The 121,896-nt window shown below is 44.8% G+C and overlaps 1 protein-coding gene across 1 annotated transcript; it reads right to left on the bottom strand.

Annotated features, from left to right (window-relative positions):
* Positions 1-498: 498 nt before the first annotated feature.
* On the bottom strand, positions 499-61,236 carry R3HDML (R3H domain containing like). The gene is made up of 6 exons (XM_083147010.1): positions 60,734-61,236; positions 59,588-59,909; positions 51,217-51,335; positions 34,002-34,134; positions 12,371-12,486; positions 499-3,227 (listed from the first exon to the last, which is right to left on the bottom strand). Exons 2-6 carry the CDS (start codon positions 59,846-59,848, stop codon positions 3,095-3,097), a joined length of 762 nt encoding a protein of 253 aa, XP_083003136.1. The 5' UTR covers positions 59,849-59,909; positions 60,734-61,236; the 3' UTR covers positions 499-3,094.
* Positions 61,237-121,896: the final 60,660 nt, after the last annotated feature.

Here is a 121,896-nt window from a genome sequence, read left to right as displayed (position 1 = left end):
CCGCCGCAATGCCAATAAAATAGTGTGCCGAGCGTAGCAAGGCACCGGGGCCGCTGCGTGGTGAGCACAGCAAGCCCGCAAGGGGGGACGATCCACGGCCCCCCCTTGTCGGGATTCCGGCATCGGGATTTAGACCGCCAGGATTTCGTACTGAATCCGGTTGCCCATGCCTGCAAACCAATCTTTTGGGAGTCTGAAGATTGCTATTACAGATGGCTGGCTTCATCTTTGCAGGACTGGCGCATGAGACGCTTGTGCGCCCCCTGGTAATGGATCCTGCCTCCGGTCGTTACAGGTACCCCTCGCTGCCCGGAGCATCCCCGCTCGTCCCAGTTCAGTGTAGCCCCTGCCGCCGGTGCTCGCCAGCGGGGAGCCAAGGATGGCAGGGGCTCCATCTGTATTTCAGGAAATCTCCTGCACAATGGTGTATGTAATTAAGCTCACACATGGTTTGTATTGTAATCTTTTTCAATAAAAATTTATTGAGAGTTAAAAAAAAAATTAAACAGCAGAAAAAGAAACATCATCATGTCATTAGTTATTATCAATTGACGGATATACAGTATATACAACACACTGGGTAAATATCTGTACATGGTGAATTTACTGAACATGATCACATTTGTTATTTAAGTCACCTTAGATCTGTTTTACTGTTAAAAGGAACACACGGTATGCGTCTTCACTTTGAGTCACTATTCATTTTAGTATCGCTGACGTATAATTTACAAATATAAGTGCTTTCAACAAAGACTTTGAGCGGTATTCAATGAGCCAGAATCGCCAAGTTTTATGGCGATTCTGTGTTTTTTTCATGTGTGCCGGCGATTTTATGAGCTGTATAAGCGAATCACCCTATTCAATGACCTATAATCGCCGTTGAGGACCGGTGAATGAAGCACCAATCGCCAAATGTAATTCTCTAAAAATCGCCGTTTTTAGTCTATAGGATTTTGCATGGGGAATCGACGGTAGTCGAGGGAAATCGCCAAAAGTGTATTCAATGTGAAGTTGGCGATTCCTTTTTCTTGTTACATATCGCCGTTCCTCACCGAGTGTCCCTCGTCATTTTTTTCTGGTGAACTTTGATAGGAACATGTCAAATAATTGGTTTTAAGTGTTCTATTTAACTGTGCAAGTGTAATGTATTATTATTTGCTGCCCTTGTGTGATGTGATGGTCGTAGAAGTGCTATACAAATATATATTTAATTTTTTGAGGTATTTTTTTTTTCTCCCACAAAGCACTGTTCTTACCCATGGTGCACCTCACTTACCCATGATTCTCCTCCCCACCTCACTCCTTCGTTTGCCCTTTGTGCAGATTACCCCGATTTTGCCGTCTGCAGTATTGGAAGCGTTTATTCAGGGTAATTTGCATTTCTCTTGCATTTCACTGCATTTTTTTAAACACTGACGACATTACTGACGCTGTTTTGGGAAACGCAGGGTTGGCTGAGAATCGCCGTTAGGGCCGGCGATTCTCAGCCACGTTGAATAGGGTGACTCGGCGACTCCACACGAATCCCCATGCATGGCGATTGGCAGCAAAAAAACGGCGATTGGCTGGCGAATGAAAAAACTGAATCGCTGTGACCAACGATTCAGCTCATTGAATACCGCCCAGTGAGAGAATGTACATACATACAGTAAAAGTTGGCTAACAAAGTCAAAATCAGGAATTCACAGCTTACTGAAAGGTTCTACACAGTGCCAAATCTGGTTGGAGTTCAGACTTTAAAGGTTTTTCACACACAATTCACAGGATAACAAAACGGCTGCAAGAAGTATTAACAAAATGGCTGCGTTATTTGTCCCTTCACTGTAGACCTCAGTAATGAAGAACACTGGATGGGAAATTTACTAAGAATCATTTTTGGGTGGGATTAGAATTTTCCCTTACTTGTATGTTATTGCCCCTAATGATCAGGCGTGTGTGTCTTATGTTAATTTATCAGCTATCGCATGAATGCTAAGCATGAATCAATCTGCACTGAAAGTCACACCTTAGATCCCACCACAAGTCACACCATAATACTCACCACAAGTCGCTGTAAAGCAACTAATAAGAGCAACCCTTTCCGATTGGTCAGAAAATGCACATGCTATAGTGTTATTACAGTGTTGTTATAAATAAACCACTGGTAACACGTGCATTGGTGGTGGCGTGTGGTTGAGGAGGTTGCACAGTTGTTGGGGAAGAGAGTTCTAGAGAAATTTTGCATTCGTTGCCTGGGATTGTAAATTTTTTGAGATGGTGACCTTTTATTAGCATTCTGATTGATCTAGTGTTAACTATAATGGTTTTGACGTGTTGGTTTTTTGAAGTGGTGAATAGAGGTGCGTTCCCACTGATACCACTGTTATTTGGGAAACTTCCATGCAAATTAATCCTTAGTAAATATGTGACTTGCTAAATCGCGGCTTTTCGCACCCTACCTCCTTTAGAAAATTACTCCCCTGGATGTGCGCTGTAAATTGCCTTCACTTAGACTATCCACAAAGGACTTTAATGGCCGAGCCTACTCACTGTTCTCCACTCTACATTCTGTTTTTTTTTTTTTTTATTTTCCTAAAACATTGCTTCATTTAAGCCCTTGGGGGGTAACCCATTAGCCCCAATGCATTTTTGGCTGGTAAAAATAATATGATATTGCGAGTTATGAGTTATGACCAATGGTAATTATCTTGATATTAGAGGCCGTTTTTATCAGCCCCAAAAAATGGGCCAGCAATCGCATGATAATACGTGTCCGCTTATTGGAAATTATTGGATGCAAAGCATACTAACTTATATGTGTCAGCATCAGGGGATAATGCTGCTGGCATTGGGGCTAATAGGTTAGCCCCCAGTGAACCTATTAGCAGCGGTAAAGTATCAAAGCTAATTGGATATCCCCCTTAAAATGTAAAGACAACATGTGGACCCCATAATTTCTATTGTACAGTGGCAGGCATTTATCTATGGAATTATAATAAAAAGTGGCCTGTCTGTACTGCAGCTCCAACCTACTTACCTTGCACACAACACAAATGAGACATTCATTTGTTAGCTTTTACAAAATGACTGATCTTAACATTCTTATATCATTTATCTAAAACCAATTAAGTTTATTGGATTTAACGCCAGAGAAACACATGTTATTGCTGCACACGCCTCCATAACTGGGTGGACATGCCGAGCATGGTTTTCCCAACTTGTACGGAGCTTCTCCTATCCAATTGCCCCTATAAAAAGGAAAACATGGATATTAGTCTTACATTAAAACTTTGACCATTGTGTTAACTATGGGTGCTATTGTCTGCTGCTTACTCTCTGGCAAGAGGGCGGATTCTCCAGCTCTCCCTCACAGGACTGGAGACCCCACCCTCATACTACAGGTCCCAAGGGTCACTGAACGCTGCCAATAACACTGTAGTGGCCATAACATTGGTTATGTCCTGTTGTCATTTTGATGTCCCCTTCTCGTGCACTATTTTCTCAGGTTTTAGCACAGCCTCTAGCAAATTTCAACCTATCGGCACAAGCTGCAGTGCACACACCCATCATTACCTTCCCATCTGCTTAATCCTTATTTCCATCAACCTAATACAATACAGCACAGGCAGGGTAGGGTTCAGGACACTGTACATACTTAGGAATGCCCCGAGCGATGAAGAAGCCAGGGCGTCATCCCCATCTCCTCCTTTCCTCCACTCTTTTCTGAGTATCCTGAATTATCTTTCTCTGTGGAGACTCATAAGTGCCTTGGCCTCAATGGGCAGTGTCACTGCAGAGGTAGCAGGTGAAGTGACAGTCATTTCCAGTATCAGTGTGTATATCACATGCACTGCACCAGCTCCTTATCTAGCATTAGTACTACTTCATCAGGCTCCCATAGTAGGCTACACAATATATTGCAGCTCTTAGAGAGGCATTTTAAGGGAACACATAGAAGCGCTATAGTTATGCAAGTTTCTCCTTCTCTTAGGCAGCCGAATGGTGGTAGTGATCTGGTGCATTGTGCCAATTTGGCAATCACTAGGGGATTATGTAGGGGAGTTAAAGAAGGGATAGCAAAAGATCCCTCTGTCAACATGTTTAAACTCCCAAATGAGGGCTAAGGCATCCAGGGGCATTGGTGAGGAAAGACTTATAGATTTTATAATAACTGGCTAAATTTTAAATATACATGCACTTAATCCATGGCAGGAATGTAAAATAAAAAGGGTCAATTTTGCTCTTACAATGAATAGTTTTGTAAGAAACAAGATGGACATACTATTATGTTATAAGGGTTTAAAGCTGTAGAAGTGTGGTTAGAGATGACCCAGCATATGAAATCTGGGCCAAAGTAGCTTCAACCAGAAGTCCAGTAGTGGTGGCTAGAGTGCAACAAAGCACATTACAAAAAGGAAAGTGTTTTGTGTTCAACAGCTCCCATTATAACAGATTGGCAAATTGATGTTTTCCCCACCTTTGTGCCATGTGTGACTGGCATTCACCAAAGGATTGCCAAAGAGGGTCAGCATCTTCAGCTCCCTCGAGAGCTGAGCTTCAACAATGAATCAGTGAAAGCCCATTCGTCTAAGTGCAAATGCTTCTATCAGTAAGTTCACAGCTTAGGAGGTTTAGTGGTGTGGCACTCAGATATATGTTATGATGATCCTGAATCAGTCAGGGAAGACAAGTGCATTTAAGCCACAAAGGGATGGTCAATTTTTAAAGGAGATATTTAAAAATGTAAGATTTGTAAGGTCATTGGGTGGTAGGTTGTTATCTTTCAAAACGCATTTGGAGTCAGCTCAGCTTACCACCAGCCAATAGGTGGCATGGTAGCTGTGGAACACCTTCATTTTCACACGGCAAGCGGTCTCTGCCCAAAGAAAGGACTTGAGCGTCTACATTATGGTTGGGCCATAGGTAGTGCTAGGCTAATAGAGAGGGGAGTGTAATGGGGTGTACACACAGTACAATCCAGCATACAATTTTGACAATATAGTCAAAATCGCATCGGGATCGCATGCAGATCACACAGGTTTTTTACCTTGCGATCCCAATGCGTTATCCCGGGACAGCACAAATCGAAACCCAGATAGACACAGCAGCAATGACTGTATAGTGCAGATCTGCACTATATAGTCAAAATCGCATGCATGTCGGGTGGCTTGCCATGCGATTCGATCCCGATGCGATCTGATCACATCGGGACTGAATAGCAAGCCTAATCGACCATGTGTACACACCATTAGGGATATATTTTTAAGCTTGCAAGCAGGGCCCTCATACCTCTATGTCAGTCTGTTATTACCCAGTTTTATCACTGTTGTTTCCAATTGTAATGCGCAAAGGAATATGCTGTGCTATATAAGAAATTGTAAATAAATAATGTAAATAAATTAATATATTTGATAGAGGTCCATTTTTATTGATTTAAAATGAATAAAAAAATGAATAAACATTGACCTTTAGTAAATCACAGCTAAAGCTTCATAGATCACTTTGCTGTACATGCCTCTATTGTCAGTGAATTATATCATCGCTAGATATGTGTTTTGCAATGCTTTCTTAAGGTCCCCATACACTATGTGATTTTGGCCTGATTTTGGCCCGGTTCTGATGGATCTGGCTGAGAAATCGGGTGAAATCGACCAAAATCGCATGTGTATGAAATCCAACCCAATCTGATGCGTATTGGATCTGAGTCGGAGGTCGGACCTGCTGCCCGTCTGACCTCCAACTTGACTGCCCCCTCCCGGCAACAGGGAATGGGGTCGTATGCGATACATGTGAAAGGACCAAATGAGATGTGACCTTCCTGGGCGACTAAGGGGGATCGGATGGCCATACACTTCTGTGAGACATCAAAGTAGTGGTGTATGGGCACCTTTAGAACACATTTAATCATATAACCCAACAGTGGCTTAACTATGGTGTGGCAGCCCCAGCTGTGGCTTGGGGAGCCAGCATCTTGGGATGCACTGAAAAATACCTGCTGTCCTGTATGAAAACACAGTTTGCTGTCACTCAGTAGTAGCAGGCGGCGGTGGCTGTGTACTAAAGCTGCGTACTGTAGGTGACAGCTCACACCCCGCTCCCCAGTCTCCTCGTCACCTCTGCGCCTGAGGGCAGCCAGTGTCATTGCCCGCACACACTTACGCTAGTATCCCCTGGTGACGGAAGGCTACAGTATGTCAGCACCATGGACGGGATGTCCTCCCTGTTATGCCGCATGGGTGCACGTCACTCCTGGGAAGCTGCAGCACTATACATGGTGGCGCACGGTGGCCGAGGTAACCAGTCTACCATTGTCATGTTTTACTGAAGAAGGGGGGGGGGGGGGACGAGGGACAAGGAGGGAGGAGCTACTGGGGGGGGGAGGAAGGACTGGGGGGGCGCCACAAATTTTTTGGCAGGGGGGAGCTAAATTTATAGTTAAGCCACTGCAACCCAAATTCAATTAAAAGCAGTGACCTCATTAAAATTTCATAAACTAAGTCTGCTGTCATTATTTCTAGTTATTCGTTTGATTAATTATTATATCCGGTTAACTATCCTATGAACAGCCTAAGTATTTATTAAAACATAATAATTAAGTAAATTGTAGTTTTAAATGCAAATATTGCATCAGTAGTCAAGGTTTGTGACATAAAGTGAAACTACTGTGATAATTTCAGACTTAAGGAATCCCTAGCGCGTAGTCACAATCTTGACTGTTTTTTTTTTATTCTCTCAGAAAATGGTGAATAAACAAGTGAAAACAAACTGGCACATTCTAGACTGTATTCCCGAATACTATGTCATTTGCCCATGCTAGAATACAGTAGTCACTGCAGGAGAATAAGAGTTTGTGATTGGTTGCACTGTTTAAACTTACCTTTGTCCTTGGTAAAATAGACACATGGTCCAGTTTGAACAAGCTTTGTTTTTATAGTGGTTTTATAGCCTATTCATAACATTTATTGTGTGAAATTCCTTCCCCAAGTGACTAAAAATAAATCAACAATTACTTGAATAGTGGTCTACCAATAAGCGAGTTTATGTGTTCTACAAAAGTTTTTATTTGTTGCAGGTGTGGTCAGAAGCCAATAATATATGCCATGTATTCGGGGGTTAAATTGGCTACTTGTCCTATATGCAAGTATTATTGAAATGCAGTGTCCTTTATAATACCAGACTAACTTTCCACCAGGCTTATACGCATAAGAATCTATGAATTCCATTATATTTTATGTTCTTCATAATGCCACCCTTGTTGATGGCATAGAGGGTACTGTTGAAATTATGTGTTCTGACCATTGGAGTTTGTCATTAAAGGTTCCTTGTCACTAATGATAACCAGACATTTAGATGTCTCATCAGTGTTGCCTGCCTTTCCAAGCTCACCAAAATCCCCTGGTCTATTCTCCATTTCTATGGCACTCCTCAGCTGTTTCTTGTCTCTTGTGCTTTTTCCTTTTCTAGCCTTCTTGTCCACCATGTTTGTTTTCTTCTGTATGTCCAATTCTATTACAGCTTTCCCTTCATTACAGCAGTGAGGTCCTAGTAGACCTTGTATAGTTTCTAGACCTAAACTGTGGCTAACGGCACAGCATTCCTGATTCAAGAAATCTCCTTTAACTGCTGAACAAGCCAATGTGAGAAAATAAGCTTTAAGCCCTTTAGCATAGAGAGGTCTAACCATTAGTACTAAGCTGCATTTGCTATTAATATTTTTGGCTTTGAATGGTTTAACCCCTTGAGTGGTGGGTTTTGCTGGGACAGCACAAACCTACCAGAACAGGTTTTTCCTGCGCCAGCAAAACCCACCACAGAAAGTAGGAAGGCCCCCCTCTCACCTCCGCTCCAGTGTTTGTATGCCAGAGCTCCCCTGCCGCCGCTGCACCAGCCACCAGTCACAGTCAGCATTGACCACAGGTGGCAGGCTCGGAGATGTTCGTGGTGGCTCGGGAGGATTCCGGTGCCTGAACTGCAGAGCGAACCTGAGTCCCCCCGAGCTGCCCCAAACATCCCCAAGCCTGCTGCCGTCGTCACTGTGACTGTTGTGAATGGGAAGCGACAGGGGAGCTCTGGTGTACAATCGTCACAGCGGAGGGGGTGGGGGGCTGACAGGAGGCAGAGGGGTGATGGAGGGGGGGGTCCTAGAGGTGGTGCGCCAGTGGTGCACCGCTGGAAGCACCATTGGAGCGCATCTACTGCATAGTGGTATGCCCGATAACTTTCCGGTACATCCTGCTGCGGCCGCACAGCTGAGCGCGGAAAATTTCACTCAAGTGGTTAATGATCATTTATTGTCATTACTTATTACTCATTAAAAAAATGTAGGGCCTTATTCAGACCAGATTGCTCATCTGCAAAATAGCAGATGACTGCGAGTAGTTAGTTGCCATCAAAACAGAAAGAAAACCTGCCCCATGCAATCTGCAAGTGAATTGCAAAAAATATCACTATGCCGTATCCTGTCACACATCCATATGCAGTTCATGACCTAGTGAATGATTTTTCCAGTCTGTGCAAATGGAAGTCAGACCCTTCCACAACTCTGGAGATGGCATCACACACCCTTAAAATGCCTGCGTTTTTTTTTTTCTGACACTACCAGATAACGGTAGGATACCACCTGATACCGCAACTTCCTGTCAGTCAAATTGCAAGGGGCTGGCAAACAGATATTTTTGCTATTTTGGCCGCTATTTTGGCTCACAAATGGCACTACGTACTATGATTCATACGCATGCACAGTCGTTTGATAATTAACCGAATTGCAAACTCATACAACAGCGACATCTCTGAATAAGGCACTTAGCTCAAATGAATGTGTAACTTGTGAGATAAACATGCCATCATCATTATATATGGCACTACTCCTGATTTATGCAACCCCCTGTGTTGCTGGTACAAAATCTAAGCTGTTTCCCCTCATATTTTATACTATAGGTTGAGTCACCCAAAATCAAAATAATGAAAATTTTAATTTTTACGCCTGAGATATTGACACCTCTGCTCTCTGGTGGTTCAATGTACACAAACATTTTTTCATGTACTAATGCAATGGTCAGGGAACAGGGGTAAATTACCCCAAATGGGGTAAGAATGAAATTCCTGGTGGTAATGGGTGGTTGCGCTGCCGAGACACAGCTGGGTATGCATATGAATCTATACTCATGCCCAACTGTGTCTTGGCAGCGTGACCATCCATCACCCCATGGAATTTTATTTAATTGCATATAGAATCTATATATATAGATTCTATATGCATGCCCAGCTTTGTGTGTTACAGTACTGTAGTGTACAAGAACCTGAAGCAGTGCAGTGCGTCAGGCCCTTGTGTAACACACTTCCCTGTGTGACGCCCCGGGCCCCATCTCCAAGTCCGCCCACTTCTTCAGTAGAGCTAGTTGCTGTGTCATCTCGGCAGCAGTCTGTACTGCCGCTGTGGTGCTGAGTTCTTTGCCTGGTTATAAGTTCCTGTCAAAGTATACCCATCTCTAGCCTAAGGAAAAAAAATTGCAGAATGTCACTATAACATCATGAAATACTGACACTGATAGTTGCCTGGATGTCACATTATCAATGGCTATGCCACACACAGCCTGGGAGCCATTCAGTGGCATAACTATTATTTAAGCTCCCCCCACCGCACATTTTGGCAGCACCCCCCCTTTACCCCCTCCCCCCAACTTACCCCCCCTTACCCCTCCGCCCCCTGTTTATACCTCTGCCGGTACCTGCCGCTGTGCCGCATCAGTCTGCAGTCCCGGCCGGTTCTCCCTGCTCTCCCGGCTCCTGCTAATGAAAATTGACACTTAGAAAAGGCGCAGGCCTCCTCTAGCATCCTCAAAAACGGTCTGCAGTACGGGGGCAGCCATTTTCTAAGTGTCAGTTTTCATTAGCAGGAGCCGGGAGAGCAGGGAGAGCCGGAACCGCAGACTGACAGGTACCGGCGGCGGCATTAAGTGGAGGCAGTGGTTAATGATAGCCCCACAGCCCCCCCTGGCGCCCTCACTTACTAAGCGCCTCCCCGCCACCGTGGGGGCTGCGGGGCTCTAGTTACGCCACTGGAGCCATTGTTGTTGATAATGATGATGATGTTTACCACGTATGGCTGTGTGTGGTACAAATTTTGTACCACACACAACCATACATGGTAATCATCATCATCATTAATGGCTGCTTGGCTGTGTACCGTACTAGCAGGATATATCATCAATTTCTGGGGGTACAGTGTGTACTACAATTACATGATTTCCTTCCTGCTGCTGGATAATACAAGGAGCTTCCGGTAGTGCGGAAGGTCGGGGGAGATACAGAGCTGCCTGGAGTGTGTGTGTGTGTGTGTGGGGGGAGACACATAGCTTCTGGGAGATAAGAGAGGACCCCCCCCCCCCCCACAGTGCTCATAACTACATCTTCCTGTCACCCTCTGCCTCTCCTTGTCACCCTCTACTTGGCATCACCCACTGCATCTCCTTGTCATCCTTTATGTCATCCACTACCTCTCTGTCACCCATTACCATTGCAAGGCTGCTCCCAGTTTTCCGGCACATGCAAAATAACTCCTCGCACTTTTCCCCTTTCACAGTGCCCCCCTCCCCCTTCCCTGTCATTTTTTTGCCCCTGGATCCGGCCCTGCTACGCACTGCGTAACCCTTGTGGTGCCATATAAATATATGATAATTATAATCATAATAATTATTATAGTATGCAAATATTACAATATACAGAAAAATCTAAAATACCTCTGGTTCCAAGCATTTTGGATATGGAAGACTTGAACTTATATAACCAATCGACAGCCCAAGTTGGTGCTTTCTGGTTCACAAGACGTAGACTCAAGGCTAGTCCTGATATCAATCAGAATATAAGTACCATTTGTTCTTCCAGGGTAGGTTGCAATCCCACCCCACTGGCTGCCTTCAGAACTGCTTCATTTTAAGATGGCGGCAGGAGGACAAAAATGATTGGTTTTACTTTTCCTGTGTTCTTTTTAAGACCTTATCCACAAACAAATGGATATTTTGACAAATTGGTTCTAGCCACCTTATTATTCATCAATATTAATATTTGATAACATTTGACTTTTCTAAAGTAATTTTGGTACTTGTTTCCTAGCACGGCTACAATCGCGGGCATCATGTGCCTTAACTTTAAGGCACACGATGCCCGCGATTTCCCCATACGCTTCAATGTTAAAATATTTTAACATTGAAGCCTATGCGCGTCCGACGCGATGCCCCCGATTTCTCCATAGGCTTCAATGTTAAAATATTTTAACATTGTAGCCTATGCGCGTCCGACGCGATGCCCCCGATTTCTCCATAGGCTTCAATGTTAAAATATTTTAACATTGAAGCCTATGCGATGGACCCGATTTGTCCATAGGCTTCAATGTTAAAATATTTTAGCATTGAAAATGAGTGCATTTAACATAGGAAAAAATGGGAAATGGCCCAATATGGGCCATTTCTCATTGGGTATGGCCCCGGCATATGTGTGTAAAAAATAATGGCCCCCCATTGTGACCGCCACCCCCACGATTGACGCGAACCCGAAGCGTGGCGAGCGCAGCGAGCCCGCGAGGGGCGGCGGTGCACGTCCTCCGACTTTTTCATTCCCCTACTATCCATGTCGGCGTGGAGTTGAGAATATAAAGTATGGCGAGCGTAGCGCGCCACCGAGCCCGAAGCGTGGCGAGCGGACGCGGATACCTGTCAAGCCCACGAGGGGCTTCCCCTCGCGGGCTTGACAGGTATCCGCGTCCCCTCGCGGGGCTCGCTGCGCTCGCCACGCTTCGGGCTCGGTGGCTCGCTATGCTCGCCACACTATATATTCTCAATTCCACGCCGACGTGGATAGTAGGGGAATGAAAAGGTCGGAGGACGCGCACCGCCGCCCTACGCGGGCTCGCTGCGCTCGCCACGCTTCGGGTTCGCGTCAATCGTGGGGGTGGCGGCCACAATGGGGGGCCATTGTTTTTTACACACATGCCGAGGCCATAGCCAATGAGAAATGGCCCATATTGGGCCATTTACCTTTTTTTTTCTATGTTAAATGTACTCTGTTTCAATGTTAAAATAATTTAACATTGAAGCCTATGGAGACCCGATTTCTCCATAGGCTTCAATGTTAAATTATTTTAACATTGAAGCCTATGGAGAAATCGGGTACATCGCGTCGGTCGCGTCATGTGCGTTTTGGTATGCACCCGACGCGACCGACGCAATTTTTTCGACACGACCACCACGATATAAATCGTGGTGGCCGTGCTAGGAAACAAGTACCGTAATTTTACCCTAATTGTCTTATGGCTGTTATAAACAACAAAGAAAACATTTAATTGGTTGCCCCCACAAACATTGATTTCTTCCCAATTACAGTAAAAGAGACTTACTTTATGGAATAATTGCACACCAAAAGGACAGCTTGCCTCCATGTACTTCCCCACACATTGATGTTATTGCAGGTGTTGATGGCGCAGCCTATTTTATTTGATGATGCCCACACCATCTGGAAAGGAGAAAGCTCAGCTTGTAGTTTTAATAAAATATTATTTTTTTTCTGGTTAATTTATTTAAATAAGTGTTCAGCAGAAATTGACAGAAGAATCCATGAACCAACTTATTAACATAAATTAGCAAAACAAAATCATTCAAATATCTACTTAACTGACGTGATTAGAGAAGCTCCTTTGTCTGAAACAGCTGATTACAGTAAGCAATATGATGGAATACCAGTTACATTAAGTTACATTTATCTCATGTTTAATTCTTAAACAAATGAAATAAATAATGAAAACCATATATTAAAAATTATCGTTATTGAAAAAAAAAAACAGCTATCAGCAGATCATGGTATGAAATTATATATTACACTAGGAAAAATACCAACAAAGCATAATTTTGATACAGTATTATTATTTACAATATAATATATTCAGTAGCAAAGCAGGTAATGTCTGTGGGGGGAATGCACTAATGCAAAAATGCAGTAAAAAACCTGTTACCGCATTGTGTTTTTACCGCATTGTAGGATGCATTAAAGCCCCACCACCGTCTTACCGCGACGGGGGGCATAGCCAGCAAAAGCACCGCAACCCACCCATACCCCAAACTGAGCCCCACCGCCCTGCACGGACCCCTGCTGAATCCCCCTCACCTGTGTCCAGGCAGCACAGCGCTGTGCGGCCCGGACCAGTGACCTCCTCCTCCCTGCAATGTAAATCCTCTTCCGATGCAGGGAGGAGGAAGAGAGCCTGTCTGCAGCAGCAGGCAGCCAGCAGCCAGGTAAGGGAGGGAGGGGGGAGCCGACGGGACCCGCTGCACATCACCAGCCAGAACGCAAAGGACAGCTCTTAATGCAGGAGCTGTCCTTTGCCATAATGCATATGCAATAAATACGTCTACGGTAGCCGGCAATGTGCGGCCGTGGATCTTAGAGAATCCCGCCATATGTATGGCATAGGAAAATTACCCTCATACAAATCCCAGATTCACTTTGTAAATAGCCTTTCTACATTGGTGTTTTTATTCTCATCTCTTCTCTGTTTTTTAAATGGAAAGTTAAGTAGAGACAGAAAGCAGCCAAGAGATTACAGCTCACTGTGGACAGAGATCCCTGTTCTGCCATTTGTCTCTCTAAGGGCCTTATTCTAGTTCACTCTTTCTGACAAAATCCTTCTTAGATGGACAAAACCATTTGCACTGCAGGTGGGGCAGATGTTACTTGTGCAGAGAGAATTAGATTTGGGTGGGGTTTTACTTCAAAGTGAGATCTATATTGCAGTGTACAAATAAATCAGCCAGTATTTACCCTGCACAGAAACAAAATAACTCACCCAAATCTAATTCTATCTGCACATGTTACATCTGCCCCCCTGCAGTGCACATGGTTTTGTCCATCTAAGAAGGATTTTGTCAGAAAGAGTGAACTAGAATAAGTCCCTAAGTACTGTGCATGGGTACTCTTAGGTGACCAGCGATTCCTATAAGTAATGGTCTCATCCATTGTCAAAATAAAATAATCACCACAGAGGAGAGATCAAGAAGAAAAGACCCATGTGCACATAGCTTTACATGCAATGCATATCTTCTCTAATTAGCAGCCCTTCCCCCCAACTTTACTTTGAGCAAGCCCCTTCTCTTCTGCCATCTTCCAAGTTATATTCAGAAAGATGGCGCATGCTCGCAGGATAATAAAGGCTGTCCTTGTATTCACAGTGTTGCGCCATTTTCCTGAAGATGTCACTGGGAAGATGGTGACACAGAGGAGGAGGAACCCACTTGCAGACACAAGATAAGTTTACTGTATATGCTGAATTCCGGGCCTGTGTGCACTGCACACCGTGCACCCATTATCAATACAGAAAAAAAACACTGTTTAGTTCCGCACAGGATTTGTACCCCAAATAATCACTTATTTTGAGTTTTTTGGGGGTTCAGATTCTAGTTTGAAACCAACTTCACATAAGTAGAATAAGTGGGTGTCATCCGACCCGCCAGACCCGCAATCCACATGAGGTGCAGCCTCTACAGCCCTGACAGCACATCTATGGCAGCCGCATCCACTTGCCCAGCAAAACCTGCCACACTCCCAGCATTCCAGAACCCCAGTACAGACAGTTACGCAAACCAGCCTTGTTCCCTGGAGACCTGTCTGAGGGACGACTGTTGCTGCCCATAGTGACAGTACAGCTGCATCACCTGAGAACCAGCTAGCTCCTACCTTCAGGCACTATCCCATAGCAACTACCCTGACACCAGGGAATACACAGGAACGCTGCCAGCGCCCACTTCCACCGCAGGCTGTCACAGTAACATAGCTGAGAGTGTGTTCCAACAGCCACTATCACCCGGCCAACCTGCCCCTTACCCCTTCCCCAGTGCATCAGACTTGCTGCAACATCACACAGTGTGGAGGTATTGGAGTAAATACTGCTACTACCCACAACACCACAGTAGCCGCAGTCTGTCCATTCTCCGGTGCTGTCCCACAGCAACTTCATCCTTAAGCTGTGTACACACGGTGCAATATCGCTGGCAATATGGTCACTGAGCAACCATAATCGCTGCGTGCATGCTCCCATGTTTAATCTCCTAATGGTCGCTGGTCACAGGAGCTTGCTCCTGCGATCAGCTGTTTCCCTCTGCAGCACCTCCGTCAGTCTCCTGTTCATCAGCGACCATTTCTGGTCGCTGATGAACAGGATACACTGAGCAATATATTGCACCGTGTGTACACAGCTTAAGAGGACATTATCATACAGGTACCAGGGGAGCTATACAAGTTTTGCCCACACCTAACAGCAGATCGCTGCACTCTCATGCATTGGTAATCGTTCTGTCAATCAGTGCAAACATGACCACAGCAGATTGCTGGACCCACACATACATGTGGAATTGCTCTGTTATTTAATACAGATATGATCACAGCCCCAGGGGCAAACGCAGGATTTTCAGAAGGGGGTTTCCGGAGATGGACACTTAGGTGACCCAGTATATGCCGGGTCAGTTAAAGTATTATATGTAAATGTATACATAATAATAATAATATATAAATATATATATATATATATATATATACATTTACATATACATACACATACAGGGGCAGCAACAACAGTGTAGAACCCTGGGCATAGCAATGTATTGGGTCCCCTACCGATCCTCCAGCGGTAGGGGTGGGGGAAGCTTTGATGTCCCACGGGTGGTTGGGGGTATTATATCAATCGCTCAGCATGTAGGGCCTGGATCAGTAATTTCCACTAATTACCCCTTTACTGCACAGATGGTGGGAGATGGGGTGGGAGAAGGGGGCATTGGGCTGAATGAAGGGGCCCTGATACATAACTTCCAGGGTGGTAGAGGATGTTTAATATGCAGAGGAGGGGTGTATAGTTGAGTGGGCTTATTATTCATAATTTTCTGGTGGGAGGACAGCTTGCTTGACTGCAGATATCTCCAGTTCCCGGAAAAAGATTTCTTAGATTTTAATTGGAATTAAAAAGTAGAGAATCCCACCTACCAAATAGTATTGGGGACTCGGGGATCACAGTTCAGGAGGCAGAGCAATCCGCCAATGAGTATATAAAACTACATACCAGGTGTGTGAAGCTGGAGCAGTAACCAGCTGCTGGAAGGCTGATATCTCTGGTTCTGGGAACAGTAGAGACAAGCTACTAGTGTCCATCAAAGGGGAAGAGTTCCAGCTTTTTGGAATATACCCTCAGAAAAACTCGAAGTCAGACAGAACCTGAAATATCTGACTGGGAAGAGCAATTAACAGGCTTGGATGGGGACCACTGCTTTGAAGTCTCCGGTTCCCAAGGGCTGATTTTAAAAATTCTTGTACCCATGGAAAGAGGGGACCCTCAGCTTTCAGCCTAGGGTCCTTAGACTCCTGGGGGGGTGGGGTTTCTGGGTACTCAGAAACCCCCCCTGCGTGCGCTACTGAGCCCACATACGGTAACTGTTCTGACTTTATAGAACTTTGTTTGAATTTGGGCATCTACCACGTATTGTTCTATTGTCTGTTCTATGAACTTAAATGTGTCTGTTACTGTTGCTGTGATGAGTATTTGAAACATTTGTTACTCATATTGCTGATGTTGCATTCTTTATCCTCAGTGGCTGTGAATATAGATTCATGCAAAATAGAATCATGCAATTAATATAATTAAGGTCAACATGATATTGTTACTCTCTTGAAATGAATCTTATTGCATCGCTATGTTTGAGCATATGAAATGTGTACTCATGAATTAAGTAATTGATATAAATGATACGCCAGAATCTTATGTGATATCAACAGCTTAATTATAATTGAATAAGTGGGGATAGTACTGTCAATTGATCGCTGTCAAAGGGCCAGATGCCCTAAGCTTGAAAAGTGATAAAATGGAGAGTGATAAACAACCAGCCAATCAGCTCCTACCTGCCATGTCACAGACTGTGTTTGAAAAATGTCAGGTAGAAGGTGATTGGTTGGTTGTTTATCACTCTCCATTTCATCACTTTAGAAGCTTAGTGCATCTGGGCCAAAAGGCATGATCAACAATTAAGTACAATTAAGGCCCCCATACATTAGGCCGACTTGTCCTTAGGACAAGTCGGACCCAATTCTCCTGTGAGCCGCCCGGGAGCTCCCCGGGAGGCTCACACACAATTTGGCACTTGATGAGCCAAATTTGACATGTGATAAATCGCTTGCGATTTATCACATGTCGGGGCGCAGGGGGGCGGGCGGTGAGGGTCAGGGGGCGGCGGTGCTCTTATCAGGGGGAGCAGTGGAGCGGGCAGCGGGTCCCTGAGTGCTAAGCTGGCGGCGCCGGGGAGTGCTGACCTGGTCGGGCAGTGATGATCATAGTAGAGATCAGCACAGCAGCGGGACGGGACGCGCAGTGGCGGGTATTAGATTTTAAAATACCTGTCAAATGACTGACCATTCTCTGATTGGCTGGCTGAGAGCTCAGCTAATCAGAGAACGGCTAGTCATTTGACAGGAATTTTAAAATCTAATACCCGCCACTCCCGTGCGCATCGGACCAGATCAGGGAGGTCCGACGGTCAGTACATACGATCACGTCCGACCTCCCTGTATGCATATGCCTGCCCACCTGACAGGCATATGCATGCAGACACCGGGGGAGCAGTGGGGCGGGCAGCGGGTCCCTGAGTGCTAAGCTTGTGGGGCCGGGGAGTGCTGACCTGGCCGGGCGGTGATGATCATAGTAGATATCAGCACAGCAGCGCTGCGGGACGGGACGCGCAGTGGCGGGTATTAGATTTTAAAATTCTTGTCAAATGACTAGCCGTTCTCTGATTGGCTGCGTTCTCATGCTAATGATGCGATGACGTGGGTGCAGGGGGCAGGCAGCTGACATCACCAGATGTCAGCTGCCCGCCCATTTCCTCCCCAGCATGCACGCATATGTAAGGTTGCTCAGATGTACTGCGAATTTGCAGAGTTGCAAATCAATCAGAATACCCCCTATGAGTGCCCCAAAAAGAGTCTCCTGTCCCCTTAAAATACATCTATGTTATGGGGCTAACTTATCATTATATTATAACTGATTTTATTGCAGTTATTATGCAGAGAAGTTATGGTTTACTTAACCAAATCACCAACAGATTGAAGCACAACATCGCTGAATTTACTATGCAGCCATTTTGGTGGGGCTTTATAAACCACTGTCAACATCTATTTTGGGTACTTGTTTCCTAGCACGGCCACATATCTTGGCCATCGGGGGTAATTTGAGTGGCCTGCGACGCGACCGACGCGATGCCCTCGATATTTCCATTGAAATGCATTGAAAACAGTGAAAAATCGGGTCGGTCGCGTCGTGTGCACCTAAAAATGCTTAAATGGTCCAGACGCGATGCCCCCGATTTCCCCATAGGGAACAATGTTAAATGCCTCAATTTACCCGCGATGACCACGATTTCCCATAGGAAACAATGTTAAATGGATCAATTTACCCAAATCAGCATAGGAACAATAGTAAATGGGCCAAAAACACCCCTGAACATTGAAATGTCCCCCCAAAAGTAGTTGACGCCACCCCGCCATCAACGTGAACCCGAAGCGTGGCGAGCGCAGCGAGCCCGCGAGGGGCGGCGGTACGCGTCCTCCGACCTTTTCATGCCCTACTATCCACTAGGGCGTGGAGTGAGAATAGAATAGTGTGGCGAGCGCAGCGAGCCACCGAGCCCAAAGCGTGGCGAGCGCAGCGAGCCCCGCGAGGGGACGCGGATACCTTCACAGGTAAACGCGTCCCTTTGCGGGCTTCCCAGGTGTCCGCGTCGCCATGGACACCTGGGAAGCCCGCGAGGGGACGCCTATAACTGTGAAGGTATCCGCGTCCCCTCGCGGGGCTCGCTGCGCTCGCCACGCTTCGAGCTCGGTGGCTCGCTGCGCTCGCCACACTATTCTATTCTCACTCCACGCCCTAGTGGATAGTAGGGCATGAAAAGGTCGGAGGACGCGTACCGCCGCCCCTCGCGGGCTCGCTGCGCTCGCCACGCTTCGGGTTCACGTTGATGGCGGGGTGGCGTCAATAACTTTTGGGGGGACATTTCAATGTTCAGGGGTGTTTTTGGGCCATTTACCATTGTTCCCTATGATAATTTGGCTAAATTGAGCCATTTCACATTGTTTCCTATGGGAAACCGTGGTCATCGCGGGTAAATTGAGGCATTTAACATTGTTCTCTATGGGGAAATCGCGGGCATTGCGTCTGGCCATCGCACCCGACTTTTTTAGCGGCCGCGATGCCCCCGATTTTACCCCCGATGACCGCGATTCTGATCGGTGTGGCCGTGCTAGGAAACAAGTACCCTATTTTGTTTACTGTGGTTTGTGGTGTTTTCTGCCTTGAGTTTTGACCAAAACATCACAAAACCATCATAAAAAGTCCTATACTGTATATCATCATAACGAGAGAAACCACAATACATGTCAAATTAGAGCAATCGTTATGTATTAAATATGGAGGCAAATAATATTTGGGGGAACCATTTCGTTTTTTTTTAAGAATGCAATAACATTTATTAATTACATTAAAGGGGAAATATTATTTGTTAATTGATGAGCAAAAATTATGGGGACGATATTGCTATTTTGAAGTATAGGGACCATAAATAAAAAAAAGGCTTAATACCAGCGAAAAAAGTTTTTATCCTTTGATAAATTAGCACAATAATACAGGCTTTTGAAGATGTTTTTGTACATGTTTATACTGCTGTACTATGTGACTTGTTTCCTAAGTAAAACCCAAGTTAAATAAAATCTGATCTACACTGACGTTAGTCAATTAGACCACAGAGGCCAATGCAGTTTTGACACCGTTGAGCACGAGTTCTGTTTGAGCTGTGGAACACTTAGCATGAGGCTCAGATCAGAACTGGGGGTATTAATAACTAATCGAGAGACAGAACATCCAGCGGTTGGAAAGAGCACATACGGTAGGCCAGGCCAATACAAACAATGGAAGAGATATGTCTAAATTAGACTCTTAATAGAATCCTTGCCCAAAATGCATGCGTCAGTTACAGTAACGGATGATTTCATATCCCCCCCCCCCCCCCCTGTTTGCCAAAGAAGATGCGGTAATAGATTACTTTCAACCTGATGTTACAAGATCAGTGCCTTGGGAAGGAAGAAAAAAACAGCACAGTCATTTCAAAAATTATACTTGTCTTTTCTTTTTCCTAAAAGATGATTTAGCTCCAACAGACAATGTAAATGTTATTTTTCCCTTCTTTTTTTGGTTTATATAGATGACTGCTGAAAAAATCAGCTGTCTGTAAAATTGATAGGTTTGGCTATAATTTGATGAGAAAAGCTGCTGAAAAAATATCACTTAACGGGCCAGATGTATCAAGCTTCAAAAAGTGATATAATAGAGAGTGATAAACAGTCAGCCAATGAGCTCCTACCTGTCATGTTACAGGCTGGGTTTGATAAATGACAAGTAGGATCTGATTGGCAGGTTGTTGATTTCTTTCCACTGTATCATTTTTTGAAACTTGATACATCTGGACCAACACGTTCTATGAAACACTGTTTACAAGAGAAATTTACCCCAAAAACAAAATAATAGATTCCCAAAATTGGGTGGCACTCCTGGCACTCAGGATGGTGGGCAAGTGTTCCTGAGCCAGCCTACACACACACATACACACTTTCCTTTCGCCCCCCCCCCCCCCCCACACACAGACACACAGATGAAAAGTGGGTAGGAAGATGATGCATGAATCATGCCGTTGTAGCCCCACCCACGCTTTACACTGCCAATAATACAGGCTTTTGTATAGCAGGGGTGGGGCAGCAATGACACAAGCACACCTCCACGCTCTCAGACCACTGCTCTACCCTGTTATATAGTATTAACAGTTGTGACAAATTAATATTTTATGCTAAAGGTCCATACACACACTGGGCGATTATGGACAGCAATGATCGCTATCATTACTGGGGGGAAATCCGGTCAGTGCTTACACACTGAGCTTCTTTCCCCTTGCCTGGCGCCATCAGCGGGGGGGGAGGACGGCTTTGTATAGAGCAGCACTATGCAAAGCCGTCCTCAAAGCCGCTCAGCTGCTGGTATTACCAGCAGCTGAGCGGCTTTCCCGGCTATGATGTGGGAGCATGCAGCAGCGCTCACCGCTCATCGCCGGGCCATAGACACTGGGCGGCTTTGAGCTGAAGGCTGCTCAAACCTGCTGTTTTGAGCGGCTTTCAGCTCAGTCACCCAGTGTGTATATGGGCCTTTAGACTCCTAATGGTCCTGCATAATTGATTTTGATGGTGGCACTGAGCTGTATGCACTAATTGCAAGTAAATACATTATGTTGACGGTTATATTCATCCCTAATTGCAATAGACAGGTAAAGAAGATATCTACAGGATGGCAATTGATTTTATTTATACAAATTAATAACTAGAGGTAGTACAGTGGGGAAAGGCTACCACTTGGCTGTGTAGTCTGGGCTGAAAACCTTGCGGATATTCTCTGCATCCCTGGTGGTGGTGGCTGCATTGTTAATGTGTACATGCAACCAGTGCAATATTGTTATTCACAGGGGAACTACATGTACCAGCAAGCTTTCCCACAAGTTCCAAAACCAGTACCCACTGGCTCCTAGTCTCGCAATATTGAGTACCACTATCTGTTTAAAATAGACAAAAGTTTCTTTGGTAAATTTGTGATTTTAAGTTTCTAAACTGTGATGTCCAGCAATTGGGTTTAAAAGTAAAATACAATTCTTAATAAATATGCCCCTATATATGTAAACCAGCAGCTTCCTATTGTACCACAAAGCCACACTACCATACTGTAGGTTGCAAATTCAAGAGGGATTTTTGTGGCTGCATTACTGGCCCAGATTCCTCTCAGCTGCCATGTGATATGGCCACTTTTAAGTCATGTAAAGAATATACATAAATCAGATTCTTCTGATCTTTATAGGAAATCCTCTTCTCAATAATCTCATGCATTTGACAATGCTATACCTTATTAATGACTGACATTAATGTGCATCATCAGCAGTAAAGAAACAAGTGTGTTTTTCACATCTTCTTTCCACATACAGTTCTACCATCTGTAAATTTCTTCACCAGGAGCACAGAATGCACTGAGACCTAGTGCTAACCATGAAAAAAAAACATCTGCTATTCTGTGTTCCACATTTTATAAGCAATATGAATTGCCAGCTGTCACTTAACACTTGTCCGCTGAAGGTAAAAATGAAATGTGAGAGGAAGCCTTTCTTCCTTAGAAAATAAATATGTGGCCGTAAGATTGGATGCAGGAAAACCGTTCATGGAAAAATATTTAACTGCCTGCAGATGTACGGTAAGGTGCCAGAGAAAGGGGGAGTGTTAGTGTTAACACGAGAACACAGAAAGAAATGTACTAGATCTCATATACAGTATGAAATGTACACAGATATTAAGGCAAAAAAGTAACTTAAGGCAAAAAGTTCCTCAGTAGAGAAAAGTAGACAAAAGTAAGTAATAGATTTTCTAGAAATCAATATTTTTACTTTTAGAAAAGCTCATTAGTTAGTTATTCAACACATATGTATCTATATAGATGCATTCATTAACCACTAACTAACCAACTGCAATAAAATTATTTGTGGTTGGCAGCTCTATAAAAATATTTCTTTGTTACCACAACACCAAATTTCATTAGTGCCATACAGGGAAAATTACAATACAATAACAGATTATTCCGTATTTCGGAATATTTTAATATTTCAATGATGTATCTTGAGGTATCTTGCATTTATGTTGTGCATATACATCAAACACATGAAATACACACAAATATATTTTATTTGTGCATAAAACATGAAACAAAGTTTGTGTACAATCTCAGGCACAGCAATCATTGTATTTCACATATATAATGGCAGTTGCATATCATTCCCTCAGTACTGCTGTTACAGATGTCCCCAGTAAGTTTTTAGAAAAAAAAAAAAAAATTGTTCACTTTCTGGAATGTATGATTTTCGGAATAATTCGGATCACGGATATTCGGATACGGGATACTCAACCTGTATGAGCAAAAAAAACATCATAGTATTTTGCCCCATGAACTGTCAGTAAGACCTTCTGATGGTGGAGTGAGGACGGGTGCAGCAGAGGAGAGGTTGCACGAGGGCGTGTGATTGTGTTATTATCGGGATCCAGTCAATTGATCGACAACCAGGGCTATTTTTAAGCAGGCTCCAGCAGGAACTGAGGCCCTTATTCTAGTTCACTCTTTCTGACAAAATATTCCTTAGATGGACAAAACCATTTGCACTGCAGGTGTGCAGGTGTTACTTGTGCAGAGATAATTAGATTTGGGTGGGGTTTTACACCTGCCTCACCCGCAGTGCACATGGTTTTGTCCATCTAAGAAATATTTTGTCAGAAAGAGTGAACTAGAATAAGGGCCTCAGTTCCTGCTGGAGCCTGCTGAAAAGTAGTCTTGTCGACAACCAATAGGTCGACACGTGAAAAAGGTCAACATTGGCAAAATCTCAACACAAGCAAAATGTCGACATGGCACAGGAAACAGTTGCCGCAGATATTTTATGATTTGTTTTTAAAACTGACTTGATCTTATCACAGTGGTCATAGAGAGAGAGTATTTAATAGTGTGCTGAGTGCAGCGGGGCACTGTAACTGAAGCATGGCGAGTACAGCGAACCATGCCAGGGGATGCGGTACATTAATGCTGTGTCCATATATCAACATTTACACTAAGAACCGCAAAAACTTGTGTCATCCTTTTTCTGTAGCCACAGCAGTAGAAGCCGGATATCCTCTCTTCTGGGGATGTCCCTTTAGAATGTAAGCTCTCACGGGCAGGGCCCTCTCTCCTCATGTGCCTTTCTTAGAATATATAAACCACTGCCACCCTGATAATTGCTTCAGTGTCCTGTCCCCTGGTGCAACTATCTGTATTAACCATGTACTTGTCCTAAACTGTCTTGTAATGTAATTTTGTTTTGTGTTTGCTCATAACTATGCTCTGTAAAGCGCTGCGGAATTTGTATGCGCTATATAAGAAACTGTTAATAAATAAAATAATAAATGTCAGGGAGGCAGCAGCCTGCAGTGCCTGCGTGTATGAGGAGATTGTGTGCGCACAGTGCCTTCCATGCATCCATGCACGTTGCTGGTTTGTGCTGCTGTAGTGTGCTGATGTCCGCTCAGTGCCCAGGACGCTTCCAGGATGCCCTGCATCCACATCATTCCGAGCTACAGCTGCATTCTGGAATGCAGGGAATAAGAACTGCAGCATGGGCATTTCAACTGCTGGTGCCACAGCATGGGGGGGGGGGGGGGGTGGCTGCATTATGGGAGTCTTTTGACATCAGGAAAACATTTTTTTCTGTCTACATCACAGCAGTGGGCCTATTTTGATGGGAGGCCTGGAACTGCAGTTCCATCTGCCCCATTGTTAGTCCCATAGTCCAGCAGTGCCTCCAGTCTGTTTCTTTAGCAGACTAGTGAAAGCATTACTCTAACGCAGATGCAAAATACTCTCCAATATTTAGGTCTTTGCAAATGGCGGCTGCATTGCTATTTGTTTCTTTTTTTCCCAATTTTTTTTCTACACAAAGCAAAGGAGCACAAAGGAAATAAAAAGTAATCTGTACTAAGCATACAGTACAAATATATCTTAATGACATTACAGCAGGAAACATCACAGAAGCACATTATTGCAATTGAGCTTACACTTATACTAGAGCTATACTTTCACCTGCATTTCTTCAAATCTACTGCTTTGTTTCTCTAATACAGGGCCAAATGTAATAGCCTCCAAGTTTGGCGGCAGTGTGAGATGCCGGTTGAACTCAAACAGTTTTTTTTAAAGGTGCAATCGTTCACAACGCATGGTTTTGCCTGGATGGCCCCCATCCTACATTCCTATTTACAGGTTCCCTCCCTCTATTTACCTCATCCATACTATAGATTTTTCATTAAGTACCCCATCAATTAATGTCTACCTAATTCTGTATTTTACCCCTGTTCCTTCCCGTTAGTCTCTTATACTTTGTCCTGTCCACTCCTCTGCTTCCCATACTTTCTTGCCAACCACTTTAATTCACATATCAACATTTATGGTTCTATTACCACACCACTAAGCCCTGTTCCTTCTCTCCCTGTCACCCCACCTCCGTCTGCATCACACTGAAATTCCCTCCCTGCCCACCTACTCAAGTTTCCATTCCTAGCTCAGGAGCCTGTACCATCACTGCACTCCTCCAAATTAATCTCAACACAACACTACAGTAACACTAAAATCCCAGCCTTGAGGTAACATGGTGGTGATGTTGGGCCCTTTCTATAATTCAGACACTCCTACCAACTCACACCGTCAGAAATGTCTGTTCCATTCTCTATATTGGTGGTGCATGCTATAGGCCTCTTATAACCTTTCCGCCTTTAAGTAGCTGTCATTTACCAGCTCCCTTGCACTCCCTACAAATTTTTCGGGTGCTGGACAGTTTCCCTACAGTCTAGATCCTGACAGTCATTACCCAGACGTCGGCATCCCAACAGTCAAAACACTGACACTCAGGGTCCAACGGCTTTTCTACCTCGTGGGGGTCCACGACCTCCATAGAGGGAGAATAGAATAGATGGCGAGCGTAGCAAGCCACCGTGCCTGCAGCATGGCGAGCGCAGCGAGCCCGCAAGGGGCTTTGTTGCGCTCGCCATGCTGTCTGAGTCCGTCCAGTCAGGATCCCGACGTCGATATTCTTTGAAAGAACCAATGTAAAATGGGCGCTGGATCCCTTGTTTTATCTCCCTATATATGAGACCAATGTATGTCTCATATGTATTGGGTATAAGAGATGAAAAGAAGACATATATTAGTGTAATGTCTTGGTGTCAAAAATATATACGAAGGGGGATGGGATGGTGAATTCCTGGGTATATAGGAGATCCCGTACCCTCACTCACTCGAAGTGTTTGTTATGCAGTCACATCAAGGTATCTTTAGATTTTTCTGGGACACCACTGTGCTCAAACAAAGAAGGAGTCGGTGCGTACCGTACTCACATGTACGAATATAGTGCCTCTCCTATCAAGGTATCTTTTGGTCCACTGGCTATCTTTGAGTCCCCTTTCAAATGGCGCTCAAGCGTTCCCAGTGGTCCCAAAGAAAGGAGGAGAGTACAGATGGACTCAATAACAAAGTTTTATTTAGGTGACAAAAAAATGGGTGCATCAAAACAAACTGCCCCCAAGCTGGTAGGTTGAAGGATTACCTGAAGAGACGGTGCGTGGCCACCCACCGCTAACCAGGCAATTCCAGGGGTACAGATGTAGTCAGCACAGGTCCTCTCCACCAACGCGTTTCGACAGACAAGCTGTCTTTGTCAAGGTTGGAGGTTAACTGTGCTAGGTGGTGGTATTTATACCTGTGGCATGGATCAGCAATGATGACTGGAAGTCCACCTCTAAAAGGGGAGAGGGGATTTCCGGAAGTGTACACAGTCAGATTAAACTGCATGTTCCGAGAGATATATATATAAACTGTAATAATGCAGGTCTATATTAGGATTCCAAACGCCTACACTGAGGTGTTGGAATATATAGTATATACGGAAAATGCCTTTTAAGCGTCTTCTCCGTATCCGGAAGTAGCGGGTGACGCGCATTTGGAACGCAAACGTCACTTCCGCATACCTCCGTTTGTGTCCTGTAGGTCTATCCGGAAGAGGCGGCGGGTGACACGCATCCAGAGCGCATAGACGTCACTTCCGCCGCCTCCCATACTATGGCAAAGTGTGTTGGTCCCGGAAGCTGCGGAGGACACGCAGATGGACCGCATGTGTCACTTCCGCCTTCCTATATGTGCCCGGGCTCATTTGAAAGGAAAATATGTATTATGTGCAGTTTAATGCAGCATAATAAAAATAAATAGCGCTTTTTAGTATATGATGCAAGCTAATGTGCAAAATAAGCATGTGCAAAAAATAGTGCAAAAATCGCTGATATAAAATCTGTACAAAAATCGCTGATAATAAATAATTTACAGTATAGGATCAGCCACATATAAATACCACACCTTTACAAAAACAATATAAGAATAATTTCATAACAGATAAAAAGGCAATAAAATTCAGTTTAAAAATTCATTAAAAAACATCATCTTATAAAAACCATTTTAATTCAAAATCAGAATTTAGGCCATTAGGTACCAAGGTGTTCAAATTATAGATCCACCTCATTTCTTTCTGGGCTAATTGTTATGCCTCCAGTTGTCTCTAACAAGTTCGAGACCCCAGAAACCTGCAATGCCATTAGTCGAACTCTGGTGACATGATTTAAAGTGCATCGAGAAGGGATGATCCATATGACCTTTTTTAATATTACGGATGTGCTCAGACCATCGCACTTTCAGTGCCCTGGTCGTCTTCCCTATATATAATTTATTACACGTGCACATGATGGCATAAATAGCATACTTTGAATTACAGGTAAGGAATTGTTTGATTTTAAAATTCTGATTATTAAAAGACAAGTCAATGGTTTTTCTATCAGTAGTGCTGCAAGATTTACACATAGCGCAGTCACCACATCTGTGAAAGCCTTGGCTTCTAATTACACCACCAATAGGCTTGCTAATAAATGCACTGGATACAATCCTATCTCTTACTGTGGGAGCTCTCCGATAAATAAATCTTGGTTTATCGAGTAAGATGGTGTTTAAGATAGGATCTTTTAAAAGCAGGTTCCAGTTTTTATAAAAAATATGTTCAATGTGTTTGTGATGACTTGAGTATTGCAGAATGATGGGTATTTCTGACTTCATTTTATCCCGTTCCATGGGTACTCTAGGTGCCAATAACTCATGTCTAGGGAGTTTTTCTACTTCCTCTATGGCATCCTCTAGTAATTTATTCTTATAACCCTTATTGAGGAATTTCCTTTTCATTACCATACTGCTTTCATTAAAAGACTCCTCTTTTGAGCAGTTTCGTTTAAGCCGAATGAATTGACTCTTAGGAACGTTGGTAAGCCACCATTTAAGATGGTTACTGTTTGGGTCAATGAAGGTGTTGGAGTCTGAGGGTTTTATGAAGACTGAGGTCTCTATCATATTATCCTCAACATATATGGTTAAATCTAAAAAGTTTACCATCATTTTGCTAATATTAAGGGGGAAATTTACTAAAGGAAATTTGTAAAAAATAGGCGTATTTGTATCCAGAAATACACTTATTTTTGACATTTACTATCCCGAAAATACGACAATTCGTATTCGTATTGATAGCACATCAATACGACTACGAATTGCCGTATTTTCGGGATAGTAAATGTCAAAAATAAGTGTATTTCTGGATACAAATACACCTATTTTTTCTACAAATTTCCTTTAGTAAATTTCCCCCTAAAAGTCAATTTTATATTAAGAGTGTTTGAGTTTAAAAATGTACAAAAAGTATCTAAAACAGATTCCTCGCCGTCCCAGATAAAAAATATATCATCGATATATCTCCACCATTTGACCAGGTTCGTCCCCCATTCATGGCCATGCCAAACCATCTTATCTTCCCAGCGTTCCATGAATGTGTTGGCGTAACTGGGGGCGAACCTGGTCCCCATAGCAGTACCGGTAAGAGATAGGATTGTATCCAGTGCATTTATTAGCAAGCCTATTGGTGGTGTAATTAGAAGCCAAGGCTTTCACAGATGTGGTGACTGCGCTATGTGTAAATCTTGCAGCTCTACTGATAGAAAAACCATTGACTTGTCTTTTAATAATCAGAATTTTAAAATCAAACAATTCCTTACCTGTAATTCAAAGTATGCTATTTATGCCATCATGTGCACGTGTAATAAATTATATATAGGGAAGACGACCAGGGCACTGAAAGTGCGATGGTCTGAGCACATCCGTAATATAAAAAAAGGTCATATGGATCATCCCTTCTCAATGCACTTTAAATCATGTCACCAGAGTTCGACTAATGGCATTGCAGGTTTCTGGGGTCTCGAACTTGTTAGAGACAACTGGAGGCATAACACTAAGGATCGCCAATTAGCCCAGAAAGAAATGAGGTGGATCTATAATTTGAACACCTTGGTACCTAATGGCCTAAATTCTGATTTTGAATTAAAATGGTTTTTATAAGATGATGTTTTTTAATGAATTTTTAAACTGAATTTTATTGCCTTTTTATCTGTTATGAAATTATTCTTATATTGTTTTTGTAAAGGTGTGGTATTTATATGTGGCTGATCCTATACTGTAAATTATTTATTATCAGCGATTTTTGTACAGATTTTATATCAGCGATTTTTGCACTATTTTTTGCACATGCTTATTTTGCACATTAGCTTGCATCATATACTAAAAAGCGCTATTTATTTTTATTATGCTGCATTAAACTGCACATAATACATATTTTCCATTCAAATGAGCCCGGGCACATTCCGCATTAGGAAGGCGGAAGTGACATATGCGGTCCATCTGCGTGTCATCCGCAGCTTCCGGGACCAACACACTTTGCCATAGTATGGGAGGCGGCGGAAGTGACGTCTATGCGCTCTGGATGCGTGTCACCCGCCGCCTCTTCTGGATAGACCTACAGGACACAAACGGAGGTATGCGGAAGTGACGTTTGCGTTCCAAATGCGCGTCACCCGCTACTTCCGGATCCGGAGAAGACGCTTAAAAGGCATTTTCCGTATATACTATATATTCCAACAACTCAGTGTAGGCGTTTGGAATCCTAATATAGACCTGCATTATTACAGTTTATATATATATATCTCGGAACATGCAGTTTAATCTGACTGTGTACACTTCCGGAAATCCCCCCTCCCCTTTTAGAGGTGGACTTCCAGTCATCATTGCTGATCCATGCCACAGGTATAAATACCACCACCTAGCACAGTTAACCTCCAACCTTGACAAAGACAGCTTGTCTGTCGAAACGCGTTGGTAAAGAGGACCTGTGCTGACTACATCTGTACCCCTGGAATTGCCTGGTTAGCGGTGGGTGGCCACGCACCGTCTCTTCAGGTAATCCTTCAACCTACCAGCTTGGGGGCAGTTTGTTTTGATGCACCCATTTTTTTGTCACCTAAATAAAACTTTGTTATTGAGTCCATCTGTACTCTCCTCCTTTCTTTGGGACCACTGGGAACGCTTGAGCGCCATTTGAAAGGGGACTCAAAGATAGCCAGTGGACCAAAAGATACCTTGATAGGAGAGGCACTATATTCGTACATGTGAGTACGGTACGCACCGACTCCTTCTTTGTTTGAGCACAGTGGTGTCCCAGAAAAATCTAAAGATACCTTGATGTGACTGCATAACAAACACTTCGAGTGAGTGAGGGTACGGGATCTCCTATATACCCAGGAATTCACCTTCGTATATATTTTTGTCACCAAGACATTACACTAATATATGTCTTCTTTTCATCTCTTATACCCAATACATATGAGACATACATTGGTCTCATATATAGGGAGATAAAACAAGGGATCCAGCGCCCATTTTACATTGGTTCTTTCCAAAGAATATCGACTACCAGAGGATTCCGGTGTTCCTCACCTTCCACTGTACGGCAGCAGGATCCTGGATTTGCGCCTTGGGACTATACCATTGTTTCCTTTTTTCCAGGATCCCGACTTCGGGCTAATGACTGTCGGGATCCCACCTGTCGGGACTATATACCACACCTAATTTTTCAACCACTTGCTACCTGTCTATCTCACTTAGGTGATTTCAACATCCCAATGGACATCCCCACAGAATCCTCTGCTTCTAAACTCCTGAACCTCCCATCATCACTTGGTATCTCCCGGTAGACCTTCTCTCCCTCCCATGTGAGTGGGCACTCACTTGATCTGATCTTCACTCACATTGCAATATTTGTGACTACTCAAACTCCACATTCCTCTTCTCTGATCATCACCTTCTCTCTTTTATCTTCTACCTCTATGTTTATCCATCTCTACCTCCTAAGGCTACCATCACTAAACATAACATTGATGCTACTGGCTGTTTCCATATCTTCCTGCTCAATTCACTTCTCTCTTCTACTCTGTCTATCCTGCCCTGAACCAACATCATCCCTATACAATTCCTCCCTTCTGCTTTTTACTCTGCTGCTCCAGACACTACTATTAACATTCAGAGATCATCATCTCAACTTTGGCATACCAAATTCACAAGATACCTGCAAACATGTTAACATGACACTGGGCAACAGTGGAGGAAATAATGCCCTAAGGCACACTTCCTCCATATTTACATGTATGCTCTCATCCTACAGTGCTGTGTAATCCCTCTCTAAATAGTCATATTTGAAGAACCTCATATCCTCCTAACCCCTTGCAAACCCTCTTGCCACTGTAAACTCCCTCCTCTGCCCACACCACCTCAATTCTCCTATTCCCTCTCTGACCCCAACTTTGCTACCTATATCACATCCCAAATTGACTCCATACATCAGGCCCTCACATCCCACCAGACCCTCAGCAACCTGACACTTAATTTCCTTGATCAACCCTGCATTATACCAACCCTGACTTATTTTTCCCCTGTACCTGGAGATGAAGTCATGGCTGTCATCCTGTCCTCCCACCTCCCCACTAAACCCTATCCTTTCCCACATCTTCTGCTATCTTTCTCCTTCTGCCTGTTCCATCTTGCCCACTTCTTCAATCTCTCTATATTATCAGGCACTTTTTCCTTTGACTTCAAGCATCCCCTTCTCTCCTCTATTCTTTAAAAACCTATCCTTGATCTTAACACTCTTTCCTAGTACCAATACTTCTCTTAACTCCATTTTGCCTTCAAACTCCTTGGAGTTTATCTACGAAGATGGGAGTTCTGTTGAAGATGGGATGTTGCTATGCAAATCAATCAGATTCTATCTATTATCTTGTAGAATGTGCTAAATAAATAAGTAGATTTTGATTGGTTGCCCATAGCAACATCCCATCTTCAATAGAACTTCGATCTTAGTAAATAAACCCCCTTGAGTATTGTCTCCAACCACCTAACTGTCTGGCTTCTGTCCTCTGCATTTAATAGAATCGACCTTCATGAAAGTCTATGATGACCTCTATGCTGCCAGATCCAAGTGCCACTACTTTCTGCTTATTGTCCTTGGACTCTGCAGTTTTTGGCACTGTGGACCACACTCTCCTCCAGCAAATCCTTAATTCTATTGGTCTGTGCGTCACTTCCCTCTCCTGGCTAATCTCCTACCTCTCTGCCTGCTTCTTCTTTGTATTTATGACTCCACCTCCCCCACACTTTCTCTTACAGTAGATTTCTGTCCTTGGACCTCTCCTTTTCTCTTTCTATATGTGCTCTTTATCACTTGCTGATACTGTCTTTCCCAATTGCAACAATACATGCATACAATCTGTGTAACATATGTGCCATAAGGGTTTTCTGATTTTTTTATGCATGCACAGTTGCAGGTGCTTTACATTGTGTGCATCTCAATCAGGCCCTTTATCTCTTACAGCTCTTCCTGGTGGCAATTCCTGCTAAAACATTAAGGGCCTTATTCTGCAGAGACTATGCACCGGAATAAACTATCCAGCTTCAGTGGTAGCATGCGGGGGGGCTGCGCAGCACAGAGCAAGGCCGATCCACTTGTCAGGTCATGCCCTGTGATGCAATCGCCTATACAGCATAGTGCTTGAATAATACCGGTAGCCCCCTGCCTGTGAAGCCAGATGCAGGACTGCCATCATTTGGGATGCATTGGCTGAGTGTGACATCATGCAGCTGCTGCCACCCCCAAAACGCTGAGTCAACGCTCCATCACTGCCCCCACGCTGGACTTTAGACTTTCTCAATGTGACCACAGTTTCAGGAATCAGGCATGGCATAGTTAAAAATCAGTGATTAGTGTCCCAACCTGAATTAGGCCCCATGTAACAATGCAAGTGGTGCAAACATCTTATTTTTGCATGCAGGGTAAATACTGGGGTACTTGTTTCCTAGCACCCCACAATTTTCAATCGTATGGCATTTTATGCATTGTATCGCATCGCATGCCATATAGCCGCATGCGATGCAAATTTGCCCCCCCTATACGATTTGTAATTGTATAAGCACCCTAATGGTTGATGAAAATGTTAAATGCACCCCAATGCCACCCCCACTATGAACGCCAACCCGAAGCGTGGCAAGCGCAGCGAGTCTACGCGGGGCGGTGGTACGCGTCCTCCGACCTTTTCATACCCCCACTATCCACGCCAGCATGGAGTTTACTTTAGATAGTGTGGCAAGTGCAGCGAGCCACAGAGCCTGGAGCATGGCGAGCGCACGTGTATTACTTTATATGTATTCCGCGTCCCCACGCGGGGCTCGCCACGCTTCGGGCTCAGTGGCTAAAATCAACTCCACGCCGACATGAATAGTGGGGGTATGAAAAGGTTGGCGGACGTGTACCGCCGCCCCTCATGGGCTCGCTGCGCTCGCCACGCTTTGGGTTGGCGTTGATACTGGGGGTGGCGTGGGGGTGTTTTTAACATTGTAAGCACCCATTACAGTGCTTATAGAATTAATAATCTTATAGGGGGGCCATTTAACGTTAAAAACACCCATTAGGGTGCTTATACAATTTTAAATCGCATACCATTGTATATGGCATACGGTATAACATTGGGTGCCATCGCACAACATCGCATCACATTGCATACCATTGTAAGGCTTATGGTATACGATGCGATGGGCGCCGTGCTTGGAAATAAGTACCAATACTGGTGATTATTAATTGGTGTGCTGGGCAACAGGGGGTGTCACATGGGAGATATATCATACATTTGCATTAAAAATCAAAAACTAGTAAGACGTGTCTCTCCAGATTTTGTGGATCTACAAGTCGCAGCCTGTATTGATGGGTACAGCCTACCTTGCCAGCCATTGGTAGAACCTCTACAACAACTGAAGAACCACAAGTTGAAAAAACCTGATCTACTGTAGAAGAGCAGTAATAGATGATCAATGAAAGATATTGGTGTTATACCTGTGTATAGTGACTGCACACTGAGCCGCTGCATTTGCTTGGACAGTTGGGATTACACTCGCGTGGGTAAGGAAATGAATAATGCTGTTTCTCATCATGCCAAGCTTTTACCAGCTCTATAATAGATCTATACCTGAAAAACACAAGCATTTAAAATAGTAAAGCATCATCAAAATGAATTCAAATGATTTAGTGTCACCTATATTAATTTACTTATTTATTAATGTGAACTAAATACAGTATCATATAGATCTAAGACTACTACTTTCACATCATCCCCCCCCCCCCCCCCCCACAATTTGTATCCAAACTGTACTTGGGGGTTATTCAGACCTGATTGCAGCCCTGCGATTTTGCAAGGTAGATGGGTACTTGTGTAGTTTCACGGCGCCAGTATGACAGAAAGTTGCTGTTTGGTGGTGGACGTTTTCTGGGAGCGCTAGGTGAAACGGAAGCATGCCCAGTCATTTTCAGAGAGGGCGTGTGACATCAGCTTGGTTCTATGACACAGTCAGAGTAAGTCCTGGACTATGCATAGATTTCACACACTGGAGAAATCATTTGATGGTGAGTGAGTTGCATATGGATTCAAGGGCGTAACTACCATAGGTGCAAGGGGTGCAACTGCTATGGGGCCCGGAGCTGCAGGGGGCCCATCTTTACTGTCTAAGTAATATGTTTTACATACATTTATCACCATCAGTTGCTAAATAGGGGGCCCTTACAAACTTTTGCTATGGGGCCTACAAATATCTAGTTACGCCACTGTATGGATTTGTAGCTATTTGCGGATGATTCTCCATAAGACATTCGCTGCCTTGCACTGGGCAGGGTTTCACTCAGTGGAGTGGCGGCTATCTGATTGCAGGGCTCTGCTAAACCTCCCAGCAGCGATCAGGTCTGAATAACCCCTTTGCTCCAGCTGTTTTCAAAACCAATCTGATTGTAACAAAGTTGGGATCAGATGGAATATGTATGTATGTACTGTATGTATGCAGGGCCGTCTTAAGACTATAATGGGCCCCTGGGCAAAATAATTTGAGGGCCCCCTCTCCTCCCCTCACCTATGTGCAGCAGTGGCGGGGATCCGTGCAGGAAGCGGCGACTCAGACCTTGATGCAGTGCTGTTTGCTGCCGGGCGGGAAGCGCTGCAGATTTTGGAAAGACTGGCTGGGCGCTGATTGGCTAAGCGTCCTGCCAATCAGCATCTGGCCCAGGGCCGGTGCAAGGCACCGGAGCGCCCCAGGCGAGGGGGGGTGGGGCGCCCCGGAGCCTACGGGGGGGGGGTACCTGCGGCGCTGTGTGATCTGGTGGCGAGGTCCCTGCAGTGATGCGCGCTATCCGGCAGCCAGGGGGCGGCGCGAGAAGCACTGATGGGTTTGAAAACTCGCCGCACGCTGATTGGCTGAATCTCAGCCAATCAGCATGCGGAATGTTTTCAAACCCAGCAGCGCTTCCTGCGCCGCCGCCTGGCTGCCGGATAGCGCGCATCACTGCAGGGACCCCGCCGCCAGATCACACAGTGCCGCGGGTACCCGGCACGGACACCCCTGCAGCCTCAATGCGAGAGGCGTGGGGCGAAGTAACGCCCTCCAGTGGCTGGCGCCCTAGGCAAATGCCTAGATTTGCCTAGTGGTGGCGCCGGCCCTGATCTGGCCAGTCTTTTCAAAATCAGCACAGCAGTGCTTCCCGCCCGGCGGCAGACAGCACTACATCAAGGTCTCCGCTTCCCGGACGGACCCCGCCACATGCCGCTGCCCGGATCCCCTCCACACGCCGCTGCCCGGTCCCCTGCACACGCCGACCGCTGCCCGGGACCCTGCACACGCCGCCTGCTGCCCGGGTCCCCTGTACACGCCGCTGCCCTGGTCCTCTCCACCTGCCGCTGCCCGGGTCCCCTCCACCCGCCGCTGCCCAGGTCCCGACCACACGCCGCCTTTCCCTAGGACAGTGCCGTCTTCCCCATTGTGATGGGCCCCTACTATCCTTGGGCCCCTGGGCAACTGCCCATTAAGCCCAATGGGAAAGACGGCCCTGTATGTATGTATGTGTATGTATTTATGTAATTTAACATTTATTTTGCCCAACTGGTAATAAGATTGTTTTTGCCAAGTTTTACATTGATCTTTTTTGCTACTTTAGCTGTTTCTAACATATTTACTTGTGAGCTTGAAACATTAGTATACATGTTAATTCAGTTTGAAAAGATACATGGTTTATTTTAATTACCAACTATAACAGGTAAGTAAATGACCAGTATTGTTACATTAACCACTGAAAACTAAGTCCTGGCTCTAAATAACAGATAATCTTCAAATGAAATCCACACACTGTACTGAATCTAAAATACAATGATGCTGCTTTCCCACTGCTGAAACGGGTCATTACCCGTTTTTTTTAAACGTGTTTTTAAACGGCAAGAGCCATAAAGACCCTTTCCCACTGCAGCTTTTAAACGGTAAATTACCGTTTAAAAGCCGTTTTTGGCACATTCACACTGCTGTTTAAAAACCTGTTTAACCCATAAAAAATATGAGGGGGGGGGGTTAAAAAAAAAACAGCGTGGCGTCCCCCCCACAGCTGTAACCAGCACCAGGCTGAAAAAGCCGGGGCCGGTAATTAAAAATCAGGGAACCCGACAAATAGGGGTTCCCCAATTTTTAACAACCAGCCCCAGGCTCCAGGTCCGGGGCTGGTTCCAAAAATATGGGGGACAAAATTAGTAGGGGTCCCCCGTATTTTAAGAACCAACCCCAGGCACAACCAGCCAGCAGGGTAATGCCACAGCCGGGGGGAGACTTTTTATACAAGTCCCCCCGGCCAAAGCATTCATCCCTACCGACCAGTCAGCCTGGCCAGGGGCCCTGGGGGAGTGGGGACCCCCCCAATAAAGGGGTCCCCCCCTCCAGGACTTACCTGACCAGGCTGAAGCCTGGTACTGTCCCCGGTGGCCCTGTGCGGTGGCCACCGGTCTGATCATTGTGTAAAAAAAAAGATGAAAAACCTATTGTTTTAAACTGTGGAACTATGATTCCAAGCAAGTCTCCCCCGCAAGCTGGGACTTGGAGAACCACAAGTCCCAGCCTGCGGGGCATTAAAGGGCCCGTTGGGTCTTGTAGTTCCACAGTAAAAAAATAGATAAATAAATACACACTGACACATTATAAAAATAAAAGTTTAAAACATACATTACACAAACACACTGATACTTACCTATCTTGATCCCGTAGGGTCCCAGGGTCCGGTCCGGTGGCTTGGTTCCGGGCCTTGGTTCCGGGGCTGGTCCGGGTCCAGGGGCTCCAGGGCTGAAGAGTCCGGGGTCCTGGATCCGTAGTAATCCAAAGGGGTACCTGGGGAAGGAAATCCTACTCACCTGCTCCTGTGGCGACCACCCCGGCATCTGCTGTTGAAGTCGCGCTGCTCCCGGCTGCAGTGGTACCGCTGTACACTAGAGACACAGAGATCCTTCTTCCTCTGCGTCTCTACTCAGAATGGCTGCTAGGTGGCCAATAGAATTCAATCAGGAGCCGAGAAAGTCGGCTCCTGATTGGCCAGAAATCATTCTGAGTAGAGACGCAGAGGAAGAAGGATCTCTGCGTCTCTAGTGTACAGCGGAGCGGGTACCACTGCAGCCGGGAGCAGCGCGACTTCAACAGCAGATGCCGGGGTGGTCGCCACAGGAGCAGGTGAGTAGGATTTCCTTCCCCAGGTACCCCTTTGGATTACTACGGATCCAGGACCCTGGACTCTTCAGCCCTGGAGCCCTGGACCCGGACCAGCCCCGGAACCAAGGCCCCGGAACCAAGCCACCGGACCGTACCCTGGGACCTACCTACGGGATCAAGATAGGTAAGTATCAGTGTGTTTGTGTAATGTATGTATTAAACTTTTATTTTTATAATGTGTCAGTGTGTATTTATTTATCTATTTTTTATACTGTGGAACTACAAGACCCAGCGGGCCCTTTAATGCTCCGCAGGCTGGGACTTGTGGTTCTCCAAGTCCCAGCTTGCGGGGGAGGCTTGCTGGGACTCATAGTTCCACAGTTTAAAACAATAGGTTTTTCATCTATTTTTTTACACAATGATCAGCCCGGTGGCCACCGCACAGGGCCACCGGGGACAGCACCAGGCTTCAGCCTGGTCAGGTAAGTCCTGGAGGGGGGGACCCCTTTATTGGGGGGTCCCCACTCCCCAAGGACCCCTGGCCAGGCTGACTGGTCGGTAGGGTTAATGCTTTGGCCGCGGGACCTTATATAATAAAAATTAATTGAATTATAAGAAAGAAAATTAATTGGCTTAATATACACACTAAAATTATTCTAATTCAAAAGAGAGCGCCACACACCTGAACATATATCATAGAAAATTCATATAAAATTTATTTATAAAAAAGAGAAAAAAACATACATTAAGAACACAAATACAATCACAATATCACGAATATAATTACCCCAATTGGGAATGTTATAAAAATAACCACTTAATCATAGGTTACTAATAAACCCAGCTCTTGAACAAATCCCTGCATATGAAAGATAAAATATCCATCAGTTGCAATTTCCAAGGAAATGTACATATAAGTGGAATCAATTAGGAGGTGATCCTTTACAGTCTTGGAAAACTTTTCCTTTGTTTAAGGAAGATGTGCACATCTAAAAAGTTTTAATAGACCATTCTTTATTGCCAAAAGGCTTCTCAGGAAAAAGAGTTGCGCTTAAATGTGTATACTTTGAGACCAGTACCTCTCTGATGTTACGGGTACTCACATACAGTCCCTGCGGTAGCCTTCTGTGTCGGGGTGCTACAACCCGCCGGGCTCCAGCTGTAATCAGCGAGCCGATGATGTGTTTGGCGTGGCGGGGAGCACCTTCACTGACCTTAGATTTTATATTATAAGTGTCCCCCGGCTGTGGCATTACCCTGCTGGCTGGTTGTGCCTGGGGCTGGTTCTTAAAATACGGGGGACCCCTACTTATTTTGTCCCCCGTATTTTGGGAACCAGCCCCGGCCCTTGAGCCTGGGGCTGGTTTTAAAAAATCAGCGAAGCCCTATTTGTCGGGTTTCCTGATTTTTTAATGCCAGCCCCGGCTCTTCAGCCTGGTGCTGGTTACGGCAGTGGGGGGGACCCCACGCCGATTTTTTTTTAAACTAAATACCGTTTCAGAGGTATTCCCACTGCCTCAAAAATGGTATTTAACCGTGTAGGACTCTGCTTTTAAAACGGGTTGAAATACCGGTTATCTTTAACCGGTATTTCAACTCTGGCACTTTCCCACTGCAGCCTTAAACGGTAAATTGCGCTGAAAAATCGGCAAATTACCGTTTTAGACCTGCAGTGGGAAAGGGGCATGACTATATTACTAAAACTAGAGCATTGTTTATTGTAATAGAAAATACAAGGTGAGGGATCACAACTCATAATATAACAAACACCATGTAGTAAAAAATTACTAAGATGGGCCTCTATTGAAGATGACAACCAATAGCATATACTTCTTTTTTATTTAGCACCTTCTAGAATATAATAGATAGAATCTGATTGGTTGCACATAGAAACACCCCATCTTAGAACTCCCGGTACTTGTGTATTAGCATGGCGCCCGATTTTACTACATACGCAAACGTAGTGAAATCGCATCGCATGCCGTTATGGTATGGCATGCGATGCGATTTTGACGCTTATAATGGCATTTAATGACATATAATGTAATTAATTAAGGCCCCCCCCCCAGTATCGACGTGATCCCGAAGAGAGCGCAGAGAGCCTGCAAGGGGTGGCGGTACGCGTCTGACCCAGAGGCGTAGGGAGGGCGGAGCCACCGGAGCTCACGCTCCGGGCGCTGATTGGACGACTGGCGCCGCCGGCCCGCCCCCCCTCCGCAAATGAGTAAGATGAACACACACAGTACTAACTAAATAGGACTAACGGCGCGGCGGGCAGCAGGCAGCATGCGCCGACGGCTGCCCTGCCTGGTTCCTGCCACCAACGGTGAGGCAGAGCGGCTGACTCTCTCTAGTGCTGCTGCTGCTGCTCGGTCCGGCTTTCGGGCAGCGCAGCAGCACTCAAGGCTCCGTCCTCTCTCTCCCGCGTGACGTTACGGGGATCTGCGCCCATTCTGTCTGTCATACTGTTATATGCACTGACAGCCGGACAGACAGAGAGCCGAGGGCTGTCCGGCCTTATTCGCTATGCTGCACGCGAGGCTCCCGACTCCCTTAGTCCCGGCTATTTGAAATCTCGCGCTGCCGCAGTGGCGCGAGATTTGAAATAGCCGGGAGTCCGGGACGTGCAGCACTGTGAATACAGCCGGGCAGCCCTCGGCTCTCTCTCTGCTCGGCTGTCAGTGCATATCACAGACCGGGCGCAGATCCCCGTGACGTCACGCGGGAGAGAGACCCGCTCCGGAGACCCCCGGCCCTGCAGCCTTCCACCGCACTCACGCTGGGGCTCCCGGCGCAATAACCACCCAGCCTCCGTATCCCCCCCCTCCGTGGGTCCAAGCAGGGTGATACGACGGAGCTGGATAGCTCCTATTAACCCTGAATTAACCCCTGAGAACCGCGGCCTACCTTAGACTCCAGGCCAGGGACCCCCGGGTTTGACACCCGCTCAGGCGCTCCAGAGAACCTCTCTGGCTTCTGCCCTGCTGTGCTGTATATATCTTTATCTGTCTATATATTTATTTATTTACAGCGTCTTGTATAGCACAGTAGATTCCGTTACAGCGTCTTATATAGCGCAGCAGATTCCGTTACAGCATCTTATAGAGCGCAGCAGATTCCGTTACAGCGTCTTATGGAGCGCAGCAGATTCCGTTACAGTGTCTCATATAGCGCAGCAGATTCCGTTACAGTGTCTTATATAGCGCAGCACATTCCGTTACAGCGTCTTATATAGCGCAGCAGATGTCGTTACAGTGTCTTATATAGTGCAGCAGATTCCGTTACATCGTCTTATATAGCGCAGCAGATTCCGTTACAGTGTCTTATATAGCGCAGCAGATTCCGTTACAGTGTCTTATATAGCGCAGCAGATTCCGTTACAGCGTCTTATATAGCGCAGCAGAGTCCGTTACAGTGTCTTATATAGCGCAGCATATTCCGTTACTGTGTTTTTTAAGTTTTTTCTTTTCAAATGTGACATGCCAACACATGTTAGCCACGCCCCCAATTCATTACCGGGAGGGGGGGCGCGCGAAATATGCCATTGCTCCGGGCACCATGGTGCCTAGCTACACCGCTGGTCTGACCGACCTTTTCATACCCCCACTATGTACGTCGGTGTGGAGTTGATCTTATATAGTGTGGCGAGCGCAGCGAGCCACCGAGCCCGAAGTGTGGCTAGTGCAGCGAGCCCCTCGAGGGGACGTGTATTATGTTACATGTATTACGTGTCCCCTCGCCACGCTTCGGGCTCAGTGGCTCGCTGCGCTCACCACACTATATAAAATCAACTCCACGCCGACGTGGATAGTGGGGGTATGAATAGGTCATTCGGACGCGTACCGCCGCCGCTCGCCATGCTTCGGGATCACGTGGATAGTGGGGGGCGGGGGGGGGGGATTGGTGGGGGCCAAAATAGAAGACATTATATGTCATTTTACCATTATCCTAGGTTCCATCAGAACCGATATCTCATCGCATCGCATGCCATACAATAATGGCATGCGATGCGATTTTTTAGCGCATCCTATGTTTTTAATGGTTTCACTGACACAGACCAGTGAATACATTAGATAGGAAAATCGCATCGCATGCCATACAATATGGCATGCAATGCGATGCAATGCAATTTCACTACTGTGAATAGCCCTCTACGCAAATGGAGTAGTGGGCGCCGTGATAAGGGATGCGGTCGGCAGGTCGACAATAAATAGGTAGACTACTATTGGCTGACAGGCCACAGGTCGACACATGAAATGTTCAACATACCTTAAGTTGACATGGTCAACGCATAAAATAGGTCGACATCGGAAAGGTCAACACAAGTTTTTCACTTTTTTTCCCATAACAGTGGACATAGAGGGAGAATTTAAAACACATGGACAACAAAAAAGTGAACAACTTATCTACCTTGTTGTGTAAACTTTTTCATGTGTCGACCTATGGCTTGTCGACCAATAGTGGTCAACCCTAATATAGTCGACCCTATGAGCCATATTCTACTGTAGAAAGAAATATACTAACTGCTACTTGCAACATAGTGATCAGGTGCACATAGCTGCTCCCCATTATGAGGAAAAATGAAATGCTATATTTATTTCTTCGGGAAAACAAACTCTGGTAGCACTGTAATTATATCTAGTAAGCTTTTATAACTCTGCTTTTTTAGTAAATAATTATTTCTACAATATACACACGTAAATGTTTTATTTACCCTGCACATACCTGTACAAGTGGGGTATGTAGATAAATTACTCTTTTTGTCAATCATACTTGAGCACAGTGGCTTAGCTTGTGGGTTGTGGGCCCAGGTGCAAAAATATTATTTAGGCCCCCCTCTTCCACCCCTAGTCCACAATATGCAACACGGCAGTGGGTGACAGGGAGAGGAAGAGGATGATAGTGTAAGCACAGGGAAGTAGAGTGCAGTGACGGACTGGCCCACAGGGGTATAGAGGAAACTCCCAGTAAGCCTAACTGCCTGGGGGCCCCACCTCCAGTTATAGGGGCCTTATTCTGGTTGGAGCGGCCGGGCCGTACAAGGACGTCCCGGGATTTTTTATGATCTGCGCATGCGTACATTCGCTAATGCGCAGGCGCGACCACTCCACAACGCTTACGGACGGGTCTCTACGTGCGAAAAAACCTGTAGGCGAGTGTACGGGTATTGGGGGCGGCATAGGGGCGTGAAGAGGGGTGCGGCCGAAATAATGAGGGAAAATGGGCGTAAATATGGGCGTACACGGGGGTGTGCACCAAAAATGAGCGGTGCTACTACCGCACGATCGACTAAAGCACCGTTCATTTCGGACACAAAACAGGCGGCCGCCAACCGCCAGCTCAAACCACCCCTACAGATACCGCATGCCAGCGTGCGCCTGGGTTAGCTAATTTACGCGGATTACTACTCAAACACATACACCTGAATGTAATAAGCAATGCTGCAGTCTATTAAGTCAAAACCATGAATTCACTACCTGCAAGCCACACACAGCACTCTAACACATTGGAAGGTTATCTTTCTATACTTCTCTACATTTAAAGGTTTGTTTAATTTAAGGTAAGAATCTTTGTAAGACCTGCTTATATATGCTAAGGTAGGTATTTGTTAAACAGGTCGACACATTCACTACGTGCTTTCATAGACAGTAGCACACTCAATCTACACAAGTCGACATGTGTCAACGTGTTCACTCTAATACAAACATATGTTTTGTATTTATGATACAATAACATAAACCACATCTAACACCTACAAAGGATGTTTCAGCAATGTTTTAAGCCCATGGCCACTATTTTGCACATTAATTAATTCAATCAATTAATTAATTTTCATAATTATAGTTGAAAGGCAACATTTGCAGGTCCATATATATGAAGGGTATGTCAGCGTACACGGACGTACGCTCACTCTCACGAGCGGTGACATAAGCTGACTTTTCTATTGAAAACAATAGGGACCCGTCCGTGCAAGCTGGCGTACGCTCAGATAGCCGCAAGAAGTCGGTGGCAAGACGGCCGAGAGACATCCGTAAACGGTGGTGTACGCTCAATTGTAAGCCAGTTGTCGGAGTGTAAGGGCTGGTCCGTCCGCGTACGTTGCCGTACGCTCATTTGTACGCCACTCCCCTTCTACGTTGTTTCTGCCCGTACGTATGCGGCTGAGTTGTGGGTGGACTTAACCCCAACGGCCGCGTGCGGCTAGCGTACGTTAATAGCGAACGTACGCACGTTTGGCCGCTACGATCAGAATAAGGCCCCTAGGTTTCAGACTGTTCACATGAATTATACATTATACATATGTTACATTATACCGTACCTCCCAACATTACCCTCTCCAGGAGGGACACATTGCTCTGCTCCTGCACAGTGCTGCAGGTGGTACCGCCATAACAAAGTCCCCCGAATCGTACTGCGCATGCGCGCATCCGTAAGCGGCGGGGGGGTGGCCTGTACAGGTCCGCCACCCCCTGCCGCAGCATATTCCCTATGGAGGGGAAGGGCGGGGAGCACATTGCGCGTCTCTCCTTCCTCTCCCTCCCCTCCCTCAGCAGCAGTAGAGCTGGCACTGTGGGGGGCATGCCTGGCACTGTGGGGGGAGTACCTGGCACTGTGGGGGCATGTGTGGCACTGGGGGGCATATGGCTGGCACTAAGGGCATATGTATGGCACTGTGTGTGCATATCTGGCACTGGGGGCATATCTGGTTCTGTGTGTGCATGTGTGGCACTGGGGGCATATGTCTGGCACTGTGGGGGCATATCTGGTACTGTCTGGCACTGTGGGGGCATATGGCTGGCACTGTGGGGGCATATCTGGCACAATGGGGGCATACCTGGCACTGGCGGCATATCTGGTTCTGTGTGGGAATGTGTGGCACTGTGGGGGCATATCTGGTACTGTCTGGCACTGTGGGGGCATATGGCTGGCACTGTGGGGGCATATCTGGCACAATCGACCTGGGTTATCCTCTTACACTGCCCCTGGAACCGGGAGCATCCCAAGTCCAACCCAGCAAATTATCTGGGTTGGATTGCTGGGTCAGTCAACCCAGGATTTGAGTTTCTACTAACAGAAAAAAAGGGTTGATGCGCGTCCCCACGCAAAATCCTGGATTATTTTTGCTAGTTGAAAAGGGGTATAATGTAAGGAAGGACAGCTGAGAGGAATGCCGGACCCCGGTAAAATTTTGGGGGCATGGCCTAAGTGCGGGAGGTGTGGGCACCTCCCGCACTTAGGCCACGCCACGCCCCCAAAATGTTTAGAGGAGGGTGAAGGAAAACTCTAAAAAACTGTAATCTCAGCAGCAGCACACACCTACAGCATGTGCTGTGCTGACAGCAGACTCAGCATGACCTCACACACTGTCAGTGAGACACTCATGCTGAGCCTGCTGTCAGCGCAGCACATGCTGTAGAAGTGTGTGCTGCTGTTGCTACCCGGGAGGGACGGAGGGGGAAGGGAGGGGTCGGACCCTGCGGGGCCCCTCCAGCAAGCCTGGGCCCGGGTAATTAGTACCCGCTCCCCCCCTCTTGGCTGCACTGTGTAAGGGCCAGTTCCCAACCCTGCTCCCTGCACTGGACTATTCATTCAGTGTTGCTGAAAATGGTGGCTAGAGCAGCCCCTTAGTCCTCAGTGTAACTGCCCTTATCCTTATATGTATGTATAATGTAGGACGAAGTGGAGATGCATGGTGTAAAATAAGCAATGTTTCAGTATAATGCTCCCTGCCCCATCTTAAGATGATAGGCTGGGCTGTCTAAGAATGTCATGTGTGCTCAGGTGTGTCCCTAGGAAATAGGCTCAGTAACCTCCAGTGTGTGTTCCTGTGTGACTCTGGGGTCAGTGAGGGAGGTAGAGGTAGTGACGGAAGGAGTGACCAGCACAATAAGGCTGACAGCCTATGTAATCTGTCAGCTCTGTACTCAGAACTCTAGAGATAGCAACAGAATTCAGGCCTCACATCTGCCAGTCAGCCCATGTCACTGTTTGCATTGCACTGTTTACTTGTGAAGGGAGAGGAGGCTGGTCACAGCTGGAATACCAATAACTTTGTGTTACATGTGTTATCTATGAGACGGCTGAGTGATTTTAGTGGCAATTAAGAGATCAACAGTAGGAACATTCCCGGAGACACTATAAACTCTGTTAAGTAAGGGCCTTTAGGGGCATGTTACTACCTCTGGAGGGAATGTAAAAAAAATGATTAGATATAGACTATGCAAATGAGGTAAGATTCCAACTTAAATCCCAACCCCTGTGCATTATTTGAGGTAGAAATGTGCAGGTTCGGATTTATTAGGTTCTTATCGCCAAATTATTGCAGTTTTGGGTGCACCATCGCTTGCCCCATTGCCCGTGCTTCTGGCTTGCAGGGTGCATGGAACGGCATCCTGTAGCCAGTAGTGAGACCCCTATCATTTCTGGGTGCCGGTGACCCCACGCAAGGAACGCTCGTTACAGTGAAGGTCCAGTCCCTTCGCGTATTACACTGCCCAGACAGATGTGCTTTGATGCACACTTGCTTACCCTCCGTGAAGAGTAAGGGGCACTCCTGTATTCTGCCCACTTCCTACTGAAGTGGGCAGAATGGTTTGACAGTCACTTGACTGCAGGAAGACAGTTCTGTCAGGCCAGGTAAGATTAAGTGGCATTGCCAATGGTAGGAGGCAGGGCCACGCTATTGTAAAAAAACTTAGCAGAGGCACCGATGGCAGGCTGTTGGGATTGCTCAGGCAGAGAGAAGACATGCTGCTGTTTATAGTGTTGGGCTGTGGAGAAAGACTGCTGCAGTGACAGTTCTCTTTCTTCCCGTGTATAGCTCTCTGCAACAGGAGAGGAAGGTAAAAGCCACAGGTCCCTCTATCTGAACCATAATCCTCATTGCGATAATTTAATACATTGCATGGATGTACCAATTACGGCAGGCATGTCCAAAGTCAGGTCCGGGGGCCAATTGCGGCCCAGGCTGTCATTTCAAGTGGCCCGCAGCCTCCAGCTGGAAGCGGGCAGAGCATCAGATGTGGGAAGCACAGCACAGGACACTAAAGGTGGGACCCCGGTTAGGAACCCTCCTCCGCAATCACAGTGACAGCAGTGTTTGGGGAGGGGGGCAGCAAGGGGGAAGCTTGCTCCCGTAACATGCAGAGTGGAGGAGGGTGGCAGCGGGAGCCCAAGCATCTCCTGTCCTTGCAGTGCATGCTTTGCCTCTCCTTCCTCTGGCTCACGCAAGGGGTGGGGAAACATACAGAGAAGGGAGGGGGCAGAGTGGGGGACATACAGTGAAGGAGGGTCAGGCTGGAGGACATACAGTGAATGGAGGCAGTGATGGCCATTCACAGAATGGGGAGCAGGGGCAGGTTGGGGGATATATAGTGAATGGGGGCAGAGTGGGGTACATAGTGAATGGGGGTCATACAGTGAATGGGAGTCATACAGTGAATGAGGGTCAGGCTTGGGGACATACAATGAATGGAGGCACTGATGGACATTAAGAGAAGGGGGGCAGGCTGGGGGACAGAGTGAATAGGTGCAGAGTGGGGAGCATACAGTGAATGGGGGACATACAGTAAAGGAGGAGCAGGCTGGGGGACATAAAGTGAATGGGGGCAGGCTTGGGGAAATACAATGAAGGGGCAGGCTGGGGGAAATAGAGTGAATGGGGGCAGAGTGGGGGACCATTCTGATGTGATTAATGATTCAAAGAATGTCAGGCTGAATGGTCGGCCCCCACACATTTACACTTCACCAAATCTGGTCCTCGTCGCAAAAAGTTTGGACACCCCTGAATTACGGCATGCATGCAGGGACAAAGCTTTATGAGAAAAACTCATTATGTACTGCAGCTCCAATAAACTGCTCTAAAAGCCCTTTAATACATCTAAATTATACTAAAACAATGGGCGGGATTCTCTAACCTGTAACGCAGCGGTCAGCCATCTTTAACGGCGCCGCTGTCTCTTCTCCATATGTTCTGTCCCCCGGCGGTGTAGTGCGCTTCTCTGCACTTCCGCATTCCTGGTCTTTACGTCACGGCCGCAGCTCCCCATTGGACTGCATGGGCTTCCTGCCAATTCGCATGCTCTAACATCCGCGCCGTATGAAACCTGGCTGTACGTTTTCGCCACCTCAAGCTTGCGATAAGCTAGCTGAGGTGTGTGTAAATTAAGGCAGTATGGGTTTTTATAATGCAGGGAGGTGTGATGCACTATTTTGATGTTGGGCGATGTACTTGGGAGGTGTGAGACACTTGTTGTGTCTCCGCACAGGGAGGCTGGGATGCGTGACCAGCGATGTACAGAAGAAGCAAGTGCACATGACCGCTCGGCACACAGCGGGTGCATGCGCAGTAGAAAAAAACACAAAAGCCAGGGATCGCGGATGGGTGAGTTACCGCAGACAGATTGCGGTAGCTGAATTGTTACAGCATATGGTGAAGTGTGCATCAATAATGGCGCGCAAATGAGCCGTTAAACCAGCGAAATTTACACAGATTCTCCGCAAATGTTAGAGAATCTCCCCCAGTGTGAGAGAGTGTGAAAACACACTTTTCACATTATTTCAGTAAATATAATGTTAATTAACAACGCTTTAACCCCTAAATTGTCTTAGAAGCATACATATGTGTTCCTCTATGTCCTTGCTGCGATGTGTATGCTTTGCAGCAACTACAATGCGGCATAACGGTGTGCATGCAATCACACTTTCCCGCTATGCATTTAATTCAATGGGAATAAATAAGCATAGCACAATGCATTTAAATTGCAATCCTGCTAAAAACAGCAAGGCTGTGTAGCAGGGGACATGTATGTGTTTGGTTTTAACATTCATTTATTTCTGCCTACCCTATTGAAGATGTTTAACTTATGTATTGCATAGTGTCCATGGCATTTTGAATGATGCACCAAGCGTGAGCCAATCAGGGCTCGTCTGGTCGTAAGTCTAGCCCCTCCCAGCGTCTTATAATAGACGCTGCAGAGCGGCAGAGCTCAGTTTGTCGGCAGAGAGGGAGCATAGAAGAGATCCTGAAATGGAGCAGTGGCGGAAGAGCTGGCAGCGGCGCCAGAAATGGCAAAAGAGGCAGAAGAGTCCCCATTAGTTTCAGAAGACCCAAAAGTGGTGGCAGCAGCAACAGAAGAGCCAGCAGCAGTACCCGAACACCAGGGGTGGATTGGGACTTGAATCCAGCTCGGGAAGAGTCGTACAGCAGCCCGGGGGGGGGGGGGGGGTGTGGCGGTGGTGGCGGTGTATGTAATGCGGGGGGCGTAGGGGCTCATCTGCTGGCTCCAGTCTAGATGACGAGCGAAGGTGGAACAGGTGCTGGGAGCCTCAGGAACCTCTCCTCTGCAGTGAAGGAGCTGGCAGGGCAGCAGTAGAAGCTCTCCCGGATCCTCTGACAGCACCGCATGTAGCCCACTGCCTACCCCCGTGTGTTCCCAGCAGCAGAAGGCCCATGGGAGGTGCTGCGCTCTGTCAGGCATGTGCAGCAGCCCTCCCGCATCCATTTTGGTTTTGGCCAAAGTGCCCAGCCAGCCCAGGGGGGAGCGCCAGACCCGGTTTTGATGAGTTTTGGGCCGGCCCACCCAAAAATGGCACGGTTTCCCGGTGGCCCAATCCACCCCTGCCGAAGACCCAGAAGAAAGAGCAGAGGACTGGAGAGTGCTTCAGTGCAAGGGAAGTAAAAGAGCTAATGAAGCTCCCCGCTGTAGCCTCTCCCAGCAAAAGTGGGTAAATGGCTCTGGGCCACAAACACCTACCTCTAATCCTCCTAGACCACCAGGGATCAGCCATTAGGTCTGTGGGATTAGTCAGGCCTTCTTGACCCATACTGCCAAAGTGAGGCCCCTTGGTCCGTGTCACAATTCAGGTCCCTTGACCCGTGACCCCACCACTTGGGCAAAGTTGAGCATGGCTACATCTGTAATACTGATTTATATTCCTTATCATGCTCTGAAATAGGAAGCAGGGACTATTGATCATAACTAGAATTTTATGTAAAATATTTGATAAAATACTTAAAAATGCCTAGGCAACTTCTCCATTATATATACATTGTGAGCAAGGTATTGTAGGAGTGATTGTCATGTGCTCTACATACAGATTGCTTATCAAGGCACTTCCTCTTTCATGATTTTATGGCAAGGTCACTGCAAAATAGCTTTATGGGGGAAGTTAGCAGTAATCAGTTCTCTTGGAAACTGTAATCAATAATTGGTTTTAAGTGTTTTTTTTTTTTATCTCCTGAAGCTTATGTGGCTTAATTCAGACCTGATCACAGGATTAATTTTACTCTCAAAGTGAGCAAAGCCAGGTGCGCTGCAAGTGGGACAAATGAAACATGCAGAGAGTTAGATTTGGGTGGGGTGTGTTGAAACTGAAATCTAGATTGCAGTGTAACAATAAAGCAGCCAGTATTTACCTTGCACAGAAAAAAAACCTCACCCAAATCCAGCAGTGGTCCCTGCCGCATGTGCAGTAGCTTCTTTGGTACTACTCTTGCAATGGACAACTCTTCCGATAAGAGCTGTCCTTCACGATGCGGCTCCGGCGCTGGACTTCCACAGAGCACCAGGGCTGACCATGGGGCATGCTGGGAGGTATAAGTTACAGATCCCTGACACATCGCAGCGGTAAGATGCCCATAGGCAAAAGCTGGCAATTCCCTCCAGCGGAGAGGGCTTTAGAGCATATGGAAATGCGGTTAAAAACCCTGATAAATGGGTTTTTACTGCATTTCTGTTTTAGAGCATCCCACCCTCGGTATATTACATTTTCCCCACCTACAGTGCACATGGTTTTGCTTATTTTGAGAACAAATTTACACGGAGCATTTTTCGGATGCGTTGCACAGAAAATCTGTGTAGCCTGTACGTTTTGCACTAGATCGCATCGTATCTGGTAGAAAAACCACGCTGCTGTAGCACATTGCATTTTGTACTAGATACAATGCAATCTAGAACAAAAAGTAAAGACTCCATCGCTCCTTGTATGGGCACCTTCAGATCTGAAATAGGCCCTTTGTTAGTGTGGTTTTAGATGGGCACTCTGCTTGCTATCACTTTTTTCTCTACTTGCGTTCTTAGCACTCATATTACTCCAGCGCTGACCTTCGGGAGGTGAAAGCCAGGTTGGCATTACTGGTAGCGTGGGTGGGCAAAGAAGTGAAGGGGTAGACCGGGAGCATGCCCCAAAAATTGCAACATAGTGGCCCCAACCCAGATTGCTGTCATGGTCGGTCATGGCCATGGTGATGCAATTAATCACTCTCGGGGTTGGGGGGTGGTGTTGGGGGGTGAGAGTGTCTGGGAGAGCCACACGATTTTCAAGAGGCTACCTGCCAGTCTGGGAGAATTAGTCATTCCCTGACAACCCTAGAAACAGCATTTCCTTAACCTAGTCTCTCCTGTGTGACTGGGTGTGAGCTTTACTTCCTAGGAAAAATGGTAGCAATGAACTAAAAATAATAGCAATCATAATAATAATAATAATAATAATAATAAATATAGAATTTTTCAAACTTTGTTTTGTTTGTGACAACAGGAATTAATTACCTTCCAGAATGGATGGAGAGATTTTGACCCACATGGCGCAGAAGCTTGTTAGGTCCATGGTCCCATTTGCACTGTTTGGCCCAGGACTCTGCAGATCTGGCTAATCGTTCATCCCATACCTTCATGAAACAGAGAATTAGAATTGCTATTGATTAAATACAGGCACTGTATATGTATACATTATTACTAAACTTCTCAACCGTAGCACTTGTGCAACCATAATAGTAAACCACCGTCTGTTGAAGTAATAACATTGATTATGCCAGTGGTTCCCAAACTGTGTGCCGTGGCTCCCTGGGGTGCCTTGGGACACTTGCAGGGGTGCCACAGGTTGGTGGTCAAGTACCAATTCAAATTATTTATGGTTATTTATTTATGGGCAAGACCAGTGCTGGTGGCTGCCAATCATAAAATGTGTACAAACAGAAGCAAATCCTGCCCTTTACCTCATAACTGACCCTAAGAATCGGATATAAATCCAATCGGCCGTACTTAATGTTATATTTATTCTGTGTGGTTTTTTTTGGGCCTAGTTGTGCCGTGAATAAAATTCTGATACTCTAGGGTGCCATAATTCAAAAAAGATTGGGAACCCCTGGATTATGCCATTATAGTGGCTCCTGTCATGTGGTGGGAAATATTAAGTTAACAAGTTGACGTGTTAACCGCAGGAAAAATGCTCCTCATAAGGATCTGAGTGACTTTGACAAGGGGCAAATCATGAAGGCTGGAAGACAAAGGGCCTGATTCAGACTCGATTGCAAGGCTGCGAAATCGCAGCATGGACGATTATGGAATGATGGTGCATGGTGCACCACGGTATGGCTAACCATCGCTGGCTGCTTGCAGGGTGATTGACACCCCGCAGGCATTTGGGGGCGGTAACCGTGCCTTTTCTGGGAAAGTCCCAGAAACTCAGGCATTCCCTGGCTGCTGGGAGTGAGGGTCGCCTACGTCATCAGTGGAACCCTTCTCTCCATGGCCATGGCAGGGCCAAGAAAGTCTTGGCTTACTCAGCGCTGCATCCAGAGAGGATAACCATTTGATGGTGCGTTTTATTTTAGGGGATTGCCCCTCATGCGCAAGGTTGCAATTGCTTTTGCAGTCTTGCATATGGGCAGGTGCCGGATGACTGCCCGAAAGTTTAAATGCCCGACAGGGGCTATTCTCCCTTGTCGAGGTCCACGACCCCCACAGCGGGAGAATAGAACCTGTGTCGAGCGAAGCGAGCCACCAAGCCCGCAAGGGGCTTCTTTGTGCTCGCCGCCCTGTCAAATCACTGGCAGTCGGGATTCTGATGTTGGGATACTGACCATTAGTATCCCCATTGTCGGACTGCCATACCACACCCAATATGTGCAGGGGGGGCGGTGTCAGTGGGGCAGTGTTTACCTGATCACTGGGCACTGAAAACATGCAGCCCAGCAATCAGGTCTGAATTGGGCCCAAAGTACCTACATACACACAGTGGTTCAAATAAAGACAACTAGAGAACTAGCAACATGGTTATCGGCACCCAAGTGACTTTATATGGTTTATTAACTGAACTGACACCTTGGATTTTTTCGCAATTTCTCTAAGGGAAAGACCTCTTTAAGGGTTGTAATGGTCTGTCTATCTTCCTTTGTTAATTGGCTTTTACGTGCCATTATAATAGCATTATACTACTTCTTGTAGTACAGGTCACTCTGTTCCAACACTAATTTTATTGCTTGAAAGTTGGTTCAATCAATTATGCAGGCGTCCAAATTCTTATTCTTACAAACGCCTTATCATGTAGTAATTGATTGCATCACTTTTCAAGGCTTCATTTATTTCTATTACTGCAAGAACAGGTTTTTTTTTTTTGCAGGGGGAGTAGCTGCATGATTCGGAACATCATGAACCAAACGGTATCCGATCTCTGGGTTGACAATGTCTAGGTGGATAGTCACTAGTTGGTTGACAGTGACTAGGTCGACACCTAAGAATGAATGACATACCCTATGTTGAAAATGGCAAAAGGTTGACACTGGGTCGACATGTACATGGCTGACACAGTTGACACAATGGGGCAGATGTATTAACCAGCGTTAAGTGCATTTCTGGTTCAAAGTACTGTTTGCATGAAATCTTTTGTCCAGGACTGATGGGGAGTTCAAGGGAAAGCTTAAGATAAATCTTTACCCAACATTATGCAGCTGTTACAATTTTGTGAAAAAAAAATTCTGAGATACATACATTTAAATGGGGTCATCAGCAGCATTTCCCTGCACTGGTTATAAAGCACAATGGGGAAGATGTATGAAAGATTGTTATGGGGGGAGAAGGGGTATCAGCGCACGTTATGTGCACTGATACTGTTTCTCCCCCATGTATGAAGGAGCCAGCGTGCGGTAAATGCCAGCGTGCGCTATGCCACATACCTCCCAACCTGTAGACTTTGCGATGCGGGACACTGGCGCGTGCCTAAAGCGCCCCCGTTTTGCCGCTGTGGGGGCAGGGCCCAGAGGCTCTGTAAGCCTCTAGCCATGTCCCCAGCCCCTCTGGCTGTGGGAATAGACGCTGTGCGCATGCGCACAGTGTCTATTACAGCTGGCCAGCAACTGACAGGGGGGACTCTCAACTGTCCCCTTCCGCTGCGGGACACTTCCAGCCGTGGGAGGGATGCGGGAATGTCCCCAAAAACCGGAATGTTCCCACGGTAATTGGGACGGTTGGGAGGTATGCTGTCCATATCGGCGCTGCTATCTAAATGAAAACAGGCCGAATGTGCGCACTAAGTGCCACTATAATACATCTGCCCCATTTATCTCTATGGCTACATGCTCGTTAACTAAGGTCTCACATGGCTTACTTATATGTAAAACACATTACATGAACAAGCCCTGACACGTATCAGTGTCTTTTCTTCAACGAGTACAGTAGATCTTACTAACTGCTTTGGGGCTCATCTTCATCTGGATGTACGACATTTTATGACACAAGTCTCAGATGTAGCAGTACATGTCCGTACTTCTAGATGTCAACCTAATAATCCACACCTACAGTAGTATATCTGAGTCCTTCAGTGTTCCTTGGATTTTGCTCACAATAACCACTAGATGTCTCCACGTCATCACAAACGAAACAAGACCTCATTGCAACAGATTGTAGTGAAAACCGTAGTTACAAGGATTGGCTTCTTAGGAACACAGATGGCTTCTAACTATGGGGTAGATGTATGAAGCAGTGATAAGGGAGGAGAAGTGATAAAGTGCCTGGTACTTTATCACCAGCCAATCAGCTCCTAACTGTCCCTTTTTAAATCCAGCCTGTAACTTAACAGTCAGGAGCTGATTGGCCAGTGATAAAGTACCAGGCAATTAATCACTTCTTCTCTTATCACTGCTTCATACATCTACCCCTATGTATGTGTTTACAAATATAAGCAAGCTAAAGGTCCCTATGTGACATCACAGTGCTTTTTGTTACTTCCATTTATGGTACAGTTTCAAGTTAATGTGATGCTTTGGTCATATGGGGTTGATGTCTCAAACTGAGAAAAGAGTGGAGCCGAGGACAAGTAAAGGAGTTTCCCTTGCAAACAATCGGCTTTGTGGTAGTTTTATCAGGTACATACTTTCAAATGTTAGGTAAAATCTGATTGGTTGCTATAAGCAACTTCTCCACTGGTCCACTTCTTCACTCTTTTCACTGCTTGATTAATCTAAAGGAACAGTAAGCCCTAATGGTGTGTGTGTGTGTGTCTCTCTCTCTGTCTCACCCCACCATCTCTAGCACTGCTTCCCACCTAAATTTGACATATAGTAAATGTACTTATTCTTATGAAATGAGATGAGATGAAATAGTATGTTCCTCTCCAGGCAGTGATCTGCTCAACTCCCTACCTGAACCCTCTGGTACATTATCTTCTTTTGATCCCACAAATTAAGATGTAGGGCCAAATGTAATAGGGTGTGAGAATCAGAAAGCGAGAGATTTTGGGAGAGTTTGTCCTTTTTTTTTTAAGTGGCAATCATGGCGATCGAATTGATTGCCACTATAAAAAAATGAGAAAACTCTACAAAAATCTCTCACTTTCTGATCTCACCCGAATTATCCAAACTTTTCTATTCCTCCTACTCTACTACCTATAGTCTTGATCCTATACCCTCACAAATAAGTAACGCTCTCGCTCATGTGCTCCTCCACATCTTAACTAAAATATGTAATCTCTCTCCTTCTCTCTACTGGTATTTTTCCTTCACTGTTAAACATGCAGTGATTAATCCAATTCCAAAAAAAACACAATTCTGACCCAAACTATCTATCTACTGTCCCATTTCTCAGCTCCCATGCCTCTCCAAGTAACTTGAGAGACTTATCTACACTCGCCTCACACACTTTCTTAATTCGCACAATTTATTGGACTCACTTCAGTCAGGCTTTTGCTCCGAACACTTCACAGAGACAGCACCAGAAGGTGATTTTCCACAAGCAACCTAGGCACCTGCCTAGGGTATAGCTGGTCCCAAGTGGCCCCATTAAGATATCCTAGCCATCCAAAAGGATTCCAGCGGAGCATTACTTGAATATAACATACATTCCAAATGTCCCTATGATGTTCTGTGATAAGAGCTTGATTCAGATTTGTATTTAATGCTGCTTTTCACGCAGCTGTGTGTATTTCAGTAGACTGTGCACATGCCATGGTACTATGTGGATGCCGTCTGCAATCAGCAGCAAAAATATAGTGCTACAGTATGTATTATTGGAGGAAGGAGGGCCCAAACCAGTATCTTGCCTAGGGCTCCATGAGGTCTAACTCATCTTCTATACAGAACTGACTAAAGTTGTGATCTGGTCACTGCTAAGTCTAAAGGCCAGTATTCTACTTGATCCATTTGAGAAGGAATTTGCCTTTGCGAGTAGTCCAGAATAAGAGCCATTATGCAATACAGAATGACCTATTCTTGTGTATCAATACCCTTTCCCTATAGATTGTAAGCTTGATATCATGGCCCTCCTAACATTTGACTGTCTATAACTACCCAGTTTGTTTTATCCCTATTTTTTATTGTAAAGTGCAACAGAACCTGCTGCGCTGTATAAGAAACTGTTAATAAATAAAGTAAACCCAGCCTGTAACTTGGCAGTTAGGAGCTGATTAGCTGGTTGTTTATTACTCTCCACTATATATGTGAAACCAGCAGCCAGCAGCAGTCCTACTAATATCACAGAGGTTTATTTACTAAGATGTAGTCTTATTGAAGATGGGATGTTGCCTTTACCAACCAATCAGAATCTACTTCTTATTTTTTTTAAACTTCTAGAAGATAAAATATATAATCCAATTGGTTGCCCATAGCAACATACCATCTTCAATAGAACTCCCATATTAGTAAATAAACCCCACAGATTGATTATTTTACTAACCCAACATACATGGCTAACATATAAGGGACGCATTGTTCAATTTAAAAATGCAACTATATGAGAGTACAAGGCATTTCACAGGCTAATGGTGCCCATACATGGAGCAATGTGTTACGTACTTTTTGTATTAGATTGCATTGCATCTACTACAAAAGCATTCGATGTGTTGCAGCAGTGTGTGTTTTGTACTAGATGCGATGCGATACAATATAATACAAAAAGGTACGGGCTGCACAGACTTTTTGTGCTGTGCGATGCGATGCACTGAACATATCGACATGTTCATGATGTTGACATGGACCATACCAGTGCCTATGTTATGTTGACATTGTCAAAATGCTGACATACTGATTTTCTTCTTATTCTGTCCCTAATCCTAAACGCATTACTATAAGATTCTTGGAAATATCTGAATACTGTCAATGTTGACATTGCTCCAAGATGTTTGACAGTAGACAAGTATTGACCTGTAGTATGTCCCATGTAGTTTATGCTATTGTGTGCCCATGTGGGATATACTACATTGGGCAAACAACCCACACATTCAGGGAAAGAATGGCGGCGCACCGATCAGCCATTAATCTCTGAGATATGGACCAACCGTTGGCCCGGCATTTAAAAAGTTGTGGTCATCCCATTTCTGTTCTAAAATATTTCATGATCGATAATGTAGCGGAATCATTACGTGGAGGTGATAGGGCCAAGAAACTATTGATCAAGGAATCCGAATGGATCTCTCATTTGGGGACCATTCATCCGAAGGGCCTCAACGAGAAGATCAATTGGAATAGCCTTACTTAAAGTTATTGCCTCATTCTCTATTGTTTGGTATTTCCTATTGATTGATTGTCTATTTTCTAGTCTGCTGCTAAACATATGTGTACGTCTCACAATCACTGCTGTTGTTTCACTGTGATGTTTTATGTTTCAGTCTTCATCCGGCACTAATCAAAAAGCCCAACAGAATGCATCGTGGTGGCATTAATATATGTCACTTGATTCCTGTCTCATTGGTGTTCCATCCAGAGGTGACCCCCATCAGGTGTTCAACCTGGAGGTGACCTGACCAGGTTCCAGTGTCATGTACCTGGCCGTTTATGATGCAGCAGCTGGAGCTGGATTTGGTGCGGTATGACACCTTTTTCATTCATTTATTAGATGTGTTATACCAGCCCCTGGCACCAGTACTGCACCTAAGCAGATTGGTCCGCCGCCTGTGATCAGTGGAACGCAGCACTTTCTGTGTATTGGAGCGCACGCCGGTGGCTGCTTGGCAACCAGCTGGTGACGCCGCATACAGGAAGTAGCAGGCTGACTGCTTCCGATGGCTGGACGCACGCTGCCGGCGGGTCCGTGAGATGCCAGGGTCTGGTAAGTATAAATTTTATTTTTGCAGTATATTCCTGTGCTGTAGGTTGGTGCTGAGGATGGGGTTTAACTCCCCGAAACGTTCCACCTGCGACCTCAATACAAGTTTATATTCTATATTTATTCTCCTGAGTGCCATTTGTTTCCCCCGTAGTGGTCTATATCTATACCATAGTGCTCTCTCTCTCTCTCTCTCTCTATATATATATATATATATATATATATATATAAATATATATATACATAAGATAGTGCTCTACAGTATATCTAAACCAAAGTGCTCCATATCTATATAGTAGTGCTCTATATCTATACTATAGTGCTCTATATCTACAGTATACCACAGTGCACTATATCTACACCTTAGTGCTCTATATCTATACCGTAGTACCCTATATCTATACCACAGTTCTCTATATCTATATCGTAGTGCTCTATAGCTATACTGTAGTGCTCTATCGCTATACCGTAGTGCTCTATAGCTATACCGTAGTGTTCTATAGCTATACAGTAGTGCTCTATATCTGTACCATAGTGCTCTATATCTATACTGTACTGCTCTGTGTCTACAGTATACCACAGTGCTCTATATCTACACCACAGTGCTCTATATCTATACTGTAGTGCTCTATATCTATATTGTAGTGCTCTACATCTACACCACAATGTTCTATATCTATATGGTAGTGCTCTACATCTATACCGTGGTGCTCTATATCTATACGATAGTGCTCTGCGTCTATACCATAGTGCTCTATGTCTATACAGTAGTGCTCTATATCTATACCACAGTCATGGAGAGAGATAAAGATGGAGATAAAGTACCAGCCAATCAGCTTCTAACAGCCCTGTTACAAGCTGTATTTGAAAAATGACAGGAGTTGATTGGCTGGTACTTTAGCTTTGTCTACTTTATCTCTCTCTGAGGCTTAGTACATAATATACATAATATCCTATAGTATGTCTGTAAAGCGAGTACGAGAACTGAATAATGTGTTTTGGCAACAGTGAACTACAGGCCTTGGGAAGTATTATGAGTGCTTTCATAGCACATACAGTATGCATGAAAATGATAACACCATTATTAACTTGTGTATGAAGTGCTATAGTGAGGGAAGCAGAAGATTTTAGAGGGAGAATGGCAATTAATGGGGAAATAGTGACAGATTTCTGATAACAGGCGATACTTTTAGACACCTGTCAAAGGCTAGACCACATGGGATACTGATGATGCACACAAATATTCTGTATAGGAATGCTGGAGTACACTGTTTAATAAACATCTGGATTGAATGGAAGGGTTCTGTACCTGCACACTTGGTGACATAGGTGATGACGCTGTAGTTTCTTTGCTATAGGAGTTTTGCAATGCACACATACAGTACATTCCATAAAACAATGGTAAGCTCATCTGTGTGTATTTTGTACCAGACTGATATGCAAGTGACTGCAAAGTGTATGCGAGTACAGTGGTGGCGGAATTATGGAAGGAAACCACAATTTGAAAGCACATCACAGACGGTATATATTTTTAAGTAAGTGGAATGAATTTACACTACTGTACAGTACATCTGCAGTATCCCAGCCTGCACCCTGCTGTACTCACCATGTATTCCATATTAGCAGCTGGAGGCAACACTTTGGACCGCACCTGGTTGTGATAGTCCAACAAGGCACTCATGTCTCTAGAAGATATGTAGCGTTTCCTCCTGTTTCTAGAAGTCCCAATGCCAAGCATGAGATCACTTTCAGTACTGTTGGAAGGATGCAGCAATTCAGTAGCGCTGGCCAGCACAACAAAACTAGACAGCTGTATAATCCACAGGAGCAAGCCAGGGAGGTACGGACTGGTGTGTAGCAATGTCATATCTTTACTGTGGAATGTCTCAGAGCTACCGATTGTTCCTTCTTCTTTCAAAAATCCTTGTCTAAAAATATATTATCCATTGAATTAAATGTTGGTTACTTTTAAGGCCATACATTACTATTCTGCAACCATAAGTTATATAACATTTCATTATTCGTTATATACAGTATTTGATTGCTAAACATGCTGTTTACACATTTCAATATAATTAATAGTCCATTTAAACAACAGCATTAAACATTAGATAAAATTGTTCATTTTAAAGATAGATAGAAAAATACATAGATATATCTATCTGTCTGTCTGTCTGTCTGTCTGTCTGTCTGTCTGTCTGTCTATCTATCTATCTATCTATCTATCTACACACATCTTCTACTTCTAGTATTAAGTATATGAAGTATAGACACTCCAAATATTTGTTATACAGTATGTGAACTATAATATAATAATATAATAGTATAAATAACACACAATGGGGGAAATTTACTAAAATGTGTATTCTACTTCACATGTGATGTTGCTATGGGCAACCAATAAGATTCTGTCTACTATCTTCTAGATAGTACTAGATAAATAAGAAGTAGCTTCTGATTGGTTGCCAATAGCAAGATCACATGTGAAGTTGAATACACATCTTAGTAAATTCCCCCCAATGAATCAATACAATGTCAGTATACAAAATATAATTGCAGGAACTATAAATACTAGATTACCACTAGAATAAAATTTGCTGAGCAAGAAAATAATTATATTCAGAATATTTCCAAGATGCAGCAGCAGGTTACTATAAATACATAAGCAGTACACTACATACCTGGTCTTAGCTGAATATATTTTCATAACTTCCTAAGTAGATAGTGGAGTGATCTGCAGTACATACTGTACCTGAGCCAGTGAGTAAGGAACAGCTGAGAAATGCTTGCAGTAGACTGAAGGAGTGACCTTTGCAAGCAACCTGCTCATCCACAAGAAGCAGAGAACTTTAACTAGGACAAATCCTACATGTCTTTGATGGCATCTGAAACTGAATCTGCATCTTAACTCTTCCCCCGGGGAATGTCTTGAAGTTGGAAAGACGATGTGATAGGTGATTTAGTGCCTGTTCAATGTTAACACACACACACACACAGCAATATTCTGTTACATTAGTAATCAGTGTGTAGTAGAGGACTGAGATTCATTTGAAATGCAGTAATATTCCACCAGAATAAAGTGAAATCCTTTGTTGTACTCTCTTCAGGTTTTTTTTTGTATGACTGTCGTACTTCCCCTTAAATGACCCTAATATCTTTTTAAGCCTATTTTGATACAGCATGTCCAAATATCCTCCAAATGGAGACAAAAGGATTTGTAAATATCTACGTACAAGAAAGCCTTGGCAGGCTGAATCGTCCCCGTTTGCATTTTTACAGATTATTTAGCAGAACGTACATTGATACATATTTGGGGGTTTTTCAAGGCGATACAGATATTTCCTACGTTTTATGACGTGTTCTAATATTTACAGACTTACAGTATTAATCAAAACTACAGAAAGCTACACATTCCATGTATCTATACACTGATTATATGTTAAAGTCTGAATAAAAAGCCTACTTCACAGAGTATTACCAAGTCAAATAAGGTCCCTCAAACTACACGTGATCATACAGTTCTGCTAAACCTACACAAATTATGAAGCCTGCTAACGGAAACTGGAACTAAATTGTTGGTAAGTTTTACTTATGTCTTTTTATTTGTTCCCCATGCCATGGGGAATAACAAAGGCCACTTTTACAAGGTTGGGCAATGATTACCCCTGCTGACTACCATTCAACTGGATTAAATTGTTGACTTTGTCTTATTATATTTTGTGCGTGAGATAGACACACTGATGAGTTGTGTGCTATAGTAGTAGTGGTTATAATACTTATTTCAGACTTGATTGCAGGACAAATGTGTTCTCAAAATGGACAAACCCAAGCTGCACTACAGGTGGGGCAAATGTAACATGTGCAGAGAGAGTTAGATTTTGGTGGGGTGTGTTCAAACCAAAATCTAAATTTCTAAGTAAAATTAAAGCAGCCAGTATTTACCCTGCACAGAAACAAAATAACTCACACAAATCTAACTGTCTCTCTCTCTCTCTCTCTCTCTCTCTCTCTCTCTCACATAATACATTTGCCTCACCTGCAGTGCATATGGTTTTGCCTAGTTTGAGAAAAAAAAATTGTCATGTGATAAGGTCTGAATTAGGCCTGTAGTTCCTAATATCACTAAACCATACCTCCCAACATGACCCGCTCCAGGAGGGATACAATGCTCTGTTTCTGGACTTTCCTCCTAATGTATGATTAGGTGATGGCAATCATAAATGAAGAGGAAAGTTCAGAAACAGAGCATTGTGTCCCTCCTGGAGAGGGTGATGTTGGGATGTATGCTAAAAATTACAGCAGCATACCTCTCAACTGTCCCGATTTTCACAGGACCATCCCATTTTTGTTGGGATGGTCCCACGTCCCAACCCGGGTCTGGCAGTGTCCTATGGTGGTGGGGGGCAGTCGGGAGTCCCCACTGCTACCCGTTGCTCTGCATTGCACAGCAGCTAGGAATAGATGCTCACAGTGTCTATTCACTGTAGAGAGGGGATTTGGACATGGCCAGCAGCTCTGACAGCACTGACCATGCCCCCAAAAGTGGGTAAAATGGGGGTGTGGCCTCACAGGAGTATTAGACACCACACCTCTTTTCTGGGTCACATTACCCTTTATCGCCAATCTCTACTTATATTAAATCTGCATTACTTTAAATTCCTACAGTTACTACGGCCGGGACCCAAGGACCTCTGTCGAACACAGAAAATTCCAGTTCCATGACATAGACAAACTTGGGTGAAGATCTCTGTGATCATGAAGGCATCATTCAGTTGAAAGGTTTGTGATCTGTACATTGAGGCACTGTTTGGGGTCTTGCCATCATTTTTAACTTCTATTTGCTGTTTTGAACTAAAGGATCATGTCAGGACTCAGGTCTCTAGTGTTCCTGGCTGTGGCAGCAATGGACCAGTGGCGGACGCTGGGAACTGGGGGTTAGAGGCAAGGACAGTTCATATGAGGATCACTGGCATTGCGGGCACAGTTAGGTGAGGGGAGTTGATGAGACTCTGGTCAGAGGCACGGAGTCTAACACCACCAATGGTTTTCACCAGTTACACCCGCAAGGAGGTTTTGACTCTGCTGCGTTCACTTGCTGAGTTCCCCACAGCTAACTGGCTAACTTGGAACTTGGTCTGCATTGGCCTGGGAGGCTGGAGAGATGACAGTGGCTTGGGAGCCGATGAGTAGTTGACAGCCTGGGAGCCAGAGGAGTGTTGATGACCTGGGAGTCGACACGGAATGTAGATGGCCTGGGAGCCGGAAGGGTGTTGATGACCTGGGAGTCAACACAGACTGTAGACGGCCTGGGAGCCAGGGGGAAGTCAATGGCCTGGGAGCCGCTGGAGAGTTCATCTGGCCTAGGAGCCAGGAGGGTACGTTGGCCTGGGAGCCAATGGGGAGTCTGTCTGGCCTAGGAGCCAGGAGGGTACGTTGGCCTTGGAGCCAATGGTAGGCACTGTCAGTCAGGGAACCAATAGTGTATTCTTCAGCCTGGGAGCTGGTGATGGTTGCAGAATCAGCCTGGAAGTTGGTGATGGCATCGTCGACCGGGAGGTTGATGATGGCAGAGTAGACCTGGGATTCGATGATGGCAGGTGGAATTAACCAGGCAAGGTGGTAGTATCAACAGCAGCAACAGGATGAAGTTCACTGTAGAAGGTACTCAGGAGCCTTGGAGTCAGTCTCTGGGAAACTCTCAGGAGAATGACGAGTGAGGTTTAGAGTTGATGCCTGTGTCGAGTAGGGAGTCGAAGACAGTGATGGCCCTTTAAGACCAATAGCAAACTCTGTTGGGAGATGCTGGAATGCTCTATCCTCTTCCGTTGGGAGCTGGAGATGGTAACAGCAAGGAAAGTAACCTGGCAGGCAGAGAGAGCCGGGTGGCTTTGGTAACAGCAGGAAGCAGCAGCAGATTGCTCAGAAACCACAGGGACTCTGGACAGGAACCTGGAGCCTTGGAACGCTGAGGACTGGATACACACAGGAATCTGACAAGTTGTTCAAGGCCCTGAGTGGTTCTCAAGTGAATCCTTATATCACCCTAGGTAGCTGGGGATTGGCTACTGGCAGGAAGTCAGATTACTTGAATATACCTGGATCATATGACCAGTGCTGAAGTCAGGGAGCATACTTGCCTACTTTCACTTTCACCTCTCCGGGAGAAGCCCGGAGAGGCAACACGTCAGGGGGGGAAGGAGCAAGGCTGACATCACTTGACCCGCCCCCCCATGCCGGAAAACTCTGTGATTCGCGGGCCGCGGAGAGGGGGCGGGGCTTAAATTACGTGAAATGCAGCAATCACGTCATTTTAGCCCTGCCCCCTCTCCGCGGACTCGCGATTTCAGGTAATTAAACCAGCGGGCAAGGGGGGAGCGGGGGTCAATTACCAGAATGCGGGAGACTTTCCCACCTTCCTGGGGGGGGGCGGACCCAATTTCCGGGAGGCTCCCGGCCATTCCGGGAGGGTAGGCAAGCCTGTCAGGGAGCCTCGTAGGAGCTTAATCAAGGAGGAATGCAGAGCAGCTGCAGCAACAGCATGGACACAGACAAGCCTGAAAACATTGGAAATCAGAAAACAAATATAAACCAAATCAGGTTTGTGACAGATCATAATCAATGGTATTTAGATGTTCTGTTTTCAATTAAAGTTCAATTCAATTAAAGCCACACAAAGGGCCAAATGTAAGAGTGATCAGAACGTTGAGAATTGGGAGAGTTTCCCCATGTTTGTAAAGCGGCAATCAATGACATGGCAAAACAGATTGATATTGCCATGTAAATGATTGGCACTTAAAAAAAATGGGAAAAGTCTCCCCAAATCTTACACTTTCTGATTTTGACACCCAACTACACTTGGCCCCAAGCGTCTGCTTCTGTCAGTTATGGTTAAAAAACAAAACTAATGGTTGGAAAATGTATTCAGTAGTTCCTATTCCATCTTGTTTTTATAATTCTTGTAAACCAATTGGAAACAAACATACAGATGGGGCCGGGCTCATCTTTGCAGGGAATGGCGATGGCGACGCCATTCGCCATTCCCTGCTCCCGCGCCATCTGTGTGTCGGAAGGGGACGCGCGCGCACGAGGTGCGCGCGCGTCCCCTTCCGACGGTGCTGCCGTCCCCTTCCGACGGTCGCCCGGTGCCCACACCGGGCGCCCGCACCCCCCCACAGCCTCCTCTGGTCCCCCCAGCCCCCCTCGAGCGGGAGGCGGACAGTATTGCGTCCGCCTAGCCCGCCGGCCGCCCGGATACTGAGACGCACGTGCGTGGGGGACGCACGCGCGTCTCAGTCAGATGGCGCGCCGTGTTGCTGGCGGATCGCCAGCAGCATGCTGCTGGCGATTCGCCAGCAAGCATAAGGCCTGCCCTATCTGTAGATACAAAAAGACCACAAAAGTCCAATACAGACCATTGTTTTTTTTAAATATACCAGCAAGAAACAGGAAAACTAAAAAATGACAGGTGGATAATGGAAGGTGGTGGGAATTATGGAGGGTAGGGGAAGAAAAGGGAGGGATGAGGACCAAAAAAATAGTACGTTAAAGATATGCATACAATAAGCATCCAATATTATCAAATAAAAGGCAGCCGCATGTAGGATGAATCAAAGAAATATAGAGAGATCATCAGTTGACATTCATGAGTCCAAACATGAAAGGTAACACTCAGGAAAAAGGGGACAAGGGTCTACACTTGACAAGCAACCAGGGCACCCATACCTGGATAAAAACATGTCCCCGATAATGGGAAAAATTTGTTAAGATCGCTGATTATGGCCGATCCACGATACAAACTACAACGACCGGGATCGTCCGTATTCAGCCGAAAATACGAATGGAGGATATGGCAATTTACTAAGCTGCCTGATTCATATTTTCCGATGGTGTAGCCAATCCTATTTGCCTGCCATATTTAATGGCAGCCAAATACATATAATGTGGCATCATCGTATGGATCAGTCAAATGTGTGCGTAGTTGTCCTGTGTAAAAGATAGAATACATAAATAAATAATTTAAATAAACAGCTTGCGGTCTCCCTCACCCATTAATTACCAGCCTTGGGGTCATTAAACCTGGTCCTGGTTGCAGAAATACATGGTGAAAGCTGGGGGACACTTTTTGTACAAGGTCCCCCGGCCAAAGCATTGCAGGGACTTGAAGAACCAAAAGACCCATCATGTGGGGCATTAATAGTTCCACTGGATCTTGTAGTTCTATAATAAAACCAATGTCCAAATAAATGTTATTTATTCTACTACACATGGAAGCCTGCACGGATCTGATTGATCCGTGCAGGCTTCAGGCAAATATGCCTGGAAAATGAGGCATATTTTCTAGGCGTATTTTCTACAGAATTACCATCCATATTTACCATACAGCCTGATAGTAAATTTGGATTCACCATTCAAGTGAAATCCATTCGTATTCTTTTGATGGTGTATTCATTCGGGAAATACGAATGAATATACTGCTCGTAAAAGAAAGCGCTCGTAAAAGAATACAAACACCCATATACTGACCGTAGTAAATTCTAAAGATACAAATTTATGGCTGTATATCACATCATAAAGCTATGAATATGGGCATTCGTAGCCATTCAATCTTAGTTAACTATCCCCAATAACTTATTTCTTCCATTGGTGCAACATGCCAAATTTGGGTCTTAAGTGCAGAGAGAATAGGAAGAGAGCTAGGCTTCCAGTTTAAAGCAATCAGAGTTTTTGCTTCCACCAAAATTTGTGCAGCAATTTTTTTGGAGATATTACTTAGGGCCAGGAGATAGCACAGCAAGAATATCCAGGGATCTTTCAGTACCATGTCCATAGTAAATAATTCAGTATCCCATGAACCATGGGTCGATATATGGATCAAACCCATACAGCCACAGCCCCAACAACAGTCGGATGAAGAGTATGGGAACATTTTAATACTGTAAGTCTCTTGTCTCTTAGGAGTATAATACCAATGATAATACATTTTGTATGAAGTCTCATTAATTTTGGTTACAGGTTAGAGGTCTTGGCTATGCCCAGTCTCATGTAGCTCCCAAATTTATTATATGGAGGAGGTCACAGATGTGGCTTCCAAGCAACATCATGGGAGTCTCAAGAGGAGGTGGCTGTCATTGAGAAGGAGGGCGTAAATCTAGGCGATCAAACCCTTAGATATAGGACCTGCTTTACATAAACTCTCCAAAGGGTTAAGGGCTTGGAGGAAGGTAGGCAGTATACAAAATAATGAATTTGAAGAAATTCAAAATGGCTGAGTATCTGGGATAGTGATTTCTGTTGTAGTGTAGACAGATATAGCCATAGACCCTGATTAGATCAGCCGGAATTCAAGACCAACCTTAATTCAATTACCAAACCTTGTGATTGAAGATTCAGGAGGGAACAGCTTATTATGCAAAATAGGAGTCAAGGGAGATGTTGGGAGCTATGTGTAATCCTAAAAGAGTAGTATTCTTAGTTTGGTGTTAAATTTGATAGTAGGGAGCATTTATTTTAGACACAGGAAGTCGGGGAGTAAAAAGCAAGCCCCATAGAGGAGTCAAATAAGGGAGATTAACGGAGGCCGATTCAATGTCAAGCCAGGAAGTAGAGCCTTTGGGGAGAGTAAGAAGCAACACACACACCCTTTTTAGTCTTTTACTAATAGAGTAAAACTACTGTAGTTGCTATTACTTGTTAGCATTTATAAATGCTAAAAATGGCTTAATGAGTTCTTACATTTTCCTGTACTTTTACCAAAGGACATTTAGCACCATATAACCTCACACAAATTGAAGAAAATTGGATAAAAGGATGTAGTTACTGTACCCATCATTTATCTTTAGACTGACTTACTACCTATTATAAAATTGTAGTAATATATACCACCCTTTGGAGGGGAGTTACTGAAGCTCTATTTCAAATAGCCATTGATTCGCTATACTTAAAGAGATCCTGAATTTGTCCTGATACATTGCCCTGTTGGGATATCTGCACTCCCCAATAAATGCAATAAAAGAATGATTTACATTAATGTAATTTTGTAAGAAAACCAGCTAATTATGGTACCAAGTATGATAATTGACAGACGTGAGGAGATGGCTCTTTCCAAGAGGTGTGTGTGCCAAACCGGGTGTTACACTCTGAGGAGTGATACCAAAAGGCCAGCGCCTGCTCAGTGCCAGTATCTGGGTGCAGCACTGTAATATTACATTCTGCATATGGCTCCTGTCACAGGAGCCAGTACTACACAGGAGCCATGGATCAGCAGTAATTAAACTTTATTTGCTTTACTAAGCTCTTAGTAAAAATGTCCTCCGACTTTGCAAAGATTCTCTGTCTTCCGCTCTTACCACTGGATAAAGAGATCATCCACGGGATTGCTGTGCCATATGGAGGGGGCAGGGCTAAATGGCACAAATTCACATGATTTAACCCATCACCTCCTGCAGACCCACACATCACAGCATTTTGGGGTCAGGGCCTAGAAATATGCAGTCTGGACTACCCCACGCACTGACAAGATATTTGAAAAAATAGACAAGTATGGTGTAAATTTTAGTCACTATAGTTCTGCCAATGTAAAATCAATTCCGTTAAAAAATGCAGAAAAGCTTTTCATAAAATACAGAGAGCATGGAGATCCTAAAAGGATATAAATAAAATGTTTAACGAAAACAAGAAAGTCTTCGGTCTGTTCTTGAAGGATTCTAGAGTGCGGGCATCTTAAACTGTGCGGAGAAGCAAGTTCCGTAGAATTGGAGCCACGAGGCTTAAAGCACAACCCGAGATGAATTCCAGGAGATTCTAGGTACTGATAAAAGTCCTTTACCTACAGATTGCATAACTGAGTGGGACAGTGTGCAATCAGAGACTGCTTCATGTATATTTGGTAAAGTTATGTAGGGCTTTGAAAGTCAGGAATCTAATTTCGAAAACAATTGTCCATTTTTCAGGAAGCCAGTAGAGGGAGTAGAGAATAGGCATTATGTGACTAGAATGGGGCTGTATGTTAAAGACCAAAGGACAGTTTTTATTTCATCAGCAGTATATAGGGAACAATTCATTTTGGGCTCTTTTATTTTAATTGTGCCAAATTTTTATTCTGCATTGTTTTGTATTGAGTGCTTTAAGGATTATTGATGTCATCATGCTGGGGTTTGGTTTATTGACCTTTGGATTTGTGATGTCTTGGTGTGGAAAGCCCTTTAAAGCAAGATGGATTCTAAATCTCTATCCTCAAGAAGAGCCCGGGTGCCAAGCATTAGAGTGAATTTCCCGCTCAGGCATTCCCTTCACTTATTATAGCATTAATGGAAGCACATACTGTACATTTTTACAGCCAAAACAGTAAGTGTTCCTTTGACATCTGCTGTCACCAATACCCTTCAAATGAAGCCAAAAGAGCGTAGAACAAAATCCAAGCTCTGCTTTTGTAGGGCACGTGGCATTGAGATGGAGATCCTTCAGACAAAGGTCGCCTTCAATCCAGACTGTCCGCAAACTGGCGTATATCACATGATATATCAGCATAATTAACATATCTCTGTTCAGAGCCACTCCTACTTTTATATCAAAGCTAAACCATGAGGCAGCAGCAGCAATTTATTGCCATCTCTTGAATGTGATGTCATAATGTGATGTTATAGTTTTGAAACAGGCCCAATATTGTACAGTGTGTTTTATAACTGCTGACAGAACTGAAACTATCTTTCAAATAGATATCCAGTTTTAGTTGATATAACTGATGCATTTCACGTGCTTGAGGCTACTTTTCAAGTCATATATAGGTTCTCATTTTTGTAACTTCACTTTTTTTCATTTTAAATGAAATACAAGATTTTTGAGTCTTATTGCTTTGGCAGTGACGGTGTTAATGTACATCCAGATGTTTTGCTTTTCAGAGAGCTGGGGATTTTGACTTCAACGTAAGATGTCCATGGCGTTCAGTTTCAGTACATTGTTATTTGGTGCATGCTGAAAATCTACCTAATCAGCCCTCGCCTAGTTAAATTCTAAATTCCAAGAACTGGTAGAGTCTTGTGTGCCTGCCAGGTGTAATATCCTGCAGTGTAGCAGTCCAGACTAGACTGGCTGCCAAAGCACACAGCATCTGTAGAAAGCAAGAACCGCTAACAGCCAGAAAGTGACTGCAATAAAATATGTTTCGAGGAGAAATACAATGAATCTAAAACACTGAAAACAAACATATACTGTAAACCTTAAACAGACAAATGAAAATATTTCGAGAGCAGTGAATATATGTTAAAAAATGATTACTGTAATATTACTTAATCTGATCACATGGTGGGTTCTACAATTTAATAACCCATATTTAGTTTCATGGAAAGCAGTGGACTGTAGTCCAAATCTTAAGAGGTCTGTTTAGAAAGTGATGATAACAAGTTAGAATAAAATGTGCAGGGCTCCAGATGGAGCAGAGCTGGGGTTTATCCCTGCATAGCAGAGTGGGGCCCTTGTATTAAAAGGATTTGGATTTTTTTGTGCTTGGGTATCAAAAACTGAAATCAATGGTTCAATAGGTAAAGGTATTATGTAGAGATGAGGATCTGAATTCCTTTGAATTTCGCACACATAGGGGTTTCACTGCTCTTAGAACATTTTCCTCTATTATTTTCTTTTAACAGAATGCATGAGAGAGAGAGAGAGGGAGGGAGAGAGAGAGAGGGAGAGAAAGGGGGAGAGAGGGAGAGAGAGAGAGGGAGAGAAAGGGGGAGAGAGAGAGAGAGAGAGAGAGAAAGAGAGGGGGAGAGGGATAGAGAGAATGAGGGGGAGAGGGAGAAAGAGAAAGAATTAACATCACTGTAATTCATTTTGTGTAGAGTGCAAATTATATTAAATATAATCAATCTGTTTTCTAAAATAATGTTCTAGATGTAATGCAGTGTGAATTTGGGGGCCATGTAGAATGCATCTCCCTGCACACCCTTTCCGCTGCCCCAAATACCATGTATTTTGCGGGTCCGCTGCGAGGGGGCTGGGTTAAAATTACAGGGATCACTGCATTTCATGTCATTTTAGCCCATCCTCCAATCTTGGTGATGTCAACCTAGTTCCGCCCTAAAATACAAAATTGATTTGAAATATACAGTGAAGGTCCACAAAGTACCAATTGGCTTGTTCCTGGTTAGTCTCTAGATATAAAATGCATAAAAGCACAATGATTTCCTCATGGACAATCAAATATTGCAGTGTGAATTACCAATGACCTCGACTGACGGAGGAAGAGACGGATACCAGGAACTCCTGTAGACTGTTCCTCATGATAGCACGGTGGTTCTTAGATGGAAAAGGCAGTCTGTGTTGAAAGAATGTTCTGTGGAGATGAAGTTGTCCAACAGATCCAGGATAAACATCCAGTGTGGTCCAAGCTAAGTGGAATTTTGGTAGTGTGTGAAACAAGCTAACACATTTTGATGCTATGTGTAGACTTTTCACAACCTTTTGAAAAAGCTGCACATACTGTAGCAGCAAAATGCGTTTGACCTCTTTTGTATTTCACCTACCGATTTAATTAAATGTGTATTGTTGTCTAGACAATCCCACTTTTATGGTTATTTGTATTCCACAGAGCAGCTAAACCTAATTTTATTATTTCTTATTGGGACTGACTATTGGTAAAGAAAACCCAGCAAATCACTCACAGAGGGTATACAGAGATCCTGAGCTGTGACTTTAACCGCACAGGAATTAGTTTTAAACATGTAAAAAGTTCCAGATGAAGCACAACAGAACTTGTCATAGGAAAAAGCTGTGGTTAGCTTGCTGAGATTTTGAGTTCAGCTCTGCATGTGCAATTGTATGCTCTCCCCATTCTGCATGTACAGTATTTCCTTCAAGTACTCTGTTTTCCTCCTATAAACATAATCGTAGATTAATTGGCTTCGGAAAATAAAACAATAACATAAGTGTGTATGTGTGTCCATGTAGTAGACACTATAGAATGCAAGCTCCTCTGTGCAGTGACCATTGTGAATGATTAAATACCTCTGTAAACACCCACATACACTACTGTGATTTGGAACGATTTTACCCGATTCCGATGGATCTGGCCTATGAATCAGACCAAATCGCACATGGTGACATCCCATCTGACACAATGCGTGGTCCCTATGGGGGAAATTTACTAAGAATACAAATACGAAAACTCGTATTCGTTTTCTTAATGGGAATGAATATGAATACATATGGCTGTTATAGCCTATGCAAATTCGTATTCCGGAGGGAATGTATTTACCGATGGCGTATAGATTTGTATTAGCTGCCATATATACTGCTGCTAATATGAATTCGTATAGGCAGCCTTCACGTATTAGTGGCCGTATATACGGCCGCTAATACAAATTCGTATAGGCAGCCTGCACGGATCAGTCAGATCCATGCAGGCTGCAGTGTAAAAAAAAAAAGAAAAATAAATAAATAATTAAAAAAACGGCGTGGGGTCCCCCCCACAGCTATAACCAGCACCAGGAGTCGGTCCTGGTTGCAAAAAAATCAGGAAAAAATTGCGTAGGGTTCCCCCTATTTTTTACAACCAGCAACAGGCCCAAGGGCCAGTCCTGGTTCCCAAAATATGGGGGACAAAATGACTAGGGGTCCCCATATTTTAAGAACCAGCACCAGGCCCAACCAGCCAGCAGGGTAATGCCACAAGCGGGGGCAGACTTTTTATACAAGGTCCCCCGAATAGAGCATTTATCTGTGGCTGGTCAGCCCGGGCCAGAATGCTTGGGGAGTGGGTCTGGGAAGCCTGGGGAAGTGGGGTACCCCCCCACGAGGGGGTCCACCCCTCCAGAATTTCCCTATTTTGGTTGAAGCCTGGGGCTGTCCCTAGCAGCTCCTCCTCCCGAATGCCGCTATTGGCTACCAAGTGGCGAATAGCAGCCAATAGCGGCATTCAGGAGGAGGAGCCGCCGGAGATAAACAAACATCCACCGATGTCTCCGCCATAATCCAGCTTGGTTCAGGTTTCAGTGGTTTGTTTGTTTTCTTCTCCCCATGATGCTACTGGAACCAAGAGGACCGCTCTAAGCTGGAGGAGCCCCATGGGTATAATTTGCTTCCACAGGTACCCCTATGTTTTTTTTCAGGACCGGACCACCGGACCGATGGACAGAGGGCTACCTACGATCTCAAGGTAGGTAAGTATCTGCATGAGTGGGCTCCGTGTGAAATAAAGTTTTATTATTCTGGTGTAAGTCTGTTTACTATTTGTATTGCTGTGGAACTACAAGTTCCAGTGGGAGATTTAATGCCCGCATGCAGGGACTTGTGGTTCTCCAAGTCCCTGCATGCGGGGGAGGCTTACTGGGACTCATAGTTTAGAACATAGGTTCTTAAAATATGAGGGACCCCTCCCAATCCATGTGGGAGAGTGACCTGGGTAGATCCCTTAGCGAGGAGGACTGGGAGAATATCTTTAGATCTTGTTTCAAAGTCTCTCGGTGTATAAATCATTCTGAGATGTTTTTCAAGCTTGTTCACAGGGCCTACTTCACCCTGGAGAGGTTGCACAGAATTTGGCCATCGTCCTCTAACTCTTGTTAGGGGAAATGTGGTAACATCTGGGACATTTTCCATATATTTTGGGAATGCCCATGCCTGCGGCCTCTCTGGGGGGGAAGTGTTTCAGATGATGAGTTTGATTTTAAACCAACCCATTCTCCCTGACCCAGCTCTTGTGCTGCTCCATGTTTTCCCAATACAATTTTCAGCAGCAGACAGATACTTTGCGGGACATGTCCTTATAGCTACCAAGGCTGTTATTGCTAAAATGTGGAAATCTGATATACTGCTATCCATAGAGACTATCCGAAGTAAGGTACGCAACCACTTTGTATACGAGACTACCGATGCCAAGTATTCTTCTTCTCCAAACTCGATAGTTATGAAATGGCTTGGCTGGTCTATGTATAACGAAAAGATGGGCCACTCGCCTAATTACAGCAACCCTCCTGATCTAGCTTTACTATGTTCGCAGTAGAGGAGTGTTACTCTGGTATACAATGACTTAGTGCTTTGTGTGGATGCAGACTGTCGTTTTAATGTAATTTTCTGATTTGATGTGACTCGTGAGACAATTATTGCTTTATCATTTATGACTTTCTCTTGTCCCCCCTCCCCTCTTTTCCTTCTGTACCCCCATTTTATTTCTATGAAAAATTCACAAAAAGATGTAATGTTTAAAAAAAAAATATGAAGTACCCCTAGTCATTTTGTCCCCAGTATTTTGCGAACCAGGACTGGCCCTTGGGTCTGGTGCTGGTTGTAAAAAATAAGGGGAAATGACGCAAATTTTTCCCTGATTTTTTTACAACAAGAACCGGCTCTGTGAGCCTGGGGCTGGTTATTTTTTTACACTGAAGCCTGCACTGCCCCGTGCAGGCTTCTGCCAAATACGCCAGGAAAATTAAGTGTATTTTAACGTCCGGATCCCACTAATTGCCGGTAATTAGCGTCCGTATATTACATTCGTCCGCTAAGTAAATTAGGAATCACCATTCTTTTGAATGGTGATTCCTATTCGTATTCTATCAATGGCGTATACATTCGTATTTGTAAATACAAATATGATAGGGCCATGAATACGAATACATGTATTTTCAGGATAGTAAATCATGTAAATACATATACGCCTAAAAAATTTGTATTTTACTATACAAATACAAATTTTTTAGACTTATTTATCTTAGTAAATTTCCCCCTATATATTTAACCTGCTGCACTAAAGATTTATTGGTACAGGTAGTGGGGCAGGCAGCAGAGGTCCGGATGGCTGGGTGGGCAGCAGAATTAAAAAAAAAAAGTCAAAAGACTGTCCGGCCCCTCTCTCAGTCAATCAGTCTTTTAAATTCTCTTTCCCCCCTGCTGCTACTGCTGCTGCTGCAGCTCCCCAGGAGTCTTTACATGCGATAAATGGTAATTGTAATAAAAAATGTAGGCATCACTTCTACATATAAAAGCAAAAATTCATAAGGCTATTTATAATTAATTGCTAATAATAGTCTATGTGGACATGCCATGATTACAATATTATTATATTACTGAAAAGTTTCAAAGTGATCATTATTACCAGCTATCTTGATTATCTCTTAGTAGATATCTAGGATGAAACATAATAGGGTAAGAGAACATTGTACATTCTTTTGTAAACATCTAAAAATCATTGATTTGATACACATTGTAATCTATTCATTCTACTCCATAGACACCAGGGGAGAAATGTAATAGGATCAGACAGGGCCGGTGCTATGGGGTTCGGCGCCCTCCTGTAAACTAAAAATTTGTGCCCACCCAAACTTTACAAAGGGAGGGGCATGGCCACACAATAGTACTCCCACTCCAAATTACACCACACAGTAGCACAATCTTATTTACCTAACCCAGCACCAGTGACGTAACTAGCCATTTTGGTGCCATGTGTTAAAAAACAGGTAAGGTGCATGTAGAATTGGTGTGGTCACATAAAAGTACCATAATCCCCCATAACACATTATGCTTCACACCTCAAAGCCCATTACACCACACACAGTAATGCACTTTATTCGTTATGCCACACATCATGATGCCCCTTACACAATATGCAGCACACCACAATACCCATTACACATTAAGCCGCACACCATAATTCCCCTTACACAATATGCCATGCACCATAATGCCCATATGACATTGACACACATTATGCTACACATAATGCCCCGAGTACTCCTGCATTTACCCACATTTGTAGTGTTGCGTATTCATAATGCCCAAACCAGTTGCGAAAAGTAGTTGCTCTGCTTATATGTAGTGCCCACACCAGTGGCTGACAGTAGTAGCGCTGCCTATATGTAAAATCCACACCAGTTGCTGACATTAGTAGTGCTGTGTAACCATATGCACACACCAGTTTCTGAAAGTAGTAGCGCTGCCTATACACGTGCCTACTCCAGTTGCCAAAAGTAGTACCTCTACTTATACATACAGTAATGCCTACACCAGTTGCCAAAAGTAGTTGCTCTGCTTATAAGTAGTGCACACACCAGTTGCCGACAGTAGTAGCACTGCTAAACCATATCTTCACTCCAATTGCCAACATTAGTAGTGTTGCCCATACATGTGCCCACACCAGTTGCCAACATTAGTAGCACTGCCTATATACATGCCCACACCAGTTGCCAACACAAGTAGCACTGCTAAACCATATGCCCACAGCAGTTGCTGACATTAGTAGTGTTACCTATACACGTGCTCACACCAGTTGCCGACATTAGTAGCACTGTGTAACCATATGCCCACACAAGTTGCCGACATTAGCAGCGTTGCCTATACATGTGCCCACACCAGTTACTGACATTAGTAGCACTGCCTATACACGTGCCCACACCAGTTGCTGACATTAGTAGCGCTGCGTATACACGTGCCCACACCAGTTGCTGACATTAGTAGCGCTGCCTATATATGTGCCCACACCAGTTGCTGACATTAGTAGCGCTGCCTATACATGTGCCCACACTAGTTGCCGACATTAGTAGCGCTGCCTATACATGCGCCCACATCAGTTGCCGACATTAGTACCGCTGCCTATACATATGCCCACATCAGTTGCCGACATTAATACACTCACACTTTACACTCGTGGCAGCTCATCCTCCCTTGTTTCCTTGTGTCTTCAATCAGTCTTGCTCCCTTTTAGCTCTGCTCCTTCTGGTCCATTTAGCCACGCCCCTCCGGCTATGTAGCCATGACCCCTTTTGGTCCCTTTCGATGACCAGGTGATAAGGAGCCAGGAAGGAGCTCTGTGCCTCCGGCGCTGCTGCCTGTCATGAAGTGTGACAGGGGCAGCAGCAACCGGCAGCCACGGAGGACAGCAGAGGATGTAAAGCAAGGAGCGCGCCTCTCCTGCCCGGTGCCTCCCTGCTTTGCATCCTCTGCTGAGTGGGTAGCGCCAGCCCTGGGATCAGAGAATCAGAAAGTGAGAGATTTGGTAAGAAATCACCAGTTCTTTTAAAGCGGCAATCATTTACACTGCAAAAACATTTTGATTTTGCAGTGAAAATGAATGCTACTTTAAATAACTGGACCACAGTCCAAAACATCCTGGCAGTGACCCAGTCTACACTTCCACTAAGAAGAGGAAGCCATCTCACCTTCCACCTGCTAAAGTAACAGGGTGGGGCAGTGACACCAATTCCAAAAAGACCAGCAGCCTAGTACCAGCACCAATATTACATTTACAGTAATAACTTTATATATATATATATATATATATATATATATATATATATATATATATATGTCAGGGTTGCCGACTTTCTTATTCTCCTCTCCGGGAGAAGCCCGGAGAGGAGAGATTCAGTAGCCGCTCAGGGGGCGGGGCTTAATCGTGACATCACTAAGCCCCACCCCCATGTTGTTAAACCAGCGAATCCAGGGATCTCCGTGGAGGGGGCGGGGCTAAAATGACGCGATTGTGTCATTTTAGCTCCGCCCCCTCCTCTGAGACCCGAGGATTGCGGCATTTTAATGCCGCAATCCGGGGGACAGTGGGGATCCCCCCTGAATCCGGGAGGATTGCCCAGCCTTCCGGGGGGCAGGGAGGGGGCCCCGATTTTCGTGAGACTCCTGGAAATTCCGGGAGGATCGGCAACCCTGATATATGTATATATATGTGACACTGCAATATAGATCTCACTTTGAAGTAAAACCCCACCCAAATCTAACTCTCTCTGCACATGTTACATCTGCCCCCCTGCAGTGCACATGGTTTTGTCCATCTAAGAAGGATTTTGTCAGAAAGAGTGAACTAGAATATGGCCCAATGTGTAAGTGGCATATACTGTAGTGTAAGTGGCGTAACGTTGGGTGGTGTAATAGGCATTATGGTGTGTGGCATAATGTATAAGGGGATTGTAGGGGGGGGCAGAAACTATTATGGCAGGGGGGGGGGGGGGGGGCAAAATATGCAGCTACGCCACTGCTCAATACTTTAATATTAATTAAAGTACACAAAATGATACTCTTAATAAAGATCTACACACAAATATTGTAAAAATAAAATAAACTTCCATGCACCATGCATAATAATAATAATAATAATAATAATAATAATAATTACGCTTTAATCTTAGAGCGCCTCAGTTCAGTTCATATTACTAGGGGTACATTTACTAAAGTGCAATTTTTTTTAGAAGTGAGACATTTTGCCCATAGCAACCAATCAGATTATAACTATTATCACGTAAAAGGTGCTATATAAATGATAAGTACAATCTGATTGGTTGCTATAGGCAACATCTCTCACTCCTAAAAATTTACACTCAGTTTACCTTACGGGTATGACAAGTTGAAAATGATTTTGCTGGGATCCAAAGACAAGTGAAATCCACATAAAGGTTTTGTCTGTCATCTATTTAAGTACTCCATAGGTCTCACTGGTGCTTGTAAATATTTGAAGAGTATAATCCTAGGGCAGGGAACTTCATTCCAGAGGGGAACTTTGAAGTCAACTTCAAAAACACAACACCTATGAGTGGAACGATGGAACAATCTGACACTCCAATGCAATATTGTTTTTCTTTTTTTTCTTTTTTATATTGATGAAACTGAAAAGTTTCTCATCTGTATATGTCAAGTTACATTGTACTGCAATGTTTTATAGTGTCCCAGACACCTTTTATCTACTAATGTACCCCTGATTCTGTGACATGGAGGGCGAAATGTAATAGGGTGTGAATTTTTAGACATGTGCGATTTTTGGTCAAAAACGACCAAATTTGCACGCTTTCCAAAAATCACACATGTAATAGGATGTGAATTGCTGTAAAAAAAATCACACTTTTTGCTGCAAAATTTGCATATTTTGAACTGTCAATTTATTGACACACTTCAATTCGCATCCAGATGTTTTACCATTGTAAAGCATACAACTTGCAAATGTAATAGGGTGCGATTTTAGGTAAACGTTACATAAAACATGCATGGTGTCCAAAAAAATGTGTTAACGTGAAAAAAACAACGCATGGGGTTCCCCCTCCTGAGCATAACAAGCCCGGGCTCATTGAACCGGTCCTGGTTTATAAAATACAGTGGATAAAATGTGTAGGGGTCCCCTGTATTTCAGAAACCAGCACCACGTTCTTGAACTGCTCCTGGTTCCAAAATATGGGGGGTAAAAAAACTGGCTGTGCCATGCGCACTGTGGCTGGTCAGCCCTGGCTGTATGCGTCTCCATGGAGATGTGTGGCACCCCAGCAGGGACAATGTACGCTGGGTTGCTAGGCAACCACAGCGCAGTGAGAGCCCCGTCCAGAACTAAAGGGGTTAACCCATGAAGGCGCCGCTGGGCGCGAAAACCTGTCCCCAGGCTGATTGACAGGCCCCGCGGGGACGAATAGGGAGAGGGAGGATGTGAGCAGGAGGAAGTCCTGGAGGAGGGGCTAGGAGACAGCAGCGTGGGGTGATCTGCAGGGAGAGGGACGGAGCAGCGGCGCGGTGAGGACCGCGTGACCCCCGCCGACCCGGAGACACACGCCGCAGGAGAGGCAGCGCGCGAGGCGCGTGACCCCCGCTGACCCCGCGAGAACGCCGGGGAGAAGAGAGAACGGCGTGGAGAAGCGGAGGCCAGAGAGAGACGCTGCCGCGCTGAGGACGACCCCAGAGCAGGAGCGGCGCATCTGAGTGTGGCAACGCCGCAATAGCAGCGCCCACACTAGAGTGCCCCTGCACCAGAGAGGAAGCCAGCCCCAGCCTGACAGACGGCCGGAGGACCAGTCGAGACGGGCAGGAGCCTGCACCTTGATCCAGCAACAGGTACCTTTCTCTGCAAGGGCCCCCAGGCTGGATCCCCAGGCTACACTCCCTGCCACCACCGTGACTTTGGGCTAACCCATAGGAGCCCACTACTCACTCCCTGCCACCAACGTGACTTTGGGCTAACCCATAGGAGCCCACTACTCACTCCCTGCCACCAACGTGACTGTGTGTCAAATATTAGGAGTCCATTCTCCACTCCCTGTCGCCAACGTGATTCAATGCTGGAGCCTCAGGGACTCCCAGGAGGACCCATTAGATCCTTTTGTCCGATTCACTTTCTTCCACCTACCGCTCCATGAGAACGGATACGAGACCCGTTTAACTTTAATTCAGTGACACCCAGGGAAGTCAGGAAAGCCCCACAGGTGTAAGTTCTCACTGTTCCTGCACATTACTGTTAGCTTTGGAGACACTGCCATCTGGTGGTGAAAACCGACAAGTACTGGATTACCCGTACTCATTCAGGGAACATTGGCTGATATTCACCCCGTGTCACATCAAATGTGTCGGGTTGGAGGACATGTGATATGTTATAATTTGTCTGTCACCGGTAACGTTAAACACCAAGTAATTGTATGTATTGGTTTCTAGAACCTATTGACAGTATTGGAGTATTAATCCGCTAGGCGGCTATGAAGTGTTATTAACTGAATGAGCTGTTACAGTATTGTGCCAACTTAGTATACGCTAAACTTGGATGTTATATTTACATTAAATAAAATGCAAACAGTTGTACTTGCTGAACGCCTTGCTTGAGTTCTTAGGCAGCGCGGTCCCTGCAGCCGACAAGAAGAAGAATCAGTGCGGAACCACGAGTATCCAGCAACTCAAGGTAAACTATACACCCCTGCCGTTGGCGTATCACACTTGGCGTCAGACCGAACAGGATACGAGTCGGCTGAGAGAACAGTCAAGCAAGGAAGATGGAGCAGCAAGCCGCACAACCGGCGGTACAAGCACCGGCGCAACCAGCGGCGCCAGCACAAGGCGGAGGGATACCAGCACACGGAGGTGAACAACAAGGACAAGCCGTTGCTGCACCAACCACCCCAATCACACTTCCGTACTATTTCGGGGCGTCATGGTTACCCAGCTACAGTGGAGACAAAAGGAAGGTGCCGGGAACCACATTCGAGGAATTCAAGAGGGGGATGGAGTCAACAAGCTTATTGTACACCCTACAAGAACAACAGAAGGTTCAGATTCTGATAGGACAACTAACGGGATCAGCTCTTCGGGAGGTCAGATCATGGGCACCCGAACACAGAATGACAGTAGCACAGATACTGAAGAAGCTATCCACCACCTTTGAGACGCGAAGTATCCCAGAATTAAAATTGAAGTTGTACGGAAGGAAGCAACGAGCAGGCGAGACGCTACGGGATTATGCTCTCAGCCTAATAGAGTTGAGTAAGGCAATACAAGCCGTCGACCCGGAGGAAATGAGGAACGTGGACGAGACACTAATAGTCCAGCTGATCGAAGGGACCAGACAAGAGAACATACGGGCGCAACTGAGGTTGTTGCGAAGACAGATGGTGGGCGTAACCTTCGCCGATTTCAAGGACGCTGCTCTTGGGGTAGTCGGGACGCAAGAAGAGGAAGAGGAAGAGGAATACCCCGAACTGTTGGGATTCCGTGAACAGCAGTACCCCCGGAGAACCCCCCCTACAAGCCCAGAAAGGGCAAAGAAGGACAGGGACACGGTCGTACAGGCTGCACAGAACCTGCCAGATGACCAGTTCAAGATGTTACAAAAACAAATCGAGAACCTCACAGTCGGCATGGCCGACATACAGAGAGAAATGCGCCAGCGACCCAGAACACCAACGTACAATGAGAGAGAACCCGGGCGGCGGGCCGAAAGCCGCAGGGAAGCGGGCAACCGGTGGGACACCCCCAGCGAAAACGGCCGCCGGAGCACTGACCGATTCGATGGGCAAGGGCGCCCCATCTGCAGACGGTGCCAGGAACCGGGGCACGTGGAACGAAATTGCTACCGTCCGGAGCCTTTAAACTTCAACACCCCGAGGCCAGGGCCCGAACCTCGGGGAGAACACCGGGAGTAGATCCAGACCCGGAGGATTGGTGGGCCCAATATGTAGGAGAATGCCCGAGGACCAAGGTGTGGATCAACGGGATAGAAACAATAGCCATGATCGACACCGGGTCACAAGTATCGATGATACAATTACCTACTCTTCAAAAATATTGGGGGAAAGAAGTACCATTTAGACCACCCCCCACGCAGGTGAAAGTGGTTGCTGCCAACGGCCGAGAGGTCATCTGCAACGGGGACTGGGAAGCCGACCTGAAGATCGGACGAACGCATTTACCCAAACAGGGGTTTCTGGTGATCACCTGCGGGGAAGGAAAGGTTGCCCCCATCATCCTGGGCATGAACATCCTAAGACATTGCCCGGAAGAGCTTATGGTGACGCTAAAGCAGGAACAGGTTAACCCGGATCAGGCTGAGGAGGTAACACTGCAGCACATCATCTGCGTCCAGAGGTGCCAGGTGGTGAAGAAGTTGCCAGCCACACGGGCACAAGGAACTGTCAAATGGTTTAATGTCCGAAGAGGATATGGCTTCATTGAACGGAATGACACGAAAGAGGATGTTTTCGTCCATCGGACGGCCATAAAGAGAAACCACCCGCAGAGGTTCCTGCACAGTGTCAACGATGGCGAGATGCTGGAATTCAATGTGGTAGAAGGAGAAAAGGGTGCCAGAGCGATAGATGTGACGGGCCCAGGAGGGGTACCCGTGAAAGGAAGCCGGTTTGATCCCGACAAGCGCCGTGGCCGCAGGCGTTTTCACCGGTGCCGAAGCAGGCGCAACCACACCAACCCCGACGCCCCCTCCCGCTTACCGCTACACCCGGAGGGAAAGGTGGAGGATAGCAGCGAACAGATAGAGTCACCAACTTTCACCAGTCCAGTACCGCCCCGGGTACAAGAACGTCAACTCAGATTGGCTTCCACCAGAGCTTTGGGTAACCAAAAGTTGGCGCAAAGTAGAGACTACCAGAAGACCCACGCTGACCGCATACCAGCTGGGACCCCACTGTTCAAAAGAAACAATCGTTCCAAGAGTAAATTGGATGCGAGGTGGGAGGGTGCCCACTCACAGCGGACCCATCGCAACCGGACCGAACCGTATCCGACTCAAACCCCCGTCCCTTTCAAGTCGAGCAGCAAAGGAAGCCTGAACAATGACTATCCGGTCGCAAGATGGCCCCAAGATCCGATGGAGCTGATGCTGAGTGTGGGATGGTCCATGCCGTTCACTCCGGATGTACCTCCACGTTCCAATCGGAGGACCAATGAACCTGCTCCGGAGCTCATTGGGATCACGCCCCCGGGGACTGGAGTGAGGCGTTCAGTTAGGAGCACGAGAGGCGTGTTGCCTCTGCGGTACAGAGTGTAGGTCTGCCGCTCATAATGTCTTGCTTAACTGTTGTGTACTGTATATGTATATATTGCTTTTTAGGGAACATTTATTTTAACCAGTTCGATGCCCGAGGACGAGCATCCTTAAAGTGGGTGGATATGTGGCACCCCAGCAGGGACAATGTACGCTGGGTTGCTAGGCAACCACAGCGCAGTGAGAGCCCCGTCCAGAACTAAAGGGGTTAACCCATGAAGGCGCCGCTGGGCGCGAAAACCTGTCCCCAGGCTGATTGACAGGCACCGCGGGGACGAATAGGGAGAGGGAGGATGTGAGCAGGAGGAAGTCCTGGAGGAGGGGCTAGGAGACAGCAGCGTGGGGTGATCTGCAGGGAGAGGGATGGAGCAGCGGCGCGGTGAGGACCGCGTGACCCCCGCCGACCCAGAGACACACGCCGCAGGAGAGGCAGCGCACGAGGCGCGTGACCCCCGCTGACCCCGCGAGAACGCCGGGGAGAAGAGAGAACGGCGTGGAGAAGCGGAGGCCAGAGAGAGACGCTGCCGCGCTGAGGACGACCCCAGAGCAGGAGTGTGGCAACGCCGCAATAGCAGCGCCCACACTAGAGTGCCCCTGCACCAGAGAGGAAGCCAGCCCCAGCCTGACAGACGGCCGGAGGACCAGTCGAGACGGGCAGGAGCCTGCACCTTGATCCAGCAACAGGTACCTTTCTCTGCAAGGGCCCCCAGGCTGGATCCCCAGGCTACACTCCCTGCCACCACCGTGACTTTGGGCTAACCCATAGGAGCCCACTACTCACTCCCTGCCACCAACGTGACTTTGGGCTAACCCATAGGAGCCCACTACTCACTCCCTGCCACCAACGTGACTGTGTGTCAAATATTAGGAGTCCATTCTCCACTCCCTGTCGCCAACGTGATTCAATGCTGGAGCCTCAGGGACTCCCAGGAGGACCCATTAGATCCTTTTGTCCGATTCACTTTCTTCCACCTACCGCTCCATGAGAACGGATACGAGACCCGTTTAACTTTAATTCAGTGACACCCAGGGAAGTCAGGAAAGCCCCACAGGTGTAAGTTCTCACTGTTCCTGCACATTACTGTTAGCTTTGGAGACACTGCCATCTGGTGGTGAAAACCGACAAGTACTGGATTACCCGTACTCATTCAGGGAACATTGGCTGATATTCACCCCGTGTCACATCAAATGTGTCGGGTTGGAGGACATGTGATATGTTATAATTTGTCTGTCACCGGTAACGTTAAACATCAAGTAATTGTATGTATTGGTTTCTAGAACCTATTGACAGTATTGGAGTATTAATCCGCTAGGCGGCTATGAAGTGTTATTAACTGAATGAGCTGTTACAGTATTGTGCCAACTTAGTATACGCTAAACTTGGATGTTATATTTACATTAAATAAAATGCAAACAGTTGTACTTGCTGAACGCCTTGCTTGAGTTCTTAGGCAGCGCGGTCCCTGCAGCCGACAAGAAGAAGAATCAGTGCGGAACCACGAGTATCCAGCAACTCAAGGTAAACTATACACCCCTGCCGTTGGCGTATCACAGATGATTTCAGCCAATCAGGGCTGAGCTGCTTCCAGCAGCACAATGACAGCTGTCAGTAGTGCGAGGGGACACGGCTCATTCACAATCAATGCGAGGTGAGCTGCTGGGGAAAATCACAGCTGGAGCGAGGAAGGGTAATGTATATTGGTGTAAAATTAAAGTAATAAAGTTCTACCATTCTGGGTGTGTGTGTATTTTAACATTCTTTTTACAGGTGAACTACAAGTATAAGTGGGCCCATTAATGCTGGGATTTGTGGTGTGCCATATCCCAGCATGCGGAGGAGTCCTGCTAGGACTTATAGTTCGACTGTAAAAAGCTATGTTTTTATTATTATTTTATACATATCAGCCCGGCATCCATCGCCCTCTGTAAAGCGCTGCAGAATATGTGTGCCCTATATAAATAACTGTTATTAATAATAATAATAATAATAATATTAATAATGAAAGTGCAAAGGAAACAAGGATTGTTATTTCTGCTACCAAATCGACATTAAACTTCAAGTATACTTTTTGTTGTTTTTTCAAAAAATATATATAAAGATATATCTTATATAAACATTTCTATACAAATTTAATTGCAGCAAGTTGGGATCTCATGGGAAAATACAGTGTTCAGAGGATGAGATATAGGGCCTTATTCTAGTTGCTTCACAACCACCTGTGCTCGCACGGGGACTGATGGTCGTGCTGTGCGCATTTCTGTGCATACGCAGGGTGCGTGCACCCACGGTGAACAGACTAATAGGGATGTGATTGCCATGTGGGGGGCGGGCAGCTGACATTACCGTGTCAGCTCCCTGCACACTCCCCCCCCGAGCATCCACGCATAGTACCTATGCATGCATGCACCACATATTTCGATGGTCGTGACCATCAAAAGATGTGGGCGTTCCCCCCTAGCTTGCAAATGCCCTGCGTGCGAATTGCACTGGCTAATGCAGTGGTTCCCAAACTTTTTTGAATCACGGCACCCTAGAGCATCAAAATGTTTTCAAGGCACCCCTAGGCCAAAAACAAATTAAGTACATTGTGTGTATATGTCACAGTTATCTGGTGAGGGACAGGATTTGCTCCTGTTTGTCCACATATATTATGATTGGCAGCCACCAGCACTAGTGTTGCCTGGTACATTGACCATTAATAATATGAATTGATCTTAGTTCACCAACCCAAGGCACCCCTGCAAGTGTCCTGAGGCACCCCAGGGAGCCTACGCACACAATTTGGGAACCACTGGGCTAATGGATGGCACCAGTTGAGTAGTGTAGATTGATAATTTTGAGTAATGGATAGATTTTAGGCTGTTTTTTTCATCTAATATGGACTGAAATATACAAGGTATATAGACAAACAATAATTTCTATGCTATGAATAAAAAAAATACTAGACAAATAATTATACTAGCGTACTACATGCACCAGCTGGCTCTGCACTTGGATAAAAAAGAGGAATGTATATTGTGTAATTGCTTAAGGTTTTTGCCAAAACTTGTAAGGTCACTCAGAGCAGATTGTCATAAAACGGTGAGAAGATTCTGAGCTAGAATTCCAGCTTCACTTAGTTTGTTTCTTTAAAAGATCTATGTTTGTATAGCACGTGATGCAAAAATGGAGAGAAGCAGCCCTCGGACAAAGGAGGCACAGTGCTACAACAAGAGGTGAGAGAGGGGAGACACACATTGGTGAACATTCTACTTCTGTTAGTGAAATAATGAAAGACCAAGCAAGGGTCCCACAAAGGGACAGAACGTTATTTAATAAGCATTTCTTTATTGCAGTTTCCGAATCTCCCTAACACAATGCTTTGTTAATAAGACAGAGGGTTTTTTCTTTTAGTTATTCGAAGTAATTCTAAGGGGGGTATTCAATCTTGGGACATGGCTGTCGAGCTGGCCTAACAGCCGTGACCCTGTCCCATTCTCGGTCTACTCGACCAAAAACAAGCAGGCGGGATTCAATGTTCCACCTGTAGCAGGATGAGAAGGGGGCGGGGCCGCGAGCTGCAGCCGGGAAGAGACTAGCGGCAGCTGGGAGCTCGTCAGTTCCCGGGTATTCTCGGCAGAACAAGCCCGACTGCTTGTGAAGTCGGGCTTGTTCTGCCGAGATCCCCTGTTCAATCACTCACCATTGAATGGATTTCCCCCTGTTTGCAGCCTCCAAGTAAGTCTAGAAGAAGGAGGTCACTGCTCATGTCAGCGGCTATCGCTCCCAACGGCCAGGCAACGCCTGCATTTTCTGGGGCACTCCCAGAAAATGCTGGTGTTCTGCACCAAATGCCTAGCATCTGTCAATCAACTTGCGAATAGCCAAGGATGGCTAGCCATCGCTGGCTTCATTGGTGGGGGACCTCATGTATGCGCACTGCGGACTGTGCCCATGAGCGGTCGCTCCATAATCGCTCGAGTCTGAATATTTGTGTAAAATGATTTGCAACAAAACATTTGGTGAGAGAATAGAAATAAAAAATACTAACACTAGAAAGTGGGTACTGGTAGTGACAAGTGATGACACAGAATCCATGCATCCACCCCCCCCCCCCACCCCCCTTCCCTTTGGAGCTGGCCCTGGTTCCTCTAATACTGGGAACAAAGGGAGTAGGGGTCCCCCCGTATTTTAGGAACTGGCACCGTGCTATTGATCTGGACCTGGTTCCCAAAATATGAGGGAAAAATTGAGTAGGGGTCCCACAGATTTTAAGAACCAGGGGAGTGTAATGCCATAACCAGGGGCAGTGCCAGACTATGCCTTTAGGGGGCACTTTAGACAGGGGGGCCCCCTTGCACTTGTCATTACTGGCCGCAAACTGCATGTGAGAACATTACACTGTCAAAACACAGAGTAAAAGCAGTATAAACTTGGTCAATGGGTACCTGCAGGACACACACACACACACATATATATATATATATATATATATATATATATATATATATATATATATTATAGGTTGTTGGGGCTGGCACTCCACACTGTTGGTAAAAGATACTTACCCGGGTGCCCTCCTGGGTGCTATAGCAGACTAATTCATATACAGGATGGGGGTGGCGGCACTCGCAGGACTGATGCGAAAAAACTCAAGACCACTCTGGGGTTCCTTTTTGCAGTTCAACGTTTCAGTCTTACGACTTTTATCAAGAACTTATGCATAAGTTCTTGATAAAAGTTGTTAGACTAAAACGTTGAACTGCAAATAGGAACCCCAGAGTGGTCTTGAGTTTTTTTGCATCAGTCCTGCGAGTGCCGCCACCCCCATTCTGTGTACATATATATATATATATATATATATATATATATACATACAATCATACATACCACATGAAAAGCCTATGTTTGTCCCTCTACACCAGGGGTGTCAAACTCAAATTCATCGGGGGCCACATCAGCAGTTTGGTCACCCTCAAAGGGCCGCTGTATAATAATAATGCAATGACACCACAGGCTGCTCCCGCTGTATAATAATAATGCAATGACACCACAGGCTGCTCCCGCTGTATAATAATAATGCAATGACAGCACAGGCTGCTCCCGCTGTATAATATAACAATAGTAATGCCATGACACAAATTATTATACAGGGGGAGCAGCCTGTGGTGTCATTGCATTATTATTATACAGAGGGAGCAGCCTGTGGTGTCATGGCATTACTTTTATATTATACAGGGGGAGCAGCCTGTGGTGTCATGGCATTATTATTATTATACAGGGGGAGCAGCCTGTGGTGTCATGGCATTATGCTATGACACCACAGGCTGCTCCCCCTGTACAATAATAATGACACCACAGGCTGCTCCCCCTGTATAATATAAAAGTAATGCCATGACACCACCACCAGATATATTGTTTTTTTATGTAACTTACTGTATTTTATCCCTCAGGCTCCTTTGCTGCTGCTGCGGCTCCAGTAATTTCAATTCCACTCTCTGCGCCACGGCCTGTCCTGCTGCGGCCCCCCCGACTTGGCCTGCCTTCCTTCCTCTCTGCAGACGCATGGGTGGGAGGCGTCATCGTCCCCACCCAGCGTCTGCCACTGCCTCGATAAGAGAGAACAGGCTGCCGTGCCCTCCTCCACGTAGCCGTGGAGGCCGGCGGCCATGTTCCTGTGGCCGCAGACATCTTAAAAGACCACAGGAACATGGCCGCCGGCAGTGCAAAGAAAACCTCTCAAAAAAGATCTAAAAAAAGAGAATAAAAGGTGAAGGCTGGCGATGGCTGCACGGGCCACATGATGAGGTCTGTCGGGCCGGATTTGGCCCGCGGGCCTTGTGTTTGACACCCGTGCTCTACACCTTACTATGTAAGGAGACCTCACAGGCTCAGTGCTGCCTCTGATTAAAAACCCTCTCATGACCCTCTCATTTACACTTGTGCAGTCAGTGTGCCTTTGCTCCCGGTGCTCAGCACCATTAATCATTGTCACATTGGCAGATAGGTGAAGCTGCAGCACTACCCCACTCCCATGCACAAAACCTTTAGCTGAAAAAAAAATACAAGCTAGCCACAAGGGGCCCCAAGCTAGAGGGGGGCCCAGGGGTACTGACCCCTTTTGTCCCCCCTTTAATCCAGCCCTGGCCAGGGGACACACTTGATGGGGTTCCATAGGCAAAACAATACCCACCCTAATTAGTCTGCCCAGACCGGGAGTTCTTGAGGAGATGGGGACCCCCCAAATAAAGAGGTCCCCCCTTTTCAGGGCACCTCAGTCTTTATGTTGGACTGCAGGTCCCAGCAAGCCTGCCCCACATGCTGGTACTTAGGAGAACCCCAGGTACCAGCATGTATGGCATCAAAGGCCCGCTGGGATTACAGGTTTCAGCAAGCCTGCCCACATGCTGGTACTTGGGAGAACCACAGGCACCAGCATGTGGGGCATTAAAGGCCTGCCATACCTATAGACTCACCTGTAAAGGAAATATTAAAATAAAAACACTTTAAAAAAATATTTTATTAAACTGCATCTCCTTTTGTTCACCCGGGGTGGCTGCGGCCATTTTCAAATTTCTATCTGCCCCCAATACCTGCTACCCTCACCACCAATGCTCGCTACCCAAGCCGCCATTTTTTAAAAAATGGTATGCTACTCCGCCCCAATGCCCGCTATACCTGCCACCACCGCTGCCCGCACCTCTTCCAGCCTGCTCATCAAACTTGTAATGAGCTGGCTGTCAGTGTCAGACTAACACTGAGCAGCAGGACAACGGATCAGTCTGTCAGTGTGTGACAGACTGATCCGCTGTCCGATCAAATCTGTCTCAGTGACGGGCGTCTGTTCCTGTCACTGAGGCAGAGCGATAGGTGCCGCTTCCCTACTGATTTTTGATGGAGTTTGCAGACTCTGTTTCTGCCCATGATTAGCCCCGCCCCCCGCTGCTGACATTTTACTATGGCTTCCAACAAAATTAACCCTAGAATGTCTGTGTGTGCGTGTACATGTGGTAGGGAATATAGATTGTATGCTCCACTGGGGCAGGGACTGATGTGAATGTTAACCTATTCTCTGTAAAGCGCTGAGGGATATGCCTGCACTATATCAATAACTGTAAATAAAAAAAAAAAATATTACAGAGAATGTGTTTTAAATATGTTTGTATTTTTTTCTTTTTTAATCATTCATGACAAGGGAGAAACTGCCTCCCCTGACTTCGCGTCCCTGGCTCTATGGTCAAAATACATCTGACTATATTGACTCTTCAACTAAAAGATATTTATAAGAAAATCCTAATGTTGGGCTGAATGTAGGTATGAATGGAGTTTTTGCTTATGTATTTATAATGTATGTGAAGTTTTTATTCTTTTATTACGTTTTTGTTGTTGTTATGATAAATGTCTTTGTGTTTTCTTTCTTATTTTTGTCAGAGGAAGAGCTGTAACCATTTGCCCTCTACTTGTGATGTCTTCATATGAGAAAATAAAAAAAAATTATATTAAAAAAAAGGAGCTAGATAACAACCCACGGGAGCGTGCATCATTATGTTTATCATTTGTTAACACTAGAGATGTGCGGCGGCCACTTTTTTGGGTTTTGGTTTTGGATCTGGATCTCCCTTCGTGTTTTGGATCTGGATTGGTTTTGGCAAAACCACCCTTGTGGGTTTTGGTTTTGGTTTTGGATCTGGATTTTTATGAAAAAATGCTAAAAATGGCTAAAATAACAGAATTTGGGCCTGTTTTTGCCCCTAAAGTATTATTGACCTCAATAACATTAGGTTCCACTCATTTCTAGTCAATTTTGATCACTTCACAGCTTACAAAATTGTTTTCATTTACTGTAGATGGGCCAAAAGGGTATACCGAGGTAGCTGGATGACTAAGCTAAGCGACAGCAGTCGGCATCACATACATGTGGACCTTACACTTCCAACCTGGCAGAGCGGCACTGCAGGGGCAGACAGGGTGGCAGTTTAATAAACTATCCCAAAAAAAGAGAAATGCTCCAAACAGCAAATACAAAGAGGTATCGGCCTTGTCATGACTGGTGGTAGCAGCTTCAGCACTTCCACTATTTCCTCCTCCATCATCCTCCAAAAATGTGTTTTTATTTTATTTAAAACTTGTATTAATTTTTCTTACTTTACACTGGACACAGCCTTTCACACTGGACACAGCCCCTTGGACACTGGACACTGCCCCTGGACACAGCCCCTGGACACCGCCCCTGGACACAGCTCCTGTACACTGCAATGGATATATGTCACGCTGGACACTAGATATATGCCTTCACACAATGGTTAGATGTCACACTGGCCACTGGATATATGTCGTCACACTGGACACAGGATATATGTCGTCACACTGGACATAGGATATATGTCGTCACACTGGACACTGGGTATATGTTGTCACAGTGGACACAGGATATATGTCGTCACACTGGACACAGGATATATGTCGTCACACTGGACACTGGATATATGTCGTCACACTGGACACTGGATATATGTCGTCACACTGGACACTGGATATATGTCGTCACACTGGACACTGGATATATGTCGTCACACTGGACAATGGATATGTCACACTGGACACTGGATATATGTCGTCACACTGGACAATGGATATAGGTCACGCTGGACACAGGATATATGCCGGCACACATTACATGTCACACTGGACACAGGATATATGTCGTCACACTGGACAATGGATATATGTCACGCTGGACACAGGATATATGTCGTTACACTGGACACAGGATATATGTCGTCACACTGGACACAGGATATATGTCGTCACACTGGACACAGGATATGTCGTCAGTCGTCACACAGGACAGGACACAGGATATATGTCGTGAGTGACTCGTGACACTGGACAATGGATAAGATATAGGCCGTCACACTGGACACAGCCCCTTGTATTACTGCAGCCCCTGTACACAGTGTACTACTCAGCAGCACTGCAGCCCCTGCGTGTGAGCACTGCAGCACTGAGTTAGTTAGTTAGATCACAAAAAACACAGGGTTCAGGGCTAAATAAATCACAACACAGGGCTTAGGGCTAAATAAATCACAACAGGGCACGGGCCACAGGACAGCCCCTGGACAGTGGACACTGCAGCCCCTGCGTGTGAGCACTGCAGCACCTAGTTAGTTAAATCACACTACAGGGCTCAGGCCTATAAACAGTCACTGACTCTCAAGTCTACAACACAGGGCAGTGAGGGCACAGGGCAGGTTACGGAGCACAGCACAGCACAGGGCAGTGAGGGCACAGGGCAGGTCACGGAGCACAGCACAGGGCAGTGAGGGCACAGGGCAGGTCACGGAGCACAGCACAGGGCAGTGAGGGCACAGGGCAGGTCACGGAGCACAGCACAGGGCAGTGAGGGCACAGGGCAGGTCACGGAGCACAGCACAGCACGGAGCACATGGCACGGAGCACAGCACAGGGCAGTAAGGGCACAGGGCAGGTCACGGAGCACAGCACAGCACGGAGCACATGGCACAGAGCACAGCACGGAGCACACGGAGCTTCCCAACCACCCTCTTCCCTCTCCAAGATTGGAGTGAAGATGGCGGGGCGCGCGTGCGTCTTTTATAAGATCCCGCTCCTGCGAGAATCCGACAGCGCGATGATGACGTTCGGCCTCGTTATTGGTCCGGAATTCAGGCTGGAACTCCCGAGCCGGCTCGGATCTGGCCCGGATCCCCGATATTCGGATCTGTCGGATCTCGGGGATCCGGACCCGCTCATCTCTAGTTAACACGGACATAACTATATCTTTATTGTGCATATCGTCTGCCTTTATCACATAGTATGTATGAAGCTTTATGCTGGGTATACACTGAAGCGATTCCAGTGGCCGCCAATATAGTTAATTATATTGGCAGTACCGTGGCAAAACGCTATAGGGCATACATGCTGACCGATATCATTTACGATATCGGTCCATATCATTAAGTTGCATAGCAACCAAGCAGAAACCATGTTTTAGCATTTTAGTGCCATAAATTAGGCTGATTGGTTGTTATGTCTCCGTTATAGTTTTATACTCTCTCAAAATGTCTGGGAGATTACTGAATTAGGGGAGACCTCTCACATGCATGATCATGCAACAAACAAACATTATACAACAAATACGACTGCAAGGTGAGCATCGATAATCAAAACCAATCAAATTTATACACCATATCACAACCAACTTGATGACACAAATAAATCTAATCAAGTATTTCCCCATTCTTCTTTTATTCCTCCCCTCTGCATCTCTGTGTTGGTGTACACACGGTTCGATTTTGACTTAACTTTCTATTCAATTTTGCTTCTATAGTCAAAAAATTGAATCGAAATCAAACAGCTTACAGATGCATTCGATCCTGATTCGATCCCGATGCGCTCCCATTTTGTCTATATTGAATTGAAAAAATAGACTGTGCAGGCAAGACCTTATCGAAAGGAAGTTGAGTAGGCCAAGTTTAAAGGACATCTAAAGCTGTATACACACGCTTCGATTCAGGGTCATTTTCGATTCGATTTGGACTACATAGTTTTACATAGTCAAACAGTGTTTAGCTGCATAAGATGCAGTTCGATCCCAATGCGCGTCCCCACGGCGTCGGGATCGAAAGCAGAAATAGGTTTGTCTGGCAAGTCTTTTTCTGCTTCAATCTAGCAGATCGAACGCAGTCCCATGCTGCTCAATACAGCATCCCCCCTCCCCGCCATCCATCCCTCCCTCCGCGTCGATGTCATAAGCAGGACATAAGCAGGCAAGTGGCATAAGCAATTAAGTCCATGTTAGCTAAACATACCAGGTGTGGTGGGAAATGGAAAAATTCTAAAGAATGTCCTGAGTGTCATCATGCACAATGATGACATGATCATAATGTTGACATTGTTTATGCTGACAGTCAACATGACCTAGATACATACAATATTTCCAGTTATATTTAAGTTGCTTATGAGATGTATTGTTAGTGCCTTAAAGTAGTTCCTGTTACACCGCCACGTCTTTTCCAGTACACTTCAGTTTTGCTATTTATATCAGGAACCCTCAAGGTTATGATGAAAGATCAGTTTTAGGAAGGGTTTGACCTGTTCACATTCTGTTAAGAAGTTACAACATATTTCAGTAAATGTAGAATGCATGAGAAAGAAAAATCTATTTAAAATGTTTCCTCGTCTTTTGGTAATGGGACATAAAGACATACCGTAACTGTTAAATCCACGTTAGAAAACATCTGTCTCTAAGTTAGCAAAAAATAAATAGTGTAATAATATACTGAAATATTACAAAACCCACCAATGAAAAATAACATGTAGTTTTGAGTGGAATTAGGGGAGACATGCTAACTAATTGAAAAATGTAACCTACTGTGAATCTGATGGGTCCCACCATGTACAGTACCAAGCAATGCCAGCTTACATCAGGCACACACATCTTAAATTGGGCAACTTGTGGTTCAACAGCTTAGCCTACATAGTTCATTTGCTTCTTACAGACGCACTTTAGGTCATGGAATGGCCTATTTCTAAAGCCCTGTGCACACTAGACAACCTGCACTGCTGCTGGTATAGTAAAATATACCAGCCGGGTCCGCAGGTGGATGATTTGAGTGTACACACTCAACAATTTCAGTAAATAATATTTTTCAGTGATGTCACCTGTATCCGCTGAACATGCGGGTCATTGGCTAAATAGCCCAAACTGGCTTGCCTGTTCAGCAGGTGGAGGGGGTTGGTAATGATGCAGGGTCATTTACGATATATAAGAGTATTTTAAAATGTAAGCTTTCATGAGCAGGGCCCTTTTCCCTCATGTGCCCTTCCTTCTCTTACTTTTACCATCTTCTACTCCATACTCACTTTGAAGGCCACAAATCCCCTGACTTTCTACCACCCTGATGCTGCTTTCAGACCGCAAAACTGGCTTTGACCAGGTATTTTAAAATGTTTCTAAAAACGGGTCTGCCAGCTAAAACCCCTTTCACACTGCATATCTTTAAACGGTATTTCAGTGCAGTTTTTGTCCTTAAACGGTATTTCAATGCAGTTTTTGTCCCTTCACAACACTGAACCCTTTTAAAACCCATAGAAAACAGTGGAAGAAAAAAAAACGGAAATGCCCGTTTTATAGAACCAGTAAATTCACTCTGCATCTTTCAGACTGCACAAATTACCGTTTTGAAATGGTAAAAAAATGGCAAAATACTGGGTAAAAAGTGCGGTCTGAAAGGGGCACTTCTACCTAACAATATAAATTAAGACAGCATTAGCCTATTACTGCAGGATCTTGTGATTCCTCCCCCATGGGCTCCAGAACGCCTCAAAGCACTTCACAGCATTTGCCACATTGCATCTGTGCAGCTGAAAAGCCATGAGGGTAAGGTAAGCAGTGGGTGTGATCAGATTCAAATGTTTTTGTAGCACAATGTACAGTAGGACTGCCTTTGTAACAATTGTTTAACAAAGTCTAATATAAATGAACAAACTTTTCCATTAGCAACTACTGTATAAAAGGCTTAGCACAATTAGGTTTTCACTTGATAAATGTAGTTATGCTGCCATTTCCATAAAGTCGAGAAAAGGGGCATACACTGACTAGATCACTTAGAAATGGAGCACTGATTGCTCAGTGTGTACAGCCCTGGTGATGGCGATGCGCAGTCCCATGCATCATGATTTCACACAGGGAAAGACAGTGTTTGCGCTGCACAGTTCGCTCAGCATACATTGTTGCGCGCCGGACGGACGGCGAGTAGTGGGGGCAGCAACAACGCGGCTGACGCGAGTCCACCGCTCCCCAAGCCTCCTTCCGAGGCCAGGCGTCGGGGCGTTGCTAGGCAACGTCCCCGACTTCCGCCCGGCCGCAACACGGCGAATGACGGCAGCGCAGCTGACACACGTCAGCCGCGTTACAAGCCTCCTTCTGAGGCAGAGAGTCGGGGCGTTGCTAGGCAACCAGGCGGCGCGTTATTTGAATAAATAGCCGGCGTCTGCTGGGCACAGACGCCGGTTATAGCGTTTCTTTCAGCGTGTTCCCGGCCTGGAGCTTATCAGCTGCCCTTGCTCCAAGGACCTGTTCCTGGATTTTCATTGTCAGCCCTGCTCGTGTTTTCCCTTCTCCAGCCTGCTTTGTGGGATATCTATCTGCCTGGTGTTGGTGCTCGCAGGCTCAAGTAAGTGCTCCAGTGGAGCCTGGTGTCTTTCTTTTGGGACTGCCGAGTTCCTGCTTTTATACCATCTCTCATTGACACCTGTACAGTTCCCTTAGGAACGCTGGACTTGCCCCGCCGAGGGTTTCAGTCATTCCCATTGCCTGTACCCTGCTCCCCTTTTCTCTCTCGTTCACCTCCCTCCTTTTAGTTTTCTTCATAGGCAGGGATCGTTGTATTTTCTCCTCAGTGTGTTTGTTTTGGGGATTCGTACCTTGGTGTCCCTCAGTTTTGTGGTGATTCCCCATTTCTTGGTCCCAGGTGTTTGCGACTGGGTCGCCCTCCCGGTTCTGGCCAGGTGCCGGCAGATAGGGGTTATTCCCAGTTAGGCCCTGTAGTCAGAATATCCTTTTGAGTTACCCCTGGCGATCCCCTATCCCTTGTCCTCACATAGGCCCTTATTCAGATTCGAGCGGTACGGCCCGCGTGCGGCCGTACCGCCGATGTTTTCCGTCTGCACATGCGCAGAGGTCAATCTGCGCATGTGCAGGCGAATTCGCCGCACATAAATTTACTACGCCGCAAAGGGGGCGTATAGGGGAGTGAGGGGCTTCATCCCCTCATTTCCCTATGTGTACGCCCCGCGTTTCATGGGCGTTCCCATGCAAACGCGGGGCGTATGCATGGAAATGAGGGCATGACGCAGCTCATGGGGGCGGAAAGCTGACGTCGCCGGATGTCAGCTTTCAGCCCCCATACAAGCTACCACACGGACGATTGTCCGTGTGGTCTCAGCTTGCGGGAGCTGCCGCGGCGTGCGGACCTGCCTTCGATGGTCGACGACCATCGAATGCAGGGGGCAGCTCCCACCATGGTGGAGGCGTAGCCTCCACCATTTTTATGCGGATCGCCAGCCGTCCGTGTACGGACGGCCGTGGCGATCCGTAGGGTGGGCGGGGATTGGTTTGTGCGGCCGGAGCCCCGTGTGCGGCTCTGGCCGCACCAACCAGAATAAGGGCCTTAGACCTAGCTGCATCGGGGTTGGAGCGGGCATAACTCGCTCCTTCGGACGCGGCGGCCACAGGTAAAGCCTAGTTCCCGCAGGGATTTGTCATCTGCCCGGGTTTCTCAACAGAGTCAGCGTAGTTTTCGCCGTGGCCATCCTGACCGGCGGTCCCGGCTGTGTGCTCACGCCTGAACCTCCATTCCCCGTTTCCCTGTATCTGCACTCCGGGTTCAATGGCAGCCGTAACATACATCATGGTGTGCATGGCGGGTGTACCGCAGTGTGTGCACAGGGGTGTACAGGGCTTAAGGCTGGAGAAATCTATGATTGTTTATTTGTTAAATATGGAGACTTGGTGATAGAGTATTTTGCTAGTTTTTATGAAAACATGGCTCTTTAATCACAGCTCAATAAATCATACTTACTGTAACTCCTTTTTTTAAAACTCGGAAGCCCGGAGAGGAGACACTGATGTGCACTTCGGGGGGTGGGGATGGTCTCTAGCATCACCAAGCCCCGCTTCAATTCCAGGCAAATGCCATGATTTGCCATGATGCAGGTTTATGAAGAGCGGACAGGGCAAAAATGATGCATCATGGCGTAATTTGTATCCACGGTGGGTACAAGGTTGTCCGGGGACGATTCGGTACACTTGACCAACTTTCAGGGGGGGCCTCTCAATATTTGGGAGCCGTTCCAGGATCATAGGCAAGTATGCACTCAATAGAACCATTAATCTTAACAATCTTCTTTAGAAAGGGCATATCGCTGTATATGCATCATTGTGACCATGCCCACACTGTTGAAATACGTTACACCATTTTACTGGTGGGGATCAGGCCTTCAGTTGGGAAGTGGGTGTAAGCGGGAGACTGACGTACTATGGGCAGGATAAAATTTCTAAATACTCCTGTACAGTATCTTCTTGGAGAGTTGGTAAGTGTGACATAAAGTATTACCACATGCAGAAATGGGGACAATGGAAGTCCGTGATCTCATTGTAAATCACACAATGGGATCAAATGGTTTGCTGCATTTATCTGCAGGAGTGAAGGGAAATATGTTTACCTGTAAAATTAAAAATAGTAGGCATGTTTTATAAGGATGAATACAAGAGATTCAAATTATTGCATTATTTTAAATATAATATAAATAAATAACTTTATAGATGAAACCTGAGTTTAGGCGGATAAGACATTGGGTTCACTGCAGATTGCCTGAGAATGAAAACATCTTAGACATTAGTCTGTCAACAAAGTCTGCAAGACACTAATTGTGCATTACATTAGTCAAACATCTGAGAGAGAGTGTGGAGGCTCCTTGATGGAGCAGAGCGAACACCTGACATCTGCAGGAGCCATGCTGCTCTAGTACAGTACTCCTTTACAGCAGCAAACCATCCCTTTGTGGTGTAATGGAACATTTTTCAATGTCAATCTGCTGTGTTATGATTTTGAAGGACCAGGGAATTCAGTCATCTTGTTCTCCACCTTCAAACAAGCAATCCGTTTAGTCTGAGTAAAACAGCCTTGTCATGGAAAAAGCTATGGGCAGAGAAGCATTTCACTGTCATAAAATGGTCAGAAGATGCCAGCCTAGCAAAACGTACATACCAAGCACATGCACATAAACTCTGTTACAGAGAGGCGCTGCACCCATGGAATGAAGTATTTAAAGGATTACAAAACCATAAAATACTGTGTGCCTCTATAAAAGAGCTACGAATAACAGTAACAAATATGTCAGAACTTATCGACTAAAGACATTTGATATAGGGTTGTGAACGAAAGGGGAAGATATTTTCCGACTCGCAGTGGACTTCCCAGCAGCACAAAGCTGCAAATAGCCTCTATGAGCCATCTTTCTGAAAGAAAAAACAGTGTTTATATTATTTACAGTAAGAGTGAGCAATAGCAGTTACTCAGCTGCAGAGAAAAAGTAAATATAGGGGGAAATTTACTAAAGGAAATTTGTAAAAAAATAGGTGTATTTGTATCCAGAAATACACTCATTTTTGACATTTACTATCCCGAAAATACGGCAATTCGTATTAGTATTGATGTGCTATTAATACGAATACGAATTGCCGTATTTTCGGGATAGTAAATATCAAAATTAAGTGTATTTCTAAATACAAATACACCTATTTTTTACAAATTTCCTTTAGTAAATTTCCCCCATAATGTCAAATGCCTAATGCTAGCCAGGGTTGAGAGGTATTTTATATCTATTCCTTAATGATATTAGTGAAAATAATACTAAGAATTATATATATATATATATATATATATATATATTGTGGATACAAGGTACCCCAACCGCGCCTTTATCGGTTAAGGCAGCAACTCTGAGGGGTCCCCTGTTAGACAGGACCCAGGGAAATAGAATTGCAAAGGTAGAGGTTCAGTTTATATATATATATATAAAATATGGGGGGGATCCCCTTCCTGCGCTTACATAGTTGGAGCAGCACCTCTGAGGGGTCCTCTGTTAGGCAAGACCCAGTTGATAGAAATGAGAGGAGGAGGGGGTTTTCAGAGGGCGCTATTGATCGTAACAGAATCACTTCAACTTGACATTAACATTTAATATAAAATAAACAAGCATATAAAAAAAACATATTAGGGTATCAAATAGACACTGTTTGTGAACAATCGTATGTTAATACAGCTCGATTCAATTCAGTTGGTCGATGAGGTTGAAAACAAGGAGCCCAACGTGTTTCGTCATATCATGACTTCATCAGGGGCAGAATATGCAACCGACAGAAACGGCAAGTCATAACAATACAGATTGAGTGATCAATCTGTATTGTTATGACTTGCAGTTTCTGTCGGTTGCATATTCTGCCCCTGATGAAGTCATGATAACAATACAGGAGGCGAGAACAGAGATGGAGATGGAGGAGAAGAACAATAACCAAGATGGATTTAACACCTATGGAAAACACAGGGTAACCCGAAACACCACTTAGTGGTATATAATTAAACACATACCTATGTTTGTCCTATAAAAGAATATCCGTAGATGGGCAATTCAAAATCTGTCCGATAAAATTCTATACATAAATTTGAAATATAATCAGAATTTGACCAGTACTATGGATATGATCACACTTCATAAAAGATTTATTACATACCGGGGTAACACAAGATTCGTCCTCAGACTGAGTAAATAATTTATGATTTGCAGGATGAGGTATCACCACAATCTAATAATAGAATTAGCTGAGTTTTAGCAAACAATAACAGCCCAAGCATGATATGTTAGTTCAATTCATAGGATAGAATCGCAGTCAAAATTCAATAGGATAAGGGATTTACTTACAATGTGACCAAGAAGCAGTAGTGTACAGCAGCGGTTCACCACAGTGAATGATAGCCCTGTCTCACCAGCGTAGTTATATAGCACTGAAGTGATGACCTCACTTCCGGGTCCAGCTATTAATCTACTGTCAAAAAACGCTGCTTCTACCTATTTCAGAAAGGGTATAAAACCCTCTTTATCTATGCCGCCATTTGGGGGATTCGTGTCATATAATTAACAGTGCCCAGAAAAATAGTAGGGCTAAAAATGAGGTGGGTGGAACGCATAATCCTCTGGCGTGCGTTCCACCTGACGGCCATCTTGGCAGGGGGAGCCGGACAGAGTGGGAGACTTTATTACATCTATGGAACGCACATGCGTTCCAGAGAGCGAAAGTGGTATTCCGCTTTCAGTTTGCTGCTGATAGGTATTCAGCGGGCTTCCTCCTTTTGCTTATTCCGCTTGTGGAACGCAAATGCGTTCCACATAGCTGAAATCAATTTCCGCTTTTCTTTTTCAGCTAAATGCCTAAAGGGGGGTGACATCATTTGGTGAGTGGAGCGCATATGCGTTCCATGTCACCAATACCATTATGCACTAATTAAAAGTGAGGGTAAGAGAGTACCATTGTGACGGCTAATATATTTAATGTGACTATCATGTGACTGTGTGTTTAATGGGTGTTTACTGCTCAGAACATTATATTAATCTACATTAATCTTCGTGTCTACAAAAGTGATTTAGGTGGAAGCTTATTTAGTATACTTTATTTTAAACTGACAGGACCATATTGGTAGTAGCCCCATGGCTAATGTTAGTCCTGTTTTTCTGTGACTAATGAAGTGACGCTATTGATAAGCTATAATTGTGCCAACTAATTAAATGAGTGTGATGTCCTATAGAAACATCTATAAAAGTGCAAATTGGTATAAGGGCATACTTAACCCCTTCCTGACAGAGCTAGTTTTTGCGTTCCTGACAGAGCCATTTTTTTCAAATCTGACATGTCTCACTTAAGTGGGGATAACTTTTTTTTGCTTTTACTTATCTCAGTGATTTTGAGATTGTTTTTTCGTGACACATTGTACTTCAAATTAGTGGTAAATTTGGGTCGATACAGTCTGTGTTTTTTTGTGAAAAATACCAAAATGTCGTGAAAAAATGGAAAATTTAGCGATTTGCAAAATGTTAAATTTTCTGCTTGTGAGACAAATAATCTTACCACTCAAAATAGTTAATAACTAACATAGACCATATGTCTACTTTATGTTTCCATCATTATTTCAACTTCCTTTTAATTTTTTTGGACACTAGGAGGCTTACAATATGAATAGCAAATTCTCAAATTTTCAAGAAAATTTCAAACACTGATTTTTTTAGGGACCAGTTCAGTTCTGATGTGACTTTGAGGGACTTGTATGTGAGACACCCCCATAAATGATGCCATTTCAAAAACTGCACCCCTCACAGTATTCAAAACAGCATTTTGGAAGTTTGTTAACCCTTTAGGTGTTTCACAGGAATTAAAACAAAGTGTAGGTGAAATTTCAAAATTTCATTTTTTTTGCAGATTTGCAATTTTAATACATTTTTCTAAGGAACACAGTACATTTTACTAGAGAAATGTGACTAAAAATTGATTCCCCCAATTCTTTTGTTTTCATAAATATCCTATATGTGGCCCTAGTGTGCACGTTGACCAAACCACAGGCTTCATAATAGAAGGAGCACCTACTTGATTTTGGAGCCTCCTTTTTATGAGATTATTTTTTAGGCACCATGTAGGTTTCTAGGCACCATAAGATGCTAAAATTTAGGAACCCCCCCACAAGTGACCCCATTTTGCAAACTACACCCCTCAGGGAATTCATCTAGGGGTATAGTGTACATTTCAAACCCCCAGGGGTTTCACCAATTGTGGTCCAACTGGGCAGTGAAAATGAAAAATTAAATTTTTTACACAAAAATGCAGTTCTGGCTCAAAATTTTTCATTTTCACAAGGAATGAAGGAGACAAAGCCCCCCAAAATCTGTGCCCCAATTTCTACCGAGTACGGCAATGCCTCACATGTGACCAAAAAATACCAGTTGGGTGCATGGCAGGACTCAGAAGGGAAGGAGTGATTTTTGGATTTTGCAGCTCAGATTCTGGTGGAATTTTGGTGGGTGCTATGTCGCATTAGCAAGACCCCCCAAGCACCAATACAGTGGAACCCCCCCACAAGTGACCCCATTTTGCAAACTACACCCCTCAGGGAATTCATCTAGGGGTATAGTGTACATTTTAAACCCCCAGGGGTTTCACCAATTTTTATACAAGTGGGCAGTGAAAATGAAAAATTACATTTTTTTACACAAAAATGCAGTTCTGGCTCAAAATTTTTCATTTTCAGAAGGTATGAAGGAGAAAAAGCACCCCAAAATCTGTGCCCCAATTTCTCCCGAGTACGGCAATGCCTCACATGTGACCAAAAAGTACCAGTTGGGTGCATGGCAGGACTCAGAAGGGAAGGAGTGATTTTTGGATTTTGCAGCACAGATTTTGGTGGAATGAATGGTGGGTGCTATGTTGCACCAATACAGTGGAACCCCCCCACAAGTCACCCCATTTTGCAAACTACACCCCTCAGGGAATTCATCTAGGGGTATAGTGTACATTTCAAACCCCCAGGGGTTTCACCAATTTTGATACAAGTGGGCAGTGAACATGAAAAATTACATTTTTTTACACAAAAATGCAGTTCTGGCTCAATATTTTTCATTTTCACAAGGAATGAAGGAGAAAAAGCACCCCAAAATCTGTGCCCCAATTTCTCCCGAGTACGGCAATGCCTCACATGTGACCAAAAAATACCAGTTGGGTGCATGACAGGACTCAGAAGGGAAGGAGTGATTTTTGGATTTTGCAGCTCAGATTCTGGTGGAATTTTGGTGGGTGCTATGTCGCATTAGCAAGACCCCCCAAGCACCAATACAGTGGAACCCCCCCACAAGTGACCCCATTTTGCAAACTACACCCCTCAGGGAATTCATCTAGGGGTATAGTGTACATTTCAAACCCCCAGGGGTTTCACCAATTTTGATACAAGTGGGCAGTGAACATGAAAAATTAAATTTTTTTACACAAAAATGCAGTTCTGGCTCAAAATTTTTCATTTTCACAAGGAATGAAGGAGAAAAAGCACCCCAAAATCTGTGCCCCAATTTCTCCCGAGTACGGCAATGCCTCACATGTGACCAAAAAATACCAGTTGGGTGCATGGCAGGACTCAGAAGGGAAGGAGTGATTTTTGGATTTTGCAGCTCAGATTCTGGTGGAATTTTGGTGGGTGCTATGTCGCATTAGCAAGACCCCCCAAGCACCAAGACAGTGGAACCCCCCCACAAGTGACCCCATTTTGCAAACTACACCCCTCAGGGAATTCATCTAGGGGTATAGTGTACATTTCAAACCCCCAGGGGTTTCACCAATTTTGATACAAGTGGGCAGTGAAAATGAAAAATTACATTTTTTTACACAAAAATGCAGTTCTGGCTCAAAATTTTTCATTTTCAGAAGGTATGAAGGAGAAAAAGCACCCCAAAATCTGTGCACCAATTTCTTCCGAGTACGGCAATGCCTCACATGTGACCAAAAAGTACCAGTTGGGTGCATGGCAGGACTCAGAAGGGAAGGAGTGATTTTTGGATTTTGCAGCACAGATTTTGGTGGAATGAATGGTGGGTGCTATGTTGCACCAATACAGTGGAACCCCCCCACAAGTGACCCCATTTTGCAAACTACACCCCTCAGGGAATTCATCTAGGGGTATAGTGTACATTTCAAACCCCAAAGGGTTTCACCAATTTTGATACAAGTGGGCAGTGAACATGAAAAATTACATTTTTTTACACAAAAATGCAGTTCTGGCTCAACATTTTTAATTTTTACAAGGTATGAAGGAGACAAAGCACCCCAAAATATGTGCCCCAATTTCTCCCAAGTACGGCAATGCCTCACATGTGACCAAAAAATACCAGTTGGGTGCATGGCAGGACTCAGAAGGGAAGGAGTGATTTTTGGATTTTGCAGCACAGATTTTGGTGGAATGAATGGTGGGTGCTATGTTGCACCAATACAGTGGAACCCCCCCACAAGTCACCCCATTTTGCAAAGTACACCCCTCAGGGAATTCATCTAGGGGTATAGTGTACATTTCAAACCCCCAGGGGTTTCACCAATTTTGATACAAGTGGGCAGTGAAAATGAAAAATTACATTTTTTTACACAAAAATGCAGTTCTGGCTCAAAATTTTTCATTTTCAGAAGGTATGAAGGAGACAAAGCACCCCAAAATCTGTGCCCCAATTTCTCCCGAGTACGGCAATGCCTCATGTGTGACCAAAAAGTGGCAGGACTCAGAAGGGAAGGAGTGATATTTGGATTTTGCAGCACAAATTCTGGTGGAATGATGGTGGGTGCTATGTCGCATTAGCAAGACCCCCAAAGCACCAATACAGTGGAACCCCCCCACAAGTGACCCCATTTTGCAAACTACACCCCTCAGGGAATTCATCTAGGGGTATAGTGTACATTTCAAACCCCCAGGGGTTTCACCAATTTTCATACAAGTGGGCAGTGAACATGAAAAATTACATTTTTTTTACACAAAAATGCAGTTCTGGCTCAAAATTTTTAATTTTCACAAGGTATGAAGGAGACAAAGCACCCCAAAATATGTGCCCCAATTTCTCCCAAGTACGGCAATGCCTCACATGTGACCAAAAAGTACCAGTTGGGTGCATGGCAGGACTCAGAAGGGAAGGAGTGATTTTTGGATTTTGCAGCACAGATTTTGGTGGAATGAATGGTGGGTGCTATGTTGCACCAATACAGTGGAACCCCCCCCACAAGTCACCCCATTTTGCAAACTACACCCCTCAGGGAATTCATCTAGGGGTATAGTGTACATTTCAAACCCCCAGGGGTTTCACCAATTTTGATACAAGTGGGCAGTGAACATGAAAAATTACATTTTTTTACACAAAAATGCAGTTCTGGCTCAAAATTTTTCATTTTCACAAGGAATGAAGGAGAAAAAGCACCCCAAAATCTGTGCCCCAATTTCTCCCAAGTACGGCAATGCCTCACATGTGACCAAAAAATACCAGTTGGGTGCATGGCAGGACTCAGAAGGGAAGGAGTGATTTTTGGATTTTGCGGCTCAGATTCTGGTGGAATGAATGGTGGGTGCTATGTGGCATTAGCAAGACCCCCGAAGCACGGTGAAATTATGAACCTAATATTCCATAGATGTGTGGTATATTTTAAAACACTCCTTTATACATAGGCCGGGTTTGTCGGGGCAAGTGTCACACTGGAAAATAGTTTGCTTTCTTATTCCCTTTTTATAGCAAACTTTGCACCTTTTTTGTGTCCTGCCCTTTTTTCCAGTGGAGGGGATTTCATCAGGAAAATGCTGCCCTGGTACAATACGGGGACCAGTACTAGAAGTACTGGGGCCCTCTGCCTGCTGGTTCCCAAATATTAGGCCCTTTATGACTTCCTCTTGAAAGTGCATAAATGTCCCCCTCTGGCCGGTAGAACGGAATAGCACGTAAGCGTTATACAGTGCCATCTGGATGATATACACGGCCACCTTCTTGTACCAGATTTTTGTTTTCCGCAGGGCACTGTACGGCTTCAGTACCTGATCTGAAAGATCCACTCCGCCCATGTACCTATTGTAATCCAGGATACAATTAGGTTTGGAGGTGTGGGTACTGGTACCTCGTACAGGGATGGAGGTGGTACTGTCTCCGTGAATTGTTGTCAGTATAAGGACATCCCTCTTGTCCTTATATTTGACCAACAACATATTTTCGTTGCATATTCCCCTGCTTTCACCCCTTCTCATTACTTGGGCAATGTGCGTTTTTGGGAGGCCTCTTTGGTTCTTGCGCACAGTACCGCAAGCTGCTGTACCTCTTGAACCAAGGGCCTTAAACAGGGGGATGCTGGTGTAAAAGTTATCCACATAGAGGTGATAACCTTTATCCAGGAAGGGGTGCACTAAATCCCAGACAATTTTCCCACTAACACCTACGAGGGAGGGGGGGCATTCTGGCGGTTCAATTCTTGAATCCTTCCCTTCATAAACCCTAAACCTGTGGGTGTACCCTGAGGTGCTTTCACACAGTTTATACATTTTTATGCCATACCTTGCCCTCTTACTGGGAAGGTACTGGCGGAATTTAACCCTTCCTTTAAAATGTATAAGGGACTCGTCGATACAAATAAATTTTTCAGGGATGTACACCTCTTCAAATTTGGCACTGAAATGATCAATGACCGGCCTGACTTTGAATAGCCGGTCAAAGGTGGGATCATCTCTGGGTGGGCACTGTGCATTATCGGTGTAATGTATAAATTTAAGAATTGTCTCAAATCGAGTCCGGGTCATGGCCATACGGTAAAATGGAGTACTGTACAGAACATCTGTACTCCAATATTGCCTAATTTCTGGCTTTTTTACTATGCCCATATGAAACACCAGACCCCAAAACGTCATCATCTCTACTGCATCTACAGGGGTCCACCTAGCAAATGATGACGTGGGGTTTTGAGCAATAAACTGCTGGGCATATAAATTAGTTTGGTCCACCATTAAATTTATAAAATCATCAGAGAAAAATAATTTGAAAAAGTCAATTTCTCTGAGACCTGTGGAATCAAATTGGATTCCTGGCATGGCCAAAAACTCAGGAACCTGGGGCTCAAAATTGTCTGGTGGTGGGGTCCATACGAGATCAATTATTGGGGGGGGGTCTCAGCTGCTCTACGGGGGCGTCTTTGAGGGGGTCCCTCATCACCAGAGGAGGAAGAGGAGCTTAAGGCAAATCCTTCAAATTCCCCGCTTGCATCACTGGCTGTGTCAGAGTCAGAAGCAAGCATGGCATATGCCTCCTCCACTGAATACATTCTCCTGGATGACTGGGAGGACATTTGGGAGGACATTTGGGAGGACATTTGGGATGCCATTTTTATTTTTGTGTTACTGGTAGTGAAATGTTTCAACACGTGTATAGTGTAGGGGGGGGTACAAACTTTATTTCAATCCGGGGGGTATGTAGTGTGTAGTGTGTATGTAGTGCAGAAAAAAAAAAAATACTTTATACTGTACCAATAAAAAAAAAAAAATGAAGGGGTTAAAAATAAAAAATTTAAGGGGTTAAAAAAAAAAAAAAAGGTCCTGCGCCAAAAATTGAGCACAGATGTTGGTCAGTAACGTCTGTCACTGAACAGCGCTCAAAGGCAACAGGAATTTGATCAAAAAAAAAAAAAAAATAGATCAACCCTGTGCCGAAAAAGATGATCAGTGATGTACGTCACTGATCAGCGCACAGCGGCCACAGGACACCCACAAAATCACAGTGTGTGTAAAAAAAAAATTAAAAAAAGACCCCACAGCACACACACAAAAAAAAAAGGTGATCAGTGATGCGACACTGATTACCAGTGAGGTGCAGCAGGTGCACAACCTTTGGTGCAACTGACAGGTATATATAAAAAAAAAAAAAACCTCTGTACCCCCAAAAAAGTTGCTGATCACCTCAGATATAGTGATCAGCACAAAAGGCGGGGGCAGCAGACACAAAATTTAGCACTCTCTATCACTCTCTGTCACTATCTCTCTCTATCTCTCACTATCTATCACTCTATGACACTGCAGCAGCAGCACTGACAGGTATATCTATATATAAAAAAAAACCTGCGCCCCCAAAAAGTTGCTGATCAGTTAATTTATACTGATCAGCACAAAAGGAGGGGGCAGCAGTCAGTTATATAAAAAATATATAGCACAATCTGTCACTATCTCTCTCTATCTCTCTCTCTCTATCTCTCTATAACTATCACACTGCAGCAGCACAAAATATAGCACTCTGTCACTAGGCCTCTCTATCTATCTCTCTCTCTCTATCTCTCTCTCTCTCTATCTATAACTATATCACACTGCAGCAGCACAAAATATAGCACTCTCTGACACTATCTCTCTCTCTATCTCTCTCTATCTCTCTCTATCTCTCTATCTCTCTCTATCTCTCTATCTATCTCTCTATCTAGCTAGTACACTGCAGCAGCACAATTTCACAGGAAGGCACAAGTAGCAACAGGATCCAGGAAGCAGTGATGAAGCAGCGATCAGGTAAGTATGGAGCAAGTATGGAGCAAGTATGGAGCAAGGTTCTGGTCAGTATGGCGGCAGGGGGGTACGGTGACCGCACTGCACGCTATTCCAGACCGGAATGGCGTCTGCAGTGCAGTCACCGTTAGTTTAAATCCCCCTCCTTGGCTGTGATTGGTCCGTCGGTCCGACGGACCAATCACGGCCTTTGGGGGCGGGCGGGGTGAGGTGGGGTGACACCAGTGTCACCCTTACACCCCGCGGTGATTGGTGCTGTACTTTACAGCACCAATCACCTCTGATCCCGTGTCACCGGCGAACGTTATTCGCCGGTGACACAGGAAAACGCTGTGAATGGCTGTTCACACTGAACAGCCAATCACAGCGATCGCCGACGGGGGGGCGGCATCGCAGCCCCCCCTGGGCATGCACGGACATGTCTGCTGTCAGGGACAGCAGACATGTTGAAACTGTCACCGCGTCTATAGACGCGGTGACAGTTTAAATCCATGACGTACATTTACGCCATGTGTCGGGAAGTGCTTCCCGACCATGACGTAAATGTACGTCAAATGTCGGGAAGGGGTTAAAGACGCCTATATGAAAGGCATGTCTTGCACTCCTATTAATCTGTGTGGAGTATAAGAATATAATAGTCAGGGATTAATAAATGGAAAAAAAGAGGGGAAGGCTGAGAGTATACCCATTTGAACTGAACTAACATTTACAATGTGTTTTAAACACAGAACAGCATTAACAATGTTGTTTTAAAATACAGCATACAAAACATAAATTGATACAGATTCCAGGTCTATGTATAAGTTCATAGTGAAGTGTCACACATAGGATACAATCAAACTGTGGACTTTATGATTCACTCGTATATATGTGTAGTACTTTTCCTGTATTATTGGCACATATACAGTGACTTTTGTAGAGGATTATAAGGGTCAAAACAGAGAGGAACGAGAGAGAAGGGGAAAAAAAACAGAATGTGCCTGTGGTTAACTGAACGACACTACATCGATACCTTCATTGAGGCCTTTAGGTGTTAGAGTATCGAGGGTGTAAATCAAGAAACTTTTTCTTTTGATCAGTTCCTGTCCCCTATTGCCACCTCTGGGGTTAAGCGGAATCTTCTCCAGAATCGTGAATGAAAAATTCTCTTTAGAAACAATAGAATTAAAAAATGTCTCGGTAAGATGTGTATTTTTACTTTATTTTTTATATTACGCATGTGTTCTTGAATCCTGATTTTGGCCTGTCTGATGGTCTTTCCGATGTACTTGAGGCCAAAGCCGCAAGTAATCATATAGACAATGAAGTCTGAATTGCACGTGACTGCCTCTTTGATGGAATAGACACGACCGTCTTCAAGACTATGGTTAAAAGGAGTTTTAACCAGAAACTTGCAGCAAATGCATTTGTTGCATGGTAGAACTCCTGCTTTTTTGATCAGAAAGTTGTTTTGTGTGCATGTTCTGGCCTTGTTCATTGGCTTCAGCTTACTGGGTGCCAGAATGGTTTTTAAATTAGAGGCTCTTCGGTAGACGACATTAGGTTTTGGGGGAAGGTGTTGACCCAAGATTGGATCTCTCAACAGAGTGTTCCAATGCCGTTCTAAAATTTTTTGAATGGTTTTGTTGTCACAATTGTATTGGGTCACAAATGGTCTAGTGTCCATGTTTTTTTTATTTTAGGACTTTGATCCAGTAGGGTGTTTCTTTCTTTAGTGGCGGCATTAGACCTTGCAGTGTCTATGAAATCTTTCTTAAAACCCCTCTCCAGGAATCGTGTGCACAAAAGTTCGGATTGTAGCCAGTAATCAGCGATGGTGCTGCAATTACGCCTAATCCGCAGGAATTGGGCGTAGGGGATGCCGTTTTTCCATGTAGGATGATGACAACTTTCAGCCGAAATGAAACTGTTGGCATCTACAGTTTTAAAATGTGTTCTCGTCAGAATTTCTTTGTCCGGGAAGCCCTCCAGTTCGAGATCTACTAATTCAATTTTTATCGGGTCGGTCTTTTGTGTGAATTTCAGATTGAAATCATTCACTTGAATGTAAGACATGAAGTTTGAAATACTTGTCTCGTCACCCTGCCAAATCAGAAGGAGATCATCTATATATCTACCGTACAAAATGATGTTGTCTTTGAAAGTTGAACTGAAAACATGCTGTTCTTCCCATGCCCTCATGTGTAAATTGGCATAGGCAGGGGCAAACTTTGTCCCCATTGCCGTACCTTGCTGCTGGAGAAAAAATTCTCCATTGAACTCAAAGAAATTGTGACTGAGTATAAACTTGATACTACTGGTTAAAAAGGAGATGTCAGAACTGCTTATATTGGGATCCATTTTCAAGATGTTTCCTATTGATTCTAGGCCTTTTGAGTGAGGTATTGAAGAGTAAAGTCCCTGGATGTCCATAGTGAGCCAACTATAGTTTGAAGACCAGATTTTTCCTTTTAAAAGCTGGAGTACTGCAGTACTGTCCTTTAAGTCAGTAGAGCACGCAGGGGGGGGGGGGGTTTCTGAGTACCCAGAACCCCCCAGCCAGGGGTCTAAGGGTCCTAGGCTGAAAGCTTAGAATCCCCTCTTTCCATGGGTACAAGAATTTAAAAAAATCGGCCCTTGGGAACCGGAGATATCTGACTTCAAAGCAGTGGTCCCCATCCAAGCCTGTTAATTGCTCTGCCCAGTCAGATATTTCAGGTTCTGTCTGACTTAGAGTTTTTCTGAGGGTATATTCCAAAAGCTGGGACTCTCCCCCTTTGATGGACACTAGTAGCTTGTCTCTACTTTTCCCAGAACCAGAGATATCAGCCTTCCAGCAGCTGGTTACTGCTCCAGCTCCACACACCTGGTATGTAGTTTTATATTCTCGTTGGCAGATTGCTCTGCCTCCTGAACTCTGATCCCCTAGTCCCCAATACCATTTGGTAGGTGGGATTCTCTAGTTTCTCCATTAAAATCTAAGAAATCTATTTCTGGGAACTGGAGATATCTGCAGTCAAGCGAGCTGTCCTCCCACCAGAAAATTATAAATAATAAGCCCACTCCACTATACACCCCTCCTCTGCATATTAAACATCGTCTACCACCCTGGAAGTTATGTATCAGGGCCCCTTCATTCAGCCCAATGCCCCCTTCTCCCACCTCATCTCCCACCATTTGTGCAGTAAAGGGGTAATTAGTGGAAATTACTGATCCAGGCCCTACATGCTGAGCGGTTGATATAATACCCCCTACCACCCGCGGGACATCAAAGCTTCCCCCACCCCTACCGCTGGAGGATCGGTAGGTGCCCCAATACATTGCTATGCCCAAGGGTCTACACTGCTGTTGAAGCCCCTGTATGTATATATATATATATATATATATATATATTTTTTTTTTTTATTATTATTTATATACATTTGGTCTATCTATAATACTTTAACTAACCCGGAATATACTGGGCCACCTAAGTGTCCATCTCCGTGCTTTGCTCCGCCCCTCTGGAAACCCCCTTCTGAAAATCCTGCATTTGCCCCTGTAAGTGCGAGCGGTTTTGTAGTACATACGGTTGTAATCGTATATCTAGATAGTGAGAGAGATTTGCTGTCAACGAATTGACCCCTGCAATGATAGGTCGTCCGGGGGGTTGCTGCTGGTTTTTGTGCACCTTCGGAATGTGATAGAAGATTGGAACAGTTGGAAATTTGACCATCATATATTCATATTCCTCTTTGCAAATAACACCTTTTTCCAGGCCTGTTTGAAGATGGGTGTCCAGTTCGATTTGGAAGTCTATGGTGGGATTACTGGAAAGCTTCAAGTACGTTGTTTCGTCATCCAGGATTTTTTTCGCTTCGGCTAGATACTTAATTCTATCCTGTAGTACCACTGCGCCCCCTTTGTCCGCCGATCTGATTATAGTGTTTTCATCTTTTTTCAGAGTTTTTAGAGCTTGATTCTCTTGGGGATTCAAATTTTTTAGAGCGAATTTTGAAGGTTTAATTTTTCTGAAATCCTCTCTTACGGCTTCGTAGAAGATGTCCAAATGACTTCCCCTAGATTCAACAGGATAAAAGTGTGAAGGTAAGGAACTCTAGGTTTTTCTTTCATCACCTGGTTGGAAGTTGCTTGGTTTTTCAAAAAGTGTCATTGGACAGTGAGGTTTCTAATGTATTTGTTCAAATCTCTAAATAAATCGAAGGAATTACGATGGCTATCAGGTGCAAATTTTAGCCCCCTGTTCAATATCGCGGTCTCGGCTGTAGATAGTTTTTTCTCGGAAATATTGATGATTCCTGATCCAGAGGCGATGGTTGGGGCAACTTTATCTTTTTTGGAGATTTGTTTCCCGCCTCTTGTTCCTCTACTTCGCCGTTGTACTTCCGTTTTTGTCCATGGGGGGATTCTAGGCGAATGTGTAGTTCTTCGCTTGTGGACCGATGGGGAGGGTCTATGTTTCGTCTCTCGTCTAAAAAATGATGACACTGTTGTACCCTATGTGGGGAGGGGGACCGATACGAGTCATATCTGTTTCTATAATGGTGATCTCGATGTGATGGGAGTCTACCTCTATAGTTCCTCCACTCTTGAAGGTGATGGCTGTCCTTACGGCCCCTTTGTTCAAATCTTCTATAGTTGTCTCGGTGCCAATATGGCCGTTCAGTCCCATAATTAGGACGATAGTTGTTCAACCTTGTATTTTCATATGGTCGAAATTGGTCCTTATTGTGAAAGGGTTCGGTATATGTTGTATTGTACGGTGGAGCACGATTCCTGGGCTCGTTGGGCCAGATATGTATTTGGCCACTTACATAATCCTTTTTATCACGAGAGAATTTTTTCTGTTTCCTCTGTATAATTTCTTTCTCCAGGTGGTCCATTTTCGACTGAAGGTCTACAATATCCCTTTTAAATTCTTCACTCCCATCAAATTTGGTAAGGGAGGATTCTATTTTTCCCATTTCATTCTCTATATTAACCAAATCTTTTTTTCCTTTCATTAATTATTACATTGATTAATTTGTTGGAGCATTCATCCAGAGTGGTGTTCCATATTTTTAGGAAATTAGCATTGTCGTTGCCGTAGGTCGGGATTTTTTGCAACCGAAGGCCCGAGGAATCGTTCCTACCTTGAGGTATTTTTCAAGTGTGATTATATCGTACCACCCTTTAAGTTCTTTGGTGGCCAGTTTTTCCAGGGAATTAAGATAACCATAATAGTCATTATCATCTTCCTCCATCTCAAATACCTTGTGTTACCCCGGTATGTAAAAAATCTTTTATGAAGTGTGATCATATACTGGTCAAATTCTGATTATATTTCAAATTTATGTATAGAATTTTATCGGACAAATTTTGAATTGCCCATCTACGGATATTCTTTTATAGGACAAACATAGGTATGTGTTTAATTATATACCACTAAGTGGTGTTTCGGGTTACCCTGTATTTTCCATAGGTGTTAAATCCATCTTGGTTATTGTTCTTCTCCTCCATCTCCATAGTAGTAGTAGTAGTACGTTTATTTATAAGGCGCCGCAAAGTGTCCGCAGCGCCGTACATAGCAAACAAAAAAAAAACAAATTACAAGGTAACGTACAGGGTGTGTTGAAAGATACAGTATAAATAGGGGTATAGCTGGTTGAACTAAAATCAGCATCAGTTTAGAAGTAGGTGTCAAAATTGTCAAGGAGACTGAAGATGAAGTAGAGGAAGGGAAGAACAGGACAGGAGCACAGGTGAGGTAATGAGGTAGGGTGAGTACGTGAGGAAGGAGGGCCCTGCTCATAAGAGTTAACATACTAAAAATAGGTGGATGGACGAACAAAATACAATAGGATAAGTAGGAACGGAGGGGAACGGAGGCAGGATAGGAGGATCAAAAGAGGTTAGGAGGAGGGATAGGCTAGTCGAAAAAAGTGGGTTTTGAGGGAGCGCTTGAAGGAGGTAAGGGAATCAGATAGCCTGATGGGTGGCGGGAGGTTGTTCCAGTGCAGGGGGGCAACGCGAGAGAAATCTTGGACACGGGAGTGGGAGGAGGTGATTAGGTGAGAGGTCAGTCGGCGGTCAGCGATGGAGCGAAGAGGACGGGAGGGAGTGTGGATAGAGATCAGTGAAGAGAGGTAGGGAGCTGTGGAGGAGGAGAGAGCCTTGTAGGTGGTGGTGAGGAGTTTAAAGAGAACTCTGAAAGGAATGGGGAGCCAGTGAAGAGATAAACAGAGGGGGGAGGCGGAGGTAGAGCGGCGGGAGAGGAAGATGAGCCTAGCAGCAGCGTTAAGAATGGATTGGAGAGGTGCGAGGCGGGTGAGAGGTTGCCCAGAGAGAAGGATGTTGCAGTAGTCAAGGCGGGAGATGACAAGAGAGTGAATGAGAATTTTGGTCGCGTCAGTGGAGAGGAATGGTCTGATGCGTGAGATGTTGCGTAGGTGAAAGCGGCAAGACTGTGAGAGAGCACCAATGTGGGGGGTGAAAGAGAGAGAGGAGTCAATGATGACACCGAGGCAGCGCGTTTGGTCGGTGGACGTGATCTCGGTTTCACCATCTCTGTATTGTTATTTTTATGATAGTGAATTGATCACTCAATCTGTATTGTTATGACTTGCAGTTTCCGTCGGTTGCATATTCTGCCCCTGATGAAGTCATATGACGAAACGCGTTGGGATCCTTGTTTTCAACCTCATCGACCAACTGAATTGAATCGAGCTGTATTAACATACGATTGTTCACAAGCAGTGTCTAGTTGATACCCTAATATATATATATATATATATATATATATATATATATATATAGCGAGAGAGAGAGAGAAAGAGAGACACACACACACACATACTGTATACAGTATCATAACTAACATGGGATGCAGTTGCTTTGGGGCTCAGCTGCCTCGAGGGCCCTCAGCTCCCCCTGCACCCAGTCATGCACAGATTCGTCCACCAGGAACAAAGGAAGCCAAAAGTGTGGTTGTGGTTGACCTTTAATTTAGCAGGCTAAAGGACCTAATTAGATTGACCCCAATATAGTAGCATTAGGGATGTTAAGGACCCATCTAATGAGGTTCACCTGGACGTGTTGTATGGGCACACATTTGTGGACAAATTTAGCTAAGAACTTCACCTATACGTCATGTTAATTGTGAGAGTTTATAAATGATTTTGACTATCAGTGTTCCTGGTGCTTAGTGTGTTCATTTGCTGTTCTCTTTTTCTTGATTAGTTCTGTCAGTCCTGGGAACCTGTAATACTAAACAGTACAGTGCCAGCTTCTCATTTGTTCAAGGCACCTCATCATTCATTATGCTGAAAGTCATGTTGTACATAGAAGTTAACAATGGACAGCATAGTGTCCTTTCACATGGGACGGTCATGGCTCAGCTGTCGGGTTGCAGCTGAATCTAACCACTGAAAAGGATGGCTGCCGTGGCCGTCCTAACAGATCAGTGTGTGCTGAGGACGATGGGGGTCTTTCACACACCAGTTGTTTGGTGTGTAGTTTTATCTCCCCCCGGGCCCCCAAACTGACTTCACTGTAGTTCCTACCCTCAAATTTACATGTGAGCCGGTGCATGTGCAAAGTTTTTCCGGCTTTCTGCCTTCCCGTTAAAACAGTGTGTGTAATAGCCCCCAGGGTGTTATTAATCCTGTCAATACAGTATGAATTCATATGTGACTTGTCCCACAGACAGAAATCCTGAAATGACCAATGCTGGGATATCCTTATTAGTGTGGGATCGTCATCATCCCAGGATTTAACCTAAAAAAGTCCGGGATTTCAATCCCGGGATTGGAGTATCCAATCCCGGGATATCGGGATTAGACAGAGCATGCGCATTCTAATGCCGGGCAGCGTCTGAGCACTCGCTCAGATGCTGCCCGGCTGTTCCCGTAACCTGACCCCGGCGTGAGACCTGCGTAGCGTGACAGTAGATGTCACGCTGCGCAGGCCACATGTCACCGGTCACCGCCTGCCTCTTCTCCTCCCGCCCGTCTCTTCTCCGCCCGCCTGCCCGCCTCTTTTCCGCTGACCTGCCTGCCCGACGGCCTGCCTCCGCCCGCCTGCTGTCTTCTAAGGAGGTGCACTTGCCGGGAGGCACCGTGCACCTCCAAACCCACTCCCGGCCGCCCGCCCGCTCCCTAATGTAAGTAAATGTGCGGGTCGGCCAGTGTGGGTTTAGTGATAATAATGTGATTTTTGGTGGGGATGCCAATCCCGGGATCCCGGGAATCCTGGGATTGAGCATTTTTCAATCCCGGATCTCGGGATTGAAAAAATGCCCCGGGATTGGCATCCCTAAGACTGATACACAGGTTATGTCAGGTTTTATATTATTTGTGTGCCCATTCCAAGAAATAATGAATATATTATTTTATTATTAAAAGTTTCTTATCTAGCGCACATATATTCTGCAGCGCAAAGAAATTCTAGGGTTAATTTGTTGGAAGCCAATTAGCCTACAAGTACAGTACATTTATGGACTGTAGGAGGAAACCATAATACCTGACACAAAGAGAGTGTACTTCACACCAGAAAGATTCCCAACAAAAACTCAAAGTCCTGCGCAACAAAATGTGCGCACAATATGGGCAAGCTGCTAGGAGGAGGTCCGATCCCAAATACTGCCTTTCCTGTGGCAGTGAATAGAAATCTAGTGTATGGGTAGGTGTCCGGAGATACCAGATTTTGGGGTCGATCCTCAACACCAGTGCTGACTTAAAATTATGAACCACACCTCCCTTAGAGAATGGAGAATGGTGGCGTCTCCTCTTCTCCAAACATAGAATCACTTAATGAGAAAACCAGGCACCAGTCAGGTCATCATCTGTCCGGTCCACTTTTTCAATAATTCCCTCAAGGAAGAGAAATGGCATAATAGTGCAAAACCTCTTTATTACAATGACATGTATAAAACAAAACAAAAGAATCCAGGAGATGAAAAGGGTGGAATTTACCAGACAAGCTGGAGAACCAGATGGATATGGCTCTCAAGTAGGCATAAGGTATGGTGAGATGTTTTTCCCGGGTCAACCACCGCTATAGTCTTAGTTGTATGGATCCAACCGTCTCAAACTCCTGGTCCAAATGAAATGCAGCTGCTCCGCTCCGACACGTTTCGGACACCAAATGTGTCCTTTTTCAAGGATACTCCTTGAAAAAGGACACATTTGGTGTCCGAAACGCGTCGGAGCGGAGCAGCTGTGTTTCATTTGGACCAGGAGTTTGAGACGGTTGGATCATCTTTCTCTTAATTTGCCTATGGATACCTGACTCCCTGGTGGCAGTGATGATACATCCCTCTCCAGCGGCAACTGGAGCACATCCCCCCCCCCTCCTAACCTTAAGTAAAATAAGGATTAAATAAAAATAAGCTCAGTTATATGCAAACATACCTTCTAGTCATTCTTCCACCATCCCCTGAAACTGCCCTTTCAAGAAGTGAACCTTGATCAAGAGTTAGTTGATTAAGCCCAAATACACCCTAGTAGTGTGTGTAAAGAGTACTGAGAACACCTACAGATGGAGCCGAACTCATTTAGCGGGGGTCTAGCAGTCGGATCAGCAACCGGTAGCCCCCACCAGCTGCTGGAAGGGGACGTGTGTGCATCAGATGCTCGCGTGTCTCCTTCCAATGGAGTTCCCAACCGCCTCCCAGTCACTGTCTGATGGTCCCCGCCATCTCCCCGCACCCCTCCTAACCCTTTCCTGTCTCCCTGAAGTGGAGACAAGCAGGGTTCCTGTCCCCCGCCGCCCAAAAACTGGGACTCCATCTGACTGGGACATGAGAAGCTTGCACGTCTCAGTCAGATGGAGCACCTCTCCCCTGGCGATCGCTAGTGGGGACATTCTGGTGCTCCCCGGCGCTGGCTGGGGCCTGCCACTATGAGTAAAATGTAAAAAGATCCAGGTTGACTTGACTGACACAAATTGTGAATCAACTTGGCTTGATCAAAGAGGCAGGGGCTGGATTACCCCTTCCAATGCACAGAAAAAACAGCATAAAATGGTAGCAAAGTGGGGTGTGTACATTTATATTAGCAATACCTCAGGAGAGTCCGCTAATTAAGATCAGAACAGAAGAACGTTTCTGGACTATACAGTATCTAGAGATAGGCAGGTAGTTGCCCATAATCCCGAAAGGCTCGTAACCCTAGCTGCATGCGATACATCAGCATAGTGTATGGGGGCCTTAATACACAGAATTAGGACAAAATAAGACAACTCCTCATTTGTCCAGGTTTTTCTGAAAATTAAACATTAGCAATTTTTTATTTTATTCAAGAGATTATTTTGAGCAGTAAATACCACTCAATTCAGGGTAAGTGGCAATGATGAACCAACCATTATCATTAGTCTGTTACCTAATAGCAGCTATATCAAAGGAAAACATAGTCATGTCGTTCTTCAGAGTTTGTTGGCATATTACAATATTATTATTATTATTAGTAGTAGTAGTAGTAGTATTGTTGTTATTACTACTATAATCTATATTGTTATTATCTACATGTATCTGCTCTGCATGTAGTTTTTAATCCAATTCCATTGAAACATTGATACCAAACATTCTTTATAAGTAACTGAATTAAACCCCAGTAATAAAGCATTTATTACCTCTTTTTCAAAGCAATCCAATTGCATTGACATTTGATGTTATTAAAATATACTGTAAGAATAATAAAATCTTCTTCTTGGATTATATTCCATGGTCACTGCAGCTGTCAGATCGGACTTTAAAAGGAAAGTTTTGTTATAGTTCTGATAACAATCTTCCATAGCAAATCTAGTGATTGGCAGAGATAATACCATTTGAGAAGAAAAAAGAAATGTTGGGGGCTGCATTTAATTAAATAGATATGAGAATTTGGAAGTATTTTCCAAATGTTTGTTCAGGATTTAAATTGATACTGTATGTCCAAAAATATGATCACACAAAGCTAATCTGACCTGTTCCACTTAAAAAAAAAATCAGGTAAATGTTTATGTTAGGCTCAGAGCCATAATGTTTTATTTAGTCAATTCCAATCATACAGTATAAAGGCTATCCATTTAAAGTGGAGCTATAAAGAGTGACATTCGTAAAATACTTTCTCTAGTACTACTTATCACTACATGACTTGTGCATAGAGGGGCAGAAATATGTGAAAAGCACGTTGATATATATATATATATATATATATATATATATATATATATATATAGATATATATATATATATATATATATCTATATATAGATATATATCTATATATAGATATATATCTATATATATATATATATATATATATTTATATATTTAAAAAAATATATGTATACAACCAAAGAGACCCAGCGGTCATGACCGGCACTCATGGAGACTTGTAAATAAAGTAAGCTTTCAACACATATAACGTGTGGTCAACGTTTCAGAGGACTGTTTTTGGAATTATTCTCTAAAAGTGGGGAATCCTATTAATCTTTATTAATTATACGGATTTAGGATGCACCCACTATGATTGCAAAATGGAAGAGGTTAAAATATAAGACATACAATATACATATTACACATTACAGTGAAAAGACAATTGAAAATTATGTGTCAAATAGAGTTTCAAATATAGGCAGTTGGGGCTGAGAAGGGTAGTGCTTATTTTAAGCTTGGGAAGAATCCAACCGGACTTGATACGGATGATGATCTTAAATATTTATATATTCTTTGAAAAAATATGCGTAATTCGCCTGTATTGGCTTACTGATACGTGTCAAAGAAAAGATTTATACATCTCTATGGATGTACATTATTTATGACATGGTCACCGGGAACAGCTGATGTTTTACCCTTAGACTGCCGGATACCCCTTGATTGCTATATTGTCAACATAGTTAGTATTTTCCTCAGGCTAACAACATAGATAAATGACATACCTTATATATCTTCAACCTGTGTCTGTCTCCCATAGGCGTGCACGCCGCTCGAGTGACACTAACAAGTGACGTCATCTACACAGCGCCACACCATGGCGCAACATGAGATTTTAATCCTGTAACTATGGTGATATACAAACACACAATTTTGTGGTATCTACAAATCTATTATACATTAAGATAAATCTAAGAACAATTAACATTATAAGACAAAAAGTAATAAGAAATAAAAAAAATCTAAAAAGGAAACTTAAACCTGAAATCATATATTGTTCACAGCCGTCACATACATGATACTACTATATCTTTAAGTCTATTGTTATAATCCTAGTATTTCTATTATCTTATATATCTTCAATTAATTAATACACCCAATCCTGAAGCTTTATTTAAGCCCCGTGGGGAAATGGTGTTCAAACGCAAGATCCACCTTGCTTCACATTGTGATAAACGTCCCCTGCCGCCACCTGGCACTGATGACACAACATGGTCAATTATGCGATACTTAATAGCTGACACACTATGGCCCACTGTCACAAAGTGGCAAGACACAGGTTGTTGACTGGTACCAGACTCAATCACTGACTTTATCGCTGACAGTGGGCTGTCATTTGCTCCTTAAATAAACATTCCATTTTTCCTATGTAGCTCAAGCCACAAGGACAAATAATTTGATATTCTGTAAATCTTGTATTACAAGTAAACATATGTCGATAAGTTAGCGGTTTGCCCGACTGCGGGTGGTAGAATGTTGCCTCTGGTATAAGGAATCTACATCTTACACAAGAACATCTCATACACCACATTATTCTCCCTCTGGTAACTATTGTTTTAGCAAGAGTATACATTTTGACCATGCCATCACGTACATTTTTTGATCGTCTATAACAAGGCATTAACCTTGTATTTTCCAGTTTTAAGTCTGGGTCCAATCTCACTATAGGCCAAATTTTTGGTTAGAATTTTAGGAATGTTAGAACTGGACTGGTGCTAACCCATGGTAAGATGGCTTGATCGTCCACTTTTTTTTAATTTTCGGGGGAAAGTAATGTCTGTCTATACAATGACAACACATGTTCCTTTACCTGCAATAGTTGGGATCTGTCATCGGTCATTCCCGTTCTACAAATTTTTTCAATCACAGATAACATTGA

This window comes from Crinia signifera, chromosome 6 (genome assembly GCF_055691185.1).
Source record: "Crinia signifera chromosome 6, ASM5569118v1, whole genome shotgun sequence".
NCBI classification, from domain to species: Eukaryota; Metazoa; Chordata; class Amphibia; order Anura; family Myobatrachidae; genus Crinia; species Crinia signifera.
Note: the sequence above shows the minus strand (reverse complement) of the source record. Positions and strands in the feature narration are given on the sequence as shown.

What these genes read in the sequence shown, in the direction of transcription:
- R3HDML (XM_083147010.1), bottom strand. Translation starts at nt 59,848, where the DNA reads ATGACATTGCTACACACCAGTCCGTACCTCCCTGGCTTGCTCCTGTGG. An exon ending in TGTGCAGTCACTATACACAG is followed by an intron (nt 12,487 to 34,001) that starts GTATAACACCAA and finishes TCTCCTTTCCAG; the next exon opens with ATGGTGTGGGCATCATCAAA. An exon ending in GTGTGCAATTATTCCATAAA is followed by an intron (nt 3,228 to 12,370) that starts GTAAGTCTCTTT and finishes TCCTTTTTATAG; the next exon opens with GGGCAATTGGATAGGAGAAG.